This window comes from Thunnus thynnus, chromosome 8, assembly GCF_963924715.1.
Source record: "Thunnus thynnus chromosome 8, fThuThy2.1, whole genome shotgun sequence".
In the NCBI taxonomy this organism is placed as follows: domain Eukaryota; kingdom Metazoa; phylum Chordata; class Actinopteri; order Scombriformes; family Scombridae; genus Thunnus; species Thunnus thynnus.
The window spans coordinates 3,860,687-4,004,865 of NC_089524.1; the positions used below are offsets into that span (position 1 = coordinate 3,860,687).

At 36.5% G+C, this 144,179-nt stretch overlaps 2 protein-coding genes across 2 annotated transcripts; both read right to left on the bottom strand.

Annotated features, from left to right (window-relative positions):
* Positions 1–2,650: 2,650 nt before the first annotated feature.
* LOC137187341 (complement factor H-like) lies at positions 2,651–49,656 on the bottom strand. Its single transcript, XM_067596167.1, has 19 exons — positions 49,486–49,656; positions 48,255–48,449; positions 47,933–48,112; positions 46,802–46,966; positions 43,734–43,898; positions 42,746–42,928; positions 42,465–42,650; positions 41,733–41,900; positions 39,963–40,148; positions 37,424–37,603; positions 35,584–35,763; positions 34,948–35,112; positions 32,477–32,656; positions 31,572–31,751; positions 29,888–30,085; positions 28,564–28,743; positions 26,572–26,751; positions 3,652–3,831; positions 2,651–2,988 (listed from the first exon to the last, which is right to left on the bottom strand). Exons 1-19 carry the CDS (start codon positions 49,553–49,555, stop codon positions 2,786–2,788), a joined length of 3,324 nt encoding a protein of 1,107 aa, XP_067452268.1. The 5' UTR covers positions 49,556–49,656; the 3' UTR covers positions 2,651–2,785.
* A 14,765-nt stretch (positions 49,657–64,421) lies between these two features.
* LOC137188503 (complement factor H-like) lies at positions 64,422–114,116 on the bottom strand. Its single transcript, XM_067598157.1, has 39 exons — positions 113,936–114,116; positions 113,605–113,787; positions 112,733–112,838; positions 112,494–112,570; positions 112,165–112,347; positions 110,673–110,855; positions 110,331–110,525; positions 110,014–110,193; positions 108,935–109,099; positions 106,588–106,752; positions 105,601–105,783; positions 105,320–105,505; positions 104,588–104,755; positions 102,806–102,991; positions 100,273–100,452; positions 98,420–98,599; positions 97,556–97,747; positions 97,306–97,377; positions 95,964–96,095; positions 95,096–95,275; positions 94,191–94,370; positions 92,473–92,670; positions 89,586–89,774; positions 87,053–87,232; positions 85,200–85,379; positions 84,342–84,527; positions 84,086–84,157; positions 82,744–82,875; positions 81,876–82,055; positions 80,971–81,150; positions 79,253–79,450; positions 76,366–76,554; positions 73,801–73,980; positions 71,788–71,967; positions 70,199–70,378; positions 68,610–68,789; positions 67,022–67,201; positions 65,433–65,612; positions 64,422–64,766 (listed from the first exon to the last, which is right to left on the bottom strand). The coding sequence occupies exons 1-39, from the start codon at positions 114,006–114,008 to the stop codon at positions 64,573–64,575; spliced, it is 6,507 nt and encodes a 2,168-aa protein (XP_067454258.1). The 5' UTR covers positions 114,009–114,116; the 3' UTR covers positions 64,422–64,572.
* Between the last annotated feature and the right edge of the window lie 30,063 nt (positions 114,117–144,179).

Consider the following 144,179-nt stretch of genomic DNA (forward strand, 5'->3'; position numbering starts at 1 on the left):
GGCTTTTTGACATATAAATGTGACTACAGTGCTCTGAAGAAGGCGGAACAAGACACGCATTATCGTCTCTCTCTTGCTGCTGTGTTTGCAATGAAAGTCCAAACTTGTCAGATTGTCATCACAATATTTATGGAAATGTGACTGGATGTTTTTTTAAGATGAGAAAATTTGCCATCAGATATGCAGTATGTAATGAAGGGCATGTCCGAAAGTTACTTATGTTTTCCACCTAAAGAAAGTCTAAAAAGGAAACGTATCTTTTGCAGCTTAGAACATTTCCCTTTTTATGTAACATGATTACTGCAGTCCTGCTACATGACCTAATATATCCAAGGAGCTACAACAGGAATAGTCGTTTAATCAGTGGTGAAAGAGTAGAACAGAAAGTCATTTAACTCATGGTAGCACATGCGCTGACAGACTGCCAGCCAGCCTCCAGCTGTACATACATATCTGATGGTTGGACTTGATATATAAACAGGAGCACAAGTAAAATTTATTATGTCCCCTTCTTGGTACTGAGCTTTGTTGGTCTTCTCTGACACATGGGCGCAAGGAACATCTGGGAGTTTCGCGCATGCTATCAAACAACGACATAACAACATGGTAAAAGAAGAGGATATATTGGTATTGTATTCTTTTTAGGACACATAGCAACTCTCAAATAATTATAAAATGTGAAGGTTTTAATATCTAAATCTTAATCAAGTTCACCCTTTGTTATACAAACCAACTCCTTGTATGAGCTACTGTATCTTATATTAATTTGTCTGGGGGAGGGGAGTTGGCCTGCACCCTTCTCAGCTGGTGTAAAGCAGGCTATTTGTTAGCCAGAGCAACTTTTCATGTTTAAATGGTGGGATGCATATATAATATACATTAATTCACAAAAATGATCATGGATATTAGCTCATAAAGTCGCTCATAATAGCAATACAAAGAAATAGAAGGGTAGAGGCAACAGAGAAAACAGAAGAAAAAAAAATGGGGTCATTAAGAGGATAAATCAATCTGATGTCACAGACCAGGTGAACTGGCTTGTGCCCAAATTGCAATACATTTACACTAGTTAAGGTTAATGACATACTGTATGTGTACATAAATGTGGGTACTTTATAATCCAACATATATAGAAATGTAACATAAAGAACAGATTATTCTTCTCTTAACATTTAACACATTCCACCTGCAAAAACAATTAAGATGTTGTATTGGGGGCCATTTAGTGTTGCAAAAAAATCCATTATTTTGTATAGTCCACAATTGACAATTATTAAAGTCTTATGGAAACATCGGAACATAGATTTATCGATGCACATATAATTTTGAGACAATAATTTACCATCTACACACATATGCACTAATTCCTCTGTAATAAGGCAGTACTACACGTCAAAACATGCAGTTTACATGAGTCTTGAACGTCTCTTCCCTTGCATACAGTGTCCTCTTGGATAAATCGTAACACTTCAGTATTTTATAGAAGTCGGTCTTACTGTTCTGTGACTGTGATAAAGAAATCCCCACATTCCTCCACAGCTGAAGAAAGAAGAGTTAAAGACAGTTGCATGTTTCTTTGATAAATGCTGTTATCTGAGCAGAATTGGTATGCGTTTGTCCCCAGCGCATGTGCTTCAGGAGCAACATGAACTGCCCAATAGGATTGTACAAAGCATTGCGACACACCAACACACACTGATAATGAATGATCCAGAAGTGCTCAAATACAGCATCTGTGCATCCACATCTAATTCATACAAGGCTGTAAAGGAATGTGTTCTCAGCTAGAAAAATTAAAAGTTTGCTTGTTACTTTGTTAAAAAAAAAAGATTTGTTGTCTGGATTATGTTCACTGGCAATGAGAAAAGGTCATTGCTTTGGTTAAATATTGAAAAATTCAAGGTGTATCATGCTTCAAGTCAATGCTGACTTTTTCAATACTTAAAGGATACAATTTTTTACTGTCAACAAATCCCACGATTGTTGTCTCTATTGTTGTCCAAAAACTATTCAAAATGCATCAATAAGCCACACTGATGCACTGGCAGACATGCTCCTTCATTATAGTCAAAATGAGCACCGTATTTTGAGTCGATCACTCGCACACTGTCCTGCTGTCATAAATCTCACTAGTGCACCAAATCCGAGGCTTAAAAATGTACTCTGGTTTAAGTAATGTAAAAACTACAGTGCACAATATACTTAAAGATTTACATCTTCAGAGAGAACAAATGGTCTTGGGGCTGAGAGCAACACACAGGCTAGGGAGGTTGAAAAGCTTGGTGTTTTAATTAGTTTCAAAACCTGCGCACATAAAAACCAGGTGCTTGCACATGATATGAGTGCACAGTTTCAGATTTGTGAAACCTTTTTTCTATTTGTGAAAACACATTCCACATTTCTCCATTTCATTGGTCATGGCCAAGTAGAGCTCCTCTTTCTCACTTAAAAACAAAGGTAGAAATGTTTTACCTTTTAAAAATACAATCACAAAATATCTTCATAGAGTAAATTTTCTGTCTAGACCACATCTGTCTAAAGGTAGGGATGGAAAAATAAGTGAAATCGCCCTTTTTTCAGTTATCACAAATGTTTACTCGCATAAAACATATACATGTGTCTGATTGTGAAGGCAGAAAAAACAAAGTGAACAAACTGTATATGTTTTATTAAAATTGAAAACTGAAGTATAGACAGTGGACCAGTGCACAACTTGTCTAAAACTTAATTCTGATTATCTTTTACATGTTTGTCCAGACAGCTCATGTTTAACACTTCCAGCTGACTAAAACTCTTCATGGCAAGTTGGCAGGTCCATCACACCATCATTACACTTCTGACGCATTCCCACTATGCCGTCATGTGTTGTTCCTCTGACACACTGGAACCCTATTACATCATCATGGGCTGAATACACTTTATCTCCACGTATATGTCTGAATTCAAGATTATGTGTTTCCAGGAGTTCTCTATCCACAGTGCAGGGTTCTGTAAAAGATAACAGATAAATAACATTCAAGTGATGACTGAATGTACAGCATACTCCATATATGATTATTGTCAGTGTTGGGTAAAATATATATTTAGTGTGTAATCAGTATCATATAAAATTACAATACTCTGTACATAGAGCACACATTGCATGCCAGAAAACCATGAAACAGATAGGAAGGTTATATTGCCTTATTTTATACCTTTTTAGATTGATTAAGATACTGCACTACTTTAAATGATCTACAATGGAAAGTATCTATCTCAGCAGCTAGCTTTCATGGCTATATCTTTTTTTGTTTCAGCTGTCTATTGGTCTATCTCTGTAACAATTTAACATGTTGACTTACAGGAATAATACATTTCTTCATGTAGTTACTGTATTTTGGCTTTGTACGGCAGAGTACTTTCTCAGGACATTTGAAATTTAAGAGTGGTTCTGACCTATCAAAAACACTCATTTAATCTTTTGTATTATCTGAATGAATTTGGAGTTTAAATATGATGCACAAATTAAGCAAAATAAAACATGTAATGAAAACAAACTTTATCAGCATATTTTGGCACAGGAACTTATACATTTCAGTAGTTTCAATTAATGTTTTTATCTATGTAAAATAATTACGCAAAATGCAAGATTAAAATATGAATATGACTTACTGAGGCATTTCATCTCTCCAGTCCATTCACCATTGTTGCAGGTTTGGTAAGGCTCGCCCTCCATGACATAGTATCGCTGACATATGTATTCAACTCTTTCATTATGCTCATATCGAGGTTTAACACTGGTCGTAGTGTCTCCATTTTCAAGGACAGGTGGTCTTTCACAGCCTGCAGGAACTAAAAGAATGTGGGTGATAACAGAGAAAGTAGAAGTTTAGACATTATTGAGGTGAAAATATGACATTTTTCTAGAATGACAGATGTTTGACTGTGATTTGCAGTTACACAATATTTTTCAGTCACATGTTTTGTGGCCTTAAAAGTGAATGTAAATGGAAACAACTAAAAAAATAAATACAAATAAGTCATTTTCAGAAAAGCTCTTGTAAGTCTTTCTTATAGAAGCCTGTATATCTATATGTTTCCATTGTGACTTTTAATGACTATATGTACAGTCAGTATTAACATGTGCTGTTTATCTGGGCATGTTATTGTGATAACAAGATATGATTTAGTCTTTGTATTTACATCTGGTATTAATAAGCACTCTCTTTATCTTGACACTGTGATCAGATCACAGATCAAGAACAAGCTAAAGGAAAAGGAGAAGTAAACCAACTGGCACATCAGCTGTTTGCTCCTGTTTTATGGAAATAGTTGAGAAAGATGAGAAAAAAAAGCTCTGACAAGGGAAATTTAGCAGTGTTGTTTTTAAATGTATTATTTTACCACTTGCTTTTCAATCACAATCTAAATGTTAAAGAGTTTTTTTCTCAAGGTATTATTGCTCGGACAGCAGAAATATTCTTATCATATGACTTAATGTGATTAGCTAAATACATCAATTTCAGGCTAAATGCTCTTGATGTTGTATTGAAAGCTCAGCTGGGAATAAATACAGATTTTTTTGTAACATATTTGCAAATGTAACACGTTTCTTATTGCCAGAAAGTTACTTGTATCCTTGTCTACACAGGTCAAATCAAAAGTATAAATTGAACCCATCCACATTTTTAAAAGTTTTAAAAGGGGAGAGCCACTGAATGCAAAACTGGAAAACTTCCAAAATTCCATTTTTCTTCCATACATTCATAATAGCATTCGGCATCTTGATAAGTCAACATGCTACCCAACTGGAATTGTGTTAAAGGTTTTGTGCAATGCTTTTGAAAGTACGTACATGTACAATTAATGTCCACCTTATCCCAATGCCCATTTGTGCATGTAATCATGCCTTCTCCCTCCATTGTATACTTCTGGCGGCACAGATAAGTTACTGTAGAGCCAGACAAGTATTCCTTCTGATATGCACCACTAACAACTGCATTCTTTACTCTAGGTGGGGCCTCACAGGGCTTGGAGATAGCTGCAAGAGATGAAACATGAGAAGTATTAACATACATCTTATATACGTTTTTATAAACAATAATATCTGATAAAATAAGACTGAAGATGACTCACGTGCACAGATCTTTTTGAATGGTATTTCTCCAGATTGCCATTTCCCGTTTTGACAGGTTAGTTCACTAATCAGAGCAAGATATCCTTCCTTACAAACAATCTGGAAGGTATCTTGATTCGTACCAGTTCCAAAGTTCACTCTCCCATTAGTAATATTAGGCACTTCCCCACAACTGTTTTCATCTAGAGTGGATATGATTATAAACATTAGATCCATATATTGTAGCTAACAAACATGCAGTAAGTAAACCAAATTTCTGTTTTGAAATGAGTTCAAGTCTGGAACAAACCAGGTAACATCACAAAAAGCATGATATGTTCACTTTAAGCATACAGTGACCAGGCAGCGAATCAATGATACATTGTTTTACTGATTTCTTTTTGTTTGTTTTTTGTGTTTATGTAGTATTTCTTAAGCAAGGAAAAATTTACTGATTAAAACCTCAAAACCTCATTTCATTTTCTAATTAAAACATCAACAAGCTGCTGTGGTAACTTTGCTTCATGCAGGTTATATCTAGACTAGTAAAGCATTCAAAATTCATTACCGATGCATCGTTGGATTGCAGACCACTTGTGCTTGTTACATTTGGCTTCACCCCACCAGCCTTTAGTGACAAGCTTATAACCTACATCACAGGCATAGTGCAGTGTTCCACTTATTACAATTCCAAATCCATTTGGAATTTCAGCTTTGGGACATGTTATGGTATCTGTAAAAAACAAAGAAAAAGTTACAGTTCTTTATTACCATGAACATGAACAGTAAGTCAGTCCCTCATACATGCATACAGTACACTGCAGCTGTAAATATTCACTAGAGAACCAAGTGGCTGAAAATAGTCCCCAATAAATGAACGATTACTATTACTATTTGAGTAACCTTTGCTGAAAACTACAGTGCCTGGCTGTGTTAGGAAAATTACTGAGCCCCCTTTTTTAAAAATTAAAATATATATTTTAAACATGTTGTTTACATGTTATTTCTGCTGAAGATTTACATTTTCAACAGAAACAAAAGGATCTGGGGTTGAGTGGCTTTGGGAAATCAGTCAATACTGAGAGATGAACTAATGCACTATTAAAAATAAGGAAAGTGTAACTTTAAGTACAGTATACTCCTCGAGTAAATGTACTTTCTACCACCGATCACACCCACAAAGCGGAAACAATATTGAGTTTCAAGGTAGGAAAATGGTTGTGAATGGCCCGAAACTGCTTGACTGCAGTATATTTGGAAATATTATTAGGTTAAGGATTTAAAACATTTATTATATTTCTTAAAGATCTCCTCTAGATGTAGTTTTAGAGGTATGAAAAATGCTCTACTTTGAATATTATATCATATAATATTGTGTCTGATATGGATTTTTTTCAAAGAAGTTCAATTATCCTGTTAAAATCCTTAAAAAGACGTCTACTTCCTCTCCCTCGTTCAAAGTTCCAGAAATTATGAATATTATATATAATTCAAAAGTTGAACTGCTGGATACAAGATGTCTTCGACTTTGCTAAAAAGTCCATTCTTGGTATTTGTGCGCTGAAGGTGCAAGTTGGATACTAGACCAGGATTCTGTCCAAACTAGCTGTGTGTCACAATAACAAAACACAACAACAAATAACAAAACACAACAACAAATGAAAAAAACAACAACAAATAACAAAACACAACAACAAATTGCAAATCAAATTAACAAAAGAGAAAACACGACAACACATCGGTAATTGTTGTCATTTGCTGTTGTGTTTTGTGATTTGCTGTTGTGTTTTGTTATTTGTTGTTGCTTTTTGTTATTTGTTGTTGTCCTCTGTGATTTGTTGTTGTGTTTTGTTATTTGTTGTTGTGTTTTGTTATTTGTTGTTGTGTTTTGTGATTTGCTGTTGTGTTTTGTTATTTGTTGTTGTTTTTTGTTATTTGCTGTTGTGTTTTGTTATTTGTTGTTGTGCTTTGTGATTTGCTGTTGTGTTTTGTTATTTGTTGTTGTGTTTTGTGATTTGCTGTTGTGTTTTGTTATTTGTTGTTGTTTTTTGTTATTTGTTGTTGTGTTTTGTTATTTGTTGTTGTGTTTTGTGATTTGCTGTTGTGTTTTGTTATTTGTTGTTGTGTTTTGTGATTTGCTGTTGTGTTTTGTTATTTGTTGTTGTTTTTTGTTATTTGCTGTTGTGTTTTGTTATTTGTTGCTGTGCTTTGTGATTTGCTGTTGTGTTTTGTTATTTGTTGTTGTGTTTTGTTGTTTGCTGTTGTGTTTTGTTATTTGTTGTTGTGTTTTGTGATTTGTTGTTTTTTTTTTGTTATTCGTTGTTGTGTTTTGTGATTTGTTGTTGTTTTTGTTATTTGTTGTTGTCCATTGTGATTTGCTGTTGCTTTTTGTTACTTGTTGATGTGTTTTTTTATTTGTTGTTGTGCTTTCTGATTTCCTGTTGTGTTTTGTTATTTCTTGTTTTTTGTTATTTGTTGTTGTGCTTTGTGATTTGCTGTTGTGTTTTGTTATTTGTTGTTTTTTGTTATTTGTTGTTGTGCTTTGTGATTTGCTGTTGTGTTTTGTTATTTGTTGTTTTTTGTTATTTGTTATTGTGCTTTGTGATTTGCTGTTGTGTTTTGTTATTTGTTGTTGTGTTTTGTTATTTGCTGTTGTGTTTTTTGTGCATTGTTGTTGTTTTTTGTTATTTGTTGTTGTGTTTTGTGAGTTGTTGTGTTTTCCTATTTGTCACTTCAGGGCCACCATACTTTTTGGCACATACATCATTCTGCACAGTGAAGCTCAATCATCCAACTGAAGCATGAAGAAGAAAAACATATTTTGAATGGAGGGGACTTAACATGGGAAAGTTATTCCAACGTTGTCTTCCAAGCACGTGGTGAATGAATATAGATTCAAAATAACAAGGACAGGATTATCACTCCATCCATTTTGCCTTCTCCTTAGAAAAGCAAGTTTTGACATTTGAAATTTATGCCAAATTAAAAAATGAGGAAATACAGCTGCTGTTAATTTAGGGTGTAAAAGCTGTAATTACACTTATTGCACCTCAAAGCTACAAAACAATGCATTTTAAAGTCTGTGTAAAGGAAAATCTGAGACCTCTTTTAAACACATTTTACACGTTAGAAAATAATTGCTGAAAACATGTCAAAAGACTGTGAACTATGTAGTACTGAGTTGTGGAGTTGTTAAACTGTTTTTCACCATTTCTGTGCTCAGGATTTTTTGGACGGGCCTGAAATGGTGGCTCGATGATGTAGACGGGTTACTAGCATGACCCTTCCCTCACTATATAAACACTAGAGCACACATACTCATAGTTACTATTTTTACATCAGGTAGTTTTACAAACTTTAATCAGAGACAACTGGGATTCACTTCTAATAATCTGCTGTTACTGATAAATGGGACCATTTCTGGTCAACATTAGTGCTCAAGGAGTTAGTCTAAACCAGCTGAAGCATCCATTGATGGGTGGAGCCGCCAGCGGCTTCGGCTTCAGCACCGGCTGTTTGGCTTGGAAGACGGGTAGAGTCAATGGATGTGGTGCCAGCAGCGGCAGACACTGGCCGCTGCCCGTGGCTTCGGCTTTAGTACCAACTGTGTGGGCAGCACTTCACCGAAAAACAAGACGTGAGATGCAATTGCTCCTTTATCTTATTTTTAGTAACGTTAATTGTAGCAAACTACATAGAAAAAAACTAAAATTTAACATAATAATGATTGTGATGGATCACTTGTTAATTAGTCATTTAAGTTAAATTTTTACTGAAACAAGTCCACATTTACCTACAAAATAGGTGCCGATTTAACCAGTGGCTCCTAATGTTACTTTATTGTTAAAATATCATCCACGTTGCTTGCCTTACACCTACTAACAAGGCCTATTTTAAATTGTGTATTGTTATACAGGAGTTTGGTATGAGTGTTGTTCACTCAGAGGCTGTTCAGTTGGACTGTGCTTTTAGCGCCTTCAGCGGACACGCCCCCAGCATTTCAGAGCATAGAATACTGCTTATTTTTCCACAATTTTGAAACCTAATTTTATACACTTGCCGGTTTTCTACAGTTAATTACACATTTTTCTGTTGTGTGACAAACTCAGAACACATATATATTATTTTCCTGCCACTTACAATTACAAGATGGCACTGCATATTGGTTATATATACATGAGTCTCGAAACTGTGTGTAAACCTAGATACTGTGTCAGATGGACGTAGAGAGGATTATTGTTTAATTCATAATTGTTCTGTTATATCCATGAGCTAATCAAAGTACCAGCAAAAGAGTACCATGTTTCATGGCTTTGAGCTTTGACAGAGATTGTTTTTCACATTACAAGCAGCAGATTGAACATATATTTTTTGTGCTGTCTTTAGACTGCAGGAGGGATTTCATCAACTGAGGGGCAAAGCTTCCATACAGCCTGAAATCAGTTGTCAATGACAGATGATTAGCAGTAGTTTGGAGTTTCACTCTTTTTGTGCTTACTTTTATCTATCAGACAGGAGCTTCCCTGTTTTCCAGCTTAATGATTTAAAAGTCACTGGAGTTGTTTTCTATGTTTGGCATTGACTGCAAGTTAATAAGTTTGACAAGTTCAGCCAAGATGGTAAATACATGCATGTAAAAACAGTAATAAATTGATAGAAAAATAGTTTGAAAACACTTTGTCATTTAAACTGTATTGTGTTCTGTACTTCCTCACCTTCACAAGTGGATTGCCCCTCCCAACCATTTGCTGTACAGGTAAGAGTAAAACGTGATTGACCACCCTTGCAGACATAACGGGCCTCTTCATCTTCTGTGTATTCCTGCTTGTAATTGTTGCTAATGTCTGCATTCGGGAAATCCATTCTGTCACATTTTATGTCTGAAAAAAGAAAAGAAAAGAAACACAAAAACAAGATGCAATTATTCAGTGCTGCACATACTGAGTGTTGTTAATGATAGCAGTGTGCTTCTATATGACATAAAATCTCACTGAGATTAAAAGAGATATAATCTCAGTGGGACTTTTACTTGGTTAAATAAAGGATATACTGTATGTAATGAGGCTACATTTACTTCACAGCTGTTTGTACACATATAAATGTGACATATATAAATGCAGAAATAACTGTTGGTGAATTGGACTGTATGAACTTATAAGAAAAGACCACAGAGCGATAGTGATCTGCCGACTACTTTATGGTTGTTTTTCAGCTTTAGTATGTACGGTACATTGAAATAAATTTCTAAACAAGTTGAATTTAATTTCTCTCATTCACTCCTTTGCTCTATTGTTCATCTCTTTATCTCACTCTTTTTATTGTAGTTGAAAAGTCTAGTACACTACTACTGTGTTTCAACATAAACAAAAATAACAAGATTTTTTTATCTTTAGTCATGATATCCATACTGCTGGCTCCCTGTGTTCGGCTGTATTAACAACTGCTTTTAAAGGATAAGGCTGGCGATTTTCTAATCTCATATGCAGAACCAAACCAACAATGAACTCATCCTAGTATTGTGTATGTAACCAAAGCCTGACATACTGCAGAAACACAAACAGGAATTCACAAAAAGTGAGTTTTAATTCCTGATTTAGTTCCTGAGTTTAGCGGCTCTTGGTTTCTAGGACAAATTAGTGGAAAAGGGTCATTAGAGTAAAAAAGATCAATCCTTACTGGACCAAAATCCTCAGAGTGATGCAGATTTTGTCCTAATTTTAGACTTAGGGGTAAAAACATTGTATAAAATTAGTTGATAAACTAGAAAATTACACCTATTTACTCCATTTTCTCCTCCTGATGTTTCAAAGCTCCTTCCCCACTTGCATAAATATTCACAATACCTTGACAAGGTGGATCTGGACTCCACCCATCTCTGGTGCATGTGAGCTTATCAGCGCCATCTGTTTTCTTGTACCCTGACCTACACCAATAGCTTGCAGTGTCATCCAATGTTATTCTCTGCCACCGAACGACATTCCAGTAATACACATCTTGGGGTTTTCGATTGGGGCATGTAACCTCTAGAATAAGAGAAAAAAATGTGTGTATCAATTGATCAGGATCAGATTAACCATCATCATCATCATCATGGGTTTATAAATACAGAGAGGAATCATTATCTGTCTCTGGCACTAAAGTTTATGTAGTTTTTTACCCTGGCATATCGGTCTGATGTCCCACTGTCCGTTGTCTTGGCAAGTAGACACTGCTGAGGGGTCCTGACGGGTAGTAATCCCATACTTCTCTCCACATATGACTCTTACTGTGGCACCAGGTGGAAAAAAACTTCTGTAAGCAGGGTCATACGTGGTTCCTTTGAGTGCCGGCAGCGTCAGTTCACATCTTACTGCTGCATTTGTTGAGAAATGAAGCATATTACCTGTTAGTTTGTTGTAACAAGACAGACTACAACACCATGACATCCATCCATCCAGCATCAATTTTTACTAGTCAGTGTGATAAAACCAATAAACTGAATTACTTGATTTATACTTACGTTCACATGCAGGTGTGGGGCTCCAGTTTGCTGTGTTTCCTAGTTTTATGCATTTTGAAATTCTTTCTTCACTGGGTTTATATTTAGGATTGCATGCAAAATCCAAGATGTCATCTTCTTTGTACATTTGGATTTCTCCAATCACATAACCATTTTCAATCTCAGGTTTATCACATGTAATCTCTGTTGAAGATTGAAGACACAAATACACGCACACACACACACACACACACGAATATAACAACAACATTTGTCCATGAGAAGGCAGATGAGCTATAACTACTGATTAATCTGATTTGAGAGGAAAAATATGGGCCTATTTTAAAACTTTTTTTGGAAAACAATCTCATAATCTGTCTCTGAAACTAAAGTTGATGTATTTTTAAACTTTGGCATATTGGTCTGGTGGTCCATTGGTTGTCTGTTGTCTTGGGAAGCGGAGACTGCTGAAGTGTACTGCAGGTTAGAAATCCAGTCCTTCACTCCAACATATGACTCTTAAAGGAAGGGTTCACAAGTTTTCAAGTCGGTCTTAAAACAATATTCAGGAGCCCAAATGAACATTGAAACAGGTTTTGCTGTAATCAGTCTTCCTGTTCATACTGGTCATTGGAAGATTCCTTCAAAATTCAAGAGAAAATTAAACTTTTTGCTCCACAGCAGTTTAAATTGTTGCTGGGATTTTCTACAAGCAGGTGTCTGAATAAGACCTATCACTCCCCCAGTGTTAATGTGGATACATGACATTTGATTACAGAAAAGGCTTGAAAAAGTTTACATCTGATTTTTTTCTTTTTTTTTTTTTTGTCAGATTTTGTCACTTTGAGGTTTTAAGAAAAGGAGTTAAGGTCCTAATATTTGATAAAATGACAAATTAAGTTGAATATGTTGCCAGATCAGCAAGTTGTTTTTTTAACTGCAGTACAACTACAGAGAAAATGGACCAGAAATCTTACGTTCTTACCATTCTGTTGTAAAGATTTATCCATGTTCAGCCACAGGATAAAGAGCCAAAGAAGGTGAAAGAATCTCATTGTGAGGGTCAGGAATTGCTGTATTTAGGAATTATTCTCTGACTAGAGTATCTGTGGCTGAGTTAATGTTTGTCCCCTCAGACTTATACAGATCAAAGTCTTTCCGGACAGTGAAATGCACAAATACACATTGAAAACAGTCTCTGTAACATGGGCACCTCTCCCAAAACTCTCCCTCACCACATACACACACAAGTGTGTGTTGTTTGAATTGCATTATGAAATAATGGAATGGTACAACTCATATTTCATAAGACAGACTACTCATATAAAACTATGCAGTATTTAGGTCACAGTTTAACAAAGTGAGTGAGATAAAGCCAAATAAACAGTATTTTGCAATATTGGTTGAACTATTTAATTAATTTCAGCATTTAAATATGGATTTTCCTGCAGGTCATGAGGGACAAAAACAACTACAACAAAAAACCAACATAACACAGTCTGATCTATTTAGCTTTATTCTTTACAAGGAAATATGTTGACATTTACTCTTGTAATACGGTACATAGGAAGAGGCACCAAACAGACGAGAAAGAACATGTATGTTTCATTAAAATTGCCACAGAAAACAGGAGAAGAGTAAGAACATAACTGCACTACATAACTCGTCTAAGTCTTTGCTCTGATTCAAAGACGTGATGGCTATAGGCAAGAGAATAACACCGCCATTAAAAATGGAATTTAAACAGGACATGTCATGCACATTTACGGGTCTATATTTATATTCTGGAGCTCTACTGGAATATCTGCATGATTTACAGTTTTAAAAAACAAATTTATCATAAACTGGTCCTTTATGACCAGAAACAGGCTGTTCTGATTGGCCAGCTGCCTCTCAGCAGACATCCAGCGGTTCTGAAGGCAACGTAAACAAACAGCAGTATCAGGATCTCACTTCTTTCTCTCCTCGTTTTTCAATTGAAATGGAAACTTCTCAAATACATCTGTACATTTTTGAGCCAGAAATTTGCAAGGGGATAATGTGAACAACCGGAGGAACAACAGCAACAAAGTCCCCACTTTTCACTTAGATTGTCTTTCCATGCCACATAGTGTCAGTGTTGCTAGCATTGCAACTGTTTTTACAGTTACAAGCCACACAAAAGTTCAGCTGGTCCACACCAAGTGCCATTGCAACCCTGTCCCCTATCAATGACGTCTACATACTACGAAATTGTTTTCCCAATTAAAATTGCACTGATTGAGATTAAGATTGCAAATGTAATTGTTGCCTGGATAAAGTTCACAGGCAACTTCTTTTTCAAATGAATGAAGCGCTACATTTATGTGCTACTGCAGTGAAGTTGTAGGGAGGCGGTCAGGGTGGATAGCAGACGTATACCTGAGACCAAGGTTTGCATCCTGATTCCCGTGTGTGGTTAGGTTTAGGAAACAAAAGCACTTTGTTTAAGGTTTAGTGAAAGACTGAGGTTCCTGTTAAATGTTAACATGTTTATGTCATGTAATGTGCTTCAATACCATGATCTTTCCCTAACCTTTAAGGAGACATTATGCTTTTTCTGGTTTTCTATTATTTATACACTGTTATGTTGTTGGATATCTATGTTAAACACGGTCTAAGTTCCAAAATTTGAGGTTAACATGTGGAAATGCTCCCTACAAGTCAAAAGCCAGGGCTTCAACGTGCTCTGAACGCTTCGTCTGGGATGTTTTTTTCTACCTTTACATCAGCTCGTCGCACAGAATGGATGGCTATTAATGTTTCATTAATAGCCATCCATTCTGTAGCCTTTGTTGCTCAGGTTTTTCCATGTCTTGTTTGCATTGGCCACTCTCATATTCCGGATCGGATTTTGGCTCGAACATGTACAGATGTATTTGATAACATTTTGAGTAAAGAACGAGAAAAAGTAGTGCACAAACTTTTGCAGAGGATACATCTGTGGTTCCTCGCTCTAACCTCCCCCATGAGCCTCCTCGCTCCTCTCTCGTCTCTCCTCTGAGGTGCATTTAAGGGATTAGAACATCCTCAATGATGGTGGAGGGAAAACAATTTCTGGGTCACAGCCAGAGGACAGAGGGGGTGAGGACGGGAGGAAGCATACATCAGAAAAATGGAAAGCACCCTATATATTTTTTCTTCCCTCCTGTTTTTTTCTCTCTCTCTCTCCCCTAGCGTGTTTTCTCTTCAGGTGCCATCAGCTAATTGCTTCCCACATGCGCCTGTCAATCATACAACTCATTGGTTCCTTCAGATTTTGAATCAGCCAATCATCATCCAGAGCCCTCCACAATAGAGCAGAACTCGAGAGTGAGGGCCTTTCATATCTCTGCTCTTCACTGTCTGTATGAGCTGTTGGTACGCTGTCAGATAAACTTACTAAAGAAAATTTGTGGGATGTAAAACAGAGGCTGAACTGAGTGGCTGCATTAAAAGTTAATTAAGAGGTTTTTTTTTTTTTTGAACTGCACAACATGCAAAGAAATACCAGCAGAGACCCAGAATATAAACATAGACATGGAAATGTGCGTAATGGGGCTCCTTTAACTTTTATCTGGTAATTATGTGATGCAATTCTCAGGTTGATCAGTGAAGTTTATGAACTGCACAGCAGACTGCTTTCTCTGCTTACAGTGAGGAAGCAGCAGCTGTCTCATGAATGGGTCGAACATGTGTCATATGGTGTCCGCTGTCTGAAAGTTGTAAGACAATAAGCATAAATATTTTTGAATGGGGAGGGGGACTTTAACTTTAACACTCAAACAGAGATTTAATTACAAAGCATGAGTGACTAATAAATGCCAAGTAAAAGACAGTCTATCTACCGTAAGCGCTTAAAGCACGGCAAGCAAGGGGAAATATATACACTAGCCTATATTATGATCAATGACAGGAAGCAGAAAACAGACTGAGTGATGCAATATATTATATATTATATTATATTATATTATATTATAATGTTTCATTACAACAGAACTGTGAAAACAGAAAAATGATGTACATACGGGTCTAACTATTTACTCTTGTTAATCATTTACATGTTTATCCAGCCATCTCATGGCTGTCAGTTCTAGTTAACTGAGCCCTTTAATGGCGAGCAGGCAGGAGAACCACACCATCAATACACCTCTGATGAATGCTCAATGTGTCGATGTGTCTTCTTCCTCTGGTACACCTGAACTCGATTTCATCATGATGAGCTATATTCAGCTTATCAGCTTTATATGTAAATTTGAATGCAATATTATGTTTGTTCAGGACATCTTCACCCACAATTACGGGTTCTGTAAAAGATAATGCCACGGACCATCACACCCCGACGGCCCCGGTGTTTCCTCCGCAGGCTTCACTTCACTCAGTTGCCCGACAGACCCGCTGCTTCTTCCCACTTTCACCTGAATAACAAACCGGGGCTCAGTGCTCCGGTTGGATCCAAATGGAGAGGCGGAGCTAACGTGAGCTGGGAGGCTAACTGGCTGTACTTCTTTCCAGTCATGCTGCGGCTAATGCTCTGCTAGCCTCCCAGCTAGCCCCGGCTCTCCATGTGGATCCAACCGGAGCACCGAGCCCCAGTTTGTTATTCCGGTTAAAGTTTGCGGAGGAAACACCGGTTAGCCCCAGTTTCACTACAGGCAGATTCACTGGCTACAGTGGGCAAGGAAATAAAACCATTGAATCAATAAGTACAAACACTGTTGATTTCTTCCTGTGGAGCTGACATGCACACTATTTTAGTTAAGTAAATTTCAGCTGTCAGTTAGCCCGGTGAAGGCAGGTTAGCCAGCCGCCTGTCGGAGGCATTTAAGGAGGAAGGAAAGCACACCGCTGTAAAGGAAAGGGGTGTGCTAGATTTACAAAACGAGAGCATCATTACGAAATGACAATAGTAAACAATAATCGTTTTATCTTGATTATCTTGTTTTCATAATCGTTGGAGGCCAAAATTGTAATCGAAAATAAAATTTGATTAATTGCACAGCCCTGTTTCATACTCTCAGTTGCAAGCACTTCACTACATATCACACACTGTCCCCTTTTATCCTCAATGTACTAAAATCAACATTTTAAATACTCCAAGTCATATCTTCGCTTCGCCATCTTGCCTCCGAACATCAACACAAACTTAAAGTGAACGTCAATCAAATGATGGTTACCATGGTTACGGCGCGAGACTGCTGCACGTCTCTGACGCATGCCTGTTAAAATACTTTAAGACCAATATCAGATGTGCATTAAATATTGTTTATTTATTTTTGATCAGCTGTCCTTGACTTACTTTTGGGTCGTGACCCACCAGTTGAGAATCACTGTTTTATGGGATCTTTCTCTCCTGATGGTTTAATTTTTTTCTGTCCACACTGGTTCCCAAATAGGCCAATACTATATGTTAATGTTAGCATTTTTCCATGTTATTGTTCCAACAGTTCCTTAATCTCATCTGCACGAATTGGTCTTTTGAATCTCATTTTTGGTTCTTATAATTTACTTTTATCACTTCCCTTCTGTGTCTTATCACTGTGGGAGTAAACTGCAGTACTTGTAACAGCTGATAATGAGCTGAACCGGCAGAGACCACCGGCAGGAAGGCCTCCCTGCCGCGACTGCGGATATCTACAAAGTCGCCTCAACAGTGCTCACAGGCGGATTGCTGAATGGAACGACTGGTCCCAAACTGTGGAGCCTATGCTGGGCAACTGGTTGCTTTATGACCAGAGGTTAAGCGCCAGTAACGCCACCATAAGAGAGCTGGAGGAACGTTTGGAGTCCAAGGAGAGGGAACTCACTGAGGTGCTCCAGAAGAGTAGAGATGACATCTCTGAGAGAGATGCACTCATCTCCTCCCTCAGAGAAAATGTCCAAATCAAGAGCATACAGGCCGACATCATTGAGCACTTCTGGAAAGAGGAGTGTGTCAAGGTCACAGCCAGATATGAGGCAGAAAAAGTCATACTGTTAGCTTCTGCCCAGCTGAGAGAGGACACACTGCACAGCCAGAAGATGGAAAAGACAGAACAGGAGAACGAGGGGATGCAAGAGGAGAAACAACAAGAAAATGAGGGGAAGTCAGAGAAGACACAAGAAAACGAGGAGAAGAAAGAAGAGAAACAACAACAAAATGAGGACAAGAAACAAAAGAAAGAAAGACAAAAACGGGAGAAGGAGCTGAAGAAACAGAGAGCTAAAGAAGAGAAGATGGAAAAGAAGAAAGAAAAAGAGGAGAAAATGGAAAAGAAGAAGAAAGAAAAAGAAGAGAAGATGGCACAGAAACAAAAAGAAAACAAGGAGAAGAAAAAAGGATTTTGGAGCTGGATGCGCAAGAAGAAGAGCGCCAGCGACAGAGAGGTGGAGGAAGCTGCTTGTTCAGTGCAGGCCGAACAACAAGCAGAACCCCTTCTCTCCACCCTCCCTCCCTCTCTCCATCCTTCCTCCTCTCCTCCATCTTTCTCACCCCCATCCTTCCTCCTTTCCTCGTCTTCCTTTACCCCCAACCTCTCTCCTCTCCACGCGCTACCTTTCTTCCCTCTCCGCCGACCTCTCTCCTCACCTCCACCCTCTCTCCACTCCCCCCTCCACCTTTCCTAACCTCCTTCCTTCCTTCTTTTCAGGGCGGCACGCGGGCTCAGTGATCAGCACTGCAGCCTCACAGAAACACCTCCACCTGCTTGTTTCTGCTTGTTTCTGTGTGGAGTTTGCATGTTCTCCTCGTGTCTGCGTGGGTTTTCTCCCACAACACAAAGACATGCAAGTTAGGCTGATTGGAAATTACTAAATTACACCTCAATTGATCACAAATACCTGATGAAAACACAAATAAAAAAAATAATTAAAAAAATAAAGTACAACTGTATGACTTTATACTGTGAATGTTAGAAAGTAGAAGCTCATGTCAAATATCATGTTATGATTTAAAAAAGATTAACGTTCCATTCAGAGAGGATCACAGGAGGAGGTGGGGAATATATATTATTCTCTGTGCTCCTCTGTAAGTGAACTCATGGTTCCTGACGCCATTTTAACCATGAAGAAATGAGATAGTCTGTAATAGACATGAATATTCAGCTGGACAAAGCCAAAGCATGAATATCAATATATGTTTCAGACTTAAACACTTGATTGTTATTATTCAGTGTGACTTTTTTCTGCCATCACTATGCATGTAGATGCAGAACTCTGAGTTAAACACACTCATCAAATAAATTACTGGAAGCAAATGAGAAACTGTGGAAAAAGTTCAATACTGGTGATTACAAATCGCATAAAGATACCACAATCATTCAGACTCAAATTGTTTTAAAAATGAATTAGTAGCTACAGTAAAACTTAAACTGCATTCACAAAAGTATAAGCTAGCTGTCAAATGACTTCTATTATTCATGCTGGGAAGAAACATAGTAACATTAAGTCCTCATAGGAAGCATCTACATATATACATACACACAACATGGGTGCAATGCAAACAGGAACTGCTAACAGATAATTCAGCATACATTTAATAGTGTAAATTAGCCAAAATGTAAACTAATATTGGCTGAAAGTTGGGGGCAAAGACAATACCAGTCCAGACCTGTAGCTAACGTTACAACAGCCCATTTAATGAACTTTTACTGTATGCAAAATTTTATGACATGTGTGTTTTGTCAACCATCTTTATGTAATGATGCCCTAAATAATTACGAAAACTGTGGTAATCAAAGACTGGAAACAATTTTATGCCATATCAATAATAAATATGAAGGGAAATGTAACTTACTGAGGCATTTTATATCTCAACCCATTCACCATAGAAGCAGGTTCTGTAAGGCACACAGCCCTACATGATGCTTATATATGTGAAAAATAGCATAAAATGTGAACATGTTCTGTTCAAAGTGGTTGACACTCTGGAATATGTTGGGTTAAAAATAATCTTTACAGTCTAAAGAGTGCAACCACAGCAAAGAATTAGTCAAAGGCTCAACAGGGATTGCAAAACTCTCTAGTACACAATTAGATCTGATATTTACTAACAAACCAGAAAGAATAATCAAAAGTTGATTACTGGTTTATCCGATCACAATCTAACTCTATTTGCAAGGAAACTGACAAAAATAGATTTAGGAATACTGTCAACCACTAAGACAAACACCTTTCACTGCAAACCTTAAGCTAAGCAAGATGAATTTGACAATGAAATTATTGGTTTGAAATGGGATGATATACTCTCTTTTGATGATCTGGATTACGGCTGTAACACATTTACTCATAAAATTATTTCTGTAAGGGAAAGATTTACTGTGAGGGTCCATAAAAAAATTTAGAAATAAAAATAACAAATCCTGGTTTAATGAAAACTTGTCAAGAGATGCAGCACTGAGGAAAGCAATGAAACCTGGAAGAGACACTGATATGCAGATTCATAGAGATTTGAGGAACAAAGCTATTCAAGTGTTGAGATTAGCTAAATCTTGTTTTTATCTTAACATAATAATTAATGAGGCAAAAGGAAAGAGTAAACTAATCAGGAAAAATATTGGTAATCTCACTAAGAAGGAGCCAAAGTTTTTAGGACACTTCCAATTGATTGTTCCTATAAGGACACTTTTGTGTTTTGTGTTGAGAAATGTTAAAGATATCAAAATTGACAGTGAGGAAACTACTCATATGCAGCGTGTCCTCTCTGGTCCGCCCACTGGACTGGTAAAATAAGACTAAAGGAATCAAAACAAGGATAAAATGTTGTGATTAAATATTGAGTGATGTAGCAGTTATAGTTAAAAATGAAATTTTTGAAAATTGAAATACATTTCTTTTAAAGTCGTGCTGACTGTCATGAAAAAAATGGAAAAATGGTGTCCATGTAGACAAATAGATGGATTAAATTTTGTGACTATTTCACAAATTGTCATGAGACTGGGTTGGCCTATAGATTAGATGACTGCATTGGGATCCTGCAGGACCCAACGCAAATCTTGTGTGAGTGGGCAGTTTTCACTTTGCTGTGGGTGGGAATGGGCGGTCAAAAAATATACTGTGGGTACCAGGATTTAGTCAGAAATCCAGCAGGAGCGGGTGGGAGCGGGATTAATAAAACAGTGAGGCGCAGGGCTAAAGGCCAGGTTTTCGAGCTAGCAGAGACCACTGAGACACAAGTAAATAACATCATCAGCTCCTTAAAGGGGCCTTCTTATGCTTTTCCTTATTTTCAGACATATATATAATGTCACAATGTGAGACGTTCATGTTAAAAGTGGCAGACGTGTCAAATAATGAGGTAAACGTATGTAGAAGTAATCCCTGTGAGCATGAAGCAACAGCTTCAGACTTATCTGAATGCTAAGTTTCCAATGTTTTTCTCTACTTTCAGCCTGAGCTGACATTGGCTCGTGACAAATTTCTTTATATGGTCATCTGCTCCACACACAGCGCAAGCTACCTTGCATTTAATAGAGCAAATCAAATTTAGGCTTGATGGACGTAGTTGGTGCTGTGTTTTTAGAGCTGTGTAAATTATTTGACACAGTCAATCATGACGTTTTAATTTTGAAACTCTCTAAATTTAACTTTTCATCTAGAGCACTGGCATGGATGTCGTCATATTTATGTAATAGGATATAAAGTGTTAAAGTTTGTGAAGCACTGTCAAGTAACATGAAATGCACAATGGGTGTTCCACAAGGGTCAATGTTAAGCCCCCTATTATTTAGCCTATATATATTAATGAGCTCCCTCAACAGTGTCATGACACAGACCTGCGAATGTATGCTGATGACACTGTTGTATACATACAACCAAATACAACTGAGTTAGCAGCTGCTAAGCTAACAATTGTTATGGAAAGGATCACACAGTGGCTTGATCAATCATGTCTCTGTCTGAATATTAATAAGACAAAAGGTGGGTTTTTCACTAAAAACATGGTATTACATCTGAACGTGGACATTATCATCAAAGGCGAAAGGATTGTAATAGCCGCTCTGGATCCAAATTTTAACCTTAAGAAACATGTTTAAAAAATGGTAAAAACCATAAAGTACAACTTAGCACACTTTAGACACATCAGAAACGGTCTATCTCTGGACACAGCCAAAATATTAATACATGCTATGATCCTTTCCCATATGTCTTATTGTACTACATGTTGGGGGCAAGCTGGTGAGATAGCCATACGACCTCTTGGGTCATTATATAAGCAAACTCTGGACAAAAAGCTGATGCATTACCATCACTGCAGGATATTAAAGAAATACAATTTATTGAGCTTTGAGAATTTTAGATGATATTCTAATTTGTGACTTGTTTATAAAATTTTTAATAGTTTGGCCGTTCCTCCATAACATGACTTTGTGCATTTTCATTCCGTTAGCTCTATAAAATCCTTCAGAATGTCGTCTATACGAGATTGTACCATACCATATCATTGCACTGCATTTGGGCAGTGAGCATTTTCTGTAAAAGCCACAACTCAGTGGAATGCTCTACCTGGTGACATGAAGAGCTGAAGTTCCATCAGTACGTTCAAAACAAAATGAAAAAATCTGTTAAAAACTACTCAGCTCTGTAACCACTGACTCTAAAGTTCATCTCATGGGCTTCTCATGAACGCAAATAATCTTGCTTTTAATTTGACAAGCTTACATTCTTAATTTCTAGTTGATATTGTGAGTGTATGTGATGTGTATTATGTGTCCTGTGTGTTTTTTGCTTTGTACTGTTTGTTATTGTGCTGTTATATGTTTTAATTGTAACCTCCTTGAGGGACTGCAGATGAAAATTAGCTATCAGATAACTCTGGTGCAGTACATCAAATGGTAACATTTATGTTTAACACTGTACATGGTCCCAATAATTACAATACAATTTTACTGTCACATTGATTTTTACCTCTGCAAGAAGGGAATGAATTATCCCACCAGCCATCTTTGCCACGTTTCATCTCTGACCTGCCAACAAGAATTGCCCCAGGACCATCACAGCTGAATGTAAGATCGTAGTCAGGAAGGATTGGATCATCATTTTCTGGCAAACCTTGTACTGTAATCCCTTGATCTGCAGATGGGGAGTAACAGCTCAGAGCTGAAACTAAACACAAACAGTCAGTCAGGCCACTGAAGGATAAAAAAGCTGAACAAGGCAACATTTTGATGTATTAATACACCCATCTCATCAGCCAACATCACAAAGTAGGGTTGCAACACAGCACTGAGATGAGATTCTGAGTTAAAACTAATTCTTGAGCACTAAAGCCCTTTTTAGACATGGATTGCTTGCTTCATCTGTATGTTAAAGTAATGGCTTTTTGACATATAAATGTGACTACAGTGCTCTGAAGAAGGCGGAATAAGACACGCATTATCGTCTCTCTCTTGCTGCTGTGTTTGCAATGAAAGTCCAAACTTGTCAGATTGTCATCACAATATTTATGGAAATGTGACTGGATGTTTTTTTAAGATGAGAAAATTTGCCATCAGATATGCAGTATGTAATGAAGGGCATGTCCGAAAGTTACTTATGTTTTCCACCTAAAGAAAGTCTAAAAAGGAAACGTATCTTTTGCAGCTTAGAACATTTCCCTTTTTATGTAACATGATTACTGCAGTCCTGCTACATGACCTAATATTTCCAAGGAGCTACAACAAGAATGGTCATTTAATCAGTGGTGAAAGAGTAGAACAGAAAGTCATTTAACTCATGGTAGCACATGCGCTGACAGACTGCCAGCCAGCCTCCAGCTGTACATACATATCTGATGGTTGGACTTGATATATAAACAGGAGCACAAGTAAAATTTATTATGTCCCCTTCTTGGTACTGAGCTTTGTTGGTCTTCTCTGACACATGGGCGCAAGGAACATCTGGGAGTTTCGCGCATGCTATCAAACAACGACATAACAACATGGTAAAAGAAGAGGATATATTGGTATTGTATTCTTTTTAGGACACATAGCAACTCTCAAATAATTATAAAATGTGAAGGTTTTAATATCTAAATCTTAATCAAGTTCACCCTTTGTTATACAAACCAACTCCTTGTATGAGCTACTGTATCTTATATTAATTTGTCTGGGGGAGGGGAGTTGGCCTGCACCCTTCTCAGCTGGTGTAAAGCAGGCTATTTGTTAGCCAGAGCAACTTTTCATGTTTAAATGGTGGGATGCATATATAATATACATTAATTCACAAAAATGATCATGGATATTAGCTCATAAAGTCGCTCATAATAGCAATACAAAGAAATAGAAGGGTAGAGGCAACAGAGAAAACAGAAGAAAAAAAAATGGGGTCATTAAGAGGATAAGTCAATCTGATGTCACAGACCAGGTGAACTGGCTTGTGCCCAAATTGCAATACATTTACACTAGTTAAGGTTAATGACATACTGTATGTGTACATAAATGTGGGTACTTTATAATCCAACATATATAGAAATGTAACATAAAGAACAGATTATTCTTCTCTTAACATTTAACACATTCCACCTGCAAAAACAATTAAGATGTTGTATTGGGGGCAATTTAGTGTTGCAAAAAAATCCATTATTTTGTATAGTCCACAATTGACAATTATTAAAGTCTTATGGAAACATTGGAACATAGATTTATCGATGCACATATAATTTTGAGACAATAATTTACCATCTACACACATATGCACTAATTCCTCTGTAATAAGGCAGTACTACACGTCAAAACATGCAGTTTACATGAGTCTTGAACGTCTCTTCCCTTGCATACAGTGTCCTCTTGGATAAATCGTAACACTTCAGTATTTTATAGAAGTCGGTCTTACTGTTCTGTGACTGTGATAAAGAAATCCCCACATTCCTCCACAGCTGAAGAAAGAAGAGTTAAAGACAGTTGCATGTTTCTTTGATAAATGCTGTTATCTGAGCAGAATTGGTATGCGTTTGTCCCCAGCGCATGTGCTTCAGGAGCAACATGAACTGCCCAATAGGATTGTACAAAGCATTGCGACACACCAACACACACTGATAATGAATGATCCAGAAGTGCTCAAATACAGCATCTGTGCATCCACATCTAATTCATACAAGGCTGTAAAGGAATGTGTTCTCAGCTAGAAAAATTAAAAGTTTGCTTGTTACTTTGTTAAAAAAAAAAGATTTGTTGTCTGGATTATGTTCACTGGCAATAAGAAAAGGTCATTGCTTTGGTTAAATATTGAAAAATTCAAGGTGTATCGTGCTTCAAGTCAATGCTGACTTTTTCAATACTTAAAGGATACAATATATTTTTTACTGTCAGCAAATCCCATGATTGTTGTTTCTATTGTTGTCCAAAAACTATTCAAAATGCATCAATAAGCCACACTGATGCACTGGCAGACATGCTCCTTCATTATAGTCAAAATGAGCACCGTATTTTGAGTCGATCACTCGCACACTGTCCTGCTGTCATAAATCTCACTAGTGCACCAAATCCGAGGCTTAAAAATGTACTCTGGTGTAAGTAATGTCTGCTAAAAACTACAGTGCACAATATACTTAAAGATTTACATCTTCAGAGAGAACAAATGGTCTTGGGGCTGAGAGCAACACACAGGCTAGGGAGGTTGAAAAGCTTGGTGTTTTAATTAGTTTCAAAACCTGCGCACATAAAAACCAGGTGCTTGCACATGATATGAGTGCACAGTTTCAGATTTGTGAAACCTTTTTTCTATTTGTGAAAACACATTCCACATTTCTCCATTTCATTGGTCATGGCCAAGTAGAGCTCCTCTTTCTCTCTTAAAAACAAAGGTAGAAATGTTTTACCTTTTAAAAATACAATCACAAAATATCTTCATAGAGTAAATTTTCTGTCTAGACCACATCTGTCTAAAGGTAGGGATGGAAAAATAAGTGAAATCGCCCTTTTTTCAGTTATCACAAATGTTTACTCGCATAAAACATATACATGTGTCTGATTGTGAAGGCAGAAAAAACAAAGTGAACAAACTGTATATGTTTTATTAAAATTGAAAACTGAAGTATAGACAGTGGACCAGTGCACAACTTGTCTAAAAATTAACTCTGATTATCTTTTACATGTTTGTCCAGACAGCTCATGTTTATCACTTCCAGCTGACTAAAACTCTTGATGGCAAGTTGGCAGGTCCATCACACCATCATTACACCTCTGACGTATTCTCACTCTGCCGTCATGTGTTGTTCCTCTGACACACTGGAACCCTATTACGTCATCATGGGCTGAATACAATTTATCTCCACTTATATGTATGAATTCAAGATTATGTGCTCTCAGGAGTTCTTTATCCACAGTGCAGGGTTCTGTAAAAGATAACAGATAAATAACATTCATGTGATGACTGAATGTACAGCATACTCCATATATGATTATTGTCAGTGTTGGTTAAAATATATATTTAGTGTGTAATCAGTATCATAATAAATTACAATACTCTGTATATAGAGCACACATTGCATGCCAGAAAACCATGAAACAGATGGGAAGGTTATATTGCCTTATTTTATACCTTTTTAGATTGATTAAGATACTGCACTACTTTAAATGATCTACAATGGAAAGTATCTATCTCAGCAGCTAGCTTTCATGGCTATATCTTTTTTTGTTTCAGCTGTCTATTGGTCTATCTCTGTAACAATTTAACATGTTGACTTACAGAAAAAATACATTTCTTCATGTAGTTACTGTATTTTGGCTTTGTACAGCACAATACTTTCTCTCAGGTACATATGAAATTTAAGAGTGGTTCTGACCTATCAAAAACACTCATTTGATCTTTTGTATTATCTGAATGAATTTGGAGTTTAAACATGATGCACAAATTAAGCAAAATAAAACATATAATAAAAACAAACTTGATGCAAAATTATATCCTGTGCACCATATCATCGTGGCTTGCCAATTAGATTTTACTTTGGCACAGGAACTTATACATTTCAGTAGTTTCAATTAATGTTTTTATCTATGTAAAATAATTACGCAAAATGCAAGATTAAAATATGAATATGACTTACGGAGGCATTTCATCTCTCCAGTCCATTCACCATTGTTGCAGGTTTGGTAAGGCTCGCCCTCCATGATGTAGTATCGCTGACATATGTATTCAACTCTTTCATTATGCTCATATCGAGGTTTAGCACTGGTCGTGGTGTCTCCATTTGCAAGGACAGGTGGTCTTTCACAGCCTGCAGGAACTAAAAGAATGTGGGTGATAACAGAGAAAGTAGAAGTTTAGACATTATTGAGGTGAAAATATGACATTTTTCTAGAGTGACAGATGTTTGACTGTGATTTGCAGTTACACGATATTTTGCAGTCACATGTTTTGTGGCCTTAAAAGTGAATGTAAATGGAAACAACTAAAAAAATAAATACAAATAAGTCATTTTCAGAAAAGCTCTTGTAAGTCTTTCTTATAAAAGCCTGTATGTCTATATGTTTCCATTGTGACTTTTAATGACTATATGTACAGTCAGTATTAACATGTGCTGTTTATCTGGGCATGTTATTGTGATAACAAGATATGATTTAGTCTTTGTATTTACATCTGGTATTAATTAGCACTCTCTTTATCTTGACACTGTGATCAGATCACAGATCAAGAACAAGCTAAAGGAAAAGGAGAAGTAAACCAACTGGCACATCAGCTGTTTGCTCCTGTTTTATGGAAATAGTTGAGAAAGATGAGAAAAAAAAGCTCTGACAAGGGAAATGAAGCTGAATTTATTTTAGGAAATCAGTATTCTACAAGGTTTATGCCGTTAAATCAAAATTGATTAACAGATATTTAATGTATTATTAATTTATATTAAATAAAATAAATATTTAATAGGTTAATATTATGCGTGCTCATGAGTTCTCTATCCAAGGTGCAGGGTTCTGTAAAAGATAACAGATAAATAACATTCATGTGATGACTGAATGTACAGCATACTCCATATATGATTGTTGCCAATGTTGGGTAAAAATATATGTTTAGTATGTAATCAGTATCATCATCTTTCTTGTTATCAATAAAAATCAATACACAATTTAAATGTAATTATATGTGATTTAAAAGATATCAAATCACATGAATTTCACCAGAATTTCACCAGTATCATATTAAATTACAATATTCTGTATAGAGAACACACATTGCAGGCCAGCAAACCACGAAACAGATAGGAAGGTTATATTGCCTTTATTTTATGTCTGTTTAGGTTGGTTAAGAACCTAAAACCCCCCAAAATGTAGATACTGCAGTACTAATCTGCAGTGGAAACTATCTATGTACAAACAAAATGTGTTCTTTCATCTTTCTTGTCCATTTGAACGGTTAAAAAAATCCATACACAATTTAAATGTAATTATATTTGAATTAAGAAAAACCTAAAACCTAGAAAAATGCAGATACTGCACTACTTTAAACTATCTGCAATCGAAAGTGTCTATCTCACCAGCTAGCTTTCACTTAATGTATCGCTTTTTTTTCAGCTGTCTATCTCTGTAACAATTTAACATGTTGACTTACAGAAATTAAACATTTCTTCAACATAATCTTTATATTGTAATAACAGATTCCAAAAAGTCAGATTCCTGTCTCAATTTAATTTTCACCAAATATGTAGTTACTGTATTTTGGCTTTGTACAGCAGAGTTGTGATATTGTCAGCATAATTTGCAGCATTCACCAGTTTTCTGGTACTTTCTCTCAGGTACATATGGAATTTAACAGTGTTTCTGACCTGTCAAAAACACTCATGTAATCTTTCGTATTATCTGAATGAATTTGGAGGTTAAACATGATGCACAAATTAACCAAAATAAAACATATAATGAAAACAAACTTGATGCAAAATTATATCCTGTGCACCATATCATCCTGGCTTGCCAATTAGATTTGATTATGTTATCAGCATATTTTGGCAGAGCAACTTATAACAGTAGTTTCAATTAATGTTTTTATCTATGTAAAATTATTACGCAAAATGCAAGATTAAAATATGAAGGGAATTATGACTTACAGCGGCATCTCATCTCTCCAGTCCATTCACCATTGTTGCAGGTTTTGAAAGGCTTGCCCTCTATGACGAAGCGATTCTTACACATGTATTCAACTCTTTCATCATGCTCATAGTGATGTTTAGTGGTGGTCTTGGTGAATCCATTTGCAAGGCGAGGTGGTATTCCACAGCGCAAAGAAACTAAAAGAATGTGGGTGATAACAGAGAAAGTAGAAGTTTAGACATTATTATGACATTGTTACCTAGAGTGACAGATCTTTGTCTGTGATCTGCAGTTATCGCGGTCACATGATTTGTGGCCTTCAAAGTGAATGTAAATGTAAACAACCACAAAAATAAATATAAATTAATAGTTTCCAGAAAAACTCTGTAATTATTTTTCTCATGGTCTTTATGTCTATATGTATATCTATTGTTATTCATATGACCACATTTACATCCTGATATTAACATGCTTTTAATCTGGCTACATTATCAAGATAATGACATCTGATGACGGGTCTTTGCATCTTGGATCTCAATATACAAATTAGGTAGACGGAACCTTTCAGACTTGTCAATATACAGTACATGGCATGTCGCAAGTCAAGGCACGCAATGCAGGATACACCAGGTGGACCAGTATGACATGCAAGGCAAAGTTCTCTTGGCAGAATGGAGATAGCTGTATAGATTCATAGAATGATTTTCAGCAACCTTGCTGACTAGGCTAACACCATTCAAGTTCAAATGTATTGTCATTTAAACCATACATTGGCATATATAACAGAATGAAAACATAACGTATCCAGCGAGGCCACAACTTTCACTTTTTTAAGCATTTTTACCCAGATATATAACCTGTCATGTGTTGAAAATATTATATATAAATATAATGTTGGTGGAGACCAAAACGGAGATAAAAGAAATTGAATGTTGGACTTTTATTTGGCAGGAAGCCAGAAACACGACTACAAATGATTGCTATTGTTGCTCTGTTTTTGCTGGATGTGCAACCTTTTGCTAAAGTTTCCCACATCAACTTATAAGGCGATAATATGTCAGTGTTGTGTTCACAGCTTGTTTCTGAAGCCCCCTAGTGGCAAAAACTCAATAACTACAGGTTTGATTCCACTTATCTGAAAAACAATATACTGTATGTTTCTTCAAACCTCTTCAAAATCTTAAACAAATTACTCCACAGCCATTGCAATTCTAACATCTTTCAAAATCAATAGTAAACGGGCGTTAACTTTGTCAACAAAATGGATCATAACATGCTCTACAATAAAATTAGAAAAGGTTTTTATATGGATATTTTGTACACTGTTGCACTGATTTTTACCTCTGCAAGAAGGGAATGGTTTATCCCACCGTCCATCTTTGCCACATATCAGCACTGAACTACCAACAAGAATTGTCCCAGGACCATCACAGCTAAATGTGAGTATGTGATCAGGAACGATGGGATCATCATTTTCTGGCAAACCTTTTACTGTTATCCCTCCATTTGCAGGCGGGGCATCACAGCTCGAAGCTGGAACTAAACACAAACAGTCAGTCAGGCCCACTGAAGGAAAAAAAAGCTGAACAGGGCAACAGTTTAGATGTATAAATGTATAAATACAACAATTTCATCAGCCAACATTAAAAAGTACTTTCGCAACAGAGAGAAGAGCCTAACGCTACTGAGATCCTTTAGATTGAGGCCAAAATGCAAAATTTGTGTCTCCTAAATAATAGGCATCAACCAAAAGAAATGCTACACCTACAACTGCTAAACTTTTTTACCTTCAACTCAGTAGACATAGAAAAAAACCCCATACATCATTTATGCGTTGCTTTGAAGATTGATGTTTACTTGCTAGCAATTGCAGTCAGTAACATAATGCAATGGTCTTAATAGACCTTTCAGTACCCTAATCTGATTTTCATTTACTTTTTTTTTATTCAAATATTTATAAATGTTAGCATGTATATTGAAATCATCATGTTCAACTACTAACAATTCACCGTTTACAAGTAGATCTGTGCCAATAATCAAACAACCGTACTTCTCAATTCTGAGTTACAACTTAAAATGTACTCATTCACAGTATTTCATAGCTTTAATTTTGTGTATAAGAGATGATAGTCAGATAAAATAAATGTGATTACAGTGCTATTAAGAAGGTGGAACAAGATACACATTTAACATCTCTTTCTCTCTTTCTCATTTGACATTGTGCTGCTGTAGCCTTCATGTTAAAGAAGACACATTATGCACATGTCCAGATCCATATTTTTATTCTGAGGCTCTACTGAAATGTCTTTGCATGATGTGACAACCTCAGCAACAAAGATTATGGAACAGACAGATGTTTATGGACATCTGTGATGAGCCAATCTCTTCTCTTAGGGAAGTGTTTAGGGCAGGCTGCCTTGCATGGACCATTTTTACATATGTTCAACTCAAGTTTTGGAACTTGGAACCATGTTTAACATGGATATCAAACATCATGACAGTAACAGAAGATCACAAAAAGTATGTGTCCCCTTTAATTTGACACCACTCCACTTTGTAAAGAATATTTTTATGCAAACGAAACAATTTTATATGCCACTGGCTCTTCCCTTTATCGGCCATTGCAAACCTAATGAACCTAATAAAATGACAAAATATATTGTTGTTTATACCCTCCACAACAACACATATAAGGGTTTTCTGATCTGATGCCACTATCCACAGGAAGAAATTGCAGTTTCAAAATGAAAAATGTTTTCTGGGCGCTCATTCAAGGATTAGACTAACGTATTAAACTGTTATTACATTTACATAATGAACCTTGTGTCTGAAAAGGACTTCTGTTTTTGTCTTACAAAGTCTAAAATGATAATAGATCTTTTTAAAAAATATGATCATTTTTATAACAGTTCCTGTTTTGGATTAGTGGATTACTGCAGTCCTTTGCTATCATCCAATATATCTACAATTGGAGTAGTCACTCAGTCGGTGGTGAAAGAGTATAAAAGAAAACCATTTAACTTACAATAGCACGCTCCCCGATGGACTGCCAGCCAGCCTGTGCTTGTACATACGTATTTGATGGTTGGACCTGATATATAACCAGGGTCACAAGTGAAATGTATCATGTCTCCTTCTTGGTACTCAGCTTTCTTGGTCTCCTCTGAAATGCTGGCGTGAGGAACATCTGGGAGCTCCGAACATGCTAACAAATAACATGGTAACATGGGAAAAGAAGAAAAAATTGTACACATTGTCTCATCATTCAGATATCTAATGAAGATCTAATTGACACAGTACAGCATTAAAAATAATTAGGTCTCCAAGAACCCAAAAGGGAGTAAAGTATTCATCAGCATCCAGTAGGCTCACAGAGAGTATATATTCATAGTCTGCCCATCTAAGATTGACTGATCATCTACTAGAAGGGTAGAGACGATAATTATGACTCTGTTTCATTCGTTCCCAAGCCACAGTAAAGCAGACCTGATACAGTATGACTTAAAGGTAATGTCTTGGGTTCTTTGGGGTGATTGTAGATTAGTAGGTTAAGGGGGTGGCTGTTGATGACAAGGTTGGTAGTTTGATCCAAGAAGTATTCCTGTCTGCATGTATAAGTTTTCCTGAGGTAGACAAAATTGTTCCCATGATACATTTATGAAAAAAAATTCTGAATATAATGTAATGAATGTAATGTTCAAGGTTCAGCTTTGTTGTAATCATACAATACAGAATTGCACAATGAAATGCAGTTTAGTATCTGCTGGGAGTGCAGTCCTTCTGTGGAGGCAGCGGTTAATAAATGGCCTCTTTTAATAGGGCCTATGTTGATAGGCTTATTTGAGTGTATGGATGCATTAAGATGAGACCATGTTGAATCTTTTACACTTGAACTGCAACAACAGTAGTCAGTAAAGCAACTTAACTCACAGTAGCACGTTTCCTGCCGGACTGCCAGCCAGCCTTCACGTGTGCAAACATATTTGGAGGTTTCATACGATATATAACCGGGTTCACAAGTAAAATGTATCACATCATGTTGTTGGTACTCAGATTTTTTGGTCTCTTCTGACACATGGGCATGAGGAACATCTGGGAGCCTCGAACATGCTGAGAGACAAAAACATGGCAACATGACAAAAGTTCCACTCTTACACTGTATCATCAATAGTTTGCCTTATATATGATAGTAAAGAGATGAGGGGGAGCTGGACACAACTATAAAATCAATGGATATCCACATCACTGAATGGCTCCTAAAATAATTATAAAGATTATGTGAACAATTTTCACATGATCCCCATCAAGTATACCTTTTTTCCATACACTCCACCTTTTATATTAGGTACACATCTGAGTAGCTAAAGAAATTTTTATGTTGAAATAGTGAAATGAATTTATAATATATATATGAAAAGCTAAAAATACATCATAAAGACATTATAACAATGATGCAAAGCTGTTACATTAGTTAATGCAGAATCCATTTTAATAATCCAATCCTTTACATGTGAATATTTTAGATGTTTCATGTGACAAAAAAAAAAAAAAAAAATCAAGAAAATAGATTTTTTTGAGAGTCAGTCAATGTTGCAAAAATCCTTCACTTCTATGATAAGCAAATTTTTTATTTTTCAGAGTCATGTAAATAGGAAGAGATTTAGCTATGTGACAGTGTGCAAATATAAACGGTGCTCATTTGCACTAATTCCTCTTCGTCTTGGTTTAACATAAGCCCTGTTTGTATCTCAAAGCTACACCTGAGAAATTAAAAACTCCTACTTACCATTCTGTGATAAAGAAACTGCCACATTCCCCCACAGTTGGAGGAGAAGAAAGATTAAAGACAACTGCATGCTCTTGTGACAAATGCTGTTTTCTGAGCAGAACTCCTGTGTGTTTGTCTCCAGCTCGTGTCCTCAGGGGACACTGAGTGTCGCAACATGCACTGCCCAGTGCGATTGCACAAGGTTTTATGAACACAACATGATAAATGGCACATTCAATTTATACACTCATATTCTGTATCCTATCAATACTGTAAAGGAATTTGTTCTCAGTCAGAAAACTTAAAACGTTTAGGTGTTTGAAATAGTTTACAGTCTTTCATCTTTCATCCATTGCTGCCTTGATCATGTTCACTGGTCATGTTTTTGAAGTTCAGGAAATGAAACATTCTGAACAGAAGTTGTAAGGAGGTGGTTGGGGTTCCTGTCCTGTCGTCCACATGTTGTTAGGTTTATACCACTCAAACACTTTGTTACGGTCAGGGAAAAGTTGTAGTTTTGGTTAAATATTTTCCGGTGACAATATTTTTTTAACTGTCAACTGTCAACTTTGAGTTGACCCCTCATGCACTATTCTGGTGTCATGAATCTCACCAAATGCGAGGCTGAAAATAACCTTAAAAATACACAATTTACTCCAGTTTAAGTAACGTTTGCTAAAAACAGTGCAGTATAGCCCATACCTATGACCCATTTTTAAAGATCAGAGTGAACAAATGGGCTTGGGGCTGAGAGCAACAGATTGGCTGGGGAGGTCAAAAAGCATTGAGGGATGGACTAGCTAGCCAGCTTTATCCTTAAAGTACAGTTCTTGAGTAAATGTACTTTCCACTACTGATCATTGCATCCACAGAAGCATCCATTTCAAGCATCTCAGGGTAGGAAAATGGTCATAATGGCCCCAAACTTAGGATTTAAGAACGTGGTTGCAAAGGTGGAAAGTATTGAGAGATGGATTGATGAATTGTTTTTGGTCTTTTCATGAGATTCATCAACAATAACAAAAACACATCTTTAACCAAGACCATGATCTTTCCCTAACTTTAACTAAGTGCTTTGAGTTCCCTCAAAATAACCAGAAACGTGTTAATCATGCTTTTGTTGCCAGAAGAAGATGTTGGAAAATCACACAAAATGCATTGATGTTGATCATTTTGAAGATTTTTTCAGTGTGAGCATTGTTAATTGACAGTGAAGAGTTTCCAGATGCATTCAATATAAACCTTTACTCTTTATGTTGATAATCACTGACTTGTTGTCATTAAGTATATTTTCAAAATATATTTGTAACTGAGGATGCGTTAGTTATTTATTTTCCCCAGGAAAGCTGATCTGACTCTCCCTCTTGTAACACTGAAGACTCAAGATGGGACACATTGACTTTATTGTCATAGTGCATATACATGCATCTGATTATAGAGGCAGAAAACAGACAAAGTGAACAAACTGTATATGTTTTATTAAAATTGAAAACTGAAGTATAGACAGTGGACCAGTGCACAACTTGTCTAAAAATTAACTCTGATTATCTTTTACATGTTTGTCCAGACAGCTCATGTTTAACACTTCCAGCTGACTAAAACTCTTAATGGCAAGTTGGCAGGTTCATCACACCATAAATACACTTCTGACGCATTCCCACTATGCCGTCATGTGTTGTTCCTTCGACACACTCAAACCCTATTACATCATCATGGGCTGAATACAATTTATCTCCATCTATATGTTTGAATTTAAGATTATGTGTTTCCAGGAGTTCTTTATCCACAGTGCAGGGTTCTGTAAAAGATAACAGATAAATAACATTCATGTGATGACTGAATGTACAGCATACTCCACATATGATTATTGTCAGTGTTGGGTAAAAATATATATTTAGTAGATTTATGTAAATTTATGTAATTTATGTAGATTTATGTAATCAGTATCATATTAAATTACAATACTCTGTATATAGAGCACACATTGCATGCCAGAAAACCATGAAACAGATAGGAAGGTTATATTGCCTTATTTTATACCTTTTTAGATTGATTAAGATACTGCACTACTTTAAATGATCTACAATGGAAAGTATCTATCTCAGCAGCTAGCTTTCATGGCTATATCTTTTTTTTTCTTCTTTTTTTTCTTTTTTTCTTTGTTTCAGCTGTCTATTGGTCTATCTCTGTAACATTTTAACATGTTGACTTACAGAAATAACAGAAACTTATACATTAGATTAAAGATTAAAATATGAATATGACTTACTGAGGCATATTATCTCTCCAGTCCATTCACCATTGTTGCAGGTTTGGTAAGGCTCACCCTCCATGACGTAGAATTTCTGACATATGTATTCAACTTTTTCATTATGCTCATATCGAAGTTTAACACTGGTCGTGGTGTCTCCATTTGCAAGGACAGGTGGTCTTTCACAGCCTGCAGGAACTAAAAGAATGTGGGTGATAACAGAGAAAGTAGAAGTTTAGACATTATTGAGGTGAAAATATGACATTTTTCTAGAGTGACAGATGTTTGACTGTGATTTGCAGTTACACAATATTTTGCAGTCACATGTTTTGTGGCCTTAAAAGTGAATGTAAATGGAAACAACTAAAAAAATAAATACAAATAAGTCATTTTCAGAAAAGCTCTTGTAAGTCTTTCTTATAAAAGCCTGTATATCTATATGTTTCCATTGTGACTTTTAATGACTATATGTACAGTAAGTATTAACATGTGCTGTTTATCTGGGCATGTTATTCTGATAACAAGATATGATTTAGTCTTTGTATTTACATCTGGTATTAATTAGCACTCTCTTTATCTTGACACTGTGATCAGATCACAGATCAAGAACAAGCTAAAGGAAAAGGAGAACTAAACCAACTGGCACATCAGCTGTTTGCTCCTGTTTTATGGAAATAGTTGAGAAAGATGAGAACAAATGTTTTGACAAGGGAAATGAAGCTGAATTTCTTTTAGGAAAATCAGTATTCTACAAGGTTTATGCCGTCAAATTAAAATTGATTAACAGATATTTAATGTATTATTAATTTATATTAAATAAAGTAAATATTTAATAGGTTAACATTATGTGTGCTCATGAGTTCTCTATCCAAGGTGCAGGGTTCTGTAAAAGATAACAGATAAATAACATTCATGTGATGACTGAATGTACAGCATACTCCATATATGATTGTTGCCAATGTTGGGTAAAAATATATGTTTAGTATGTAATCAGTATCATCATCTTTCTTGTCCATTTAAATGGTTAAAAAATCAATAAAAATCAATACACAATTTAAAAGTAATTATATGTGATTTACCAGAATTTCATCAGTATCATATTAAATTACGATATTCTGCATAGAGAGCACACATTGCAAGCCAGCAAACCACGAAACAGATAGGAAGGTTATATTGCCTTTATGTTATGTCTGTTTAGGTTGGTTAAGAACCTAAAACCCCCTAAAATGTAGATACTGCACTACTTTAAACTATATGCAATCGAAAGGGTCTATCTCACCAGCTAGCTTTCACTTGATGTATCGCTTTTGTTTCAGCTGTCTGTCGGTCTATCTCTGTAACAATTTAACATGTTGACTTACAGAAATTAAACATTTCTTTAACATAATCTTTATATTGTAATAACAGATTCCAAAAAGTCAGATTCCTGTCTCAACTTAATTTTCACCAAATATGTAGTTACTGTATTTTGGCTTTGTACAGCAGAGTTGTGATAATATCAGCATAATTTGCAGCATTCACCAGTTTTCTGGTACTTTCTCTCAGGTACATATGGAATTTAACAGTGTTTCTGACCTGTCAAAAACACTCATTTAATCTTTTGTATTATCTGAATGAATTTGGAGGTTAAACATGATGCACAAATTAACCAAAATAAAACATATAATGAAAACAAACTTGATGCAAAATTATATCCTGTGCACCATATCATCCTGGCTTGCCAATTAGATTTGATTATGTTATCAGCATATTTTGGCAGAGCAACTTATACTTTACAGTAGTTTCAATTAATGTTTTTATCTATGTAAAATTATTACGCAAAATGCAAGATTAAAATATGAAGGGAATTATGACTTACAGCGGCATCTCATCTCTCCAGTCCATTCACCATTGTTGCAGGTTTTGAAAGGCTTGCCCTCCATGACGTAGCGCTTCTTACACATGTATTCAACTTTTTCATCATGCTCATAGTGATGTTTAGTAGTGGTCTTGGTGAATCCATTTGTAAGGCGGGGTGGTATTCCACAGCGCAAAGAAACTAAAAGAATGTGGGTGATAACAGAGAAAGTAGAAGTTTAGACATTATTATGACATTGTTACCTAGAGTGACAGATCTTTGTCTGTGATCTGCAGTTATTGCTGTCACATGATTTGTGGCCTTTAAAGTGAATGTAAATGTAAACAACCACAAAAATAAATATAAATTAATAGTTTCCAGAAAAACTGTAATTATTTTTCTCATGGTCTTTATGTCTATATGTATATCTATTGTTATTAATATGACCACATTTACATCCTGATATTAACATGCTTTTCATCTGGCTACATTATCAAGATAATGACATCTGATGACGGGCCTTTGCATTTTGGATCTCAATATACAAATTAGGTAGACGGAACCTTTCAGACTTGTCAATATACAGTACACGCCATGTCACAAGTCAAGGCACGCAATGCAGGATACACCAGGTGGACCAGTATGACATGCAAGGCAAAGTTCTCTTGGCAGAATGGAGATAGCTGTATAGATTCATAGAATGATTTTCAGCAACCTTGCTGACTAGGCTAACACCATTCAAGTTCAAATGTATTGTCATTGGCATATATAACAGAATGAAAACATGACGTATCCAGAGGGGCCACAACTTTCACTTTTTTACGCAGTTTTACCCAGATATATAATCTGTCATGTGTTGAAAATATGGTAATCCAATGCCATTAAAATTAAGGTTACATTCTACATAATTTAAACTTTTCAAATGATTTTACTCCAGATTTAACAGATGGCTAGATGTAAACAAACAAACAAGCAAACAACAACCATGCATTCTCCACTGCTTATTTGGGTCCAGGTCAGCAGAATGAGCAAGGTAACCAAGACTTCTTTCTCCCCAGCAACGTCCTCCGGCTTCTCCTGAGGGACCCTAAAATATTCCCAAACTATATGAGATACAAAATCCCTCCAGCATGTTCTGGGTCTGCCCTGGGGTCTCCTACCAGCTGAATGTGCCCAGGCCACCCCTAAATGGAGACATTCTTATTCTTTCAGTCACTACCCAAACCTTATGAACATAGGTGAGAGTTGGAATGTAGATGAACTAGTAAATTGAAAGCTTTGCCTTCAAGCTAAAGAAAAATAAAAGGAAAATCCATGAGTCTTTGTTCCATGAAATCAATTTAACTTTTATACATCTTGGTTGAATCCTTAAGATCCACTTGCATTATGAATGACATACAAACTACAGACTGTCCGGGGACCGAGTGGTTTTCCTACACAGAGCAGATGGTCAACCATCACCCCACGAATCTCTTACTAGCTTGCTACTCTGGACTATAGGTTTGATGATTTATAATCAGCTAACAAATAAGCCCAGCTGGGTTTACGGACATTTCACATCCATGCCATGGAGGTCAGACAGAGTTGATGCATTATTGTTATTCTTTTCCAAAATTCTGTGTCATAACCAATTTCACACTAGTGTGTTGAGAGTGAAAACCTTCCACATTGATGTATATCTTCATCTGCTGGAGGGGATGACTGCTGACTGTGAGCAAGCCAAATATCTGTGCTTTTGCTGTCAGTGTAAATGCTTCCAGTTAAATTCTGCCACCGCAGTGATGGCAGTGTTGCTTTAGAGTGCAACACATAAATCAGCCAGCAGATTTGTCTATACTGTAAAAGGAAATCAGTGCTGATGGAGAGGCTTGCTAGCACTAGCACTACTTTGGCTACCCGCGTTGTTCATGTGACCCTCGCCTTGTACTTATGTCATAGCGGTCCCTTGAGAGTCTCCCAGAGTGATACTGCTGTACAGACTCTGCTTATTTTTCCTTTGCAGAGGAAGGATTCGGCTATATCTTTCTTAGCTTGGCAGCTTGAGATAGCAGGAAGAGACAGAGTTATAAATTGCATTTAAATCTGGCTGAGATGTGGTCTGGCTGATTCAGTCCTATGTTGCATTTTATCTGTAATGAAATGCATTTTTCCCTATTCATGTAAAATATCCAGATTACATGTTAATACCCGGTAAAATGGGGTCTAAATTATTTATATAAAACATGAAACACTAAGAATAACTGCTATATTTCAAGAAGAAGAAAATGGCAGCACAAAAGATAATATGCATGAAATTGACATGTTTCTCACAAATAAAAAGCTGGTTTAAATGTGATGTGGCTTTACAGTCCACCTCATCCTGAAATAGCAGTTTCAGCATGAATTGCTTCACAATATAAAGAAATTGCCCCTCTTCCTTTGCAGTTTTCCTTTAAAATACAAGGTAAATAGAGTGAAAGCAAGCCCTCTGAGGGAAACATCTGAAAGCTAGATCATGGACCACCTTTAACCATCATTTCCTCAGATAAGGAACCAGGGGATACGAGAAGGATTTATTTACCTCCACATGTTGGGAAGGGACCACTCCATTGTCTGTCTGCTAAACATTCGACCTCTTCGTTCCCTTGAAGAGTTTGTCCACGCAGGGGGCAATAAAACCTTAACTTTTCTCCTTCCCTTAGTTGTGCACCTTCTACATATTTGTGGAGCTTTGCTTTGCCAAGTACATCTGTGACTGTGCATGTTGCTGTTTTAAGGAAGAAAAACAGTTTTATCACCAGGTTTATATAAACAGCAGCATATATGACTTATGATCCAACTTTTTGGGTTTCATGAACCCAAATCTGATGTAAATCTATGTCTAAGTCTTTACCTCTGTATGATAAAATAAAGATAGTTGCATTTACAGTGACCTTGCAAATATGAAACCTTTGTCTTGTACGACTCTGTTTAGGATATTAACCAAGCATGTTTTATTTTTTTGTTTTTTGTTACTCATGGTATTGTGCCATCCAAAAAGTATATTTTTCAACCTGTGTTTCCCTCTTTCAGTCTGATTAATAGCTACACATGCTATTTTTCATTAAGAGAAAATGTTCATCAATTTTCTTTTTCTCATGAAATTTTTATAAGGTGCAGTAAAGATAGTTTTAAAACTCTGCAACTTGCATTTTCTATAATTTTTGAACCCACTGTAGCTATAGAAGCAAAATATGACTGCCAACACTCAGTATAGTTTTTAATTCTCAACTCCTGGTGCACTTTTCATCTTCAATCTCTCATGATATGCTAATGATAATATCTTGTTTCTCATATAATTTCTCTGTACTACACAAGCAAGCAGTTTTAAATAGTCCTAATGAACTTTCCTGTAATGTTCACTTTTTTCCAAGTTGGTAATATGTACATGTAAAATAGTTTGGCATTCAATAAAATACACTGGATAAATACACTTATACATTTTATCTATATTATTATATATTAAATTCTATGCCAAATGCACAGATCTCCATCTGTCATCACTTGCTCATTAAATATTTCTGAGAATAGAATCATCTCATCTTAGTTGCAAACTCATAACCAGAGTACACTTATGGTATTTGTACACAGATTAAAATTGCCTGTCAGGAAAACTCCACCATGATTAGTACTCACATAAAGTATTATATTTTCCTTTAGTTATTATCTTTTACCGCCCAGGTGCTGGTGCTGATTTTTCCATCTTAAATACAGTTCTCACATGCCATATGAATGTTGAAAGCGTTATCGGTCACAGGCCTTGACTGAACTGCAAGAAATGGGGGAAAAAAATCCACAGTTCTTGTTTTGTGCAAAAATGCACTCTGAAGTTTAACGAAACCCTAATATGAGGCTTCAGAATTTTGAGTTAGCTAAATTGTGTGTGCATATTTTCCAAAGTTAGTCTTTTTTAGTAAGAAATCCCCTCCTTGAGTTTTCCCAGACAGTGTTTCCTTCCTGAGCTGCGGCACATGGATACTTCCTAGTATTTCTGGGACAAAACATTGCCAATAAACCTATATGTGACTACCAAGACTAAGATACCAACATGATTTAGCTTACTTAGACTGCTGAAACCAAATTAGCTTTGGCTGAACCTTACAATACATTTTTAAACAGAAAGAGGACTGTGGAATTTGCGCCCCATCTTTTACAGCATAGTTACACTACTAAGAGATCTCCTCGTGGTCAGTATAATGAGGAAGACCCACAACTCTCCCAACCTACATATGGTTTGTGAGAATTGTGTTCAGATAGACTTCAAAAAACTCGGCACCTATGCTCTAAGTCTGCTTCCATTTGGCCTTCTTACCTTTACATGTTACTGGTTTATCCCATTCGCCGTTGACACATGTTGCACTGCCAGCTTTTTCACTAGGTGTGATACATCTATACTCAATGACATCATCATGCACATATCTTTCTTTATCCTCGGTGACCCTCATTGTATCCGTCTCATCTTCGGGCTTGTGACAGTGCACTAAAAAAATGTAAGAAATACATTGTTACCTGACATGTCCAATTAGATTGTTTTGAGTTAGAAATGTCATTTGCTGGATTTAAGTTTTAGCAGTGTTGTTTTTAAATGTATTATTTTACCACTTGCTTTTCAATCACAATCTAAATGTTAAAGAGTTTTTTTCTCAAGGTATTATTGCTCGGACAGCAGAAATATTCTTATCATATGACTTAATGTGATTAGCTAAATACATCAATTTCAGGCTAAATGCTCTTGATGTTGTATTGAAAGCTCAGCTGGGAATTAATACAGATTTTTTTGTAACATATTTGCAAATGTAACACGTTTCTTATTGCCAGAAAGTTACTTGTATCCTTGTCTACACAGGTCAAATCAAAAGTATAAATTGAACCCATCCACATCTGGTTTAAAAGGGGAGAACCACTGAATGCAAAACTGGAAAACTTCCAAAATTCCATTTTTCTTCCATACATTCATAATAGCATTCGGCATCTTGATAAGTCAACATGCTACCCAACTGGAATTGTGTTAAAGGTTTTGTGCAATGCTTTTGAAAGTACGTACATGTACAATTAATGTCCACCTTATCCCAATGCCCATTTGTGCATGTAATCATGCCTTCTCCCTCCATTGTATACTTCTGGCGGCACAGATAAGTTACTGTAGAGCCAGACGAGTATTCCTTCTGATATGCACCACGAACAACTGCATTCTCTACTCTAGGTGGGGCCTCACAGGGCTCGGAGATAGCTGCAAGAGATGAAACATGAGAAGTATTAACATACATCTCATATACGTTTTTATAAACAATAATATCTGATAAAATAAGACTGAAGATGACTCACGTGCACAGATCTTTTTGAATGGTATTTCTCCAGATTGCCATTTCCCGTTTTGACAGGTTAGTTCATGAATCTGAGCAAGATATCCTTTGTTACAATCAATATAGAAGGTACCTTGATCCGTATCAGTTCCAAAGATCACTCTCCCATTAGTAATATTAGGAACTTCCCCACAACTGTTTTCATCTAGAGTGGATATGATAATAAACATTAGATCCATATATTGTAGCTAACAAACATGCAGTAAGTAAACCAAATTTCTGTTTTTAAATGAGTTCAAGTCTGGAACAAACCAGGTAACACTGTGTGAGATAAAGAAAACATGTTAAAAGAAACAATACAGTATATTGAGAGACATTTAAAGAGAAGAATTCATCCATCAGCAATATCAATGCATAGCTTAGAGGTACATAAGATGCACATTGTCTATATTTTTGTTCTGGGGCTCTACGTGAATATCTTTGCCTGATTCACAGTTGAAAAAACTTCTCATTTATCTTATGGCCCCCCTCCTGATGAGCCCTGCTCTGTTCTGATTGGTTAGCTTCCAGAAGTTGCCTCTCAGCAGACTTCCACCAGCTCTGGAGGCTACGTAAACAAACAAGTAGTAGTGGGATTTTGCTTCTTTTTCATGTACTGTACTGGCTTTCGACTTTTTCACATATGTTCACCTCCTGATTTGGACCTTTGACCATGTTTAACATAGAGATCCAACATCATAACAGTATAAAAATAACAGAAAATCACAAAAAGCATGATATGTTCACTTTAAGCATACAGTGACCAGGCAGCGAATCAATGATATTGTTTTACTGTTTTTTTTTTTGTTTGTTTTTTGTGTTTATGTAGTGTTTCTTAAGAAAGGAAAACTTTACTGATTAAAACCTCAAAACCTCATTTCATTTTCTAATTAAAACATCAACAAGCTGCTGTGGTAACTTTGCTTCATGCAGGTTATATCTAGACTAGTAAGGCATTCAAAATTCTTTACCGATGCATCGTTGGATTGTAGACCACTTGCGCTTGTTACATTTGGCTTCACCCCACCAGCCTTTAGTGACAAGCTTATAACCTTCATCACAGGCATAGTGCAGTGTTCCACTTATTACAATTCCAAATCCATTTGGAATTTCAGCTTTGGGACATGTTATGGTATCTGTAAAAAACAAAGAAAAAGTTACAGTTCTTTATTACCATGAACATGAACAGTAAGTCAGTCCCTCATACATGCATACAGTACACTGCAGCTGTAAATATTCACTAGAGCACCAAGTGGCTGAAAATAGTCCCCAATAAATGAATGATTACTATTACTGTTTGAGTAACCTTTGCTGAAAACTACAGTGCCTGGCTGTTTTAGGAAAATTACTGAGCCCCCTTTTTTAAAAATTAAAATATATATTTTAAACATGTTGTTTACATGTTATTTCTGCTGAAGATTTACATTTTCAACAGAAACAAAAGGATTTGGGGTTGAGTGGCTTTGGGAAATCAGTCAATACTGAGAGATGAACTAATGCACTATTAAAAATAAGGAAAGTGTAACTTTAAGTACAGTATACTCCTTGAGTAAATGTACTGTCTACCACCGATCACACCCACAAAGCGGAAAAAAATATTGAGTTTCAAGGTAGGAAAATGGTTGTGAATGGCCTGAAACTGCTTGACTGCAGTATATTTGGAAATATTATTAGGTTAAGGATTTAAAACATTTATTATATTTCTTAAAGATCTCCTCTAGATGTGTTTTTAGAGGTATGAAAAATGCTCTACTTTGAATATTATATCAAAGTGTGTTTTGTTATTTGTTGTTGTATTTTGTTATTTGTTGTTGTGTTTTGTTATTTGTTGTTGTGTTTTGTTATTTGTTGTTGTGTTTTGTGATTTGTTGTTGTTTTTTGTTATTTGTTATTGTGCTTTGTGATTTGCTGTTGTGTTTTGTTATTTGTTGTTGTGTTTTGTTATTTGCTGTTGTGTTTTTTGTGCATTGTTGTTGTTTTTTGTTATTTGTTGTTGTGTTTTGTGAGTTGTTGTGTTTTCCTATTTGTCACTTCAGGGCCACCGTACTTTTTGGCACATACATCATTCTGCACAGTGAAGCTCAATCATCCAACTGAAGCATGAAGAAGAAAAACATATCTTGAATGGAGGGGACTTAAAGTTATTCCAACGTTTTCTTCCAAGCATATGGTGAATGAATATAGATTCAAAATAACAAGGACAGGATTATCACTCCATCCATTTTGCCTTCTCCTTAGAAAAGCAAGTTTTGACATTTGAAATTTATGCCAAATTAAAAAATGAGGAAATACAGCTGCTGTTAATTTAGGATGTAAAAGCTGTAATTACACTTATTGCACCTCGAAGCTGCAAAACAATGCATTTTAAAGTCTGTGTAAAGGAAAATCTGAGACCTCTTTTAAACACATTTTACACGTTAGAAAATAATTACTGAAAACATGTCAAAAGACTGTGAACTATGTAGTACTGAATTGTGGAGTTGGAGTGTTAAACTGTTTTTCACCATTTCTGTGCTCAGGATTTTTTGGACGGGCCTGAAATGGTGGCTCGATGATGTAGACGGGTTACTAGCATGACCCTTCCCTCACTATATAAACACTAGAGCACACATACTCATAGTTACTATTTTTACATCAGGTAGTTTTACAAACTTTAATCAGAGACAACTGGGATTCACTTCTAATAATCTGCTGTTACTGATAAATGGGACCATTTCTGGTCAACATTAGTGCTCAAGGAGTCGGTTTAAACCAGCTGAAGCATCCATTGATGGGTGGAGCCGCCAGCGGCTTCGGCTTCAGCACCGGCTGTTCGGCTTGGAAGACGGGTAGAGTCAATGGATGTGGTGCCAGCAGCGGCAGACACTGGCCGCTGCCCGTGGCTTGGGCTTTCGTACCAACTGTGTGGGCAGCACTTCACCGAAATACAAGATGTGAGAGGCAATTGCTCCTTTATCTTATTTTTAGTAACGTTAAGTGTAGCAAACTACATAGAAAAAAACGACAATTTAACATAATAATGATTGTGATGGATCACTTGTTAATTAGTCATTTAAGTTAAATTTTTACTGAAACAAGTCCACATTTACCTACAAAATAGGTGCCGATTTAACCAGTGGCTCCTAATGTTACTTTATTGTTAAAATATCATCCACGTTGCTTGCCTTACACCTACTAACAAGGCGTATTTTAAATTGTGTATTGTTATACAGGAGTTTGGTATGAGTGTTGTTCACTCAGAGGCTGTTCAGTTGGACTGTGCTTTTAGCGCCTTCAGCAGACATGCCCCCAGCATTTCAGAGCATAGAATACTGCTTATTTTTCCACAATTTTGAAACCTAATTTTATATACTTGCCGGTTTTCTTAATCATGCAAATTTGGTTTGCATGAAGTGGTTAATTACACATTTTTCTGTTGTGTGACAAACTCAGAACACATATATATTATTTTCCTGCCACTTACAATTACAAGATGGCACTGCATATTGGTTATATATACATGAGTCTCGAAACTGTGTGTAAACCTAGATACTGTGTCAGATGGACATAGAGAATATTATTGTTTAATTCATAATTGTTCTGTTATATCCATGAGCTAATCAAAGTACCAGCAAAAGAGTACCATGTTTCATGGCTTTGAGCTTTGACAGAGATTGTTTTTCACATTACAAGCAGCAGATTGAACATATATTTTTTTGTGCTGTCTTTAGACTGCAGGAGGGATTTCATCAACTGAGGGGCAAAACTTCCATACAGCCTGAAATCAGTTGTCAATGACAGATGATTAGCAGTAGTTTGGAGTTTCACTCTTTTTGTGCTTACTTTTATCTATCAGACAGGAGCTTCCCTGTTTTCCAGCTTAATGATTTAAAAGTCACTGGAGTTGTTTTCTATGTTTGGCATTGACTGCAAGTTAATAAGTTTGACAAGTTCAGCCAAGATGGTAAATACATGCATGTAAAAACAGTAATAAATTGATAGAAAAATAGTTTGAAAACACTTTGTCTTTTTAACTGTATTGTGTTCTGTACTTGCTCACCTTCACAAGTGGATTGCCCCTCCCAACCTTTTGCTGTACAGGTAAGAGTAAAACGTGATTGACCACCCCTGCAGACATAACGGGCCTCTTCATCTTCTGTGTATTCCTGCTTGTAATTGTTGCTAATGTCTGCATTCGGGAAATCCAGTCTGTCACATTTTATGTCTGAAAAAAGAAAAGAAAAGAAACACAAAAACAAGATGCAATTATTCAGTGCTGCACATACTGAGTGTTGTTAATGATAGCAGTGTGACAAAGTGCTTCTATATGACATAAAGTCTCACTGAGATTAAAAGAGATTTAATCTTAGTGGGTCTTTTACTTGGTTTAATAAAGGATATACTGTATGTAATGAGGCTACATTTACTTCACAGCTGTTTGTACACATATAAATGTGACATATATAAATGCAGAAATAACTGTTGGTGGCTGTATGAACTTATAAGAAAAGACCACAGAGCGATAGTGATCTGCCGATTACTTTATGGTTGTCTTTCAGCTTTAGTATGTGCAGTACATTGAAATAAATTTCTAAACAAGTTGAATTTAATTTCTCTCATTCACTCCTTTGCTCTATTGTTCATCTCTTTATCTCACTCTTTTTATTGTAGTTGAAAAGTCTAGTACACTACTACTGTGTTTCAACATAAACAAAATTAACAAGATTTTTTTTATCTTTAGTCATGATATCCATACTGCTGGCTCCCTGTGTTCGGCTGTATTAACAACTGCTTTTAAAGGATAAGGCTGGCGATTTTCTAATCTCATATGCAGAACCAAACCAACAATGAACTCATCCTAGTATTGTGTATGTAACCAAAGCCTGACATACTGCAGAAACACAAACAGGAATTCACAAAAAGTGAGTTTTAATTCCTGATTTAGTTCCTGAGTTTAGCGGCTCTTGGTTTCTAGGACAAATTAGTGGAAAAGGGTCATTAGAGTAAAAAAGATCAATCCTTACTGGACCAAAATCCTCAGAGTGATGCAGATTTGGTCCTAATTTTAGACTTAGGGGTAAAAACATTGTATAAAATTAGTTGATAAACTAGAAAATTACACCTATTTACTCCATTTTCTCCTCCTGATGTTTCAAAGCTCCTTCCCCACTTGCATAAATATTCACAATACCTTGACAAGGTGGATCTGGACTCCACCCATCTCTGGTGCATGTGAGTTTATCAGCGCCATCTGTTTTCTTGTACCCTGACTTACACCAATAGCTTGCAGTGTCACCCAATGTTATTCTCTGCCACCAAACGACATTCCAGTAATACACATCTTGGTGTTTTTGATTGGGGCATGTAACCTCTAGAATAAGAGAAAAAAATGTGTGTATCAATTGATCAGGATCAGATTAACCATCATCATCATCATCATCATCATCATCATGGGTTTATAAATACAGAGAGGAATCATTATCTCTGGCACTAAAGTTTATGTAGTTTTTTACCGTGGCATACTGGTCTGATGTCCCACTGTCCGTTGTCTTGGCAAGTAGACACTGCTGAGGGGTCCCGACGGGTAGTAATCCCATACTTCTCTCCACATATGACTCTTACTGTGGCACCAGGTGGAAACAAACTTCTGTAAGCAGGGTCATACGTGGTTCCTTCGAGTGCCAGCAGCGGCAGTTCACATTTTATTGCTGCATTTGTTGGGAAATGAAGCATATTACCTGTTAGTTTGTTGTAACAAGACAGACTACAACACCATGACATCCATCCATCACAGGTGTGGGGCTCCAGTTTGCTGTGTTTCCTAGTTTTGTGCATTTTGAAAGTATTTCTTCACTGGGTTTATATTTAGGATTGCATGCAAAATCCAAGATTTCATGTTCTTTGTACTTTTGGATTTCTCCAAGCACATAACCATTTTCAATCTCAGGTTTATCACATGTAATCTCTGTTGAAGATTGAAGACACAAACACACGCACACACACACACACACACACAAATATAACAACATTTGTCCATGAGAAGGCAGATGAGCTATAACTACTGATTAATCTGATTTGAGAGGAAAAATATGGGCCTATTTTAAAACTTTTTTTTGGAAAACAATCTCATAATCTGTCTCTGAAACTAAAGTTGATGTATTTTTAAACTTTGGCATATTGGTCTGGTGGTCCATTGGTTGTCTGTTGTCTTGGGAAGCGGAGACTGCTGAAGTGTCCTGCAGGTTAGAAATCCAGTCCTTCACTCCAACATATGACTCTTAAAGGAAGGGTTCACAAGTTTTCAAGTCGGTCTTAAAACAATATTCAGGAGCCCAAATGAACATTGAAACAGGTTTTGCTGTAATCAGTCTTCCTGTTCATACTGGTCATTGGAAGATTCCTTCAAAATTCAAGAGAAAATTAAACTTTTTGCTCCACAGCAGTTTAAATTGTTGCTGGGATTTTCTACAAGCAGGTGTCTGAATAAGACCTATCACTCCCCCAGTGTTAATGTGGATACATGACATTTGATTACAGAAAAGGCTTGAAAAAGTTTACATCTGATTTTTTTCTTCTTTTTTTTTTTGTCAGATTTTGTCACTTTGAGGTTTTAAGAAAAGGAGTTAAGGTCCTAATATTTGATAAAATGACAAATTAAGTTGAATATGTTGCCAGATCAGCAAGTTGTTTTTTTAACTGCAGTACAACTACAGAGAAAATGGACCAGAAATCTTACGTTCTTACCATTCTGTTGTAAAGATTTATCCATGTTCAGCCACAGGATAAAAAGCCAAAGAAGGTGAAAGAATCTCATTGTGAGGGTCAGGAATTGCTGTATTTAGGAATTATTCTCTGACTAGAGTATCTGTGGCTGAGTTAATGTTTGTCCCCTCAGACTCATACAGATCAAAGTCTTTCCGGACAGTGAAATGCACAAATACACATTGAAAATAGTCTCTGTAACATGGGCACTTCTCCCAAAACCCTCCCTCACCACATACACACACAAGTGTGTGTTGTTTGAATTGCATTATGAAATAATGGAATTGTTGGGCCGTGGCTACAAGTTTGGCTATCAGCAATAATTAATGATTATCAAAGATAATTGTTAATTATTAAAATCAATAAAATTATTAATAAGAATTTATAATAATGGGGCACCACCCTGGACTCAGGGAAAAAGATAGCCAATTCAGTCTCAAAGTGTACTAATCTATGAATTTGGGACTTTGATTAATAATTAATTTAATAACTATAAACAAAATCACCATATCAATAGCTAGTAAAGGTTGAAGGATTTGGAGTTCTTTACAGAGCAGAGGTTGGCAAAACTCATTCTTGTGCAACATTAAAACAGACAACAGGTATATCCAAAAGCATTTATTTAACAAAAGGGTAAAAGCAACACACAATACTAATCTAGCTAAGTGTACCTATATACAAGTGTGAGTGTGTGTGTGTGTGTGTGCGTGTGTGTGTGTGTGTAGGGAAGACAATAGCAAGATGGCTGCAGTCACCTGGTGACTGAGCACATGGCATGCCGACAATTTGGCTGATAAAGGGAACTACAGAAATAAAAGGCCAGACCATGTGGTGTCTTGAACCACATGTGCTGCCTGAACCAAAGTTTTCCAAACTAGGTTTTAACCTCTTAACTGTGTGGTTCTCTATTCAAGGCCAATTGGTGTATGCTAAAGGTGCCAGGTTAAAACGAGGTTAGTTGCATGCAAGGCCTAGTTACTGGATTTAACATGTGTTAAGCATGCTAACATTAACCTAGCGGTGTGGCTATGCAGTAACCTGACTATAGGCAACAAGGACATCACAACAACAGTTCAATGTATAACCTTAACCAAATCAATACACGTACAGTACATTGTTTGAGTTAAACATTCTTGCTTAGCCGTACTATGCTTCACTGTGTTGCTAGGCTATGCCCAGTTGTTACCAGTCCATGAAGGAAGAGATGCTTTGTGGTGTCCTGCTTTGTAGCTGGTGAATCCGTGGGTGAGTCAGGCTGAGAAGGCTTTGGCTCTGAAGCTGAGAGATGCAGGCGTTGCTGGGGAGACAGCACTCCAGTCGTGCAGAGGGCCCAGGTCACTCCTTGGTGTAGAGTTAGTGGCAAGCTAACTCCATTCCGCGGCTCCTGTACTTGTTAAACTGGCCAGCAGACTTGTGTGTTAGCTGCTGGCACAAGGAAACTTAGTCTCTGAGTCTTAGGCAGGCTCTCGCGTCTTCTGCCGTAAAGAAGACTGTGTGTGTCTGCTGTGAGCAGGCCAAACAAGAGAGTAGAGAGCTGCTCCAGCAGCTGCTGGAGGTGTGAAAGAGATCAAGGAGCTGCTCCTGCTGCAGCTCGTGGAGAAAAGAGAGAGATAAGAGGGGAATCTCTAGTTTTGATAACCTGGATCCATGGGTGGAGCTTCACACTTTGGGTGCGAACCCCCAGGGCTCAGGTTTCTTGGAGTCTTGAAACATGTGGTAAACTGTGGTCCACGTGTAGTCCCAACAGAATGGTACAACTCATATTTCATAAGACAGACTACTCATATAAAACTATGCAGTATTTAGGTCACAGGTTAACAAAGTGAGTGAGATAAAGCCAAATAAACATAGTATTTTGCAATATTGGTTGAACTATCTAATTAATTTCAGCATTTAAATATGGATTTTCCTGCAGGTCATGAGGGACAAAAACAACTACAACAAAAAACCAACATAACACAGTCTGATCTATTTAGCTTTATTCTTTACAAGGAAATATGTTGACATTTACTCTTGTAATACGGTACATAGGAAGAGGCACCAAACAGACGAGAAAGAACATGTATGTTTCATTAAAATTGCCACAGAAAACAGGAGAAGAGTAAGAACATAACTGCACTACATAACTCGTCTAAGTCTTTGCTCTGATTCAAAGACGTGATGGCTATAGGCAAGAGAATAACACCGCCATTAAAAATGGAATTTAAACAGGACATGTCATGCACATTTACGGGTCTATATTTATATTCTGGAACTCTACTGGAATATCTGCATGATTTACAGTTTTAAAATACAAATTTATCATAAACTGGTTCTTTATCGAGCCCCTCGGTTCAGCCTCTGAAACAGGCTGTTCTGATTGGCCAGCTGCCTCTCAGCAGACATCCAGCGGTTCTGAAGGCAACGTAAACAAACAGCAGTATCAGGATCTCACTTCTTTCTCTCCTCGTTTTTCAATTGAAATGGAAACTTCTCAAATACATCTGTACATTTTTGAACCAGAAATTTGCAAGGGGATAATGTGAACAACCGGAGGAACAACAGCAACAAAGTCCCCACTTTTCACTTAGATTGTCTTTCCATGCCACATAGTGTCAGTGTTGCTAGCATTGCAACTGTTTTTACAGTTACAAGCCACACAAAAGTTCAGCTGGTCCACACCAAGTGCCATTGCAACCCTGTCCCCTATCAATGACGTCTACATACTACCAAATTGTTTTCCCAATTAAAATTGCACTGATTGAGATTAAGATTGCAAACGTAATAGTTGCCTGGATTAAGTTGACAGGCAACTTCTTTTTCAAATGAATGAAGCGCTACATTTATGTGCTACTGCAGTGAAGTTGTAGGGAGGCGGTCAGGGTGGATAGCAGACGTATACCTGAGACCAAGGTTTGCATCCTGATTCCCGTGTGTGGTTAGGTTTAGGAAACAAAAGCACTTTGTTTAAGGTTTAGTGAAAGATTGAGGTTCCTGTTAAATGTTAACATGTTTATGTCATGTAATGTGCTTCAATACCATGATCTTTCCCTAACCTTTAAGGAGACATTATGCTTTTTCTGGTTTTCTATTATTTATACACTGTTATGTTGTTGGATATCTATGTTAAACACGGTCTAAGTTCCAAAATTTGAGGTTAACATGTGGAAATGCTCCCTACAAGTCAAAAGCCAGGGCTTCAACGTGCTCTGAACGCTTCGTCTGGGAAGTTTTTTTCTACCTTGACATCAGCTCGTCGCACAGAATGGATGGCTATTAATGTTTCATTAATAGCCATCCATTCTGTAGCCTTTGTTGCTCAGGTTTTTCCATGTCTTGTTTGCATTGGCCACTCTCATATTCCGGATCGGATTTTGGCTCGAACATGTACAGATGTATTTGATTGATTTTGAGTAAAGAACGAGAAAAAGTAGTGCAAAAACTTTTGCAGAGGATACATCTGTGGTTCCTCGCTCTAACCTCCCCCATGAGCCTCCTCGCTCCTCTCTCGTCTCTCCTCTGAGGTGCATTTAAGGGATTAGAACATCCTCAATGATGGTGGAGGGAAAACAATTTCTGGGTCACAGCCAGAGGACAGAGGGGGTGAGGACGGGAGGAAGCATACATTAGAAAAATGGAAAGCACCCTATATATTTTTTCTTCCCTCCTGTTTTTTTCTCTCTCTCTCTCCCCTAGCGTGTTTTCTCTTCAGGTGCCATCAGCTAATTGCTTCCCACATGCGCCTGTCAATCATACAACTCATTGGTTCCTTCAGATTTTGAATCAGCCAATCATCATCCAGAGCCCTCCACAATAGAGCAGAACTCGAGAGTGAGGGCCTTTCATATCTCTGCTCTTCACTGTCTGTATGAGCTGTTGGTACGCTGTCAGATAAACTTACTAAAGAAAATTTGTGGGATGTAAAACAGAGGCTGAACTGAGTGGCTGCATTAAAAGTTAATTAAGAGGGTTTTTTTTTTTTGAACTGCACAACATGCAAAGAAATACCAGCAGAGACCCAGAATATAAACATAGACCTGGAAATGTGCGTAATGGGGCTCCTTTAACTTTTATCTGGTAATTATGTGATGCAATTCTCAGGTTGATCAGTGAAGTTTATGAACTGCACAGCAGACTGCTTTCTCTGCTTACAGTGAGGAAGCAGCAGCTGTCTCATGAATGGGTCGAACATGTGTCATATGGTGTCCGCTGTCTGAAAGTTGTAAGACAATAAGCATAAATATTTTTGAATGGGGAGGGGGACTTTAACTTTAACACTCAAACAGAGATTTAATTACAAAGCATGAGTGACTAATAAATGCCAAGTAAAAGACTAGTCTATCTACCGTAAGCGCTTAAAGCACGGCAAGCAAGGGGAAATATATACACTAGCCTATATTATGATCAATGACAGGAAGCAGAAAACAGACTGAGTGATGTAATATATTATATATTATATTATATTATATTATAATGTTTCATTAAAATGTACTTGTCTTAACTCTTCAGTTTGGTTAATCATTCACGTTTGTCCAGCCAGCTCATGTCCATCACTTCCAGTAAACTTAAGCTTTACTGGCAACAGAGCAGGGTCATCACACCATCGATCAATGGAACCTCCTTTTGTAAATCTGACCTCTATGGGCTAAATATGGGCTTTTTGACAAAACTAAATTTGAATGCAATATTATTTTTCCTCATGGTAACACTACTCCCAGTGCTGGGTTGTACAAGAGATAATATTACCATAGACATATTGCCAGTATGGGCAGATTATATATATTAAGTACCTGCAATACTGAATATGCTCAATTTTCCACCTTCCTTTTATTTGTTTGGGCTTGTACGTCTTCTCTATCTAATGATCCTCTAAATGATTGTTTGTTCCCATATTATTGTTCCTCTGATTTAAGTGTTTCTAATTGTAATTCAAATCAAATTATTATACAAATGAACCTGCTTTGGAAATGATTTTCAGCTTCTTTTATACATAGATTTAGGTCATAGTTTCACCAAAAATACTGTCATAATAGCCAAGAGTTGCTAGTCAATTTTCATTTTGGTGCTGTGAATATTTTTTTGCAGTGCATTTTTTTATTATACAATCAAAATGTTTCTGAAATCTGTTTTACTCACTGTGAAAACAGAAAGATGATGTACATACTGGTATAACTATTTACTCTCGTTAATCATTTACATGTTTATCCAGCCATCTCATGGCTGTCAGTTCTAGTTAACTGAGCCCTTTAATGGCGAGCAGGCAGGAGAACCACACCATCAATACACCTCTGATGAATGCTCAATGTGTCGATGTGTCTTCTTCCTCTGGTACACCTGAACTCGATTTCATCATGATGAGCTATATTCAGCTTATCAACATATGTAAATTTGAATGCAATATTATGTTTGTTCAGGACATCTTCACCCACAATTACGGGTTCTGTAAAAGATAATGCCACGGACCATCACACCCCGACGGCCCCGGTGTTTCCTCCGCAGGCTTCACTTCACTCAGTTGCCCGACAGACCCGCTGCTTCTTCCCACTTTCACCTGAATAACAAACCGGGGCTCAGTGCTCCGGTTGGATCCAAATGGAGAGCTGGAGCTAACGTGAGCTGGGAGGCTAACTGGCTGTACTTCTTTCCAGTCATGCTGCGGCTAATGCTCTGCTAGCCTCCCAGCTAGCCCCGGCTCTCCATGTGGATCCAACCGGAGCACCGAGCCCCAGTTTGTTATTACGGTTAAAGTCTGCGGAGGAAACACCGGTTAGCCCCAGTTTCACTACAGGCAGATTCACTGACTACAGTGGGCGAGGAAATAAAACCATTGAATCAATAAGTACAAACACTGTTGATTTCTTCCCGTGGAGCTGACATGCACACTATTTTAGTTCAGTAAATTTCAGCTGTCAGTTAGCCCGGTGAAGGCAGGTTAGCCAGCTGCCTGTCGGAGGCATTTAAGGAGGAAGGAAAGCACACCGCTGTAAAGGAAAGGGGTGTGCTAGATTTACAAAACGAGAGCATCATTACGAAATGACAATAGTAAACAATAATCGTTTTATCTTGATTATCTTGTTTTCATAATCGTTGAAGGCCAAAATTGTAATTGAAAATAAAATTTGATTAATTGCACAGCCCTGTTTCATACTCTCAGTTGCAAGCACTTCACTACATATCACACACTGTCCCCTTTTATCCTCAATGTACTAAAATCAACATTTTAAATACTCCGAGTCATATCTTCGCTTCGCCATCTTGCCTCCGAACATCAACACAAACTTAAAGTGAACGTCAATCAAATGATGGTTACCATGGTTACGGCGCGAGACTGCTGCACGTCTCTGACGCATGCCTGTCAAAATACTTTATTTTCAAAATAAAAGACAAGACCAATATCAGATGTGCATTAAATATTGTTTATTTATTTTTGATCAGTTGTCCTTGACTTACTTTTGGGTCGTGATCCACCAGTTGAGAATCACTGTTTTATGGGATCTTTCTCTCCTGATGGTTTAATTTTTTTCTGTCCACACTGGTTCCCAAATAGGCCAATACTATATGTTAATGTTAGCATTTTTCCATGTTATTGTTCCAACAGTTCCTTAATCTCATCTGCATGAATTGGTCTTTTGAATCTCATTTTTGGTTCTTATAATTTACTTTTATCACTTCCCTTCTGTGTCTTATCACTGTGGGAGTAAACTGCAGTACTTGTAACAGCTGATAATGAGCTGAACCGGCAGAGACCACCGGCAGGAAGTCCTCCCTGCCGCGACTGCGGATATCTACAAAGTCGCCTCAACAGTGCTCACAGGCGGATTGCTGAATGGAACGACTGGTCCCAAACTGTGGAGCCTATGCTGGGCAACTGGTTGCTTTATGACCAGAGGTTAAGCGCCAGTAACGCCACCATAAGAGAGCTGGAGGAACGTTTGGAGTCCAAGGAGAGGGAACTCACTGAGGTGCTCCAGAAGAGTAGAGATGACATCTCTGAGAGAGATGCACTCATCTCCTCCCTCAGAGAAAATGTCCAAATCAAGAGCATACAGGCCGACATCATTGAGCACTTCTGGAAAGAGGAGTGTATCAAGGTCACAGCCAGATATGAGGCAGAAAAAGTCATACTGTTAGCTTCTGCCCAGCTGAGAGAGGACACAGTGCACAGCCAGAAGATGGAAAAGACAGAACAGGAGAACGAGGGGATGCAAGAGGAGAAACAACAAGAAAATGAGGGGAAGCCAGAGAAGACACAAGAAAACGAGGAGAAGAAAGAAGAGAAACAACAACAAAATGAGGACAAGAAACAAAAGAAAGAAAGACAAAAACGGGAGAAGGAGCTGAAGAAACAGAGAGCTAAAGAAGAGAAGATGGAAAAGAAGAAAGAAAAAGAGGAGAAAATGGAAAAGAAGAAGAAAGAAAAAGAAGAGAAGATGGCACAGAAACAAAAAGAAAACAAGGAGAAGAAAACAGGATTTTGGAGCTGGATGCGCAAGAAGAAGAGCGCCAGCGACAGAGAGGTGGAGGAAGCTGCTTGTTCAGTGCAGGCCGAACAACAAGCAGAACCCCTTCTCTCCACCCTCCCTCCCTCTCTCCATCCTTCCTCCTCTCCTCCATCTTTCTCACCCCCATCCTTCCTCCTTTCCTCGTCTTCCTTTACCCCCAACCTCTCTCCTCACCTCCACCCTCTCTCCATTCCCCCCTCCACCTTTCCTAACCTCCTTCCTTCCTTCTTTTCAGGGCGGCACGCGGGCTCAGTGATCAGCACTGCAGCCTCACAGAAACACCTCCACATCCTTGTTTCTGCTTGTTTCTGTGTGGAGTTTGCATGTTCTCCTCGTGTCTGCGTGGGTTTTCTCCCACAACACAAAGACATGCAAGTTAGGCTGATTGGAAACTACTAAATTACACCTCGATAGATCACAAATACCTGATGAAAACACAAATAAAAAAAATTAAAAAAATAAAGTACAACTGTATGACTTTATACTGTGAATGTTAGAAAGTAGAAGCTCATGTCAAATATCATGTTATGATTTAAAAAAGATTAACGTTCCATTCAGAGAGGATCACAGGAGGAGGTGGGGAATATATATTATTTTCTGTGCTCCTCTGTAAGTGAACTCATGGTTCCTGACGTCATTTTAACCATGAAGAAATGAGATAGTCTGTAATAGACATGAATATTCAGCTGGACAAAGCCAAAGCATGAATATCAATATATGTTTCAGACTTAAACACTTGATTGTTATTATTCAGTGTGACTTTTTTCTGCCATCACTATGCATGTAGATGCAGAACTCTGAGTTAAACACACTCATCAAATAAATTACTGGAAGCAAATGTGAAACTGTGGAAAAAGTTCAATACTGGTGATTACAAATCGCAAAAAGATACCACAATCACTCAGACTCAAATTGTTTTAAAAATGAATTAGTAGCTACAGTAAAACTTAAACTGCATTCACAAAAGTATAAGCTAGCTGTCATATGACTTCTATTATTCATGCTGGGAAGAAACACAGTAACATTAAGTCCTCATAGGAAGCAGCTACATATATACATACACACAACATGGGTGCAATGCAAACAGGAACTGCTAACAGATAATTCAGCATACATTTAATAGTGTAAATTAGCCAAAATGTAAACTAATATTGGCTGAAACTTGGGGGCAAAGACAATACCAGTCCAGACCTGTAGCTAACGTTACAACAGCCCATTTTATGTCATAAAATTTTATGACATGTGTGCTTTGTCAACCATCTTCATGTAATGATGCCCTAAATCATTACTAAAATTTTATGCCATATCAATAATAAATATGAAGGGAAATGTAACTTACTGAGGCATTTTATATCTCAACCCATTCACCATAGAAGCAGGTTCTGTGAGGCACACAGCCCTACATGATGCTTATATATGTGAAAAATAGCATAAAATGTGAACATGTTCTGTTCAAAGTGGTTGACACTCTGGAATATGTTGGGTTAAAAATAATCTTTACAGTCTAAAGAGTGCAACCACAGCAAAGAATTAGTCAAAGGCTCAACAGGGATTGCAAAACTCTCTAGTACACAATTAGATCTGATATTTACTAACAAACCAGAAAGAATAATCAAAAGTTGATTACTGGTTTATCCGATCACAATCTAACTCTATTTGCAAGGAAACTGACAAAAATAGATTTAGGAATACTGTCAACCACTAAGACAAACATCTTTCACTGCAAACCTTAAGCTAAGCAAGATGAATTTGACAATGAAATTATTGGTTTGAAATGGGATGATATACTCTCTTTTGATGATCTGGATTACGGCTGTAACACATTTACTCATAAAATTATTTCTGTAAGGGAAAGATTTACTGTGAGGGTCCATAAAAAAATCTAGAAATAAAAATAACAAATCCTGGTTTAATGAAAACTTGTCAAGAGATGCAGCACTGAGGAAAGCAATGAAACCTGGAAGAGACACTGATATGCAGATTCATAGAGATTTGAGGAACAAAGCTATTCAAGTGTTGAGATTAGCTAAATCTTGTTTTTATCTTAACATAATAATTAATGAGGCAAAAGGAAAGAGTAAACTAATCAGGAAAAATATTGGTAATCTCACTAAGAAGGAGCCAAAGTTTTTAGGACACTTCCAATTGATTGTTCCTATAAGGACACTTTTGTGTTTTGTGTTGAGAAATGTTAAAGATATCAAAATTGACAGTGAGAAAACTACTCATATGCAGCGTGTCCTCTCTGGTCCGCCCACTGGACTGGTAAAATAAGACTAAAGGAATCAAAACAAGGATAAAATGTTGTGATTAAATGTTGAGTGATGTAGCAGTTATAGTTAAAAATGAAATTTTTGAAAATTGAAATACATTTCTTTTAAAGTCGTGCTGACTGTCATGAAAAAAATGGAAAAATGGTGTCCATGTAGACAAATAGATGGATTAAATTTTGTGACTATTTCATAAATTGCCATGAGACTGGGTTGGCCTATAGATTAGATGACTGCATTGGGATCCTGCAGGACCCAACGCAAATCTTGTGTGAGTGGGCAGTTTTCACTTTGCTGTGGGTGGGAATGGGCGGTCAAAAAATATACTGTGGGTACCAGGATTTAGTCAGAAATCCAGCAGGAGCTGGTGGGAGCGGGATTAATAAAACAGTCCGGCGCAGGGCTAAAGGCCAGGTTTTTGAGCTAGCAGAGACCACTGAGACACAAGTAAATAACATCATCAGCTCCTTAAAGGGGCCTTCTTATGCTTTTCCTTATTTTCAGACATATATATAATGTCACAATGTGAGATGTTCATGTTAAAAGTGGCAGACGTGTCAAATAATGAGGTAAACGTATGTAGAAGTAATCCCTGTGAGCATGAAGCAACAGCTTCAGACTTATCTGAATGCTAAGTTTCCAATGTTTTTCTCTACTTTCAGCCTGAGCTGACATTGGCTCGCGACAAATTTCTTTATATGGTCATCTGCTCCACACACAGCGCAAGCTATCTTGCATTTAATAGAGCAAATCAAATTTAGGCTTGATGGACGTAGTTGGTGCTGTGTTTTTAGAGCTGTGTAAATTATTTGACACAGTCAATCATGACGTTTTAATTTTGAAACTCTCTAAATTTAACTTTTCATCTAGAGCACTGGCATGGATGTCTTCATATTTATGTAATAGGATATAAAATGTTAAAGTTTGTGAAGCACTGTCAAGTAAATGCACAAGGGGTGTTCCACAAGGGTCAATGTTAAGCCCCCTATTATTTAGCCTATATATATTAATGAGCTCTCTCAATAGTGTGATGACACAGACCTGCGAATGTATGCTGATGACACTGTTGTATACATACAACCAAATACAACTGAGTTAGCAGCTGCTAAGCTAACAATTGTTATGGAAAGGATCACACAGTGGCTTGATCAATCATGTCTCTGTCTGAATATTAATGAGAAAAAAGGTAGGTTTTTCACTAAAAACATGGTATTATATCTGAACCTGGACATTATCATCAAAGGCGAAAGGATTGTAATAGCCGCTCTGGATCCAAATTTTAACCTTAAGAAACATGTTTAAAAAATGGTAAAAACCATAAAGTACAACTTAGCAAACTTTAGACACATCAGAAACGGTCTATCTCTGGACACAGCCAAAATATTAATACATGCTATGATCCTTTCCCATATGTCTTATTGTACTACATGTTGGGGGCAAGATGGTGAGATAGCCATACAACCCCTTGGGTCATTATATAAGCAAACTCTGGACAAAAAGCTGATGCATTACCATCACTGCAGGGTATTAAAGAAATACAATCTATTTAGCTTTGAGAATTTTAGATGATATTCTAATTTGTGACTTGTTTATAAAATTTTTAGTAGTTTGGCCGTTCCTCCATTACATGACTTTGTGCATTTTCATTCCGTTAGCTCTATAAAATCCTTCAGAATGTCGTCTATACGAGATTGTACCATACAACATCATTGCACTGCATTTGGGCAGTAAGCATTTTCTGTAAAAGCCACAACTCAGTGGAATGCTCTACCTGGTGACATGAAGAGCTGCAGTTCCATCAGTACGTTCAAAACAAAATGAAAAAATCTGTTAAAAACTACTCAGCTCTGTAACCACTGACTCTAAAGTTCATCTCATGGGCTTCTCATGAACGCAAATAATCTTGCTTTTAATTTGACAAGCTTACATTATTAATTTCTAGTTGATATTGTGAGTGTATGTGATGTGTATTATGTGTCCTGTGTGTTTTTTGCTTTGTACTGTTTGTTATTATGCTGTTATATGTTTTAATTGTAACCTCCCTAAGGGACTGCAGATGAAAATTAGCTATCAGATAACTCTGGTGCAGTACATCAAATGGTAACATTTATGTTTAACACTGTTCATGGTCCCAATAATTACAATACAATTTTACTGTCACATTGATTTTTACCTCTGCAAGGAGGGAATGGATTATCCCACCAGCCATCTTTGCCACGTTTCATCTCTGAACTGCCAACGAGAATTGCCCCAGGACCATCACAGCTGAATGTAAGATCGTAGTCAGGAAGGATTGGATCATCATTTTCTGGCAAACCTTGTACTGTAATCCCTTGATCTGCAGATGGGGAGTAACAGCTCAGAGCTGAAACTAAACACAAACAGTCAGTCAGGCCACTGAAGGATAAAAAAGCTGAACAAGGCAACATTTTGATGTATTAATACACCCATCTCATCAGCCAACATCACAAAGTAGGGTTGCAACACAGCACTGAGATGAGATTCTGAGTTAAAACTAATTCTTGAGCACTAAAGCCCTTTTTAGACATGGATTGCTTGCTTCATCTGTATGTTAAAGTAATGGCTTTTTGACATATAAATGTGACTACAGTGCTCTGAAGAAGGCGGAACAAGACACACATTATCGTCTCTCTCTTGCTGCTGTGTTTGCAATGAAAGTCCAAACTTCTCAGATTGTCATCACAATATTTATGGAAATGTGACTGGATGTTTTTTTAAGATGAGAAAATTTGCCATCAGATATGCAGTATGTAATGAAGGGCACGTCTGCAAGCAACTTGTGTTTTCCACCTAAAGAAAGTCTAAAAAGGAAACGTATCTTTTGCAGCTTAGAACATTTCCCTTTTTATGTAACATGATTACTGCAGTCCTGCTACATGACCTAATATATCCAAGGAGCTACAACAAGAATGGTCATTTAATCAGTGGTGAAAGAGTAGAACAGAAAGTCATTTAACTCATGGTAGCACATGCGCCGACAGACTGCCAGCCAGCCTCCAGCTGTACATACATATCTGATGGTTGGACTTGATATATAAACAGGAACATCTGGGAGTTTCGCACATGCTATCAAACAACGACATAACAACATGGTAAAAGAAGAGGATATATTGGCATTGTATTCTTTTTAGGACACATAGCAACTCTCAAATAATTATAAAATGTGAAAATTTTAATATCTAAATCTTAATCAAGTTCACCCTTTGTGATACAAACCAACTCCTTGTATGAGCTACTGTATCTTATTAATTTGTCTGGGGGAGGGGAGTTGGCCTGCACCCTTCTCAGCTGGTGTAAAGCAGGCTATTTGTTAGCCAGAGCAACTTTTCATGTTTAAATGGTGGGATGCATATATAATATACATTAATTCACAAAAATGATCATGGATATTAGCTCATAAAGTCGCTCATAATAACAATACAAAGAAATAGAAGGGTAGAGGCAACAGAGAAAACAGAAGAAAAAAAAAGGGGGTCATTAAGAGGATAAATCAATCTGATGTCACAGACCAGGTGAACTGGCTTGTGCCCAAATTGCAATACATTTACACTAGTTAAGATTTATGACATACTGTATGTGTACATAAATGTGGGTACTTTATAATCCAACATAGATAGAAATGTAACATAAAGAACAGATTATTCTTCTCTTAACATTTAACACATTCCACCTGCAAAAACAATTAAGATGTTGTATTGGGGGCCATTTAGTGTTGCAAAAAATCCATTATTTTGTATAGTCCACAATTGACAATTATTAAAGTCTTATGGAAACATTAGAACATAGATTTATCAATGAACATATAATTTTGAGACAATAATTTACCATCTACACACATATGCACTAATTCCTCTGTAATGTAATAAGGCAGTACTACACATCAAAACATGCAGTTTACATGAGTCTTGAACGTCTCTTCCCTTGCATACAGTGTCCTCTTGGATAAATCGTAACACTTCAGTATTTTATAGAAGTCGGTCTTACTGTTCTGTGACTGTGATAAAGAAATCCCCACATTCCTCCACAGCTGAAGAAAGAAGAGTTAAAGACAGTTGCATGTTTCTTTGATAAATGCTGTTATCTGAGCAGAATTGGTATGCGTTTGTCCCCAGTGCATGTGCTTCAGGAGCAACATGAACTGCCCAATAGGATTGTACAAAGCATTGTGACACACCAACACACACTGATAACAAATGATCCAGAAGTGCTCAAATACAGCATCTGTGCATCCACATCTAATTCATACAAGGCTGTAAAGGAATGTGTTCTCAGCTAGAAAAATTAAAAGTTTGCTTGTTACTTTGTTAAAAAAAAAAGATTTGTTGTCTGGATTATGTTCACTGGCAATGAGAAAAGGTCATTGCTTTGGTTAAATATTGAAAAATTCAAGGTGTATCATGCTTCAAGTCAATGCTGACTTTTTAAATACTTAAAGGATACAATTTTTTACTGTCAACAAATCCCACGATTGTTGTTTCTATTGTTGTCCAAAAACTATTCAAAATGCATCAATAAGCCACACTGATGCACTGGCAGACATGCTCCTTCATTATAGTCAAAATGAGCACCGTATTTTGAGTCGATCACTCGCACACTGTCCTGCTGTCATAAATCTCACTAGTGCACCAAATCCGAGGCTTAAAAATGTACTCTGGTTTAAGTAATGTCTGCTAAAAACTACAGTGCACAATATACTTAAAGATTTACATCTTCAGAGAGAACAAATGGTCTTGGGGCTGAGAGCAACACACAGGCTAGGGAGGTTGAAAAGCTTGGTGTTTTAATTAATTTCAAAACCTGAGCACATAAAAACCAGGTGCTTGCACATGATATGAGTGCACAGTTTCAGATTTGTGAAACCTTTTTTCTATTTGTGAAAACACATTCCACATTTCTCCATTTCATTGGTCATGGCCAAGTAGAGCTCCTCTTTCTCTCTTAAAAACAAAGGTAGAAATGTTTTACCTTTGAAAAATACAATCACAAAATATCTTTATAGAGTAAATTTTCTGTCTAGACCACATCTGTCTAAAGAGGTAAGGATGGAAAAATAAGTGAAATCGCCCTTTTTTCAGTTATCACAAATGTTTACTCGCATAAAACATATACATGCGTCTGATTGTGGAGGCAGAAAAAACAAAGTGAATATAGTGAATATGTTTTATTAAAATTACCACACACAGCACTGAAGTACAGACAGTTGATCAGTATATAACTTGTCTAAAACTTAATTCTGATTATCTTTTACATGTTTGTCCAGACAGCTCATGTTTATCACTTCCAGCTGACTAAAACTCTTAATGGCAAGTTGGCAGGTCCATCACACCATCATTACACCTCTGACGCATTCTCACTCTGCCGTCATGTGTTGTTCCTATGAGACACCGGAACCCTATTACATCATCATGGGCTGAATACAATTTATCTCCACGTATATGTTTGACTTCAAGATTATGTGCTCTCAGGAGTTCTTTATCCACAGTGCAGGGTTCTGTAAAAGATAACAGATAAATAACATTCATGTGATGACTGAATGTACAGCATACTCCATATATGATTATTGTCAGTGTTGGGTAAAATATATATTTAGTGTGTATATATTATATCATATTAAATTACAATACTCTGTATATAGAGCACACATTACATGCCAGAAAACCATGAAACAGATAGGAAGGTTATATTGCCTTATTTTATACCTTTTGAGATTGATTAAGATACTGCACTACTTTAAATGATCTACAATGGAAAGTATCTATCTCAGCAGCTAGCTTTCATGGCTATATCTTTTTTTGTTTCAGCTGTCTATTGGTCTATCTCTATAACAATTTAACATGTTGACTTACAGAAATAATATATTTCTTCATGTAGTTACTGTATTTTGGCTTTGTACGGCAGAGTACTTTCTCAGGTACATATGAAATTTAAGAGTGGTTCTGACCTATCAAAAACACTCATTTAATCTTTTGTATTATCTGAATGAATTTGGAGTTTAAATATGATGCACAAATTAAGCAAAATAAAACATGTAATGAAAACAAACTTTATCAGCATATTTTGGCACAGGAACTTATACATTTCAGTAGTTTCAATTAATGTTTTTATCTATGTAAAATAATTACGCAAAATGCAAGATTAAAATATGAATATGACTTACTGAGGCATTTTATCTCTCCAGTCCATTCACCATTGTTGCAGGTTTGGTAAGGCTCGCCCTCCATGACGTAGTATCGCTGACATATGTATTCAACTCTTTCATTATGCTCATATCGAGGTTTAACACTGGTCGTGGTGTCTCCATTTTCAAGGACAGGTGGTCTTTCACAGCCTGCAGGAACTAAAAGAATGTGGGTGATACAGAGAAAGTAGAAGTTTAGACATTATTGAGGTGAAAATATGACATTTTTCTAGAGTGACAGATGTTTGACTGTGATTTGCAGTTACACGATATTTTGCAGTTACATGTTTTGTGGCCTTAAAAGTGAATTTAAATGGAAACAACTAAAAAAATAAATACAAATAAGTCATTTTCAGAAAAGCTCTTGTAAGTCCTTCTTATAGAAGCCTGTATATCTATATGTTTCCATTGTGACTTTTAATGACTATATGTACAGTAAGTATTAACATTGGCTGTTTATCTGGGCATGTTATTCTGATAACAAGATATGATTTAGTCTTTATATTTACATCCGGTATTAATAAGCACTCTCTTTATCTTGACACTGTGATCAGATCACAGATCAAGAACAAGGTAAAGGAAAAGGAGAACTAAAACCACTGGCACATCAGCTGTTTGCTCCTGTTTTTATGGAAATAGTTGAGAAAGATGAGAACAAATGTTTGGACAAGGGAAATGAAGCTGAATTTCTTTTAGGAAAATCAGTATTCTACAAGGTTTATGCTGTCAAATTAAAATTGATTAACACATATTTAATGTATTATTAATTTATATTAAATAAAATAAATATTTAATAGGTTAACATTATGTGTGCTCATGAGTTCTCTATCCAAGGTGCAGGGTTCTGTAAAAGATAACAGATAAATAACATTCATGTGATGACTGAATGTACAGCATACTCCATATATGATTATTGTCAGTGTTGGGTAAAATATATATTTAGTGTGTAATCAGTATCATATTAAATTACAATACTCTGTATATAGAGCACACATTACATGCCAGAAAACCATGAAACAGATAGGAAGGTTATATTGCCTTATTTTATACCTTTTTAGATTGATTAAGATACTGCACTACTTTAAATGATCTACAATGGAAAGTATCTATCTCAGCAGCTAGCTTTCATGGCTATATCTTTTTTTGTTTCAGCTGTCTATTGGTCTATCTCTGTAACAATTTAACATGTTGACTTACAGAAATAATATATTTCTTCATGTAGTTACTGTATTTTGGCTTTGTACAGCAGAGTACTTTCTCTCAGGTACATATGAAATTTAAGAGTGGTTCTGACCTATCAAAAACACTCATTTAATCTTTTGTATTATCTGAATGAATTTGGAGTTTAAACATGATGCACAAATTAAGCAAAATAAAACATATAATAAAAACAAACTTGATGCAAAATTATATCCTGTGCACCATATCATTGTGGCTTGCCAATTAGATTTTATTTTATCAGCATATTTTGGCACAGGAACTTATACATTTCAGTAGTTTCAATTAATGTTTTTATCTATGTAAAATAATTACGCAAAATGCAAGATTAAAATATGAATATGACTTACGGAGGCATTTCATCTCTCCAGTCCATTCACCATTGTTGCAGGTTTGGTAAGGCTCGCCCTCCATGACGTAGAATTTCTGACATATGTATTCAACTCTTTCATTATGCTCATATCGAGGTTTAGCAGTGGTCGTGGTGTCTCCATTTGCAAGGACAGGTGGTCTTTCACAGCCTGCAGGAACTAAAAGAATGTGGGTGATACAGAGAAAGTAGAAGTTTAGACATTATTGAGGTGAAAATATGACATTTTTCTAAAGTGACAGATGTTTGACTGTGATTTGCAGTTACACGATATTTTGCAGTCACATGTTTTGTGGCCTTAAAAGTGAATGTAAATGGAAACAACTAAAAAAATAAATACAAATAAGTCATTTTCAGAAAAGCTCTTGTAAGTCTTTCTTATAGAAGCCTGTATATCTATATGTTTCCATTGTGACTTTTAATGACTATATGTACAGTCAGTATTAACATGTGCTGTTTATCTGGGCATGTTATTCTGATAACAAGATATGATTTAGTCTTTGTATTTACATCTGGTATTAATAAGCACTCTCTTTATCTTGACACTGTGATCAGATCACAGATCAAGAACAAGGTAAAGGAAAAGGAGAACTAAAACCACTGGCACATCAGCTGTTTGCTCCTGTTTTATGGAAATAGTTGAGAAAGATGAGAAAAAAAGGTTTGACAAGGGAAATGAAGCTGAATTTCTTTTAGGAAAATCAGTATTCTACAAGGTTTATGCTGTCAAATTAAAATTGATTAACACATATTTAATGTATTATTAATTTATATTAAATAAAATAAATATTTAATAGGTTAACATTATGTGTGCTCATGAGTTCTCTATCCAAGGTGCAGGGTTCTGTAAAAGATAACAGATAAATAACATTCATGTGATGACTGAATGTACAGCATACTCCATATATGATTATTGTCAGTGTTGGGTAAAATATATATTTAGTGTGTAATCAGTATCATATTAAATTACAATACTCTGTATATAGAGCACACATTACATGCCAGAAAACCATGAAACAGATAGGAAGGTTATATTGCCTTATTTTATACCTTTTTAGATTGATTAAGATACTGCACGACTTTAAATGATCTACAATGGAAAGTATCTATCTCAGCAGCTAGCTTTCATGGCTATATCTTTTTTTGTTTCAGCTGTCTATTGGTCTATCTCTGTAACAATTTAACATGTTGACTTACAGGAATAATACATTTCCTCATGTAGTTACTGTATTTTGGCTTTGTACAGCAGAATACTCTCTCTCAGGTACATATGAAATTTAAGAGTGGTTCTGACCTATCAAAAACACTCATTTAATCTTTTGTATTATCTGAATGAATTTGGAGTTTAAACATGATGCACAAATTAAGCAAAATAAAACATATAATAAAAACAAACTTGATGCAAAATTATATCCTGTGCACCATATCATTGTGGCTTGCCAATTAGATTTTATTTTATCAGCATATTTTGGCAGAGCAACTTATACATTTCAGTAGTTTCAATTAATGTTTTTATCTATGTAAAATAATTACGCAAAATGCAAGATTAAAATATGAATATGACTTACTGAGGCATTTCATCTCTCCAGTCCATTCACCATTGTTGCAGGTTTGGTAAGGCTCGCCCTCCATGACGTAGAATTTCTGACATATGTATTCAACTTTTTCATTATGCTCATATCGAGGTTTAACACTGGTTGTGGTGTCTCCATTTGCAAGGACAGGTGGTCTTTCACAGCCTGCAGGAACTAAAAGAATGTGGGTGATACAGAGAAAGTAGAAGTTTAGACATTATTGAGGTGAAAATATGACATTTTTCTAGAGTGACAGATGTTTGACTGTGATTTGCAGTTACACGATATTTTGCAGTTACATGTTTTGTGGCCTTAAAAGTGAATGTAAATGGAAACAACTAAAAAAATAAATACAAATAAGTCATTTTCAGAAAAGCTCTTGTAAGTCTTTCTTATAAAAGCCTGTATATCTATATGTTTCCATTGTGACTTTTAATGACTATATGTACAGTCAGTATTAACATGTGCTGTTTATCTGGGCATGTTATTCTGATAACAAGATATGATTTAGTCTTTGTATTTACATCTGGTATTAATTAGCACTCTCTTTATCTTGACACTGTGATCAGATCATAGATCAAGAACAAGCTAAAGGAAAAGGAGAACTAAACCAACTGGCACATCAGCTGTTTGCTCCTGTTTTATGGAAATAGTTGAGAAAGATGAGAAAAAAAAGTTTTGACAAGGGAAATGAAGCTGAATTTCTTTTAGGAAAATCAGTATTCTACAAGGTTTATGCTGTCAAATTAAAATTGATTAACAGATATTTAATGTATTATTAATTTATATTAAATAAAATAAATATTTAATAGGTTAACATTATGTGTGCTCATGAGTTCTCTATCCAAGGTGCAGGGTTCTGTAAAAGATAACAGATAAATAACATTCATGTGATGACTGAATGTACAGCATACTCCATATATGATTATTGTCAGTGTTGGGTAAAATATATATTTAGTGTGTAATCAGTATCATATTAAATTACAATAGTCTTTATATAGAGCACACATTACATGCCAGAAAACCATGAAACAGATAGGAAGGTTGTATTGCCTTATTTTATACCTTTTTAGATTGATTAAGATACTGCACTACTTTAAATGATCTACAATGGAAAGTATCTATCTCAGCAGCTAGCTTTCATGGCTATATCTTTTTTTGTTTCAGCTGTCTATTGGTCTATCTCTGTAACAATTTAACATGTTGACTTACAGGAATAATACATTTCCTCATGTAGTTACTGTATTTTGGCTTTGTACAGCCGAGTACTTTCTCTCAGGTACATATGAAATTTAAGAGTGGTTCTGACCTATCAAAAACACTCATTTAATCTTTTGTATTATCTGAATGAATTTGGAGTTTAAACTTGATGCACAAATTAAGCAAAATAAAACATATAATAAAAACAAACTTGATGCAAAATTATATCCTGTGCACCATATCATTGTGGCTTGCCAATTGGATTTTATTTTATCAGCATATTTTGGCAGAGCAACTTATACATTTCAGTAGTTTCAATTAATGTTTTTATCTATGTAAAATAATTACGCAAAATGCAAGATTAAAATATGAATATGACTTACTGAGGCATTTCATCTCTCCAGTCCATTCACCATTGTTGCAGGTTTGGTAAGGCTCGCCCTCCATGACGTAGAATTTCTGACATATGTATTCAACTTTTTCATTATGCTCATATCGAGGTTTAACAGTGGTCGTGGTGTCTCCATTTGCAAGGACAGGTGGTCTTTCACAGCCTGCAGGAACTAAAAGAATGTGGGTGATAACAGAGAAAGTAGAAGTTTAGACATTATTGAGGTGAAAATATGACATTTTTCTAGAGTGACAGATGTTTGACTGTGATTTGCAGTTACACGATATTTTGCAGTTACATGTTTTGTGGCCTTAAAAGTGAATGTAAATGGAAACAACTAAAAAAATAAATACAAATAAGTCATTTTCAGAAAAGCTCTTGTAAGTCTTTCTTATAGAAGCCTGTATATCTATATGTTTCCATTGTGACTTTTAATGACTATATGTACAGTCAGTATTAACATGTGCTGTTTATCTGGGCATGTTATTCTGATAACAAGATATGATTTAGTCTTTGTATTTACATCTGGTATTAATAAGCACTCTCTTTATCTTGACACTGTGATCAGATCACAGATCAAGAACAAGGTAAAGGAAAAGGAGAACTAAAACCACTGGCACATCAGCTGTTTGCTCCTGTTTTATGGAAATAGTTGAGAAAGATGAGAAAAAAAGGTTTGACAAGGGAAATGAAGCTGAATTTCTTTTAGGAAAATCAGTATTCTACAAGGTTTATGCTGTCAAATTAAAATTGATTAACACATATTTAATGTATTATTAATTTATATTAAATAAAATAAATATTTAATAGGTTAACATTATGTGTGCTCATGAGTTCTCTATCCAAGGTGCAGGGTTCTGTAAAAGATAACAGATAAATAACATTCATGTGATGACTGAATGTACAGCATACTCCATATATGATTATTGTCAGTGTTGGGTAAAATATATATTTAGTGTGTAATCAGTATCATATTAAATTACAATACTCTGTATATAGAGCACACATTACATGCCAGAAAACCATGAAACAGATAGGAAGGTTGTATTGCCTTATTTTATACCTTTTTAGATTGATTAAGATACTGCACTACTTTAAATGATCTACGATGGAAAGTATCTATCTCAGCAGCTAGCTTTCATGGCTATATCTTTTTTTGTTTCAGCTGTCTATTGGTCTATCTCTGTAACAATTTAACATGTTGACTTACAGGAATAATACATTTCCTCATGTAGTTACTGTATTTTGGCTTTGTACAGCAGAATACTCTCTCTCAGGTACATATGAAATTTAAGAGTGGTTCTGACCTATCAAAAACACTCATTTAATCTTTTGTATTATCTGAATGAATTTGGAGTTTAAACATGATGCACAAATTAAGCAAAATAAAACATATAATAAAAACAAACTTGATGCAAAATTATATCCTGTGCACCATATCATTGTGGCTTGCCAATTAGATTTTATTTTATCAGCATATTTTGGCAGAGCAACTTATACATTTCAGTAGTTTCAATTAATGTTTTTATCTATGTAAAATAATTACGCAAAATGCAAGATTAATATATGAATATGACTTACGGAGACATTTCATCTCTCCAGTCCATTCACCATTGTTGCAGGTTTGGTAAGGCTCGCCCTCCATGACGTAGAATTTCTGACATATGTATTCAACTCTTTCATTATGCTCATATCGAGGTTTAACACTGGTCGTGGTGTCTCCATTTGCAAGGACAGGTGGTCTTTCACAGCCTGCAGGAACTAAAAGAATGTGGGTGATAACAGAGAAAGTAGAAGTTTAGACATTATTGAGGTGAAAATATGACATTTTTCTAGAGTGACAGATGTTTGACTGTGATTTGCAGTTACACGATATTTTGCAGTTACATGTTTTGTGGCCTTAAAAGTGAATGTAAATGGAAACAACTAAAAAAATAAATACAAATAAGTCATTTTCAGAAAAGCTCTTGTAAGTCTTTCTTATAGAAGCCTGTATATCTATATGTTTCCATTGTGACTTTTAATGACTATATGTACAGTCAGTATTAACATGTGCTGTTTATCTGGGCATGTTATTCTGATAACAAGATATGATTTAGTCTTTGTATTTACATCTGGTATTAATTAGCACTCTCTTTATCTTGACACTGTGATCAGATCATAGATCAAGAACAAGCTAAAGGAAAAGGAGAACTAAACCAACTGGCACATCAGCTGTTTGCTCCTGTTTTATGGAAATAGTTGAGAAAGATGAGAAAAAAAAGTTTTGACAAGGGAAATGAAGCTGAATTTCTTTTAGGAAAATCAGTATTCTACAAGGTTTATGCTGTCAAATTAAAATTGATTAACAGATATTTAATGTATTATTAATTTATATTAAATAAAATAAATATTTAATAGGTTAACATTATGTGTGCTCATGAGTTCTCTATCCAAGGTGCAGGGTTCTGTAAAAGATAACAGATAAATAACATTCATGTGATGACTGAATGTACAGCATACTCCATATATGATTATTGTCAGTGTTGGGTAAAAATATATGTTTAGTGTGTAATCAGTATCATCGTCTTTCTTGTCCATTTAAATGGTTAAAAAAATCAATAAAAATCAATACACAATTTAAAAGTAATTATATGTAATTTAAAAGATATCAAATCACATGAATTTCACCAGAATTTCATCAGTATCATATTAAATTACAATATTCTGTATAGAGAGCACACATTGCAGGCCAGCAAACCACGGAACAGATAGGAAGGTTAGATTGCCTTTATTTTATGTCTGTTTAGGTTGGTTAAGAACCTAAAACCCCCCAAAATGTAGATACTGCACTACTTTAAACTATCTGCAGTGGAAACTATCTATGTACAAACAAAATGTGTTCTTTCATCTTTCTTGTCCATTTGAACGGTTAAAAAAATCCATACACAATTTAAATGTAATTATATTTGATTTAAGAAGAACCTAAAACCTAGAAAAATGCAGATACTGCACTACTTTAAACTATATGCAATCGAAAGTGTCTATCTCACCAGCTAGCTTTCACTTGATGTATCGCTTTTGTTTCAGCTGTCTATCGGTCTATCTCTGTAACAATTTAACGTGTTGACTTACAGAAATTAAACATTTCTTCAACATAATCTTTATATTGTAATAACAGATTCCAAAAAGTCAGATACCTGTCTCAATTTAATATTCACCAAATATGTAGTTACTGTATTTTGGCTTTGTACAGTTGTGATATTGTCAGCATAATTTGCAGCATTCACCAGTTTTCTGGTACTTTCTCTCAGGTACATATGAAATTTAAGAGTGGTTCTGACCTATCAAAAACTCTCATTTAATCTTTTGTATTATCTGAATGAATTCAGAGGTTAAACATGATGCACAAATTAACCAAAATAAATTATATAATGAAAACAAACTTGATGCTAAATTATATCCTGTGCACCTTGCCAATTAGATTTGATTATGTTATCAGCATATTTTGGCAGAGCAACTTATACATTTCTGTAGTTTCAATTAATGTTTTTATCTATGTAAAATAATTACGCAAAATGCAAGATTAAAAATATGAAGGGAACTATGACTTACGGTGGCATCTCATCTCTCCAGTCCATTCACCATTGTTGCAGGTTTTGAAAGGCTTGCCCTCCATGACGTAGCGGTTCTTACACATGTATTCAACTCTTTCATCATGCTCATAGTGATGTTTAGTAGTGGTCTTGGTGAATCCATTTGCAAGGCGAAGTGGTATTCCACAGCGCAAAGGATCTAAAAGAATGTGGGTGATAACAGAGAAAGTAGAAGTTTAGACATTATTATGACATTGTTACCTAGAGTGACAGATCTTTGTCTGTGATCTGCAGTTATTTTGCTGTCACATGATTTGTGGCCTTTAAAGTGAATGTAAATGTAAACAACCACAAAAATAAATATAAATTAATAGTTTCCAGAAGAACTGTGTAATTATTTTTCTCATGGTCTTTATGTCTATATGTATATCTATTGTTATTCATATGACCACATTTACATCCTGATATTAACGTGCTTTTAATCTGGCTACATTATCAAGATAATGACATCTGATGATGGGCCTTTGCATTTTGGATCTCAATATACAAATTAGGTAGACGGAACCTTTCAGACTTGTCAATATACAGTACACGCCATGTCACAAGTCAAGGCACGCAAAGCAGGATACACCAGGTGGGCCAGCATGACATGCAAGGCAAAGATCTCTTGGCAGAATGGAGATAGCTGTATAGATTCATAGAATGATTTTCAGCAACCTTGCTGACTAGGCTAACACCATTCAAGTTCAAATGTATTGTCATTCAAACCATACATTGGCATATATAATAGAATGAAAACATAACGTACCCAGAGAGGCCACAACTTTAACTTTTTTAAGCATTTTTACCCAGATATATAACCTGTCATGTGTTGAAAATATGGTAATCCAATGCCATTAAAATTAAGGTTACATTCTACATAATTTAAACTTTTCAAATGATTTTACTCCAGATTTAACAGATGGCTAGATGTAAACAAATAAACAAACAAAAAACAACCATGCATTCTCCACTGCTTATTTGGGTCCAGGTCAGCAGAATGAGCAAGGTAACCAAGACTTCTTTATCCCCAGCAACGTCCTCCAGCTTCTCCTGAGGGACCCTAAAATATTCCCAAACTATATGAGATACAAAATCCCTCCAGCATGTTCTGGGTCTGCCCTGGGGTCTCCTACCAGCTGAATGTGCCCAGGCCACCCCTAAATTAATTCTTATTCTTTCAGTCACTACCCAAAGCTTGTGAACATAGGTGAGAGTTGGAATGTAGATGGACTAGTAAATTGAAAGCTTTGCCTTCAGGCTAAAGAAAAATGAAAGGAAAATCCACGAGTCTTTGTTCCATGAAATCAATTTAACTTTTATACATCTTGGTTGAATCCTTAAGATCCACTTGCATTATGAATGACATACAAACTACAGACTGTCCGGGGACCGTGTGGTTTTCCTACACAGAGCAGATGGTCAACCATCACCCCAGGAATCTCTTACTAGCTTGCTACTCTGGACTGTAGGTTTGATGATTTATAATCAGCTAACAAATAAGCCCTGCTGGCTTTACGGACATTTCACATCCATGCCATGGAGGTCAGACAGAGTTGATGCATTATTGTTATTCTTTTCCAAAATTCTGTGTCATAACCAATTTGGTTATGTATGTATGTATGTATGTTTGTTTTAGAGTGAAAACCTTCCACATTGATGTATATCTTCATCTGTTGAAGGGGACGACTGCTGACTGTGAACAAGCCAAATATCTGTGCTTTTGCTGTCAATGTAAATGCATCCAGTTAAAGTCTGCCAGTGTTGTGGCAGTGTTGCTTTAGAGTGCAACACATAAATCAGCCAGCAGATTTGTATATACTTTAAAAGGAAATCAGTGCTGATGGAGAGGCTTGCTAGCACTAGCACTACTATGGCTACCCACGATGTTCATGTGACCCTCGCCTTGTACTTTTGTCATAGCGGTCCCTTGAGAGTCTCCCAGAGTGATACTGCTGTACGGGCTCTGCTTATTTTTCCTTTGCAGAGGAAGGATTCGGCTATATCTTTCTTAGCTGGGCAGCTTGAGATAGCAGGAAGAGACAGAGTTACAAATTGCATTTAAATCTGGCTGAGATGTGGTCTGGCTGATTCAGTCATATGTTGCATTTTAACTGTAATGACCTGCATTTTTCCTTATTCATGTAAGATATCCAGATTACATGTTAATACCTGGTAAAATGGGGTCTAAATTATTTATATAAAACATGAAACACTAAGAATAACTGCCATATTTCAGGAAGAAGAAAATAGCAGCACAAAAGATAATATGCATAAAATTGACATGTTTCTCACAAATAAAAAGCTGGTTTAAATGTGATGTGGCTTTACAGTCCACCTCATCCTGAAATAGCAGTTTCAGCATGAATTGCCTCACAATATAAAGAATTTGCTCCACTTCCTTTGCAGTTTTCCTTTAAAATGCAAGGTAAATAGAGTGAAAGCAAGCCCTCTGAGGGAAACATCTGAAAGTTAGGTCATGGACCACCTTTAACCATCATTTCCTCAGATAAGGAACCAGGGGATAAGAGAAGGATTTATTTACCTCCACATGTTGGGAAGGGACCACTCCACTGTCTGTTTGCTAGACATTCGACCTCGTCCTTCCCTTGAAGAGTGTGTCCAAGCAGGGGGCAATAAAACCTTAACTTTTCTCCTCTCCTTAGATGTGCACCTTCTACATATTCATGGACCTGTACATTGGCAGGTACACCTGTGACTGTGCATGTGTCTGCTTTAAGGAAGAAAAACAGTTTTATCACCAGGTTTATATAAATAGCAACTTTTTGGGAACTCAAATCTGATGTAAATCTATGTCAAAATCTTTACCTCTGTACATAAATGTATCTAAATTTACTACTAAAGTGAATTACAAAAATGTAAGCTTAAGCGTAGATGAGGACATTAATTACCAAAGTTTCAATCTTAACGTTTTTGTCATCACTTATTGGTATACTGATTCTTGAGTGTATATTACAGACTCATAAAAAGAAATACTCCTAATATTAAGCTTTGGTTTGAAATCAAAGCAAAAAGTAAAATCTATTTCACAGAGTGAACATTTGTCGTCAGCCCCATGAAATAGTTATTGATAATCAGGCAGCTGTGACTACGTGATGTTCTGTTATCAACCATATATTTGGATTTTATCTTTGTTTACTTTTTAATGAAGATGGAACAGCTGCTACATCTATGAATGACATCATTAAAACTTTAATGGATTATTATACTAACATATTCAAGGAGGTAGAGGAAGTATTTCAGTCAAAACATTTTTCTTTGTTTGATTTTTAGAAATCTTGCCCTCGTCCTAAGCTCACAGATGAGCGGCAAGTATTATGTGAAGGTACTATTAATTAGAAAGAGTTATATGATGCCATATATTCTTTTCAGAATAGCAAGTCTCCCGGATTAGATGGAGTACCTATGGAGGTTTACAGAACCTTCTTTGTTGAGATTAAGGATGCTTTATTAGCCTACTATAATTTCTCTTGGGAAGCAATCTAATTCCCAAAAAAGAGGGTTTAATTTCCCTAATGTTAAAACATGATATAGATGGCCAGGCAAAAGATCGTGTGAATTTAAACAACTGGAGACCCCTAATACTCTGACGCCTGTATTCTGGCCAAATGTATTGCGCTTAGATTAAAGCAAGTCATTCAACAATTAATACATTTTGATCAAACAGGTTTCTTAGAAAGCCAATTTATAGATGATCAGGCGTCTCTTTGAAATCATTGATTATTATGATAAGGATAATCTGCCTGGTTTGATATTTATAGCTGACTTTGAGAAGCCTTTGACATGGTTAAGTGTATCAAAATCAAAAATCCTTTTAACAGAATTATGAGAATTACTATGGGTATATTATTGACACAATTAAACTTTCAAGAGGGGTCAGACAAGGCTGTCCTCTTTCAACATATTTGTTTATTCTTGTTATAGAAACACTGACTTTAAAAGTAAGACCTAATGTTAACATTAAAGGTCTAGTGATTAATGGTTTGGAATCAAAAGCTTCTTTTTATGCGGATGATGCTTCCTTCCATGTAAAATCTGATGTCCTCTCTTTAGAGACACTTATTCTAGAGTTGGATTCTATCACCTCTTTATCAGGCTTGAAGCCGAATTATGAAAAATGTTGTATTATCTAACGCTATACACTGTGAGGTACACAGGTGGCTATGCATTTGTCTGTTTTGATGAAGTAAAAAAAATAAGTTTTATTAATCCGTTTTAATAAACAGTAGCATATTGGACTTAGGATCTGAGCTTTTGGGCTTCACAATTTATGTCTAAATGTATGTAAATTTACGTCAGTATGCAAATGTGTATAAATGCGTATAAATGTACTGATACAGTAAGAGTAGATGGAGACACACTAAAGTTTCGATCTAGATGCCTGTTTTTATGAAATAGTCTATGATAAATATTTTTACATTATAAATGGAATACACGTTAAAGGGGTCGCAGCGATGAACCCACAGAGAATTATCACCCGACTCTGCCATTCCCCTCAGCTCTACAGAGCTTTATAGCAGTGGACACCAACTCTGCTCCTGGAGAACTACTGCCCTGCGTGTTTTAGGTATCTCCCCACTCTAACACACCTGATTCTAAGTATTAACTTGTTATCAAGCAGCTGAAGCTTGTCAGAGCTCGATAACATTATAATAATTAGAATCAGGTGTATTAGAGTGGAGAAATACCTATAACATGTAGGGCAGTAACTCTCCAGGGGCAGGGTTGGTGAACACTGCTTTATAGCATCTTTTAGCTTATTGTTTTGATTTTCCCACTTGCAACTTTACTGTTTTGGATTACTGTCACCGCTCTCATAGTATCATTTTTTTCAGTGGCAGCAGGCAACTGTCCTCAGGATTAAAACCATAAAAACCCACTGTACGATACTTGTCCAGCACCAAACAACAGCCAGAGAAAGTTAGTGATCAGCTGGTGAACATAGAAAAGCATTTAGCAGCTTAACTATGTTTCTTAGGAGTTGGTGGAAACCAAAACAGAGATAAAAGAGAGTGAGTGCCAGGTGGCCAGAAACACGCCTACAAATGATTGCTATTGTTGCTCTGTGTTTACTGGATGTGCAACCTTTTGCTATGAAGTTTCCAACATCAACTTACAAGGCGATAATGTGTCAGTGTTGTGCTCACAGCTTGATTCCGCAGCCCTCTAGTGGCAAAAACTCAATAATTACAGGTTTGATTCCACTTCTGAACAATATAGTGTATGTTTCTTCAAACCTCTTCAAAACCTTAAACAAATTACTCCACAGCCATTGCAACTCTAACATCTTTCAAAATCAATAGTAAACGGGCATTAACTTTGTCAACAAAATGGATCATAACATGTTCTACAATAAAAATTAGAAAAGGTTCTGATGTGGATATTTTGTACACTGTTGCACTGATTTTTACCTCTGCAAGAAGGGAATGGTCTATCCCACTGTCCATCTTTGCCACATATCAGCACTGAACTGCCATCAAGAATTGCCCCAGGACAATTGCAGCTGAATGTGAGTACATGATCAGGAATGATGGGATCATCATTTTTGGGCAAACCTTTCACTGTTATCCCTCCATTTGCAGGTGGGGCGTCACAGCTCGAAGCTGAAACTAAACACAAACAGTCAGTCAGGCCCACTGAGGGAAAAAAAGCTGAACAAGGCAACATTTTAGATGTATAAATACAACCATCTCATCAGCCAACATCAAAAAGTAGGTTTGCAACAGAGAGAAGAGCCTAACGCCACTGAGATCCTTTAGATTGAGGTCAAAATGCAAAATTTGTGTCTCCTAAATAAGAGACATCAACCAAAAAAAAAAGCTACACCTACAACTGTTTAACTTTTTTACCCTCAACTCAGCAGACATAGAAAAAAATCCCATACATCATTTGTGCGTTGCTTTGATGATTGATGTTTACTTGCTAGCATTGCAGTCAGTAACATAATGCAATGGTCTTAATAGACCTTTCAGTACCCTAATCTGATTTTCATTTACTTTATAAATGTTAGCATGTATATTGAAATCATCATCTTCAACTACTAACAATTCGCTGTTTACAAGTACATTTGTGCCAATAATCAGTCACACAACCGTACTTCTGGACTTCTGAGTTAAAACAAATTCTTAATCACTCAAGCCCTTTTCAGACATGGAATCAAGAACAACATCTCCTGTACAATTTAAAATTTACTCATTCACAGTATTTCATAGCTTCAGTTTTGCATATAAGAGATGTTAGTAAGATAAAAAAATGTGATTACAGTGCTATTAAGAAAGTGGAACAAGATACACATTTAACATCTCTTTCTTTCTTTCTCATTTATTTGAAATTGTGCTGTTGTAGCCTTCATGTTAAAGAAGACACATTATGCACATGTCCAGATCCATATTTTTATTCTGGGGCTCTACTGGAATGTCTTTGCATGATGTGAACAACCTCAGCAACAAAGATTATGGAACAGGCAGACGTTTATGGACATCTGTGATGAGCCAATCTCTTCTTTCAGGGAAGTGTTTAGGGCAGACTGCCTTGCATGGACCATTTTTACATATGTTCAACTCAAGTTTTGGAACTTGGAACCATGTTTAACATGGGTATCCAACATCATGACAGTAACAGAAGGTCATAAAAAGCATAATATGTCCCCTTTAATTTGACAATACTCCACTTTGTAAAGAACATTTTTATGCAGACGACACAATTTTATATGCCACTTCCCTTTATCTGGCCATTGCAAACCTAATGAACCTAATGAAATGACAAAATATATTGTTACTCATGCCCTCCAGAACTACACATATAAGGGTTTTTTGATCTGATGCCACTATCCACAGGAAGAAATTGCAGTTTCAAAATGAAAACTGTTTTCTGGGCGCTCATTCAAGGATTAGACTAACGTGTTAAACTGCTGTTACATTTATGTAATCAAGCTTGTGTCTGAAAGGGACTTCTGTTTTTTTATTACAAAGTCTGAAATGATAATAGATCTTTTTAAAGCATTTTTATAGCAGTTCCTGTTTTGGATTAGTGGATTACTGCAGTCCTTTGCTATCATCCAATATATCTACAATTGGAGTAGTCACTCAGTCGGTGGTGAAAGAATATAATAGAAAGCCATTTAACTTACGGGAGCATGTTCCCAGACGGACTGCCAGCCAGCCTCTGCTTGTACATACATATTTGATGGTTGGACCTGATATATAACCAGGGTCGCAAGTGAAATGTATTGTGTCTCCTTCTTGGTACTCAGCTTTCTTGGTCTCCTCTGAAATGCTGGCGTGAGGAACATCTGGGAGCTCCGAACATGCTAACAAATAACATGGCAACATGGGAAAAGAAGAAAAATTTGGACACATTGTCTCATCATTCAGAGATCTAATGAAGATCTTATTGACACAGTACAGCATTAAAAATAATTAGGTCTCCAAGAACCCAAAAGGGAGTAAAGTATTTATCAGCATCCAGTAGGCTCACAGAGAGTATATATTCATAGTCTGCCCATCAGTGATTGACTGATCATCTACTAGAAGGGTAGAGACGATAACTATGACTCTGTTTCATTCGTTCCCAAGCCACAGTAAAGCAGACCTGATACAGTATGACTTTAGGTAATGTCTTGGGTTCTTTGAGGTGGTTGTAGATTAGTAGGTTAAGGGGGCGGCTGTTGATGACAAGGTTGGTAGTTTGATCCAAGAAGTATTCCTGTCTGCATGTCTAAGTTTAGACATTGAACCTTACAATTGTTCCCATAATACATTTATGACAAAAAATTCTGAATGTAATGTAATGAATGTAATGTTCAAGGTTCAGCTTTGTTGTAATCATACAATACAGAATTGCACAATGAAATGCAGTTTAGTATCTGCTGGGAGTGCAGTCCCTCTGTGGAGGCAGTGGTTAATAAATGGCCTCTTTTAATAGGGCCTATGTTGATAGGCATATTTGAGTGTATGGATGAATTAAGATGAGACCATGTTGAATGTTTCACACCTGAACTGCAGCAACAGTAGTCAGTAAAGCAACTTAACTCACAGTAGCACGTTTCCTGCCGGACTGTCAGCCAGCCTTCATGTGTGCAAACATATTTGGAGGTTTCATACGATATATAACCGGGTTCACAAGTAAAATGTATCACATCATGTTCTTGGTACTCAGATTTTTTGGTCTCTTCTGACACATGGGCATGAGGAACATCTGGGAGCCTCGAACATGCTGAGAGACAAAAACATGGCAACATGACAAAAGTTCCACTCTTACACTATATCATCAATAGTTTGCCTCATATATGATAGTAAAGAGATGAGGGGGAGCTGGACACAATGATAAAATCAATGGATATCCACATCACTGAATGGCTCCTAAAATAATTATAAAGATTATATGAATAATTTTCACATGATCCTCATCAAGTATACCTTTTTTCCATACACTCCACCTTTTATATGAGGTACACATCTGAGTAGCTTAAGAAATTTTTACGTTGAAATCGTGAAATGAATTTATAATATATATATGAAAAGCTAAAAATACATCATAAAGACATTATAACAATGATGCAAAGCTGTTACATTAGTATAACCCATTTTAATAATCCAATCCTTTATATGTGAATATTTTAGATGTTTCATGTGACAAAAAAAAAAAAATCAAGAAAATATATTTTTTTGAGAGTCAGTCAATGTTGCAAAAATCTTTCACTTCTATGATAAGCAAATTTTTTATTTTTCAGAGTCATGTAAATAGGAAGAGATTTAGCTATGTGACAGTGTGCAAATATAAACGGTGGGACTAATTAACCAACCGCCCTGCACATTTGCACTAATTCCTCTTTGTCTTGGTTTAACATAAGCCCTGTTTGTATCTCAAAGCTACACCTGAGAAATTAAAAACTCCTACTTACCATTTTGTGATAAAGAAACTTCAACATTCCCCCACAGTTGGAGGAGCAGAAAGATTAAAGACAACTGCATGCTCTTGTGACAAATGCTGTTTTCTGAGAAGAACTCCTGTGTGTTTGTCTCCAGCTCGTGTCCTCAGGGGACACTGAGTGTCGCAACATGCACTGCCCAGTGGGATTGCACAAGGTTTTATGAACACAACATGATAAATGGCACATTCAATTTATACACTCATATTCTGTATCCTATCAATACTGTAAAGGAATTTGTTCTCAGTCAGAAAACTTAAAACGTTTAGGTGTTTGAAATAGTTTACAGTCTTCCATCTTTCATCCATTGCTGCCTTGATCATGTTCACTGGTCATGTTTTTGCAGTTCAGGAAATGAAACATTCTGAACAGAAGTTGTAAGGAGGTGGTTGGGGTTCCTGTCCTGTCGTCCACATGTTGTTAGGTTTATACCACTCAAACACTTTGTTACGGTCAGGGAAAAGTTGTAGTTTTGGTTAAATATTTTCTGGTGACAATATTTTTTTGACTGTCAACTGTCAACTTTGAGTTGACCCCTCATGCACTATTCTGCTGTCATGAATCTCACCAAATCCGAGGCTGAAAATAACCTTAAAAATACACAATTTACTCCAGTTTAAGTAACGTTTGCTAAAAACAGTGCAGTATAGCCCATACCTATGACCCATTTTTAAAGATCAGAGTGAACAAATGGGCTTGGGGCTGAGAGCAACAGATTGGCTGGGGAGGTCAAAAAGCATTGAGGAATGGACTAGCTAGCCAGCTTTATCCTTAAAGTACAGTTCTTGAGTAAATGTACTTTCCACTATTGATCATTGCATCCACAGAAGCATCCATTTCAAGCATCTCAGGGTAGGAAAATGGTCCTAATGGCCCCAAACTTAGGATTTAAGAACGTGGTTGCAAAGGTGGAAAGTATTGAGAGATGGATTGATGAATTGTTGTTTATGGTGTTTTCATGAGATTCATCAACAATAACAAAAACACATCCTTTAACCAAGACCATGATCTTTCCCTAAGTTTAACTAAGTGCTTTGAGTTCCCTCAACATAACCGGTAATGTGTTAATCATGCTTTTGTTGCCAGGAGAAGATGTTGGAAAATCAAACAAAATGCATTGATATTGATCATTTTGAAGATTTTTTCAGTGTGAGGATTGTTAATTGACAGTGAAGAGTTTCCAGATGCATTCAATATAAACCTTTTCTCTTTATGTTGATAATCACTGACTTGTTGTCATTAAGTGTATTTTCAAAATATATTTGTAACTGAGGATGCGTTAGTTATTTATTTTCCCCAGGAAAGCTGATCTGACTCTCCCTCTTGTAACACTGAAGACTCAAGATGGGATACATTGACTTTACTGTCATAGTGCATATACATGCATCTGATTATAGAGGCAGAAAACAGACAAAGTGAACAAACTGTATATGTTTTATTAAAATTTAAAACTGAAGTATAGACAGTGGACCAGTGCACAACTTGTCTAAAAATTAACTCTGATTATCTTTTACATGTTTGTCCAGACAGCTCATGTTTAACACTTCCAGCTGACTAAAACTCTTAATGGCAAGTTGGCAGGTTCATCACACCATAAATACAGTTCTGACGCATTCCCACTATGCCGTCATGTGTTGTTCCTTCGACACACTCAAACCCTATTACATCATCATGGGCTGAATACAATTTATCTCCATCTATATGTTTGAATTCAAGATTATGTGTTTCCAGGAGTTCTTTATCCACAGTGCAGGGTTCTGTAAAAGATAACAGATAAATAACATTACATTCATGTGATGACTGAATGTACAGCATACTCCATATATGATTATTGTCAGTGTTGGGTAAAAATATATATTTAGTATGTAATCAGTATGATATTAAATTACAACACTCTGTATATAGAGCACACATTGCATGCCAGAAAACCATGAAACAGATAGGAAGGTTATATTGCCTTATTTTATACCTTTTTAGATTGATTAAGATACTGCACTACTTTAAATGATCTACAATGGAAAGTATCTATCTCAGCAGCTAGCTTTCATGGCTATATCTTTTTTTGTTTCAGCTGTCTATTGGTCTATCTCTGTAACAATTTAACATGTTGACTTACAGAAATAATACATTTCTTCATGTAGTTACTGTATTTTGGCTTTGTACAGCAGAATACTTTCTCTCAGGTACATATGAAATTTAAGAGTGGTTCTGACCTATCAAAAACACTCATTTAATCTTTTGTATTATCTGAATGAATTTGGAGTTTAAATATGATGCACAAATTAAGCAAAATAAAACATATAATGAAAACAAACTTTATCAGCATATTTTGGCACAGGAACTTATACATTTCAGTAGTTTCAATTAATGTTTTTATCTATGTAAAATAATTACGCAAAATGCAAGATTAAAATATGCATATGACTTACTGAGGCATATTATCTCTCCAGTCCATTCACCATTGTTGCAGGTTTGGTAAGGCTCGCCCTCCATGACGTAGAATTTCTGACATATGTATTCAACTTTTTCATTATGCTCATATCGAGGTTTAACACTGGTCGTAGTGTCTCCATTTTCAAGGACAGGTGGTCTTTCACAGCCTGCAAGAACTAAAAGAATGTGGGTGATAACAGAGAAAGTAGAAGTTTAGACATTATTGAGGTGAAAATATGACATTTTTCTAGAGTGACAGATGTTTGACTGTGATTTGCAATTACACGATATTTTGCAGTCACATGTTTTGTGGCCTTAAAAGTGAATGTAAATGGAAACAACTAAAAAAATAAATACAAATAAGTCATTTTCAGAAAAGCTCTTGTAAGTCTTTCTTATAGAAGCCTGTATATCTATATGTTTCCATTGTGACTTTTAATGACTATATGTACAGTCAGTATTAACATGTGCTGTTCATCTGGGCATGTTATTCTGATAACAAGATATGATTTAGTCTTTGTATTTACATCTGGTATTAATAAGCACTCTCTTTATCTTGACACTGTGATCAGATCACAGATCAAGAACAAGCTAAAGGAAAAGGAGAACTAAAACAAGTGGCACATCAGCTGTTTGCTCCTGTTTTTATGGAAATAGTTGAGAAAGATGAGAACAAATGTTTGACAAGGGAAATGAAGCTGAATTTCTTTTAGGAAAATCAGTATTCTACAAGGTTTATGCTGTCAAATTAAAATTGATTAACACATATTTAATGTATTATTAATTTATATTAAATAAAGTAAGTATTTAATAGGTTAACATTATGTATTAACATTATGTGTGCTCATGAGTTCTCTATCCAAGGTGCAGGGTTCTGTAAAAGATAACAGATAAATAACATTCATGTGATGACTGAATGTACAGCATACTCCATATATCATTGTTGCCAATGTTGGGTAAAAATATATGTTTAGTATATAATCAGTATCATCATCTTTCTTGTCCATTTAAATGGTTAAAAAATCAATAAAAATCAATACACAATTTAAAAGTAATTATATGTGATTTACCAGAATTTCATCAGTATCATATTAAATTACGATATTCTGCATAGAGAGCACACATTGCAAGCCAGCAAACCACGAAACAGATAGGAAGGTTATATTGCCTTTATGTTATGTCTGTTTAGGTTGGTTAAGAACCTAAAACCCCCTAAAATGTAGATACTGCACTACTTTAAACTATATGCAATCGAAAGTGTCTATCTCACCAGCTAGCTTTCACTTGATGTATCGCTTTTGTTTCAGCTGTCTATCGGTCTATCTCTGTAACAATTTAACGTGTTGACTTACAGAAATTAAACATTTATTCAACATAATCTTTATATTGTAATAACAGATTCCAAAAAGTCAGATTCCTGTCTCAACTTAATTTTCACCAAATATGTAGTTACTGTATTTTGGCTTTGTACAGCAGAGTTGTGATATTATCAGCATAATTTGCAGCATTCACCAGTTTTCTGGTACTTTCTCTCAGGTACATATGAAATTTAACAGTGTTTCTGACCTGTCAAAAACACTCATTTAATCTTTTGTATTATCTGAATGAATTTGGAGGTTAAACATGATGCACAAATTAACCAAAATAAAATATATATTGAAAACAAACTTAATGCAAAATTATATCCTGTGCACCATATCATCCTGGCTTGCCAATTAGATTTGATTATGTTATCAGTATATTTTGGCAGAGCAACTTATACATTTCAGTAGTTTCAATTAATGTTTTTATCTATGTAAAATAATTGCGCAAAATGCAAGATTAAAATATGAAGGGAATTATGACTTACGGTGGCATCTCATCTCTCCAGTCCATTCACCATTGTTGCAGGTTTTGAAAGGCTTGCCCTCCATGATGTAGTGGTTCTTACACGTGTATTCAACTCTTTCATCATGCTCATAGTGATGTTTAGTAGTGGTCTTGGTCTCTCCATTTGCAAGACGAGGTGGTATTCCACAGCGCGAACGAACTAAAAGAATGTGGGTGATAACAGAGAAAGTAGAAGTTTAGACATTATTATGACATTGTTACCTAGAGTGACAGATCTTTGTCTGTGATCTGCAGTTATTTTGCTGTCACATGATTTGTGGCCTTTAAAGTGAATGTAAATGTAAACAACCACAAAAATAAATATAAATTAATAGTTTCCAGAAAAGCTGTGTAATTATTTTTCTCATGGTCTTTATGTCTATATGTATATCTATTGTTATTCATATGACCACATTTACATCCTGATATTAATGTGCTTTTAATCTGGCTACATTATCAAGATAATGACATCTGATGACGGGCCTTTGCATCGTGGATCTCAATATACAAATTAGGTAGACGGAACCTTTCAGACTTGTCAAGTCAAGTCAAGGCACGCAATGCAGGATACACCAGGTGGGCCAGTATGACATGCAAGGCAAAGATCTCTTGGCAGAATGGAGATAGCTGTATAGATTCATAGAATGATTTTCAGCAACCTGACTAGGCTAACACCATTCAAGTTCAAATGTATTGTCATTCAAACCATACATTGGCATATATAACAGAATGAAAACATAACGTACCCAGAGAGGCCACAACTTTCACTTTTTTAAGCATTTTTACCCAGATATATAACCTGTCATGTGTTGAAAATATGGTAATCCAATGCCATTAAAATTAAGGTTACATTCTACATAATTTAAACTTTTCAAATGATTTTACTCCAGATTTAACAGATGGCTAGATGTAAACAAACAAACAAACAAACAACAACCATGCATTCTCCACTGCTTATTTGGGTCCAGGTCAGCAGAATGAGCAAGGTAACCAAGACTTCTTTCTCCCCAGCAACGTCCTCCAGCTTCTCCTGAGGGACCGTAAGATATTCCCAAACTATATGAGATACAAAATCCCTCCAGCATGTTCTGGGTCTGCCCTGGGGTCTCCTACCAGCTGAATGTGCCCAGGCCACCCCTAAATGGAGACATTCTTATTCTTTCAGTCACTACCCAAAGCTTATGAACATAGGTGAGAGTTGGAATGTAGATGAACTAGTAAATTGAAAGCTTTGCCTTCAAGCTAAAGAAAAATAAAAGGAAAATCCATGAGTCTTTGTTCCATGAAATCAATTTAACTTTTATACACCTTGGTTGAATCCTTAAGATCCACTTGCATTATGAATGACATACAAACTACAGACTGTCCGGGGACCGAGTGGTTTTCCTACACAGAGCAGATGGTCAACCATCACCCCATGAATCTCTTACTAGCTTGCTACTCTGGACTGTAGGTTTGATGATTTATAATCAGCTAACAAATAAGCCCAGCTGGGTTTACGGACATTTCACATCCATGCCATGGAGGTCAGACAGAGTTGATGCATTATTGTTATTCTTTTCCAAAATTCTGTGTCATAACCAATTTCACACAAGTGTGTTGAGAGTGAAAACCTTCCACATTGATGTATATCTTCATCTGCTGGAGGGGACGACTGCTGACTGTGAACAAGCCAAATATCTGTGCTTTTGCTGTCAGTGTAAATGCATCCAGTTAAATTCTGCCACCGCAGTGATGGCAGTGTTGCTTTAGAGTGCAACACATAAATCAGCCAGCAGATTTGTCTATACTGTAAAAGGAAATCAGTGCTGATGGAGAGGCTTGCTAGCACTAGCACTACTTTGGCTACCCGCATTGTTCATGTGACCCTCGCCTTGTACTTATGTCATAGCGGTCCATTGAGAGTCTCCCAGAGTGATACTGCTGTACAGACTCTGCTTATTTTTCCTTTGCAGAGGAAGGATTCGGCTATATCTTTCTTAGCTGGGCAGCTTGAGATAGCAGGAAGAGACAGAGTTACAAATTGCATTTAAATCTGGCTGAGATGTGGTCTGGCTGATTCGGTCATATGTTGCATTTTATCTGTAATGAAATGCATTTTTCCCTATTCATGTAAAATATCCAGATTACATGATGATACCTGGTAAAATGGGGTCTAAATTATTTATATAAAACATGAAACACTAAGAATAACTGCTATATTTCAAGAAGAAGAAAATGGCAGCACAAAAGATAATATGCATGAAATTGACATGTTTCTCACAAATAAAAAGCTGGTTTAAATTTGATGTGGCTTTACAGTCCACCTCATCCTGAAATAGCAGTTTCAGCATGAATTGCTTCATACTATAAAGAAATTGCCCCTCTTCCTTTGCAGTTTTCCTTTAAAATGCAAGGTAAATAGAGTGAAAGCAAGCCCTCTGAGGGAAACATCTGAAAGTTAGGTCATGGACCACCTTTAACCATCATTTCCTCAGATAAGGAACCAGGGGATAAGAGAAGGATTTATTTACCTCCACATGTTGGGAAGGGACCACTCCACTGTCTGTTTGCTAGACATTCGACCTCGTCCTTCCCTTGAAGAGTGTGTCCAAGCAGGGGGCAATAAAACCTTAACTTTTCTCCTCTCCTTAGATGTGCACCTTCTACATATTCATGGACCTGTACATTGGCAGGTACACCTGTGACTGTGCATGTGTCTGCTTTAAGGAAGAAAAACAGTTTTATCACCAGGTTTATATAAATAGCAACTTTTTGGGAACTCAAATCTGATGTAAATCTATGTCAAAATCTTTACCTCTGTACATAAATGTATCTAAATTTACTACTAAAGTGAATTACAAAAATGTAAGCTTAAGCGTAGATGAGGACATTAATTACCAAAGTTTCAATCTTAACGTTTTTGTCATCACTTATTGGTATACTGATTCTTGAGTGTATATTACAGACTCATAAAAAGAAATACTCCTAATATTAAGCTTTGGTTTGAAATCAAAGCAAAAAGTAAAATCTATTTCACAGAGTGAACATTTGTCGTCAGCCCCATGAAATAGTTATTGATAATCAGGCAGCTGTGACTACGTGATGTTCTGTTATCAACCATATATTTGGATTTTATCTTTGTTTACTTTTTAATGAAGATGGAACAGCTGCTACATCTATGAATGACATCATTAAAACTTTAATGGATTATTATACTAACATATTCAAGGAGGTAGAGGAAGTATTTCAGTCAAAACATTTTTCTTTGTTTGATTTTTAGAAATCTTGCCCTCGTCCTAAGCTCACAGATGAGCGGCAAGTATTATGTGAAGGTACTATTAATTAGAAAGAGTTATATGATGCCATATATTCTTTTCAGAATAGCAAGTCTCCCGGATTAGATGGAGTACCTATGGAGGTTTACAGAACCTTCTTTGTTGAGATTAAGGATGCTTTATTAGCCTACTATAATTTCTCTTGGGAAGCAATCTAATTCCCAAAAAAGAGGGTTTAATTTCCCTAATGTTAAAACATGATATAGATGGCCAGGCAAAAGATCGTGTGAATTTAAACAACTGGAGACCCCTAATACTCTGACGCCTGTATTCTGGCCAAATGTATTGCGCTTAGATTAAAGCAAGTCATTCAACAATTAATACATTTTGATCAAACAGGTTTCTTAGAAAGCCAATTTATAGATGATCAGGCGTCTCTTTGAAATCATTGATTATTATGATAAGGATAATCTGCCTGGTTTGATATTTATAGCTGACTTTGAGAAGCCTTTGACATGGTTAAGTGTATCAAAATCAAAAATCCTTTTAACAGAATTATGAGAATTACTATGGGTATATTATTGACACAATTAAACTTTCAAGAGGGGTCAGACAAGGCTGTCCTCTTTCAACATATTTGTTTATTCTTGTTATAGAAACACTGACTTTAAAAGTAAGACCTAATGTTAACATTAAAGGTCTAGTGATTAATGGTTTGGAATCAAAAGCTTCTTTTTATGCGGATGATGCTTCCTTCCATGTAAAATCTGATGTCCTCTCTTTAGAGACACTTATTCTAGAGTTGGATTCTATCACCTCTTTATCAGGCTTGAAGCCGAATTATGAAAAATGTTGTATTATCTAACGCTATACACTGTGAGGTACACAGGTGGCTATGCATTTGTCTGTTTTGATGAAGTAAAAAAAATAAGTTTTATTAATCCGTTTTAATAAACAGTAGCATATTGGACTTAGGATCTGAGCTTTTGGGCTTCACAATTTATGTCTAAATGTATGTAAATTTACGTCAGTATGCAAATGTGTATAAATGCGTATAAATGTACTGATACAGTAAGAGTAGATGGAGACACACTAAAGTTTCGATCTAGATGCCTGTTTTTATGAAATAGTCTATGATAAATATTTTTACATTATAAATGGAATACACGTTAAAGGGGTCGCAGCGATGAACCCACAGAGAATTATCACCCGACTCTGCCATTCCCCTCAGCTCTACAGAGCTTTATAGCAGTGGACACCAACTCTGCTCCTGGAGAACTACTGCCCTGCGTGTTTTAGGTATCTCCCCACTCTAACACACCTGATTCTAAGTATTAACTTGTTATCAAGCAGCTGAAGCTTGTCAGAGCTCGATAACATTATAATAATTAGAATCAGGTGTATTAGAGTGGAGAAATACCTATAACATGTAGGGCAGTAACTCTCCAGGGGCAGGGTTGGTGAACACTGCTTTATAGCATCTTTTAGCTTATTGTTTTGATTTTCCCACTTGCAACTTTACTGTTTTGGATTACTGTCACCGCTCTCATAGTATCATTTTTTTCAGTGGCAGCAGGCAACTGTCCTCAGGATTAAAACCATAAAAACCCACTGTACGATACTTGTCCAGCACCAAACAACAGCCAGAGAAAGTTAGTGATCAGCTGGTGAACATAGAAAAGCATTTAGCAGCTTAACTATGTTTCTTAGGAGTTGGTGGAAACCAAAACAGAGATAAAAGAGAGTGAGTGCCAGGTGGCCAGAAACACGCCTACAAATGATTGCTATTGTTGCTCTGTGTTTACTGGATGTGCAACCTTTTGCTATGAAGTTTCCAACATCAACTTACAAGGCGATAATGTGTCAGTGTTGTGCTCACAGCTTGATTCCGCAGCCCTCTAGTGGCAAAAACTCAATAATTACAGGTTTGATTCCACTTCTGAACAATATAGTGTATGTTTCTTCAAACCTCTTCAAAACCTTAAACAAATTACTCCACAGCCATTGCAACTCTAACATCTTTCAAAATCAATAGTAAACGGGCATTAACTTTGTCAACAAAATGGATCATAACATGTTCTACAATAAAAATTAGAAAAGGTTCTGATGTGGATATTTTGTACACTGTTGCACTGATTTTTACCTCTGCAAGAAGGGAATGGTCTATCCCACTGTCCATCTTTGCCACATATCAGCACTGAACTGCCATCAAGAATTGCCCCAGGACAATTGCAGCTGAATGTGAGTACATGATCAGGAATGATGGGATCATCATTTTTGGGCAAACCTTTCACTGTTATCCCTCCATTTGCAGGTGGGGCGTCACAGCTCGAAGCTGAAACTAAACACAAACAGTCAGTCAGGCCCACTGAGGGAAAAAAAGCTGAACAAGGCAACATTTTAGATGTATAAATACAACCATCTCATCAGCCAACATCAAAAAGTAGGTTTGCAACAGAGAGAAGAGCCTAACGCCACTGAGATCCTTTAGATTGAGGTCAAAATGCAAAATTTGTGTCTCCTAAATAAGAGACATCAACCAAAAAAAAAAGCTACACCTACAACTGTTTAACTTTTTTACCCTCAACTCAGCAGACATAGAAAAAAATCCCATACATCATTTGTGCGTTGCTTTGATGATTGATGTTTACTTGCTAGCATTGCAGTCAGTAACATAATGCAATGGTCTTAATAGACCTTTCAGTACCCTAATCTGATTTTCATTTACTTTATAAATGTTAGCATGTATATTGAAATCATCATCTTCAACTACTAACAATTCGCTGTTTACAAGTACATTTGTGCCAATAATCAGTCACACAACCGTACTTCTGGACTTCTGAGTTAAAACAAATTCTTAATCACTCAAGCCCTTTTCAGACATGGAATCAAGAACAACATCTCCTGTACAATTTAAAATTTACTCATTCACAGTATTTCATAGCTTCAGTTTTGCATATAAGAGATGTTAGTAAGATAAAAAAATGTGATTACAGTGCTATTAAGAAAGTGGAACAAGATACACATTTAACATCTCTTTCTTTCTTTCTCATTTATTTGAAATTGTGCTGTTGTAGCCTTCATGTTAAAGAAGACACATTATGCACATGTCCAGATCCATATTTTTATTCTGGGGCTCTACTGGAATGTCTTTGCATGATGTGAACAACCTCAGCAACAAAGATTATGGAACAGGCAGACGTTTATGGACATCTGTGATGAGCCAATCTCTTCTTTCAGGGAAGTGTTTAGGGCAGACTGCCTTGCATGGACCATTTTTACATATGTTCAACTCAAGTTTTGGAACTTGGAACCATGTTTAACATGGGTATCCAACATCATGACAGTAACAGAAGGTCATAAAAAGCATAATATGTCCCCTTTAATTTGACAATACTCCACTTTGTAAAGAACATTTTTATGCAGACGACACAATTTTATATGCCACTTCCCTTTATCTGGCCATTGCAAACCTAATGAACCTAATGAAATGACAAAATATATTGTTACTCATGCCCTCCAGAACTACACATATAAGGGTTTTTTGATCTGATGCCACTATCCACAGGAAGAAATTGCAGTTTCAAAATGAAAACTGTTTTCTGGGCGCTCATTCAAGGATTAGACTAACGTGTTAAACTGCTGTTACATTTATGTAATCAAGCTTGTGTCTGAAAGGGACTTCTGTTTTTTTATTACAAAGTCTGAAATGATAATAGATCTTTTTAAAGCATTTTTATAGCAGTTCCTGTTTTGGATTAGTGGATTACTGCAGTCCTTTGCTATCATCCAATATATCTACAATTGGAGTAGTCACTCAGTCGGTGGTGAAAGAATATAATAGAAAGCCATTTAACTTACGGGAGCATGTTCCCAGACGGACTGCCAGCCAGCCTCTGCTTGTACATACATATTTGATGGTTGGACCTGATATATAACCAGGGTCGCAAGTGAAATGTATTGTGTCTCCTTCTTGGTACTCAGCTTTCTTGGTCTCCTCTGAAATGCTGGCGTGAGGAACATCTGGGAGCTCCGAACATGCTAACAAATAACATGGCAACATGGGAAAAGAAGAAAAATTTGGACACATTGTCTCATCATTCAGAGATCTAATGAAGATCTTATTGACACAGTACAGCATTAAAAATAATTAGGTCTCCAAGAACCCAAAAGGGAGTAAAGTATTTATCAGCATCCAGTAGGCTCACAGAGAGTATATATTCATAGTCTGCCCATCAGTGATTGACTGATCATCTACTAGAAGGGTAGAGACGATAACTATGACTCTGTTTCATTCGTTCCCAAGCCACAGTAAAGCAGACCTGATACAGTATGACTTTAGGTAATGTCTTGGGTTCTTTGAGGTGGTTGTAGATTAGTAGGTTAAGGGGGCGGCTGTTGATGACAAGGTTGGTAGTTTGATCCAAGAAGTATTCCTGTCTGCATGTCTAAGTTTAGACATTGAACCTTACAATTGTTCCCATAATACATTTATGACAAAAAATTCTGAATGTAATGTAATGAATGTAATGTTCAAGGTTCAGCTTTGTTGTAATCATACAATACAGAATTGCACAATGAAATGCAGTTTAGTATCTGCTGGGAGTGCAGTCCCTCTGTGGAGGCAGTGGTTAATAAATGGCCTCTTTTAATAGGGCCTATGTTGATAGGCATATTTGAGTGTATGGATGAATTAAGATGAGACCATGTTGAATGTTTCACACCTGAACTGCAGCAACAGTAGTCAGTAAAGCAACTTAACTCACAGTAGCACGTTTCCTGCCGGACTGTCAGCCAGCCTTCATGTGTGCAAACATATTTGGAGGTTTCATACGATATATAACCGGGTTCACAAGTAAAATGTATCACATCATGTTCTTGGTACTCAGATTTTTTGGTCTCTTCTGACACATGGGCATGAGGAACATCTGGGAGCCTCGAACATGCTGAGAGACAAAAACATGGCAACATGACAAAAGTTCCACTCTTACACTATATCATCAATAGTTTGCCTCATATATGATAGTAAAGAGATGAGGGGGAGCTGGACACAATGATAAAATCAATGGATATCCACATCACTGAATGGCTCCTAAAATAATTATAAAGATTATATGAATAATTTTCACATGATCCTCATCAAGTATACCTTTTTTCCATACACTCCACCTTTTATATGAGGTACACATCTGAGTAGCTTAAGAAATTTTTACGTTGAAATCGTGAAATGAATTTATAATATATATATGAAAAGCTAAAAATACATCATAAAGACATTATAACAATGATGCAAAGCTGTTACATTAGTATAACCCATTTTAATAATCCAATCCTTTATATGTGAATATTTTAGATGTTTCATGTGACAAAAAAAAAAAAATCAAGAAAATATATTTTTTTGAGAGTCAGTCAATGTTGCAAAAATCTTTCACTTCTATGATAAGCAAATTTTTTATTTTTCAGAGTCATGTAAATAGGAAGAGATTTAGCTATGTGACAGTGTGCAAATATAAACGGTGGGACTAATTAACCAACCGCCCTGCACATTTGCACTAATTCCTCTTTGTCTTGGTTTAACATAAGCCCTGTTTGTATCTCAAAGCTACACCTGAGAAATTAAAAACTCCTACTTACCATTTTGTGATAAAGAAACTTCAACATTCCCCCACAGTTGGAGGAGCAGAAAGATTAAAGACAACTGCATGCTCTTGTGACAAATGCTGTTTTCTGAGAAGAACTCCTGTGTGTTTGTCTCCAGCTCGTGTCCTCAGGGGACACTGAGTGTCGCAACATGCACTGCCCAGTGGGATTGCACAAGGTTTTATGAACACAACATGATAAATGGCACATTCAATTTATACACTCATATTCTGTATCCTATCAATACTGTAAAGGAATTTGTTCTCAGTCAGAAAACTTAAAACGTTTAGGTGTTTGAAATAGTTTACAGTCTTCCATCTTTCATCCATTGCTGCCTTGATCATGTTCACTGGTCATGTTTTTGCAGTTCAGGAAATGAAACATTCTGAACAGAAGTTGTAAGGAGGTGGTTGGGGTTCCTGTCCTGTCGTCCACATGTTGTTAGGTTTATACCACTCAAACACTTTGTTACGGTCAGGGAAAAGTTGTAGTTTTGGTTAAATATTTTCTGGTGACAATATTTTTTTGACTGTCAACTGTCAACTTTGAGTTGACCCCTCATGCACTATTCTGCTGTCATGAATCTCACCAAATCCGAGGCTGAAAATAACCTTAAAAATACACAATTTACTCCAGTTTAAGTAACGTTTGCTAAAAACAGTGCAGTATAGCCCATACCTATGACCCATTTTTAAAGATCAGAGTGAACAAATGGGCTTGGGGCTGAGAGCAACAGATTGGCTGGGGAGGTCAAAAAGCATTGAGGAATGGACTAGCTAGCCAGCTTTATCCTTAAAGTACAGTTCTTGAGTAAATGTACTTTCCACTATTGATCATTGCATCCACAGAAGCATCCATTTCAAGCATCTCAGGGTAGGAAAATGGTCCTAATGGCCCCAAACTTAGGATTTAAGAACGTGGTTGCAAAGGTGGAAAGTATTGAGAGATGGATTGATGAATTGTTGTTTATGGTGTTTTCATGAGATTCATCAACAATAACAAAAACACATCCTTTAACCAAGACCATGATCTTTCCCTAAGTTTAACTAAGTGCTTTGAGTTCCCTCAACATAACCGGTAATGTGTTAATCATGCTTTTGTTGCCAGGAGAAGATGTTGGAAAATCAAACAAAATGCATTGATATTGATCATTTTGAAGATTTTTTCAGTGTGAGGATTGTTAATTGACAGTGAAGAGTTTCCAGATGCATTCAATATAAACCTTTTCTCTTTATGTTGATAATCACTGACTTGTTGTCATTAAGTGTATTTTCAAAATATATTTGTAACTGAGGATGCGTTAGTTATTTATTTTCCCCAGGAAAGCTGATCTGACTCTCCCTCTTGTAACACTGAAGACTCAAGATGGGATACATTGACTTTACTGTCATAGTGCATATACATGCATCTGATTATAGAGGCAGAAAACAGACAAAGTGAACAAACTGTATATGTTTTATTAAAATTTAAAACTGAAGTATAGACAGTGGACCAGTGCACAACTTGTCTAAAAATTAACTCTGATTATCTTTTACATGTTTGTCCAGACAGCTCATGTTTAACACTTCCAGCTGACTAAAACTCTTAATGGCAAGTTGGCAGGTTCATCACACCATAAATACAGTTCTGACGCATTCCCACTATGCCGTCATGTGTTGTTCCTTCGACACACTCAAACCCTATTACATCATCATGGGCTGAATACAATTTATCTCCATCTATATGTTTGAATTTAAGATTATGTGTTTCCAGGAGTTCTTTATCCACAGTGCAGGGTTCTGTAAAAGATAACAGATAAATAACATTACATTCATGTGATGACTGAATGTACAGCATACTCCATATATGATTATTGTCAGTGTTGGGTAAAAATATATATTTAGTATGTAATCAGTATGATATTAAATTACAACACTCTGTATATAGAGCACACATTGCATGCCAGAAAACCATGAAACAGATAGGAAGGTTATATTGCCTTATTTTATACCTTTTTAGATTGATTAAGATACTGCACTACTTTAAATGATCTACAATGGAAAGTATCTATCTCAGCAGCTAGCTTTCATGGCTATATCTTTTTTTGTTTCAGCTGTCTATTGGTCTATCTCTGTAACAATTTAACATGTTGACTTACAGAAATAATACATTTCTTCATGTAGTTACTGTATTTTGGCTTTGTACAGCAGAATACTTTCTCTCAGGTACATATGAAATTTAAGAGTGGTTCTGACCTATCAAAAACACTCATTTAATCTTTTGTATTATCTGAATGAATTTGGAGTTTAAATATGATGCACAAATTAAGCAAAATAAAACATATAATGAAAACAAACTTTATCAGCATATTTTGGCACAGGAACTTATACATTTCAGTAGTTTCAATTAATGTTTTTATCTATGTAAAATAATTACGCAAAATGCAAGATTAAAATATGCATATGACTTACTGAGGCATATTATCTCTCCAGTCCATTCACCATTGTTGCAGGTTTGGTAAGGCTCGCCCTCCATGACGTAGAATTTCTGACATATGTATTCAACTTTTTCATTATGCTCATATCGAGGTTTAACACTGGTCGTAGTGTCTCCATTTTCAAGGACAGGTGGTCTTTCACAGCCTGCAAGAACTAAAAGAATGTGGGTGATAACAGAGAAAGTAGAAGTTTAGACATTATTGAGGTGAAAATATGACATTTTTCTAGAGTGACAGATGTTTGACTGTGATTTGCAATTACACGATATTTTGCAGTCACATGTTTTGTGGCCTTAAAAGTGAATGTAAATGGAAACAACTAAAAAAATAAATACAAATAAGTCATTTTCAGAAAAGCTCTTGTAAGTCTTTCTTATAGAAGCCTGTATATCTATATGTTTCCATTGTGACTTTTAATGACTATATGTACAGTCAGTATTAACATGTGCTGTTCATCTGGGCATGTTATTCTGATAACAAGATATGATTTAGTCTTTGTATTTACATCTGGTATTAATAAGCACTCTCTTTATCTTGACACTGTGATCAGATCACAGATCAAGAACAAGCTAAAGGAAAAGGAGAACTAAAACAAGTGGCACATCAGCTGTTTGCTCCTGTTTTTATGGAAATAGTTGAGAAAGATGAGAACAAATGTTTGACAAGGGAAATGAAGCTGAATTTCTTTTAGGAAAATCAGTATTCTACAAGGTTTATGCTGTCAAATTAAAATTGATTAACACATATTTAATGTATTATTAATTTATATTAAATAAAGTAAGTATTTAATAGGTTAACATTATGTATTAACATTATGTGTGCTCATGAGTTCTCTATCCAAGGTGCAGGGTTCTGTAAAAGATAACAGATAAATAACATTCATGTGATGACTGAATGTACAGCATACTCCATATATCATTGTTGCCAATGTTGGGTAAAAATATATGTTTAGTATATAATCAGTATCATCATCTTTCTTGTCCATTTAAATGGTTAAAAAATCAATAAAAATCAATACACAATTTAAAAGTAATTATATGTGATTTACCAGAATTTCATCAGTATCATATTAAATTACGATATTCTGCATAGAGAGCACACATTGCAAGCCAGCAAACCACGAAACAGATAGGAAGGTTATATTGCCTTTATGTTATGTCTGTTTAGGTTGGTTAAGAACCTAAAACCCCCTAAAATGTAGATACTGCACTACTTTAAACTATATGCAATCGAAAGTGTCTATCTCACCAGCTAGCTTTCACTTGATGTATCGCTTTTGTTTCAGCTGTCTATCGGTCTATCTCTGTAACAATTTAACGTGTTGACTTACAGAAATTAAACATTTATTCAACATAATCTTTATATTGTAATAACAGATTCCAAAAAGTCAGATTCCTGTCTCAACTTAATTTTCACCAAATATGTAGTTACTGTATTTTGGCTTTGTACAGCAGAGTTGTGATATTATCAGCATAATTTGCAGCATTCACCAGTTTTCTGGTACTTTCTCTCAGGTACATATGAAATTTAACAGTGTTTCTGACCTGTCAAAAACACTCATTTAATCTTTTGTATTATCTGAATGAATTTGGAGGTTAAACATGATGCACAAATTAACCAAAATAAAATATATATTGAAAACAAACTTAATGCAAAATTATATCCTGTGCACCATATCATCCTGGCTTGCCAATTAGATTTGATTATGTTATCAGTATATTTTGGCAGAGCAACTTATACATTTCAGTAGTTTCAATTAATGTTTTTATCTATGTAAAATAATTGCGCAAAATGCAAGATTAAAATATGAAGGGAATTATGACTTACGGTGGCATCTCATCTCTCCAGTCCATTCACCATTGTTGCAGGTTTTGAAAGGCTTGCCCTCCATGATGTAGTGGTTCTTACACGTGTATTCAACTCTTTCATCATGCTCATAGTGATGTTTAGTAGTGGTCTTGGTCTCTCCATTTGCAAGACGAGGTGGTATTCCACAGCGCGAACGAACTAAAAGAATGTGGGTGATAACAGAGAAAGTAGAAGTTTAGACATTATTATGACATTGTTACCTAGAGTGACAGATCTTTGTCTGTGATCTGCAGTTATTTTGCTGTCACATGATTTGTGGCCTTTAAAGTGAATGTAAATGTAAACAACCACAAAAATAAATATAAATTAATAGTTTCCAGAAAAGCTGTGTAATTATTTTTCTCATGGTCTTTATGTCTATATGTATATCTATTGTTATTCATATGACCACATTTACATCCTGATATTAATGTGCTTTTAATCTGGCTACATTATCAAGATAATGACATCTGATGACGGGCCTTTGCATCGTGGATCTCAATATACAAATTAGGTAGACGGAACCTTTCAGACTTGTCAAGTCAAGTCAAGGCACGCAATGCAGGATACACCAGGTGGGCCAGTATGACATGCAAGGCAAAGATCTCTTGGCAGAATGGAGATAGCTGTATAGATTCATAGAATGATTTTCAGCAACCTGACTAGGCTAACACCATTCAAGTTCAAATGTATTGTCATTCAAACCATACATTGGCATATATAACAGAATGAAAACATAACGTACCCAGAGAGGCCACAACTTTCACTTTTTTAAGCATTTTTACCCAGATATATAACCTGTCATGTGTTGAAAATATGGTAATCCAATGCCATTAAAATTAAGGTTACATTCTACATAATTTAAACTTTTCAAATGATTTTACTCCAGATTTAACAGATGGCTAGATGTAAACAAACAAACAAACAAACAACAACCATGCATTCTCCACTGCTTATTTGGGTCCAGGTCAGCAGAATGAGCAAGGTAACCAAGACTTCTTTCTCCCCAGCAACGTCCTCCAGCTTCTCCTGAGGGACCGTAAGATATTCCCAAACTATATGAGATACAAAATCCCTCCAGCATGTTCTGGGTCTGCCCTGGGGTCTCCTACCAGCTGAATGTGCCCAGGCCACCCCTAAATGGAGACATTCTTATTCTTTCAGTCACTACCCAAAGCTTATGAACATAGGTGAGAGTTGGAATGTAGATGAACTAGTAAATTGAAAGCTTTGCCTTCAAGCTAAAGAAAAATAAAAGGAAAATCCATGAGTCTTTGTTCCATGAAATCAATTTAACTTTTATACACCTTGGTTGAATCCTTAAGATCCACTTGCATTATGAATGACATACAAACTACAGACTGTCCGGGGACCGAGTGGTTTTCCTACACAGAGCAGATGGTCAACCATCACCCCATGAATCTCTTACTAGCTTGCTACTCTGGACTGTAGGTTTGATGATTTATAATCAGCTAACAAATAAGCCCAGCTGGGTTTACGGACATTTCACATCCATGCCATGGAGGTCAGACAGAGTTGATGCATTATTGTTATTCTTTTCCAAAATTCTGTGTCATAACCAATTTCACACAAGTGTGTTGAGAGTGAAAACCTTCCACATTGATGTATATCTTCATCTGCTGGAGGGGACGACTGCTGACTGTGAACAAGCCAAATATCTGTGCTTTTGCTGTCAGTGTAAATGCATCCAGTTAAATTCTGCCACCGCAGTGATGGCAGTGTTGCTTTAGAGTGCAACACATAAATCAGCCAGCAGATTTGTCTATACTGTAAAAGGAAATCAGTGCTGATGGAGAGGCTTGCTAGCACTAGCACTACTTTGGCTACCCGCATTGTTCATGTGACCCTCGCCTTGTACTTATGTCATAGCGGTCCATTGAGAGTCTCCCAGAGTGATACTGCTGTACAGACTCTGCTTATTTTTCCTTTGCAGAGGAAGGATTCGGCTATATCTTTCTTAGCTGGGCAGCTTGAGATAGCAGGAAGAGACAGAGTTACAAATTGCATTTAAATCTGGCTGAGATGTGGTCTGGCTGATTCGGTCATATGTTGCATTTTATCTGTAATGAAATGCATTTTTCCCTATTCATGTAAAATATCCAGATTACATGATGATACCTGGTAAAATGGGGTCTAAATTATTTATATAAAACATGAAACACTAAGAATAACTGCTATATTTCAAGAAGAAGAAAATGGCAGCACAAAAGATAATATGCATGAAATTGACATGTTTCTCACAAATAAAAAGCTGGTTTAAATTTGATGTGGCTTTACAGTCCACCTCATCCTGAAATAGCAGTTTCAGCATGAATTGCTTCATACTATAAAGAAATTGCCCCTCTTCCTTTGCAGTTTTCCTTTAAAATGCAAGGTAAATAGAGTGAAAGCAAGCCCTCTGAGGGAAACATCTGAAAGCTAGATCATGGACCACCTTTAACCGTCATTTCCTCAGATAAGGAACTAGGGGATACGAGAAGGATTTATTTACCTCCACATGTTGGGAAGGGACCACTCCATTGTCCGTCTGCTAAACATTCGACCTCTTTGTTCCCTTGAAGAGTTTGTCCACGCAGGGAGCAATAAAACCTTAACTTTTCTCCTTCCCTTAGTTGTGCACCTTCTACATATTTGTTGGGCTTTGCTTTGCCAAGTACATCTGTGACTGTGCATGTTGCTGTTTTAAGGAAGAAAAACAGTTTTATCACCAGGTTTATATAAACAGCAGCATATATGACTTATGATCCAACTTTTTGGGTTTCATGAACCCAATTCCGATGTAAATCTATGTCTAAGTCTTTACCTCTGTATGATAAAACAAAGATAGTTGCATTTACAGTGACCTTGCAAATATGAAACCTTTGTCTTGTACAACTCTGCTTAGTATATTAACCAAGCATGTTTTATTTTTTTGTTTTTTGTTACTCATGGTATTGTGCCGTCCAAAAAGTATATTTTTCAACCTGTATTTCCCTATATTAGTCTGATTAATAGCTACACAGGCTATTTTTCATTAAGAGAAAATGTTCATCAATTTTCTTTTTCTCACGAAATTTTCATAAGGTGCAGTAAAGATAGTTTTAAAACTCTGCAACTTACATTTTCTATAATTTTTGAACCCACTGTAGCTATAGAAGCAAAATATGACTGCCAACACTCAGTATAGTTTTTAATTCTCAACTCCTGGTGCACTTTTCATCTTCAATCTCTCATGATATGCCAATGATAATATCTTGTTTCTCATATAATTTCTCTGTACTACACAAGCAAGCAGTTTTAAATAGTCCTAATGAACTTTCCTGTAATGTTCACTTTTTTCCAAGTTCGTAATATGTACATGTAAAATAGTTTGGCATTCAATAAAATACACTGGATACGTTACATACAATTATACATTTTATCTATATTATTATATATTAAATTCTATGCCAAATGCCCAGATCTCCATCTGTCATCACTTGCTCTTTAAATATTTCTGAGAATAGAATCATCTCATCTTAGTTGCAAACTCATAACCAGAGTACACTTATGGTATTTGTACATAGATTTAAATTGCCTGTCAGGAAAACTCCACCATGATTAGTACTCACATAAAGTATTACTTTTTTTTTTTTGCCTTTAGTTATTATCTTTTACCGCCCAGGTGCTGGTGCTGATTTTTCCATCTTAAATACAGTTCTCACATGCCATATGAATGTTGAAAGCGTTATCGGTCACAGGCCTTGACTGAACTGCAAGAAATGGGGGAAAAAAATCCACAGTTCTTGTTTTGTGCAAAAATGCACTCTGAAGTTTAATGAAACCCTAATATGAGGCTTCAGAATTCTGAGTTAGCTAAATTGTGTGTGCATATTTTCTAAAGTTAGTCTTTTTAGTAAGAAATCCCCTCCTTGTGTTTTCCCAGACAGTGTTTCCTTCCTGACTTGCGGCACATGGATACTTCCTAGTATTTCTGGGACAAAACATTGCCAATAAACCTATATGTGACTACCAAGACTAAGATACCAACATGATTTAGCTTACTTAGACTGCTGAAACCAAATTAGCTTTGGCTGAACCTTACAATACATTTTCAAACAGAAAGAGGACTGTGGATTTTGCACCCCATCTTTTACAGCGTAGTTACACTACTAAGAGATCTCCTCATGGTCAGTATAATGAGGAGGACCCACAACTCTCCCAACCTACATATGGTTTGTGAGAATTGTGTTCAGATAGACTTCAAAAAACTCAGCACCTATGCTCTAAGTCTGCTTTCATTTGGCCTTCTTACCTTTACATGTTACTGGTTTATCCCATTCGCCGTTGACACATGTTGCACTGCCAGCTTTTTCACTAGGTGAGATACATCTATACTCAATGACATCATCATGCACATATCTTTCTTTATCCTCGGTGACCCTCATTGTATCCTTCTCATCTTCGGGCATGTGACAGTGCACTAAAAAAATGTAAGAAATACATTGTTACCTGACATGTCCAATTAGATTGTTTTGAGTTAGAAATGTCATTTGCTGGATTTAAGTTTTAGCAGTGTTGTTTTTAAATGTATTATTTTACCACTTGCTTTTCAATCACAATCTAAATGTTAAAGAGTTTTTTTCTCAAGGTATTATTGCTCGGACAGCAGAAATATTCTTATCATATGACTTAATGTGATTAGCTAAATACATCAATTTCAGGCTAAATGCTCTTGATGTTGTATTGAAAGCTCAGCTGGGAATTAATACAGATTTTTTTGTAACATATTTGCAAATGTAACACGTTTCTTATTGCCAGAAAGTTACTTGTATCCTTGTCTACACAGGTCAAATCAAAAGTATAAATTGAACCCATCCACATCTGGTTTAAAAGGGGAGAACCACTGAATGCAAAACTGGAAAACTTCCAAAATTCCATTTTTCTTCCATACATTCATAATAGCATTCGGCATCTTGATAAGTCAACATGCTACCCAACTGGAATTGTGTTAAAGGTTTTGTGCAATGCTTTTGAAAGTACGTACATGTACAATTAATGTCCACCTTATCCCAATGCCCATTTGTGCATGTAATCATGCCTTCTCCCTCCATTGTATACTTCTGGCGGCACAGATAAGTTACTGTAGAGCCAGACGAGTATTCCTTCTGATATGCACCACGAACAACTGCATTCTCTACTCTAGGTGGGGCCTCACAGGGCTCGGAGATAGCTGCAAGAGATGAAACATGAGAAGTATTAACATACATCTCATATACGTTTTTATAAACAATAATATCTGATAAAATAAGACTGAAGATGACTCACGTGCACAGATCTTTTTGAAAGGTATTTTTCCAGATTGCCATTTCCCGTTTTGACAGGTTAGTTCATGAATCTGAGCAAGATATCCTTTGTTACAATTAATCTGGAAGGTACCTTGATCCGTATCAGTTCCAAAGATCACTCTCCCATTAGTAATATTAGGCACTTCCCCACAACTGTTTTCATCTAGAGTGGATATGATCATAAACATTAGATCCATATATTGTAGCTAACAAACATGCAGTAAGTAAACCAAATTTCTGTTTTGAAATGAGTTCAAGTCTGGAACAAACCAGGTAACACTGTGTGAGATAAAGAAAACATGTTAAAAGAAACAATACAGTATATTGAGAGACATTTAAAGAGAAGAATTCATCCATCAGCAATATCAATGCATAGCTTAGAGGTACATAAGATGCACATTGTCTATATTTTTATTCTGGGGCTCTACTAATATCTTTGCCTGATTCACAGTTGAAAAAACTTCTCATTTATCTTATGGCCCCCCTCCTGATGAGCCCTGCTCTGTTCTGATTGGTTAGCTCCCAGAAGTTGCCTCTCAGCAGACTTCCACCAGCTCTGGAGGCTACGTAAACAAACAAGTAGTAGTAGGATTTTGCTTCTTTTTCATGTACTGTACTGGCTTTCGACTTTTTCACATATGTTCACCTCCTGATTTGGACCTTTGACCATGTTTAACATAGAGATCCAACATCATAACAGTATAAAAATAACAGAAAATCACAAAAAGCATGATATGTTCACTTTAAGCATACAGTGACCAGGCAGCGAACCAATGCTACATTGTTTTACTGATTTTTTTTTGTTTGTTTTTTGTGTTTATGTAGTATTTCTTAAGCAAGGAAATCTTCACTGATTAAAACCTCAAAACCTCATTTCATTTTCTAATTAAAACATCAACAAGCTGCTGTGGTAACTTTGCTTCATGCAGGTTATATCTAGACTAATAAGGCATTCAAAATTCTTTACCGATGCATCGTTGGATTGCAGACCACTTGCGCTTGTTACATTTGGCTTCACCCCACCAGCCTTTAGTGACAAGCTTATAACCTACATCACAGGCATAGTGCAGTGTTCCACTTATTACAATTCCAAATCCATTTTCAATTTCAGCTTTGGGACATGTTGTGGTATCTGTAAAAAACAAAGAAAAAGTTACAGTTCTTTATTACCATGAACATGAACAGTAAGTCAGTCCCTCATACATGCATACAGTACACTGCAGCTGTAAATATTCACTAGAGCACCAAGTGGCTGAAAATAGTCCCCAATAAATGAACGATTACTATTACTGTTTGAGTAACCTTTGCTGAAAACTACAGTGCCTGGCTGTGTTAGGAAAATTACTGAGCCCCCTTTTTTAAAAATTAAAATATATATTTTAAACATGTTGTTTACATGTTATTTCTGCTGAAGATTTACATTTTCAACAGAAACAAAAGGATCCGGGGTTGAGTGGCTTTGGGAAATCAGTCAATACTGAGAGATGAACTAATGCACTATTAAAAATAAGGAAAGTGTAACTTCAAGTACAGTATACTCCTTGAGTAAATGTACTTTCTACCACCGATCACACCCACAAAAAGCTGTAATTACACTTATTGCACCTCAAAGCTGCAAAACAATGCATTTTAAAGTCTGTGTAAAGGAAAATCTGAGACCTCTTTTAAACACATTTTACACGTTAGAAAATAATTGCTGAAAACATATGAAAAGACTGTGAACTATGTAGTACTGAGTTGTGGAGTTGGAGCGTTAAACTGTTTTTCACCATTTCTGTGCTCAGGATTTTTTGGACGGGCCTGAAATGGTGGCTCGATGATGTAGACGGGTTACTAGCATGACCCTTCCCTCACTATATAAACACTAGAGCACACATACTCATAGTTACTATTTTTACATCAGGTAGTTTTACAAACTTTAATCAGAGACAACTGGGATTCACTTCTAATAATCTGTTACTGATAAATGGGACCATTTCTGGTCAACATTAGTGCTCAAGGAGTTAGTCTAAACCAGCTGAAGCATCCATTGATGGGTGGAGCCGCCAGCGGCTTCGGCTTCAGCACCGGCTGTTTGGCTTGGAAGACGGGTAGAGTCAATGGATGTGGTGCCAGCAGCGGCAGACACTGGCCGCCGCCCGTGGCTTCGGCTTTAGTACCAACTGTGTGGGCAGCACTTCACCAAAAAACAAGACGTGAGAGGCAATTGCTCCTTTATCTTATTTTTAGTAACATTAAGTGTAGCAAACTACATAGAAAAAAACGACAATTTAACATAATAACGATTGTGATGGATCACTTGTTAATTAGTCATTTAAGTTAAATTTCTACTGAAACAAGTCCACATTTACCTACAAAATAGGTGCTGATTTAACCAGTGGCTCCTAATGTTACTTTATTGTTAAAATATCATCCACGTTCCTTGCCTTACACCTACTAACAAGGCCTATTTTAAATTGTGTATTGTTATACAGGAGTTTGGTATGAGTGTTGTTCACTCAGAGGCTGTTCAGTTGGACTGTGCTTTTAGCGCCTTCAGCGGACACGCCCCCAGCATTTCAGAGCATAGAATACTGCTTATTTTTCCACAATTTTGAAACCTAATTTTATATACTTGCCGGTTTTCTTAATCATGCAAATTTGGCTGAGTGGTTAATACACACATTACACATTTTTCTGTTGTTTCTGTTGACAAACTCAGAACACATATATATTATTTTCCTGCCACTTACAATTACAAGATGGCACTGCATATTGGTTATACATTTGAGTCTCGAAACTGTGTGTAAACCTAGAACCTAGATACTGTGTCAGATGGACATAGAGAGGATTATTGTTTAATTCATAATTGTTCTGTTATATCCATGAGCTAATCAAAGTACCAGCAAAAGAGTACCATGTTTCATGGCTTTGAGCTTTGACAGAGATTGTTTTTCACATTACAAGCAACAGATTGAACATATATTTTTTGTGCTGTCTTTAGACTGCAGGAGGGATTTCATCAACTGAGGGGCAAAGCTTCCATACAGCCTGAAATCAGTTGTCAATGACAGATGATTAGCAGTAGTTTGGAGTTTCACTCTTTTTGTGCTTACTTTTATCTATCAGACAGGAGCTTCCCTGTTTTCCTGCTTAATGATTTAAAAGTCACTGGAGTTGTTTTTTCTATGTTTGGCATTGACTGCAAGTTAATAAGTTTGACAAGTTCAGCCAAGATGGTAAATACATGCATGTAAAAACAGTAATAAATTTATAGAAAAATAGTTTGAAAACACTTTGTCATTTAAACTGTATTGTGTTCTGTACTTCCTCACCTTCACAAGTGGATTGCCCCTCCCAACCTTTTGCTGTACAGGTAAGAGTAAAACGTGATTGACCACCCTTGCAGACATAATGGGCCTTTTCATCTTTTCTGTATTCCTGCTTGTAATTGTTGCTAATGTCTGCATTCGGGACAACCATTCTGTCACATTTTATTTCTGAAAAAAGAAAAGAAAAGAAAAACAAAAACAAGATGCAATTATTCAGTGCTGCACATACTGAGTATTGTTAATGATAGCAGTGTGACAAAGTGCTTCTATATGACATAAAGACTTTTACTTGGTTAAATAAAGGATATACTGTAGGCTACATTTACTTCACAGCTGTTTGTACACATATATAAATGCAGAAATAACTGTTGGTGAATTGGACTGTATGAACTTATAAGAAAAGACCAAAGAGAGACAGTGATCTGCCGACTACTTTATGGTTGTTTTTCAGCTTTAGTATGTACAGTACATTGAAATAAATTTCTAAACAAGTTGAATTTAATTTCTCTCATTCACTCCTTTGCTCTATTGTTCATCTCTTTATCTCACTCTTTTTATTGTAGTTGAAAAGTCTAGTACACTACTACTGTGTTTCAAAATAAACAAAAATAACAAGATTTTTTTATCTTTAGTCATGATATCCATACTGCTGGCTCCCTGAGTTCGGCTGTATTAACAACTGCTTTTAAAGGATAAGGCTGGCGATTTTCTAATCTCATATGCAGAGCCAAACCAACAATGAACTCATCCTAGTATTGTGTATGTAACCAAAGCCTGAGATATTGCAGAAACACAAACAGGAATTCACAAAAAGTGAGTTTTAATTCCTGATTTAGTTCCTGAGTTTAGCGGCTTTTGGTTCCTAGGACAAATTAGTGGAAAAGGGTCATTAGAGTAAAAAAGATCAATCCTTACTGGACCAAAATCCTCAGAGTGATGCAGATTTTGTCCTAATTTTAGACTTAGGGGTAAAAACATTGTATAAAATTAGTTGATAAACTAGAAAATCACTCCTATTTACTCCATTTTCTCCTCCTGATGTTTCAAAGCTCCTTCCCCACTTGCATAAATATTCACAATACCTTGACAAGGTGGATCTGGACTCCACCCATCTCTGGTGCATGTGAGCTTATCAGCGCCATCTGTTTTCTTGTACCCTGACCTACACCAATAGCTTGTAGTGTCATCCAATGTTATTCTCTGCCACCGAACGACATTCCAGTAATACACATCTTGGGGTTTTCGATTGGGGCATGTAACCTCTAGAATAAGAGAAAAAAATGTGTGTATCAATTGATCAGGATCAGATTAACCATCATCATCATCATCATCATGGGTTTATAAATACAGAGAGGAATCATTATCTGTCTCTGGCACTAAAGTTTATGTAGTTTTTTACCCTGGCATATCGGTCTGATGTCCCACTGTCCGTTGTCTTGGCAAGTAGACACTGCTGAGGGGTCCTGACGGGTAGTAATCCCATACTTCTCTCCACATATGACTCTTACTGTGGCACCAGGTGGAAAAAAACTTCTGGAAGCAGGGTCATATGTGGTTCCTTTGAGTGCCGGCAGCGTCAGTTCACATCTTACTGCTGCATTTGTTGAGAAATGAAGCATATTACCTGTTAGTTTGTTGTAACAAGACAGACTACAACACCATGACATCCATCCATCCAGCACCAATTTTTACTAGTCAGTATGATAAAACCAATAAAGTGAATTACTTGATTTATACTTACGTTCACATGCAGGTGTGGGGCTCCAGTTTGCTGTGTTTCCTAGTTTTATGCATTTTGAATTTCTTTCTTCACTGGGTTTATATTTAGGATTGCATGCAAAATCCAAGATGTCATCTTCCTTGTACGTTTGGATTTCTCCAATCACATAACCATTTTCAATCCTAGGTTTATCACATGTGATCTCTGTTGAAAAATGCAGACACAAACACACACGCACACACACACACACACACACACATACACACACACACACACACACACACACACACACACACACACACACATACACACACACATACACAAGCATGGATATAACTACAACATTTCAGAGTAAAAATATGGGCTTACTTGAAAACATTCTATGGGATTATAGGATTGAATTCAAAGCCAATAACAACAAATAACATACAGCAGGTTAACTTGAACATTAGCAACACCGCTTTGAGGAAGACTATTTTTGTACTAAATTACTGAGAACAGGCAGTCATCATAGTTGATATCTTAACAGAATTACTGTTCTGAGTCACTAATTTATCAATTAAATCTGAGCGATTCTACTTTTCCTTTCTTCTTGCTATTAAGCCCGTTGATGAAATTTCCTGTTGATCGGAGTGACAATCTGACAGGGTTTAATAAACCGACCATCTACTTGCAACATCCCCAGTTGGAAAGCAGCTGGTGGCTTTTGTTGCATGCCATCATTCCTCTTTTCTGCTCATTTCCTGTCACATTTCTACTGGCTTCTATCAAAATAGAGGCAAAGGAAATATTTCAAATTCCTCACAGGGAAATGAAAAGATTAAACCCCCAAACCACCGGAAATATTTCAGTTGTTGGTTAGAACAGAGTTTATTTTAATTCCTCTTTTTAGAATTAATTTTATTCGTAGTTTTAGGATTTCAGTTTATGCCTGCAATGTTGGTAGTCATTCAGGTTGTATTTAGAAATACAAAAAAAAAAAATCTAAGGTAACTGAATTTGCTGTTTTGGACTGCTGTTTTTATGAACCACATATCTGTATTTAAAACTCTCAGAGAACTTGAGGTCTGCTGCAACTCTCAGTTCTTTTAAATCAAGGCTTAAAACTTTTCTGTTTGCCGCTGCCTTTTATTAAATCAAATTTGAAGCTTTTGATTCTTATCTTGCACAACACTGTGACTGCACTGAAACTTTTATCCTCCTGTTTTATTCCTTATTTCAGCTTATTTTTTATTTCTAATTGTATTTAAATGTGTCCATGTTCAACAAGCTACAGTGTGAACGCAGCTTCGAAATGTGTGGTGTAACTGATTTCTGTGGGTTGTTTGCCATTAGGTGGTTAGTGGTTGCTGTTGGTGTAATGTAGTAGTTGCTGGTTTCTGTGGTGTTTTATGCATGGACGTATGCATGTATGAATGTGTTTCTTCCTCTCTCCCTCTCTGTTCATCTTTCCTTTTTCTAAAAGAAAGACTTTACTTCACTTGCTCTTTTCACCGTTGACAGCTAGATGTACCTTCACATTTTGGAGCATCGCCACTCCATTCTCCATTTTCATCACAATAGATCTCTGTGAACCCATGCAGTATTTGATTGCTGGTTTTGCATCTAAATCGAATCACATTGCCATAGTTTGCTTCCTCTGGGTCCCCCATCACTTGGACGTTACTGTCCACATGAATCACTGGGCACTGTAAGGCTGAAAGGAGACACAAAAAAATCAACCAAACAAGCAGGTAAGTAATATAGTTTTGTAATATTTCCAATGGATGACACAAAGAAATGAAAGAAACAAAGAGACATTTCACCGTGTGTGTGAATCAAATTATTTATTTTAGCTCTTACCTTCACAGACGGGAACAACACCATCCCAGCCTCCTGCCAGGCAACGCCGGTGGTTTGTTCGACTGACCATTTGATAACTGAATGGGGTATAACATACAAAATGGATAATGGAAATGTCTTATTAGGAGATGCTAAACTTAAATGAACTCCTTGTTATGCAGAATATACCACTGGGATTCAGTATAATAAGATATATAAGAAACAACACTATACATTTATGATCATAAATATTTTTATACCCTTTGTGACAGGTGTACACAACTTGTGATCCAAAGACAAAATCGTCTCCTTTGTCCAGTTCAAAATCTGCAAACTGGGCATCGCCAGGATGACCACATGATCTTGCTTAAAACATATGAATGAAAGAGATTATGGGTAAATACTATGTATCACAGTGAAATAGTATGTTGGCCTAAATTGCAGTGATATAAGATATAACCTTTATCTTATAAGATATAAGCTATACTCTATTGTCCCCTTAGGGAAATTTTTGTTGGGCTCAGCATCACTGCATTACAAAGCATTTCTCTCCAGACGTACTTAGCAACATCCTGACAACTTTTCATGAATAAATAAATAATAAATACAAAAAACAAACAGAAAAACCCAAAAACCCACCCACCCACACACACACTTAATATAACACACATTCTTGTCACACTTTCAACATAAAACCAACGACTGAAGTATTGCACAAGCCAATATAGACCTTACTATAAAGTGCGACAATGTAATGTTCTACCCATACCACATTTAATTACTACTATCTAAAATCTTAATGGAATATGAAACAAATGAGTTTTTATAAGAGTCCAGTCTGCATTTTGGAACTCTGAACCATCGGCTGGAAGATAAATGCTGAGGCAAGTTGTTCTTCAATTTAAAAATAATACACAGTATTTTATTTAACACTATATTATATAATATAAATGTAACAATAATAAGTTTGAATGTAATGTAATGTAAACTCATTCAAACCACAACACGATGCCAGTTGAACAGCATATATATTGATATGTCATTACATGTTGTATATGAGGTATACTAGTGTTTACTTCTCATAATGGCAGACTAAATGTTTCATTACAAGCAGTAAAAGATGGTAACTCACGTTTGCATTTAGAACCTTGATAGGTCCAGCCATTTTCGCCACAGAGCATTCTGAAAAAGCCACTGTGGCCAACATGGCAACTCACTCTCACGTTTTTTCCACGAGGGTAACTGGTTTGCAGATTAGATGTGTCAAAATTTGAATCATACTCGCGACTGCTCAAAAACGCTGAAAGTTGACAACCTGTGAGACAAAAGTAAACAAAGATAATCCTAAATCGTTTTGCATCACAACAACAAAACATCAAATTAGAACTGAAATGGTAAGATAAAACAATGTAAACTACTTAAACTGACATATGAATGTATTTTCTTTATGAGTTTGGTCTTACCTGCATCATCACTTCTCACAAAGGTCAGCGTATGTATCCACAAAATCACCCAGCTGCGGGTTATTACGTGCATTTTATCTTCATTACCCTGAACCACCAAACAGAACTAGAAACTGGAGACTGAAACACTATTATACAAAGAGCTGTGGATTTCACAGGCAAAAAGGGATTGCTCAATGATTTACGCAAGTTTGTTCCAGCCTCCAGATATTATCTCACAGGCTCACAAAAAAAAAAAAAAAAAAGGAAGTGACCACTCACACACTACCTTGTATGACATCCTGGATCCTTAACAAAATGTTGAAAACAAAATACACTATAGCTAAGATTTATATTGTAAAATGAGCTGATTGAATTATAGAAACAATGAAGCAAAATAACATAATCACACAGGTTTTTGAAAAGGTATTTTTTATGCAATGCAATTAGTGTTCCAATGGTTTCATGCTCCTGTGTGGTCAGACTTTGCTATGTTTGTCATTTAGTGACAAAACAAGAGTATTCCGGTAAAGCCTTTTAAGGCTTATTTGTTTTTTTTTTTGTTTCTTTTAACCCTCCTAGTAATCATTTGCAGCAATCGATAAAGCAAACAAAGTAGGTTACATTTCACCATGTCAGCGCTGGGTCCGCTCATCTAGAGTCAATATGAAACAAAAAAGCAAGCAAAGCAGTTTGGTGGTGCAAGACTAGACCAAATGTGTGATCATTATTTTAGAAAAGGGGGAACTAAAGCTGAACTTCTTTTATGAATAAATGTCACTGTTTAGGCTAGACACAGTTTATACAAATTGACGATTGATGGTCTTATGATGCTGGGAAACAAATGATACAGATCTGAACTCAGTTTGGAAACTATTAAAACAAAATATAGCTGTTGAGCAATGTAGGGTTTGCCTCTATTTCTCAATATGGCTTTATTTTATTCATGCTACTTGTTTTGAACAGAAGTTAGTGTGTGTCCTTGTCACTGAAAAAGATTAGATTGCACAAACTTGTTCCTCAGAACATTTGTTACCAATTTGTGATAAGAAATGTTTTCTGTCAATCAATCAGCAGCTTGGATCTGCCAGTCAGATAGTAAATCCAGAAACAGAAATGTGTTTACAGTTGAAACATATATATATATATATATTTTTTTTTTTAAACCAGAAATCAAGGTTAAATTATCGATCTGCAGCACTGGAAAATTACACAATGATTTACTTCGCCTTTTCTGTATGACAAAAGCATTTGGTATCAGGAGATAAAGTTAATTTGTTGTTATATTGTTGAACCATTTTTGTTGATTGTTTGAGGATTGTGAGAGCTGTATGCTTAGCAGACTACCTTCCTGCGCCAATGCTCACAAAGAAGTAAGAGAGAGAGAAATGTGTAAGGTTGGACTTTTTTTTTAATTCAGTAGTTTAGACAGAAGTTGCAAATAGTGGATATTTTTGTGATGACATTCAAGGTCTTTATATGTGAAAAACTGAATGCCAACATGTTTACAATTCTCCACCCTGACAAGCAAAACCTGGTTGATTTGTAAAAATGAATAAAATACAAAAATACTATGATCTCTGAAAAAAAACTCAGACATTATTTTTCAATGAAAGGACATGAAATAAACTCATTCTCTGATAGTGCTACTAGCTTATTTGCTTAGAGCAAAACCTAACTGCTAACTACTATAAACATTCAGTTAAGTACAATAAACCATAATTTAGCCATAGACCTTTCTTTAAAATGTAGACATGGTGACATAATTGAAAAAAAAAAAAAAGTTTTAAGGCTAAAAACCTTAAAAGTAGCATTTTATAAGTAGCCTTTTATAATGAACTTGGCCTTTTAAAAAGATATTATTTTACTCAGTGTAAATGAGAAACATATTTTTTTTTTTAAAAATGCTGTTGATGAGATGGTATTCATTATATAAATTATAAAATCTGTAGACACCTGAAATCAAAGTTTACCTTAAGCTTGCTTTTTGTATTTGCTATAAGAGCTACTCTGATACTCTACCAACTCAAAACTGTGTGATAATACTGAAAAATCACATTCAAACAACACCGACTGCATGTGTTTCTGTTCATGTCATTTTTTCCCCCTATTTTGTACAACTGCATTACATGAGATGTCTCCATGCCTGCCAGTCCCCCAGAAAAGACATCATCAATCAATAAAAGCTTGGTCACAAAAAAGCAACACTCACTGGTCAATATTTGTAGTCCAATGTTTCATTAATATTTGATCTATCCTTTACCTAATATGCCCTCTCAAAAGGACACAGCTGCTCTGGGAATTGCTCAGCAGTGACCTCCTGAGGTGCTGCTGGGTAGGTGTTGCTTTACAAAGAGAAAACACTGACAGAAAACAGAAAACATTGTAATGGCACTTTGTATGGCACTTTTTTTTTTTTAAACATATGTAATTAAATATCTGCATCAACACTGATACTGAAATAATTCCTATTTAGATTAAGGAAATGTTTATTGAATCTGGTTTATAAAGTCAATCAGTGGAACAGAGAGACAGGCGGGCAGATATACAGAGCGGAGGTTAAAACAGATGGCTCTGAATAATCAGATTCTACGCCATTACACATGAGCAGAATGCAACAAACATAAACTAAGATGTGTTCAGGTCTTCTACTGGAAACAGTCCATCTGCTGGTTTATTTTACTGCAGTTATTGAAATTATCTAGTAAACACATGCAGGTCTGATGAGGGAAAGAAAGAAAGAAAATGAGAGAGAAAGAAAGAAAGAAACCAAAGACATAATAAGGATGACAGTTCTGTAGAAACCATGTTTTTGTAGTTTATGAAAAAAACAGACATATTCAGTGTCAAGCAATGTTGTTTTGGTTTTGTTGTAATAGAATATAAAAGAATATTATTTATAGACACCGTAGCCAAACAGACCAAAAACAAAAGAAAAACAAACAAAATCTGCAGAAATTTACTCTTTATAAACAGAAATCCAAAGGCAGCAAAAACCCACTGTTTGATTGACAGATGATTTCTGAGAAAAATCTTTGCAAAACAATGCTGAAATGTTGACTATGTGAATAATCAACTAATCAAGTAATTTCTCAAGTGAAAATGTCAAATGTTGTGCTTTTATCTGTTTCATATCTTTGAATGACATAAAAATGTAATATAATTGGATTGTTGAACAGACAAAACATGCAGTAAGGGCACGCCTCAGTAGTCTGCTGGTCAAGATTCGTGCCAAATAACAGCAATGTCCGCGGTTCAATTCAGCCACAGGCCTTTGTTGCATGTCATGCCCTTCTCCATCCATGTTTCCTGTCTGGGAAAGGCCAAAAATGCCCCAAATTAATCCAATAAAACAAAATATAAAAACATGTAATAAGAAGACATCACCCTTTAATTGTAGGAACTTGTGATGGGCATTTTAGGACATTTTATAGACTAAGCAATTACTCTGTTATGATTGAATAGTAAGTCTTCAGTACATATTTACTCCAGTACTGTAGTTAAGGGTTCATATTCCAAATCACACGGGTAACACTTTACAGTTTGGTTATATTAGCTAAAATAGTGAGAAGCAATATAACTTGATGTTTAATATTCAAATGAACTCTTCTGTAAAAGTAATTAAAAAAAAAAAAAATGACCATATTAAATTCTGTATTGTTATACAACCCAGTAAATAATCATCAATCTAAACATTAAATGTTAAATTCACTCCAGGTTACTTTTAAAAGCTGTAGTCTGTGGTGGCTCTAACCAAGCTAAATGCAGCTGGATTTTCACATAATGTAATAATAATAATTAATAATAATATTATCAATAATACATTTAATTTGTACCACACTTTCCATTGATAGTGAAACTCAAAGTGCTACAGTATTAATGACATAGAACACACAACATAAAGAACATAACCATAATAAGATTTAAGATGAAAAAGTCTTCCTGAATAGAAACAGGGGACCAATGCTTCATCTTACAGATGGACCAGATAATTTCACCTTTATAATAAGGTCACAGAGAGTATAAATCAATTGATCTTGTCTCCTTCTGTTTTTGTTTTGCGTGCCAGTCTTGTTCAGAGCACAGCTGAGAGGCAGCTGAGAAAAACAGGCAGATTCAAATCCCACTGGGCCAACCACACTCTATTCCATTCCCTTTGGGGCCCACCGTGCTAGATGTATAGATGTACTTACTGTAGGCCTATAGTGATGGTGCAGTGGCTAAAAATATCCACCTACAGTGTATATGGATTACTGAAGGGTGATAGAGGTCGTGTCCCATAGCTACAAACCACAAAACAGGTAAAAACATCGGCAGTATATACAATCATGCATATGAATATGTGAAGGAAGTTTCATTGACAAAACTCCACAATCTTAACTGTTAAATCAGTCATCCAAGCCATTGTTTTCATATATTGACTCTTGATAAACAATATTTCTTTTTTTAGAGAACTGCAGTTGTATTTGAACCCTTTCCATATTTCTCCACTAGAGGGCAGAAGTGATCCACAATGAATAAAAAGGATAGTACATCAGCAAACTGGGGGTAAAATGTGAAAAAAAAGGGATAGATAAATAAATAAAATACAAAAATCAATTGCAATATTTTAAATGACAGATTTTCTATTATTAAGGCATGGTCGGATAGGGACAAAAATGGATACCAGCTGGTTTTTATTACATCCAGTAACCCTATTATTGACCTGGACTTTCCTGCTCAGCTTCATGGTTTTGGTTGCATGTTAAGAAAAAAAAAGATATGCAAAGGACATAAAGGAAAAGCAATGCCTGCTATCTGACCTTTACACTGTTCATTTATTTCGGGGGAGCACATTTTCCCTGCTCTGTTTCAGCAATTCTGTGCCTCACACTCATTTAGTTGCACATATCCACACAAGGGAGGGGTTGAAAGTGCTGAATTCTGACTATTTAGGCTATTTCTGACTTCTGTTGTATCTTTTACCACTTATGGACTTCAGCTATATATGGCAAAACATGCCATTGAAACAGGTCTCACTGCTGTTCAAATCTTCTCTCCACATTTAAAATCTTTAATAAAAATAGTCATTAAAGAAAACATGATATATGATGATACTAATTATCTTTTTTAAAATCTTCTAATTACAATTAGCTTTAGTTTATCTTTCTAAAATTATAGACCAAGCAACATTATGATCAGCAGAGGAGGAAACATTTCCAGTGTATCAGATTTGGGCAAATTTCTACCAAATTCATAATTTTATAAGTAAACCATACATGAAGTTAAAGTGTTAAGGATATACATGATTATCTAACTGTCATAATTGACCTCAAATTTATCCCATAAATAATTCTGCTACTTACCTTTTAGTTTCTGGGAATTTTATCTTTTGAATGAAAGGATTTTTAGTGCTGGTCAGATGGCATATGTCTTTCTGTATCTTCCATCTAGAGCAAATATTGTAATGCTCCTGATGAGCAGGGCTTCTTAGCGGATCTATTTGAGGTGGCTGCTGGAGAAGTTAGCATGTTGTCTTTGGCTGCTAGGATAATCCGTGCCTGTTTATTCAACAGGATGAGCATGAATGTCTAAGGCCACAGCAAACAAACAGCAAGCCCTCCCTAAGGATTTCAGCTTAATGCTAATGATATACAGTAAGCAGTCACAATTTCTTTCACAGGTTAATGAACTGGGTGTTTTTCAGCCGACTGAGAGATTTCCTTTTAAACATCGCAAAGGCTGATGTGTGAAAATGACAGATTGTCACGATAAGCTCAGTCTTAGCTGTCAATGGCTTTCTGCAGAGTCGATACTCATTTACGTTCCACTGCTTCTCCTACTTTGATCCTTGTGTTTCTTACAGCGGCAAGTCAAAAAAAAAAAAAAAAGAGGCCCTGTTAAAACACATGGCTGACCGACTCAAATCCGATCTATCTCCTCTCTGCAGCTGAGCCTCCTGCAGCTTCTTGCTCGCGAAGGAATAATGAATGATTCAGAGTGATGAAACGAGAGGTCGCTGCAGAGTTCAGCCCCTTGTTTCAAAAAGCACAAACGTGGACCATCAATGTGCTGGGAACATTACTTATTGAAAACCTGTAGTCAGACAAAGCAGTGCCTTCGCCACACAGTTACTAGTCAGACATAACTTCAGAATGGGAGATGAGACAGATGTCAATAAAGTTAGAAGAAAGATGACAAACAGCCGAAGCACAGTTGACTCTTTGCCAAAATATCTGTGGGTTTGACTTATATTGCTGATAAATAGGCCAAGATATTGATTGCTTTTTTATTACATGTCAATATTGGCCGGGCAGTGTTATCTATCCCTAATATTCTAATAGAATTCTTACTGAAAAGCCTGCACCTCATTGTTAATTTATTTGATAATGTTATTTACACCTTACCTATGCTATCTTTAGCTATTGTATGAGAGGTTATTGTGAGATGAGCTGTAAAGCTGTAAACTACACTTACCTTTACTTTTGTGGATTCTACAGTTTGGTCTGAAGGGTGTTTCAGTGTGTTTCCTTACCTGACATAAAATAAAACTGTAGGAAAAACAAAAATTTTTAAGGGTCAAAAGGTTAAGATCTAAAATACTGCAAATGTGTCTTGAATATCCCATATCAGTCAAAACCGAGTCTGAATCTTTCTCTGTTTTCTGCTCTGTCAGCAGTGGAGTGGAGGAACGTGGGAGAAGTCTGCAAAGCACACAGCTCTCACAGTTCTCAGTCTACAGAAATAATTCAACAACGCAGCACTTGCAAGCTAATGTAACCAAATGAACTTTATTTCCAGAAGGGAGATGCTTTGACAGACAGGGATGCATTTTTATAGCCTGACAAGAAATGCAGGCTGTGGAGTCATACTGACTGTTTGCAAAAAAAATCAACCTTCAAAGCTTAGTTGTGGCCTACTGTAATATTTAGGCTGTAAAAATCAAATGTTGGAAATGGAAATCTCTCAGGAAGAATGCTTGCTGCTGTCAGCAGACTGACAGAAAAAGCTGAGTGTGAGCCATCCTCATGGCCATGAACCGGACTGCTATCTGGTCCTGACCGATTCCTAGAAAGAGCAAATGACCTGGAACGCTAGTCTGTCAACCAATCACCTCTGAGGTTGCTATGTCACAGCTATGTGCCTTTGGCCTTGTGAATTGCTGTGGTATTGACCAGACTGGCTGCACATCTTAAAGGATTTGCTGGCGATTTTCTATGTTGTTCTTATTTTCAACAAATTTTGTGTGCATAGGCAAACCAACAATGAGCTGATTTACATGTAAGTATTGAGTGTGTATCTAAAGTCTGATATATCTTATTCTTCTGTACCATAGACCTCTGTTGTTGTCCAAAAACTATTAAAAACATGTCAATGAGCCACACAGCTGCACTGGGTGACGTGGTCCTTCGCCCCCAAAGGCAATGGTTACTGTAGTTTGTTCAGAAACGACTCCAAAGATCCAAAGACTAATAACAGCGATAACGTTTTCATTCTCGGGAGAGAAGTTCCTTGCACGTCAGATGCCACTGTGCATGTGCGGGAATGCAGTTTCATTTACAGAGCTTTACTAGCTTGTGCTACATATCAAAACCTCTTGACTTTGTGCTGAAGTTCTACAAATTTAAAAGCTATGTAGCTCAAACATCCAAATGTGGGAACAATAAGCAAAACACATTTTTGAGTGGAGCGGGACTTAAATATTCTTTCAAATGATATTATCATACTTGCTAAAACATAAGACAACTGCCCATTTGTAACACCTGCTTATGGAAAAAGATTTGCTCCAGATAAACACTTTGAATATAAGTGAATATACCGCACCTAACAAAATTATCATGTTTAAATAGTGATACAGTTGCTAAAAGTGAATAGGAAACAATAAAACTATCCTATCAAATACATATATTTTCATCTTACCTTCTCAGTCAGTATACAATTGGCATTTATTCACCTATTTGGTGATTTCCAGATCATTCACACTGCTTTACTAGTTGTCTTTAGGTTGGCAGCACCAGAGCTGGGAAAGCAATCATCCTCGAATCCTTTTGTATTGTAAAAGTTAAACATGTTGTTTGAAAAAACTTTAAATAAAACATAAATCTCACTCATGTGTGAAATTCCTTCTGTTTGTTTTTCAGTTGCATACTCACATACTCTTATATGAGCAGTTTTAGGAGCACAAAATTTTTCTTTTTCAGCTCTTTTAACATGACACAGCATTTCTTGGCCACTATTTCTGGTCCAACTCTATGATTCAACTTGTAATTGTGTGTTCAGGCCGAAGATGAAGTGAATTTTTAGACAGGCAGCACATTAATGGAAAGATGCAAATTGACGTAAAGATGAGAGTTGAAAATGTTTCAACCTAAGTGAAAATCTTTTGCACGTACGGCAGGGCTTTATGGATCTGCTTCATAAACATACAGAGACAAAAGGAGAAAGGAGAGAGACGTGAGGAAAATAATAGAAAGAACCAGAGTTTCTTTCTTCCAAGTTCAATTAGAAGCTGAATTGAACACAAACACACAAGCACAGTCCCACAGACACAGTCGGTGTGTCCCTTGCTGGCTAGCTTACAGCCAATGTACAGTTGGTACATTGGCTGTTTGTTGTGAAAAAAACATAAATGGTCCAGTGGTTTGAATCTGGACCCCTGAACAGACACTTAGAAGTATATTTTCTCTGTGGCTGCAAAACATTCAACAGAGCCAGCAGTTAACTTAAAGCCAAGGATTTCCCTCAGTAGTGTTTACTGCATACTTACACATACATTCCTATTTCTACATACTAGGGATATGCAGAGATCCCAGTATTTGTATTTGTATCTGTATTTGTTGAGGCAGCAAAAATTATTTGTATCTGTATTTGTATTCAAATAAAAGTGGAAAGAGGCTTAAAAATCCTGTTTTTGTTTTAATTACACTTTTAATTTTAGAAAATTATTATGATTACTGAGCTAAAACTTTACACATCGCCTCATTGCAGCCAGACCTATCTATTTGTACACCCATAACACAGACAGCACACCGTGTAACGTGTAGGGAGGAACTTCAAAGGCAATTATTGCTTTACACTTTTCATTTATTGCCTATTTTTTACAACCTAACTTTGTGGAAAGGAGAAGGGGAACAACAGTTTATGGAGAGTCTTTAAGAGCACTTTGCTTGTGTCAGTAGCTCAACTTTATCTCTGGGGAACACCCCCAACAAATCATTTTTAAAATATTTGTATGAAACAAATACAAAACCCACTATTTGTGCTTTGCCGAATAATGTATTTGTATTCGGGCACACCCCTAATACATACATATCTGTATTTAAGAGTGTGTATATAGACTCACTGTATAGTTGTTCCCAAACACTCATTTATCCAAATCAAATGAACTGTCCAGTAAAGCAGGTTAAATTTCAGTGATTTTAATTGTGGTTGTGAGATGTTACGCAGACAGCAAAATACATTTCAACATATTTAACCCGATTTTTACCTACAGTTGATAAAAGGCCTCATACTGTATACTAGTTTATTGAGTTACCTTTCAGTGAACCATATTTCAAATGCAACTATTGTTACCTTTCAGTCAGACTTATGGTTAATTATTAATACACAGTAATCCTGGCTTAATTTACAGTTCCTGCTTAGGTTTTTACACACTTAGACTGTTTTAGAGGTTGGTGGAGGGTCAAATCAGTTAGTTATTTATAATCTGACTGTGAATTATGCTTTGTATCAGCTGCACAGATAAAAAAAACAAAAAACAAAAATGTATTAATAGGTCATCCAGTTTTTCTGATTATCAATAAATGTACATATTGCGTTGCTCTCTGAAGAGCTTTGTTTAGCTCCACTCTGAGAAAATGAGCAGAGCTTCAAGGTCTGCTTCAATCGGAGAATGTATCATCTCTAGACGAGGCTCTGCCTTTGCACAATCTGCTTTTTCTCTTAAAGTCATTAAAGAATGGAATAAACTACCTGTCAATCTGAAAACCTGCACAGATTTCCATATTTTGTCCCGTGAAATTAAAAAAATGGATTTTAAGTAACCAGTCTTGTCAGTGGTAATTTGACATTTTGACAACCTGTTTTTATAACTTTGGATATAACTTTGTATGTAATATTTTGATATTTGTATTCTGCTTTGTATGCATTGTGTGCATTTATGTGTGCATATGCCTGCGTGGGTGTCGATAGGTTTTTGATCTATTTGTAGTGGAGATTATAAGTTTTGCTGTGTGTTTTATTGTTTCTGTTCACCTGCCCAAGGACTACTGATGGAAATTAGCTAGTAGCTAAATCTGGTACAAAGCATCTTTTCTCTTTGTTTGAGATTAATGTATTTTGTACATGGTCCCTGATATAAATAAATTTAATAAACTAAACTCTTCCAGCAGACTATAAATATGTTTTATTCCAGCAGTCTTTTATCAGTCGCAGAGCAGTTGGCAGCATGACACCGGGGCATAAAACATCAAGCTGGAATGAGTTATTGATCATTACAGTCTGAGTGTAACTGTAGAATTATCATCCTTAGGGAAAGGTTTGGAAAGAGAAAGTCAGGGTTACTTTTTGTGTGTAAGCTTACTCTGAGATGAGTGGTAGTACAGGTATAAAACATAGCTGCGTCGTTGCCACCAGGAGTTGTTAAAAGTGACATAAATATAGAGGACAGTGATGTGAAATGGTTTGAAAGTAATACTTCAATTTGAGGATGTAGGATGACTTTGCACCTCAAACAGCAGACTGATTTGGTTCTGGCCTACACCTAATCCCTTGTACAGTCAATTAACTTTAATTCCTCAGTGAGAGAGAGAGAGCGACAGGGTTTTCCTGTGGTCGACTAACCTCAGTAATAACTCTTCATTAGTTCAGAGAGGGCTGAAAGGGAATGAAAGGATTGCTGTGTGTGATTCTCCCTCTGAGCTTAATAACGTTGTTCCTGATTCGTGTGATGAATGCCTCATATATGTCCGTAAGCAATGCTTGTCACTTACTTTAGGATTGGAGCTTTGTCACTGAGTTGGGAAATTGCACTCAGTGGATTTACTGTGCACAGTAAATTGTGTTAAATGACTGTGGAGTAACATGTGAGCAATATGTGAATTCCAGGTTGATTTTTCCTACAATTGCTTTGCAATTAGTCGGTGAAAAGGCAAAGCAAAACTTAATAAAGCTATTGTATTGCCGCACTTTGATGGACCATTTTCTGATCAGATTGATTGAGGAAAATATTTTTCAGAGGCAGAGCTGCTCTAAAGACAGAAATAGTCTTGTTAAGACTTTCAAGGAACACAATAAGTGTTGAATGAAAAGAAAGGAACTGTGATGATGAAAATGTCTTTTACCTGGACAGAGACATAAATCAGAGGAGCTGTTTTCATTTTCCCCTGACAGAAATGCTTCAAACTTCAAGCCAATTAATGTTGCTTTTGCCTCAGTGTGATCCTGTAATCTCACATTTTTCTGTGCCTGTTTTTAAGCTGATGTTGATGTGTTGTGCTGTTAGATGATGGTGGGTTTACATGCTAGAATATTTGGTGTGTCGTTAATTAATGTATCTGAATAAGTCCATGAGGGATGGGTCATGTAAATATCCAGACATGAAAGTAAAACTATTCTTTCATTTATTCATTCATTTGGTACTACTAACTAACAAGGAGAATGGCAATTAATAACACTGTACCATACATTTTAACCATAAACAGAGGTACATAGTAACTTAGTACATCAAGTACTCAAGTACTATGCTTAAGTAGAATTTTGAGGTACTTGTATACTTTACTTGAGTATTTCTGTTTGATGCTACTTTCTACTTCCACTTTACCACATCGCATAGGGACATATTGTACTTTCTACTCCACTACATTTATTTGACAGCTTCAGTTACTTTTCAGATGAAGATTTGACACAATGGATAATATAACAAGCTTTTAAAATACAACACATTGTTAAAGATGAAACCAGTGGTTTCCAACTTTTTTGGCTTTTGACATCTTACAAAAAGCAGTGTGTAGTTTCAGATGTTTATGAGTTGTTAACAGCTCCACTAAGTACTGATTTTTCCCTCTTAACTTCTCACATGGTTTCATTTCAATAAATGATCAAATGATCCAAAAGAAATGATCCAAATTTCAAAAATCAAAAATTAGAGAAAAAAAATCCTAGAACTGAAAACAGATTTGTGTATCAGCACTTTGTTTTTTCTTCTTTACTCTCCCATAAATCATCTCATGACCCCTCAGATTTATCTGGTGACCCTTTGGAGCAGCCCGACCCTAGGTTGGGAACCACTGGACTAAACTAGCTAACTGTAGTTCAAACTAGCTCCACCTCCAGCAGCTACAACAGTAACATGCTGCTTACACACTGATGCTTTAGTATTAATAATCTAATGATGTCACATATATAGTAATATATGAGAGGGATGAAATGAGTATTGTAGTTTAATACTTTAATCACATTTTGCTGCTAATACTTACTTAAGTGGGGTTTTCAATGCAGGACTTGAAATGGAGTATTTTTACACACAGTAGCTGTGTTGGTACTTTTACTTATGTGAATGATCTGAATACTTCTTCTTCCACTGACCATGAACAAACACTTTCTTTCCATAAACACACAGAAAAAATATAGGATGATCTTAATACCATGCAGAAAAGCAGTGTTTCACTGCCATCTCTGGTTGAAGGTTTCAATTCTGTTGCACCTCTGTGATGCTGGGTTGCACTCTTTTGCTCCCTGCAAGCACACCTGACACCTGAGGTCATGATGTACTGACATGACCGGGAGTACACTTCTACATCACAGCAGCAAGGTGAGAAGTTAAACCACCCTAGGTCAACAAAAATAATATTTTTGCAAATATGATTGTCCGACATAAATAATATGTTATCTAGCAACATTTGCAGCACTAACAGTTATTCTTCAATGTAATATACTGCGCTTAATGAAGCAAAAAAGTGATATCTGCCCGGTATTCCTGTTGTCTTACTGCTACTGATCCATTGTTGAAATCCCTGCACTGGTCAGGAAACTGCTTGTGTATACTGTATGCATGTATGTGCCATTTTTTGCCTCTCCATCAGTGAAGAATATTGCTCTCAGCAACTGTGTAATTTCTTTATACCCTTAAGCAAGGCACTTAACCTGCCAGCTGCTCCAAAATCAAGAAACGTAATTTGAACCTTGTTGTGAATGTACAGTATCCAGTGAAACCTGGCCACCAAAATGTGGGTTTACTTGTTTCTATTCATCCTCTGCTCAGCATGCACAGGCACAGGCATGTTTCCAAGTGGAGGCAGGTCAAAGGGGTGGAAGTGCAGATGTATTTTTTACCTGATTATGTCTCGTAGCCTTTACACTTTTGTCAGCACATGTGGAAGACTATAAAAGGAAGTATTAGACAGCTATGCCTTTAACGCTGCAAATCACACTACACCCATGAGACAACTGGAAACCTACTGTAGCTTTCCAACTCAAACCTCTTGAACAGCACATACTGTAGACTCTCCCTGATTTCTGGTCAGTTTCAGTAGCTCCCCCCGGAGACTCTAAATCTAAAATCAGTGACTCTGTGGGGTCAGAACAATATAGAGACAACTCACTGCTGCACTATTATTTATAGATGGCCCTGTGATAGTGATCAGTTGCGGCAGTGGCGGCATCACACGAAACCGGGTCATTGCATATGTATATGTTCATGCATCCTTACTGACGTTGTTGTTAATGAGCTCAGGCAGGGAGACGTGTACTCAAGTCATCACCGGAGCTGCTGTGCTCTTGTTCCTTTGTCAATCATCTGACTGCATCCTTTCTATAGATAATATAATGACAGGAATGACTTCATGTACAGTACATTAAGGTGGCTGCATAATGCAATAATGCTGCAATAACATGGTGTTAAGGCTGCATAAAGGGTTTCTTAAGATGCAAACAGTAGTTGATATTTATATTGTATGGACAGTATATATTATATATGAAAGACTGAAAGACAAAAAAACAAGAGTAATGTATATAAATTATAAAGATAAATTATGTAGGTTAGATCTAACTCGAGTTTTTCAATCAGGAAAAGCTAGTAAATGGCCCTTGAGTTAAGATTATTATTTCAAGCTACTATTTCCAAGGTCAAGAATGAAATTCACATTCAAAATATCATCACAATATTTATAATAGATTCTGGACTTCTCCATGATATTCAGAAGTATTTCCAGTCATTTCTTACTTAAAGGTGCAGTGTGTAGAATTTAGTGGCATCTAGCGGAAAGGACTTGGCAGAAATGGAATATAATATTCATAAGTATGTTTAATTAGTGTATAATGACTAATCATTTTGTTTCATTACCTTAGAATGAGCCCTTTATATCTACATAGGGAGCGGGTCCTCTTCCACGGAGCCCACCATGTTGCACCATGTTTCTAGTAGCCCAGAATGGACAAACCAAACACTGGCTCTAGAGAGGGCCTTTCACATTTTCCGTGAATTGCGCGGCCACTTTAAGTTTTCCTACACACTTGGAAGGGGAGGGTGAGGGGAGTGGTATTCAGTTGGTTGTAATCTACAATCTCACCACTAGATGCCAATAAATCCTGCACACCGGTCCTATTAATATACTGTAAATATTTTTTTCAAATCACTTGTCAACTAATGTTTTCAATAGACACCCATAAAAGTTGCCATTAAGCCAAGAATAATGAGACCTAAATATGGTTTAAACCTGTAATGATAAATGATTTTTGACCACTTGGGGGCAGCAGACACAATCATAACACTGACATATCATCACCTTTTAAGTTGATATGTTGAACAGTTGCTTATTTACACATGCAGCAGTTACGGAGCAACATTATCATTCATTTGGAGTTGTGTTTATGGTGAATCTAAGTCCAATATTCACTCTCTCTTATCTTTGTTTTTGATCTCTATCAACTCCCGAGGGAAATATCTGGCTCTTCAGCTTCTAAATGCTCCACTATCTTCACCAGCTAGTTGCTAACTGCATTTGCCATTTGGTGCTGTGCAGGTAGTGTACAGTGGGTTTTTAGAGCATTTTCTTTGAAAGCAGCCACCTTTTCTGGCTGAAAATGACACTATGAGAGCAGTGAGAGTGAACCAAAACACTAAAGTTGTTTAAATGCACTCCTGATATGACATAAGTATCTATCTCCTTCCATAAAGTTGTGTCTCTTGCTTTACATTTGCCTGCTTGTCTTTCTGTCAGAAGGGTTTTAGGTGACCTTGAGTGAAGTAACACTTGATGGTGAGATAACTTTCAAAAAAATATTCCCATTATGACAAGATATCTTAAGAAATATTTTCTGTCATTGTGACAGTGCTGCGTGCTGTCCTATCATCAGTGAAATATTATTATTCCTCCCCATAAGTTTCTAGAACAATCAAGAAGTGGCCATCCAGGCTAAGTGGTGATACCACTGCTTCTTTAAAGTGCTGTGACCCTAATAGCTGTCATTGCAATCTCCATGTAATTACATTTTGTAGAACTGCACGTGGGAACCTAGAATGTAGTTATAGAGCCTGTACGTGCACAGTTACTGCAACACCTCATTTTTTACGGATTACCAAATGCAGGATTGAGCCTTTTAGAAGTTAAGTGTCCAGTGTATATTGCTTGTCAGTACGAAAGCAGTTATAGTGCTTGTTGTACCAGAACCCAGTGGTTAAGCTCAGAGCTAGAATTTATTGTCCCATTGATGTTGAAAATCAGACCAGGGACTCAGTGTCACCTGTGGAGAATTTTTAAGAAGGGATATCTTCCCCAGAAAGGCAGAGGTGAAAAGATTTATGAAATATTTTACTCAAGCAGATATACTGTTAAGTCAGCTGAATTTTTCCTCAAGCTGGAGGAACAGCAAGCCTGTAGAAAAGTGCTTCTCTACTTTGCAGAGGTAAAGACACTGCAGACTTTAAGTAGTTTTGTTGCTAAGAACAATTACAGAATTATGTCTGATTTCATGAATAGAGCTGCAAACTCAAAATATCACATGGCTCATTGGTGATCTTGATAATATGGTTTTAAATATTGTGCTGTACAATGTAGTTTATGTCTCCTTGTCTTAATCTTGGTTCATTTATTCTAATGTCTGAATTTTACTCCAGTAATTTGAAATTGTGGCCAATATATCAATGCAAAAAGGTATCCAGTTGTATTTTATTCTGTCTATGAATAATTGATCTGCTGTTTTTTAGAGACACAATCTGTAACGTTTGCATTTGGTGCCTGGGTTTGGCGAAGCCCCCCCACAGCTAACACTGGCATTTTATATTCTGACCTTTGACGTTGTTTTTAATGTTCTTTCTCTTGAAACTCAAAAAGAAAACGGCCCCAAGTCTTTGTTACTGTCACCTAAATCCAGCCCGTGTTATCTTCCAGACTGTGTTGTCACTTCTTATCTGGTTTCTCGCTGCTGGTGATCAACAGAGTTGGGTCGAGCAAGTCTCTGCCAGACCGTATCTCCTGAATGCCATGCCTTTATTGTCTGCAGAGGCATGAAAGACCTTGTCATGAGAGCGTGCATCAACAGCTGCTGAGAAGGGCTATGATTAAACAGTGCGAGAGCCCTGCTGTGAAGGTATAGTTTTTGGCTTAAAAATCGAATTTGTATCTATGGCACAGAAGTAAAACAGGGATTCAATTCAAGTTTATTTTCTTTAAATACATTTTCTTAATTGCTGATAGAAGCAAAATATAAAATGTGTACAAAGTAGGGCATTTTATGTGCTGTTATACAATATTAATGACAAATCAAGAATGTAAAAGTAGGTGAATACACAATTGTCAGTACAGAAGAATAAAGGAAAGGAAGAAAACAAGTCTCCAGGCCCCATTAAGACTTTTTATTCATAATCTAAAATGACTGGTTTCACACAGTTAGATCTTGCCAAGTGACAGACCTAAAAAAGAGGATTATGAGTTTTCAGTGGGAGTAGAAGTTAATTTAGAATCCCTTTAATCCAAATTTAATTTTTCCAAATTTCAGGAACACAAGATATCATACAACCATGTGGAGAATTTTTAAGTTTAGAAAGAATTAAACATGTTACCTGCTGCAGTGCTGCAGGTGTCCTGGATATTTACACACTGAGCTCTGTGGATTCGTTGGAGGATTGTTTCCTGACAATTATTTGTAATGTTTGTGACGTAATGTAAATTATTGTAATGTAAATGTTATTTTTTAGGGCTTAGAGAAAGGCAAAAAAAACACCAGTGTTGTTTGTCTTCAAATCTGGACACATAAAGCCCAGGCCATCCACATGGCTATATACCACTATAGAGGCAATTGAATAAATGTTTTTTTTTTTTAACAAGGCCTCAAAATTAAACAACATAATATGTTGTTTGTAATTGCAATTTTAAACGATACAGGTAAGTGTTTTCTGTCTCTACAACTGGAAATCATCTCAATCAGAAGAGACTCAGATGATTGAAAGATAGGCTTAAAAGGTAATTAAATTAATTTATTTGACATAGCGTGCACAATAGAGAAACTTGAAATATGTGAGTAGTCTTTGGCGATTAGACCCCATTGTGACATCATCATGTTTAGGGGGAGATCATGTCAAGGGCGTAGATTTGGTTTTAACTTTGGTAGGGACATTTTTTAGTTATCAGACAGCACTTGCCTGACTCTGTAAAAAGTTTACTTTATTGAATATGTATGTATATATTAATATTTAAAATTGACATATGATTGATGTTCACAATAACTGCAATAACAGAATAAATGTATAGACACCTGTAGGTGATGTGATTCTCTGTTTGACCCAACTCTGCTGTAAGGTTTTCAGACTTCACCTGAGATTCTGCAGCTCTGTGCTTCTTTCAGTTTGTTGATATCTTTAAATCATCTCAGAAATTTCTACTTGTATTATTTTTCATTTGACTCCTGAACTTCAATCAATCAATCAATCAATCAATTTTATTTATATCACTTATGGCTCCATCTTTTACTATGATATCAGAGCTTACCAGAGAGGCTGCAGCTCACCTGTCTGTGTGTCTGTGCTGCTCAGGCTGCTGCTGACAGGATTTTCATAACATGATGCCTACAGATTCACAAACAAATCAGTTGGACAAGCTGCAGCTAATTTACCTTATAAATAATCCATGTTATTATGACCCATATACAATAATTACTCATCCACTCTTTGAAAAGAGGAGGGGTGGGGTTTTATAAATATGTATCCTAATAATGTCAAATGAGATAAATACAGAACATTCTTATGAAATAAGCTCAGCTGTTATTTACACTTCAGTTCTTTAAAAAGGACCTAATGTGTTAATTTGCTTTGGGAGGAATTATAGTAATAGATGTCTTTAATTAATCGACATGTCAGAGCTAACAAGCACCTAATGCCTAAAATTTAAATATGATGTTACTTTTGTCCAGTGAAGACATTTTAAATTATTTTGTCTATAACATTTGAACTATAATACTAACCACTTCAGTTTAACCACTGTTCATTCATCACTGACTCTGCTACTACTGCTGCTTGGCTGCAGCTGGTCAATAACACAAGTCAGCTTGAATTTGAGGGTTGCCAGATCATCAAGTCGGCTATCCCCCATATCTTGCTGTTTCACTCTTGATCATAATAACCCACTTCTTGCAGAAAACATACCTGGCGACTGCAGAGATCTTATCAGTAACATTATGGGTAGTTAAAATGGCAAGATTGTGTGAGATGGGTAAAAATGTTGGTAAGGACAATTCAGCAACAATTTGACACTGGTAGGGACACTGGTACCGTCCATACCCAAATTTGTGCCCATGGATCATGTCATGAGCTGAACAGGTATATCCCCTGATGGAGTCTTGACACTGCTGGTGGTGGTGAGGGGGTGAAGAGCAGTGGCTGAAGATCCGGATGGATGTGATGTGGAGCAGGACTTCTGATGAGCTCAGTGGAAGGACCCATTGACGCTGGTTTGGATGAAACTGGAGGTGAATGGGTTGTAGGAGAGTTGCATTGTTAATAAGTGTGCTGGTGGTCATTTTGGAAATTATTGTTCCATTAATAAGATTTGTAGATGTGTCATAGGCTTTGATATCTGCCCTGTGGGCATTGATTGACAGCTGTGATTGAAGGTTTGTTCACCTGCTTCTCTCCCCGACTCTGAGACTCAGGGATAGTCAGACCATTGTTGCAATATTTCACTAAGTTTAATGTTAATTGATCACAATACCTGCCCTGTTAGCACAATTTTGCTGCAGTAGCTAACGTTAACCCAAGTGTGCACTGCTTGGTGTTCCCAGTAAGCTAGCGTTAGCTTGGGTCTGAGGTAGCAGGACGTGTTTCTAAAGCATGAAAGACAACACCCCGCACTCCTTATTTGGAAGGTCCTGGCTCCAAACAGAAAAGATGGTGCCAACCATAAGCAGCGATTCTGGGCTACAAACTGGCTCCAATGCAAACCAATGGGTGATGTCACACCTTGGTACATCCATCTTTATGTACAGTCTATACACTCACACCACAAAAGTTAAGGTTTGTTTAGGTTAAGAAAAATGAATGATGGTGGGGTTAAAATTACTACTCAGTTAAGGCTGGGGAACAATCATGGTCAAGGTTACAAGAAATCAACTGCCAGTGATCTCCACCAAAGTCCACTGTTTTGATGACCCACCCTGATCTTCTCACTTTGCGTACTTTCCTCCTTTGCTCCAAGCAGACAAGATTAATAATTCCTATGGCCAAATAGAGACCTTTGTCACTTGAACGTAAACATATGGTGTTTTTGTTGAAACCACTGATGCTGTCTTTTTTCTAGGAAGAACAGCCTTGTCTTTTTCTAATTTGGGTAAACTGACCCCTTCAACACAGATAACAGTTGTGAAAATTAGAAGCAGAAAGTGTCGCATTGGCTTCAACCTCCCAAGTGCACAGTCTTTGTCAAACCAGTGTAATTCCTCTGACACCAGCCCCCTGCTGTGGGGTCTGATGGAACCCGTCTACAATATCGTGTGATTAGTTGTGTTGTCTTGTGGGAAAACACGTCCACTTCTCTTTCTGGTTCAGTGCCTCTGTTTACATCTACCTACTAACATCTTGCGGTCAGCACATCACACCTCTGCCAGGGAACGTCAGCAAAGAAAAAACACAAAGCCACAGAGAGCTTGAATACATTTGTATGCAGCATCACATCCGACTAGACATGTATACAGTAACAATCACTGACCGAGAGAGAGAGAGAGAGAGAGAGAGAGAGAGAGAGAGACAGAGAGAGAGAGAGAGAGAGAATAAAATAAAAAAACTTCCATGAAAAGCTGGCGAGTCTCATTCCTCGTCTCCAGTCTGAACATGTACAGAGATTTCTATTCCCTGAGCTCAATGCCTCGTCTTTTGATCCTGTCAGCTCTGAGCGTCTCTCTCGGACGGGTCACCAGATGAGAGCTTTGGGCTTGGCTTCTCCACAGGGAAGAAACCTGGATCTCAAAGAGGGGTCAGAAAGAGAAACTCAAACCCCGGGTCCTTGGGGAGAGAAGACAGACTACTTATCAGGGGCTTATGAAGCCATGGAGGGTTATATGCACAGTCAGGCCTCTGAGAATTGGTATTAAAACTGAAGAGGTAAGAGGGAGAGCAAAAGGGAAGGGAGGGTCGAGTGATGGGAGGAAGAGGGAGTGATGGGTCAGTAAGGGGGGTTGGGTCTCTGAGGGAGAGAATGAAAGGGATTAGTTTTAGATTAGATGAGCTCCATTGTCGTCAAGACAGAAATTTCTTTGTCTCTTTAATCAGCTTCTCCCCCTCTTCCTCAAAACAGAGAGACAGAACAAGAGAGAATTATTGGGATAAGATTTAATTCTTTTCCAGGACTATAAACACTTCAGGGACTATCTAATTTTCATTAGAGGCCCTGATGCTCATCAACAAAATCCAATATGTTTGTAGAGCATCACAGGGACTCAGCAGCTCACACTGGCACTGCTCAGAAGGAGGGAACAAGGTTCAGTTCACAGCCTGTTTTGTACTGGGTTCAGTCAGACATCAGTCAGATTACCTCCCATGTCCCAAAAATATTGCAGAATTAAGGCACTGAGGAGCAAACTTTTAATACCTTTGGTGTAAAATGGATGTAGAAGATAAGGTTGTAATGACAGAGATATGCGGCTTCAAGTTGAAATATAGATCAACAGCTCGTATGACACAATAAGAGACCGGGTGAAATTGTAATAAAATTGTAATAAATTAATATAAAAGGAGTCAGCTGGAATTGCTGACCACAATAAAATAACAAAAATTTTCTAATGTTAAAGCTTAATACTGTTTCTGCACAAGAGCAAATATGCAGTAAAATTAATCAAAAAAACAAAGAGGTAGCCAGGCTGTCTGCAAGGAGAAGCCACCAGTATAAAATGACAACAAACTGCTGGCAATGTTGGCCAAAACTACAAAAACCATGTGCCATGTTTAAAATCAAACTGAAACTTGAGTTTTTTCAAATTCTTATAGTGAAACGAGTCGTTTCGCGGTGGTTGTGTGATGCTCAGGACAATTTATCCACTGTTTTACAGCCACAACAGTAGTGACAGAGTAAACTATGGTGGAGCCAATGATGTAAGCATGTGTCAGCAGTGTTTTTGTAATTACTCTCACTGCCAGAAGGGGGAGACAAAAGTCCCACATTCCAGCTTTAATGTAATCACATTTATTGAAAAGTGTAGTATGTATCACCGCCTCTTGATGACTTTTCTGAAACGTTTCTTCAGCCCCCACATACACGCAATATTTACCACACACATATGCATGACTATATACTGATATGATATTAGTGACTTTAAGAAAATCTGTCATTAAAAACCAGAAACTGCAGCCATGGGAATAAAAACAGGTATCTGCTCTTTCCAGCCCACTATTTTGTCACTATTTCTTTCTCTTCTTCTTTGACATTCAGGCACTAAATGGTTAAATTACCTCCCTCAGCTGTTGGCTGTCTGCGTCACTGTGTGTTTGCTCTCCAATGGACTGGAAACATGTCCAGGATGTTTGCTTGGCCTCCACTGTGTAGACAGACTCCACCCTAAATACAGTACATTACAGAGAATTACTGTCTTCTTTATTGAATCAAAGTTTGAAGGTCTAAAATTCTTAATCACCTAAGACTTATTTTTTATTTTTTTTGATGACAGGGTGAAAACAACATTAACATTTTATTATTTGATTAATTTAGGTACATGGTTAGATTACGTTATTTTGTATATTTTGTGAGCAGCTACACTTACACATACATAATTTACCTTACCTAAGGAGTATAAATTGGTGAATATGGTAAACATTATACCTGCCAAACATCAGCATGTTAGAATTTTCATTGTGAACATGTTAAAGTCAATTTATGAACTGGTTTGTATGATTGTCTGACCACATCTGAAATCCAGTGTTTACAGTTGCACACAGCTGTTCACATTAAAAGTGACTGAAATGGTTATGTCATGAATGTAAAATGCATACTAGAGACAAGTTAAACCCCTGACAACTTTCTCACCTCCGCACAGCTGACCAATCATTGTGTGAAGTGGGTGTGAATGTTGCACTGAGCTGGTAGCATGGTTGTTGTTTTTCAAATAAACAGATATAGAAAGAAGCTGTGTTATGCTCCAACTGACCACCATACAATGTCAGCCAATCAAAACCAAACAGACTCTGGATCCTACATGTTTTTGATTGGCTGCCTGTTATGCTATAAACCTCAATGTAGCATCTAAACTCTTCCTTCTTTTTCTCCATTTGCCCGTGGGTTAATAGTAACTCTGACTTGGACAACATGTACTTGTATAGGTGCACTTTATGATTACATAGAAACTTGATCCTCTGCATAAGCATGGAAGGACAGAAAACAAGTATTAAGACACACCATCACACAGAAAGCTCTCTGTTAGTTAACGATGCCTGATTGGCTGTAGCAAAAACATGCAGCCATAACTGTATTCGGGCCAATTATATCATCTTTCCAGCAGTGAAACTGAAGTGTATATTGTGCTGGAAGAAACCAGCTAGAGAAAAAAATGCCTTACAGATACACAGATGTGAACATCAAATTGCATCAATATCAAGGGCAGAAGAGTGGAGGCCTCTGAGTCCTGTGGGGATTCAAAGAGACTGTTTTAGTAGCAAAGGGAAAACAAATATTCTCCTTGCAAGCAAGGCGGTGCATCTAGAGCTCAAAATAGAGACATCATTCCATATCCCCCATTTATTTCACACAAAAAAAGATGCTGTTAGGGCTCTGCAATGTTTCTGCAAACTGATTTAACTTTAAAATGTTTTGATGAAGCAGGAATTCAAAGTTGACCAAAGAATGTCAAAGCTGTCTTTTTTAGTTACAACAATAGCTTGTATCCCAGTGTGTTCCTATTTGCTGGCTGCAGGGTTTGTGGTCTTACAGAGCTCAGTGTGCTTAATCCAACACACTAACTGAGGCAGTCACTGCAGAAAATCCTGTAACTACACAACACCTACACTGCAGCCTTAGTCGAGTCAATCCTCTTCTATTTCTTACTTGATGTCTCTATTTCTTTGTTTGTCTGGTTTATCCTTTAAGACTATATCATTGTTGTTCTTTTATGGTTTATCATAAATAGTTTATCAGACATTGTGTAAATGTCACAAAGACTTTTGATGTCTTCTGATTGAGCTCAAGGTGTAAAGAGTGTCTGAATATGGGTAATGAACTTAAATATGAATTACAAATTTGCAGATGATGATTAGAATTATTAGTAATGTATATATCATTCTTTATGTGATTCTGTTATGTTCAACTGTTATGAGGTTGGATGTCTATGCTAAACAAAGTTCCAAAAGTTAAGGTGAACATATGTAAAATTCTCCCTGCAAGTCAAAAGTTAGGGCTTCAGTCTACCCTGAATGCTTCGTTTGCAATGTTACCTTTACTTCCTCGTGATGACGTTAAATTGTCCACGCATGCCCACGAATGTTTGTCTGTTCTGAAGCATTTGTTGCTAAGGTTGTTCACATTGTCCACTCAAATATTTCGGATTCAGATTCGGGCTTGAACATGTATGAATATATTTGAGAAGTTTTCATTTTGAATAAAGAACGAGAAAAAGAAGATAAAAATCCTAATGGAGCCTCTGGAACTGCCAGAAGTCTGCAGAGGGAAGCTGGCCAATCAGTGTGCCCATCGGGAGGGGGGCCTTAAAAAGACTAATACGCTAAAACGGCCTGTTTCAGAGGATGAACTGATTGGCTGATCATGCAAATATATTCCAGTAGAGCCCCAGAATGAAAATATAGACCTAGAAATGTACATTATACCTCCCTATTAAAATAAAAATGACATGGCATGTAGAATCACAGTACATATGCTACAATACAAGTTATAAACCTTTAGTTTAAAGAGAGTAAGCTGGTAAACTTACAGTACTTACAGTAGGACAGTATTTACTCTGGTATTCTGGTGAGTGTGGTACTCACACTTGGGCTACAAGTAAAGTAAGTATTGTACTGTGGGTGTGGTGTTCCTCATAGTTTTTATATTCCAATGACTGTGCATTTTTGGCTGATGTGTAACTACCTGTTATGCCACATCCAGCTGGCAAGTCTCTAGTGTGGAACATCTGGATTAGACACACAAACTGAGTTGTCAATGAAAACTAAAAGCTGGTACATTTTTTATGACTTTGTAAAATAATTTTGAATATGTTAAAGCCTAGAGTCACACTTCCAGTTATTTCCCTGTTAAGTACCTGCTGTATATCACTGGAATATTATACATGGTTTTAAATGCTGAGGTACTCGTGTATGTAAGAAAGAACTTTGTATTATGGTTTAATAGACAAACAGATTGATGGCTCTTGTTATACTGCCATACAAAGTCAGAGAGCAGTAACTACAGAGGCAGTGAAGTTGAGAAAAAACAATTTAACATTATCAAGTTTGCCTGCAAACTGGTAAACAGAAAGAAAGGTGGTAAAGCACTCTTGTCATGCCTTTTTTTAAGCTGATAATTCTAACAAAAATCTGTTAAAGAATCTACATAGTACCTAAAAAATGCAGATACTGCACCCAACTTTTCTTCAAGGAATGGAATAGGAAAATGCAGCATCTACAGTGTCAACAAAATGTGTTGTATCAGCTTTTTTGTACATTTTAACTGGTTAATTAACAAAGGGTGGATGTTCTTGGCAGGTATTTTTCAAATGCAACCTGTAACTCATGTAGTTAGCTAATGACATGTTAGATTAGCTAGTTAAGATAGTTAGCCAGGCATGCAGCTTACATTAGAGTAGATAAACACAGTGTTTAATTAATTACTTACATTTTTGTTCTAGTGTTTTTGGCTTAAGGAAAGGCTAAAAAAACAAAAGATATGACTCTCCAAACTCTTTAAATACTGAGTATTACTTGCACAGCCCCATGCACACCGCTTCAACATGTGGAGCTATCCAAAAGCTTGACAGACCTGCAGTGCCCAATTCCGATTCCTGATGTTTTCAGTCACCATGGTTTAGTGAATGGTCAATTCTTAACCTAAGTCATATGCTGCCAACAGTTATTAAATTATGCTTCCCTCATAGAGCCAGTTATTCTATTTGAAACTACCTGGTTTGAAAGCACATACAACAGATCCACACAGTGAAAGGTTTTATTAGATGTGACCAACGAGTGCCATCTGACTGAGAGAAAACACAAACACAACATTTGAAAAAGCCAGTGTTTCAACAAATGATTTAAATGAGTAGGCTAATTGCAATGCACTAGTTCAGTAAAACATAGGCCCTCACCTGGACTTAATTTCATAACAACTGTGTCACATTTATCCTTTATCAGGTCTAATTGATACCTGCTGCAAATGTAATCAGCAGGAGCAGAATGGCAGAATGGAGCTCTAATTGTCAGATGTCAGATGCCATGAATAGTACAAAGAGCACAGACTATGTTTCACATGTTTTACCTCATTCTGCCCATCAGTATTTACAAACCTGACAAATTCCTGCTAAAATCCAAGACTGTTTATTTTACAATGTTAGAAGTTAAGTTCAGTATTAAGGCTGCAGAGCTAGCCTTTCCTTTGAACATACAGTCTGTGTTAGATATCCATAGATATTTCAGAGGTTGCATCTTTCAAAGCTATGCGATAAACCCACACACTGCAGATAAGAAAAGTTAACATTTGCCTCTATCTGCTAATATTTTACTGGCAGTGCGAGTAGATATGGCTTGAATAAAGATTTAAATTATTTACACAAAGTAAAACATCAAAACACTTTGCTAATGAGCGAGCCAACAGGTGTAGAAGGGTGGTAAAGGTCGTTTTTCGATGTGATTATGTTTTAACATTCATGTTTCCATCATCAAAAGGCCTCGGCCTTTCAATCAACATTCCATCTGGCAGCGGCGCAGTAAATCAACCAATCACAATTAGCGTATGAGTCGTTAAGCTCATAAAAGTGTGTGTTTCATCTTGTTCGTCTTTCACTGCTAATATAAAATCTCTCGTTTTAACTTTTGCTTAAGGTATGACTGAGCTGGATGTTAATAAGCACAAGATGGTTTGCCTTCTTGGGACTGTTGTAAAAGCATCAGCCCTCTGCACTCAGTCTGTGTTCAAACACCTCAGCTCTTCCTCTATGAGAGATGGCAGATCTAATGGGAGCCAATATGGCCCAATGGTTAATGCATGAGAGATGGTACTTTAGACTAATGGCTGCTGCAAAGTGCAAAATCAGGCCAGATGAGGAGAAAGAGCAGCAAGAGGTTAAAAAAAAGTGAGGGAAAGACATGACAGTGGAAGAGACTGAAAAAGAATGGCAGACGAAAAAAAAAGTGAGTGAGCAGAAATGATAATGGGAGATAGGAAGAAAGAGACATTACAGTGATGTGATGTCAGTCCACACCAATTGCCCAGCTCTGCCCATATTCAAAGGTTCCAGGTCGCTTGGGGGTGAAGGGAGGTACTGGTGCCCAGGACCGTGTCACATCTACAGAGGTAACGGAAAATAAGAAGTGTCTGACAGATGACCTGCATTAGAAACCATGTTGCAACCGTGTAGCTAGGAAAAGAGCGTGTGATGGGTATGCGGGGGTGCAGGAAATATTCATGACTCACAAACCAAATGACTTTAAGGAAACCTTTTTACACAGCAGCATTCATCAAGTGTTAATGAACAGCTGAAAGGGTACAAATGCAAATGTGGGGACTGGGAATGGAGAAAGAGAGAGATGGATGGAGAGACAGAGAGCAACAGAGAGAAAGAGAGAGAGAGGGAGAGAGAGAGAGAAGGAAAAAAAAAGGGAGAGAAAACTATCATCACTATGATGAATGAGGGTGGTGGCAGAAGCCCTCAGGCGATCACTCAGTCACTGAGACAGGCTTCTGTGGCCCTAACTTCATTATCATGACACAGTCACATCATCACACTCCTTCAGATAAGAGCATGGCAGAACTCAGCTCTAGAAAGGATCAGTTAAACTGGTCTGGGTTCAGTGGCTTGTCACAGATAGAGAGGATGGCTTGGTTCTATTCAAGCTTTAGATGCCTGTCAAAGCTTCTGGTTAGCTTTGCGGAAATTTTGACATATTGCATGCTGGGGTTATACTGATCTTGACTTTTTCAAGAATATCATAAATGATTATCATGTCTTATTAATGATGAATCATTTATTCATTATCAGAAGGGAATATATAACATTCTGGGTTCTGCAATAATCTCACAATGGTCTAAATGCTAATTTGAGAATTCGAGGACCTAAAATAATGAAATTCTAGTCGGAAACATTTTTGTGCAAATTGTTTGGAATATAAATAGTCATGTCTAAAATATATGAATATATGTTTAAATACATTAAAATAATATATCACAAATCACAAAAAGGAAAGATTGCTTTCCACAGTGACCCATATGAGCATTTTTTGATCTGGTGCCCCTGTTGTCAAGACGATAGGTTGATTGTCAGTGCCTTCCAAGACCTTTATGACCATTAAAAAAGAGAATTCATATGACCAATCTGCTGTCTCTATAGTTAAGGTTTAGTCAGTTTTAGGCACAAGAACTGCTTTGTTAAACCTGCATCCATTGATTTTTGGGCCACTTGGTTGCAGCTGTAACACAACATCAACATATTATCGCCTTATTAAGTTGCTCTGTTGAACTTATTATCACTGTTTTCTATTTACATATCCAGTAGACTAGTAGCAACATTAGCATTCATTTGGAGTCCTGTTTCTGTCCACTTGCCTGATGTAAGTCCAATATCCATTCTCCTTTTAGCTCTGTTTTGCTTTCCACCAATTCCTACCAGAAATATTTGGCTCCTTAGCTGCTAAATGCTTGACTATGTTCACCAGCTAGTTTTTCACTTTGTTTGTGAGCTGTTTGGTGATGAGCAGGTAGCGTATGGTGGGTTTAGCAGAACTTTTTTGCCACTGTTGTAAACAGGGTTGATGAAATAAGCAAGACTGAACCAAAACAGTGAAGTTACTGGCCACAGAAATCAAACAATCAGCTGAAAGATGCTATAAAACTCCATAGGCCTCAGGGGAGCTGAGAAGCCAGGTGCTAATTCTCTGTGGGTGACCCATTTCATTTGATCCATTGTTAATATAAAAATAAGTCAGTACTGATTAGTGCCACCTTGAAGTTAGCGAAAGATCTAATAAGATACATCATGCACAACTTTATTTTTTGTGAGGCCACGACATTTCCTTATAGGTAAACATGAAAATAGGTTTTTTCAGGCATCTCAATGGTTTTTGTGGTAAGGACCAGTCCAGATCGAGCCTCAGAATGCAGTATGCTAATCTGGCAATTTACACCTTGCACTTTGTTTTTTTGGTGCATAGAGTCCTACACACAACAACTATGGTGATAGGAAAATGTATGTGCACCAGGGCTAAAATGAGATAAATTCATTATGAAGAATTGACTGTTTGCTTATTTCATTAGTTATCGCTGGACATGTTTCAGCATCTCAACACATCCACAAATTGGATTTGTAGTGTAAGTGTCCAGCCACCCAGTGAAACAATACTGTTTCCCTTTACCAGTGGTTATACATGTATTGTTTTGTACATCCTGGTGAGGCTGATTTATGTCACCTGTCCTTAAACACTCTTGATTTGTGAACGTCAGGAGAAACATGTCTGTCATTGATGAAACAAACAGATTTTGGCTCTGCTTTATTAAAAGTGCCTCTGTGTACTTTTTTCATGTCACTTCACGCAGTATGACCTACGGTATACTGGGTCTACCCTCTGGGTCTTAATAGGTGCTCTGAGGAACAAAGTCGGGACCCAATTTACAAGGTGAACATGAATACTTTTTATGTCTTCTTGGCCATGAGACCACTCCATATTCCATATCAGCCCATGCAGAACAGTTCCACTTGGCGTCCTTCAAAGAATCCAGTGCCAACAAACAAGCCCTTGTGCCTTGAGCCATGACATTTATCATAATTGGAATTCATATCCAATCGTGTACCAGTTGTTTCATCTTTGTCAATTCTGTCCCTGGGTTAATTTTGCTTTACATTGATTCCCATCCTCCTGGGCGATTTGCAGCGATATGTGTCTGATTACTCCCAGTTTGATTGATGAGGTGCTGTGGCCTCCTGCGCCTTTGGTCTTACAGTGAAACTGACACAGGTAGCACCATAAGATGTGAAGGCACCTCACAACATATAAAGCTGTGACCACTTGTCTAAGCATCATCAGACATTCAAAGTCTGCTCATGGTCTGTGAAGTGTGCTTAACGCCGTCAACAGGGATGGCTCAAATAGGCTTTCAAAGGTTAATCAATCGGAAATGCAATCTTACTGATGCTTTGTGTTGCCTACTTTTATGGAAGCATAACAAACATAAAGGTAATGAAGGGAATAGTTTCCATGGTGGCTAGCTAAGCTGTAAATTGTGAGCCCAAAGATACATTTTACAGTTAATTGAAATGTGGGAGGTGGGAATATAAAAGGTCCATATCAAATATTTATGCTGCAAATTAGCCTCTTTTCAAATGTGAATGAGAACATTGCATAAAATATGCATGAGAGGATAGGTGATTAGGAAGCAACTTATACCATTTTTAGGACAAAGGGAAAATACAGTGGGAGAGAGAATCACAAAGCAAAAAAGATATTAGAGGAAACAAAAAGTGTTTAACATAAAAAGGAAATAAATTCAAATGTAACATGGAATATACTGTATGTATGTGCACCCAGACACAATCAGGAGGACCTCCAGATAATTAATATACATTATATTTTGCTGTTGTCTAACCTTTAAACAGAGATCAGCATCAAATTTGATGAGAGCTG

Excerpts from the sequence above, each read along its gene's own strand:
- LOC137187341 (XM_067596167.1), bottom strand. The coding sequence starts at position 49,555 with ATGAGATTCTTTCACCTTCTTTGGCTTTTTATCCTGTGGCTGAACATG. Across the intron at positions 46,967-47,932 it reads TCCAGATCCACCTTGTCAAG|ACATAAAATGTGACAGACTG; the intron begins GTATTGTGAATA and ends TTCTTTTTTCAG. Across the intron at positions 37,604-39,962 it reads TCCCTTCCCAACATGTGGAG|TTTCTTTGCGCTGTGGAATA; the intron begins GTAAATAAATCC and ends ACATTCTTTTAG.
- LOC137188503 (XM_067598157.1), bottom strand. The coding sequence starts at position 114,008 with ATGCACGTAATAACCCGCAGCTGGGTGATTTTGTGGATACATACGCTG. Across the intron at positions 97,378-97,555 it reads GAACCTGCCAACTTGCCATT|ATGCATGTATATGCACTATG; the intron begins AAGAGTTTTAGT and ends CTCTATAATCAG. Across the intron at positions 82,056-82,743 it reads AGTTTCTTTATCACAAAATG|CATGTTCGAGGCTCCCAGAT; the intron begins GTAAGTAGGAGT and ends TTTGTCTCTCAG.